This window comes from Cryptotermes secundus, unplaced genomic scaffold (genome assembly GCF_002891405.2).
Source record: "Cryptotermes secundus unplaced genomic scaffold, Csec_1.0 scaffold230, whole genome shotgun sequence".
Classification (NCBI taxonomy): domain Eukaryota; kingdom Metazoa; phylum Arthropoda; class Insecta; order Blattodea; family Kalotermitidae; genus Cryptotermes; species Cryptotermes secundus.
This window is the reverse complement of record NW_019722429.1, coordinates 787,634-931,812: the sequence shown is the minus strand read 5'-3', so window position 1 is coordinate 931,812 and position 144,179 is coordinate 787,634. Positions and strand designations below refer to the sequence as shown.

Sequence of the window (144,179 nt, the reverse complement as noted above, 5' to 3'; positions counted from 1 at the left end):
CCTGAGCCAGATCAATCCAATCAATACTTTCCCATCCTATCTCTCTAAGATCCATTTTAATATTGTCCGCCCACCTACGCCTTCGTCTTCCCAGTGGTCTCTTTCTCTGCTTCCATGCTACATCGCAAAATTTTCTTAAACACAATTGTCTTTTCTACAAGCTCATATATTCTACGTATGTGATAAGTGGGACTGCTCTGTGATCATGGTTTTGCCACATCACAATCTGAACCTCCAGTGTCAAGCGCGCATTCCTACCTCCTCGTCAGATGCTTAATTATTTAACAAAGGACATTGGACATAAGTACAATTAAATGTCGTTTTCTGTCTGTTAGGACATGATCAGTGTCACGTGGTTCTTCCCATCTACAGAAGTCTGACTGTATTTATGAATATTTCAAGACTGGAAGATCATACTCTTCAAAATTAGACACTAGATGTGGCAAAGTTTACTACTCAACCCTCATTATCGTGAAAATTTCCATGCAAATTTCGTCAGATTCAAAATATAATTTGGCCCTACGAGAGCCGGGATAGCATAGTCGGTTTAACGAATCTCTACGGGCTGGATGATTGAGGGGTCGGAGTTCGAGTCCCGGTAGGGTCAAGAATTTTCTTTTCTCCACGTCGTCCAGACCGGCTTTGGAGCCCACTCAGTCTCCTAGCCATTGGGTACCGGGGGGGTCTTTCCGCGGGGGTAAGGCTACTGGGGTGTGAAGCTGACCACTCACCTCCGACTAGTGCGGAGGTCAAGAAAAATGTGGATTTATACATCCACTTCCCCATACATTTTCCTGGCGTAGTGCTTAATTAGTTAAGCGCAATAAGAAATTTACGTCTTTACTTTTTTATCCCTATATTTTCAGGGAATTTTCCTAATATCCCTGTGGAGCTTACATTTCTCGAATACGTGCTGTAGCTACCCATAGGGGCTGTTCTTATATCGTTCATTCATTCATTCATTCATTATTAGAGGGGGTGGGTTTCCCCATGCACCGTGACCAGTTGTTGATCTATTGTACGTCCCCCTTTGATATTCTACCAGTCGCCATACCCTTCCGGTACCGGTGCTTGCTATCAGCCCCGTTCGGCCCCTCTACTGGCAGAGGTACCCGGTACTTCCCCCATCTACCGGAGGCATTGGGCGGGAAACTTTTTACCTAATTTTGCTCAGAGGTCCCCTAGAGACATGAGGATCTTTTACGTGCCGTAAATCTATGACACGGGACCCACGGCTTAAAGTCCCTCCCGGAGGACTTGTTCCCTGAATGTTTCCGCCCTTAAAAGTTCCACGACCTCCACCGGGTTTGAACCCGCGTACCTTGAGTCATGAGGTGGGAACATTACCCCTAGACTACGGAGGCCGCTTTTCTTATATCGTTACTTTTGTCCTAAGTTGAGGCATGTGCATTTATAATAATATCGCAGCACCGAGCTCTCACTAACGTGTACGACAAACTGTCACTAGCAAATTCTAGCCTCTTAAGTGATTCTCTTAAACACAAAGATACCTGGCCCTAAGCTACTGTCTGGGTTTGCCATATTCAGAGCAAAATATACAGGGGCCTACACGTCTCTTGGTGCAGTGTCGATCATGTGCTTCTGACATCATGTACGCTCATTCGATGTAACACGTGCTTTGCTGAGTCTCATGCTACGATTGTTAGTTAACCTGTTCTGTTGTGGCTCCTGGCATTATGGGTTCAAAATCTCGTCCATTTTCCTTTGCTTAGGTCGCTCTAAATCATTAGTACAAGTCCAGTTCCTGAGCAACATTTCGTAACATGCTTGTCTGTAGCGAGCGAGAAGTTGCTATCTCCCCGCCCAACCCCAAAGCTAGAGGACCACCCTAAGTCTGTTTGATATCCGTGACTGTCTATTCAACAAATTCGTAGTTTTTTTATTGCTAGTGGGGTGGGACTAAGTCCCTTGTACTGCGGCCACTTCTGGCCTATTGTACCAGCCACGGATGATAGGTGAGGGTGATTGTGGAGCAATTGGTGCAATGAAGATTGGCAGGGGAAACCGATGTACTCGGAAAAAACATGCCCCAGCTCCACTTTGTCCACCACAAATCCCACTTGACCAGACACGGGATCGAACCCGGGCCCCGCGGTGGGAAGCCAGCGACTAACCGTTTGAGCTATGGCGCTTGAGAAACTGAAGTACGCAGTATAGGTGGCCAATCACTGATCAGATTCCAGTAGAATTAACCTAAGCAGGAAGAAAAACTTTCTGATTCCGTTACGATGAAAGTGGACAGCTCAGAGTAGAGCCTCAAATCGCACCTAATGTATTTGTATCACTGTTTATTTCATAATTCATCGGTTTCTTCAAGTTCCTCTTTTAAAGAATTTGTGACTTTCCATTTATGTTCAGCTTTCCCAACTTCGGATTTCAATTTGTGTAGGTCCAGCCTACTGGAAAGGTTAGTGGTTTTCGGGTATCTGGTGGGGGCAGGATTAATATGGTATCTTAAACCAGTTTTTGTTTCCTAGCAATTCTATTGCGGTGCGGCTTTTTCAGGCACCCATCTTGTTCGCGTATAAGGAGCAACGTGATTTGAGACTAGAAATGCATGCAACAATTTAATCTAAAAGCCTGAAGGGAGAGACCACTTGAAAAATGTTACCAAACATGGAAAGAAAATGTTAAAAGTGTTATTAAAGAATTATGGCCAGATGTTGTGATCTTGATTCGGTTGGATCAGAATTCGCACCACTCACTTTCCTTTATCAATGTAGCACTGGACTTTTGAATTCCAGGCCAGAATTGTCTTAAATAGCTGGGCGACACTAAGTTTCTCAAGAAGGACGCTACTTCACAGAGTCAGTTTGAGTTCTGGTCCTGAAGGGGAGGGTGTCTTCTTCATGTCGGACTGTACACAAAGGAAAATCATTCGTGCATTCCGTTGACGTCGTGCATCCCCGCTTTCTCCACCTAATATCAAGACTTACGGCTGTCGGGATGGACATCTTACCTTCATCTGTTGCATGGACCTTGTGCGGACAGTCACGCTCCGAACATGGACGGGAAAAGAAAGAAAGACAGAAAAGAAAGGAATGAAGAGAAAAAACAGACAGATAGACAGACATAAAGAAAGACAGGTAGATACGAAATAGAAGGAAAAAAGAAAGGAATGTAGAAACATAAAAGGAAATAGAAGGAACACAGGAAATTGTGAATGAATGAAGATAAGAGAAACTACATTGGAAGATTAACATTAGGAATGCTTAATACTCAAGAAAGCAGAAAATTACAAAATAAATTTATAAGCCTATATAAGTGAATCAGCAATAATTTATAAAGTGAAAGGAAGAGATTCTAAAGGCGTAAAGAGAGGGAGAGAAATAAGGAAGGAATATAAACTATGTCAAATGAAGGTGAAAAGCAAAGACGAACTAAATTTAAGATATAGATGAAAGGAAGAAAGGACTGTACAGAAAGTGGAGTGTGAATTGTGTTGAAGAGCCAATAATGAGAGAACATAAGTAATTACCTTATAATGTAAAACTAATATATGTTTGCCCGCAGGGTTAGAGTATGTAAGAACAGCTTGAGACTAGTCCTCATCCTAGGAGAGGCCGTTCAGACAGGGATACGAGTAAAAAGAGATCGGAGAAACATATTGCCTCAAGCGAAATTCGATCCTGAAACTCCACGACAAAGAACGTTAAAATTATGGCGAACTAACGTCTTCTGGTTCAACAGGAATAGTCGATAATCTATCCTTTGGAATCGTCGCAGCAGCTTCCTCCTCAGGACATTAAGGACTATGAAGTATTCGCAATGGATTGCACAGTTTTGCCCTTGCGAATTTCTCGTTACCGAACCAAGAAATTTCTTTCAAATTCAAAAGTCAAAATGACTGCGGAAGCAAGAAGCGGAAAAAAATCATCAGTAGCAGCGCAGTTTATACCCTTCTAAAGCCGTTTTCCGCCTTCAATGTTTACAATTAAAATTACAGCTGTCGCTGAATAGTATTTTAGTAAATTTCCTCTATCCTTCTATGTGAAAGCCAGGGCATTTCCTTTAAATTTTACCACTATTTATTCCTTCCGTAGCCTTTCCAGTTCATCATTAACTAACCACCCCTAATTTTGCACTAAACTGAGGCACGCGGTACGCGTAGTTAGTTGAGGCACTATGTTACCAGGCGGAAGGTGGCAGTTTCCGATCCCGATGATGAGGTCGTTGGATTTTTCAGTTTACCTAATCCTTCTATCCGCACTGTGGCACTGGGGTCGACTCAGCCTCTAACAGAAATGAGAACCAGGAATCTTCCTGTGGATAAATGGCGGCCGGCGAGTAAGGCTGACAACCTCACCGCCATCTGTGAGCCGATTGTCTAGAAAATGTGGGAACCTCGACTTATCAAAATCCTATGTCCCTCCATAGGACCCCCTCTCACAGATGGCGGTGAGGTTAGCCTCACGCGCCGACCGTCCTTTAACCCCAGGGAGATTACTGGTACTAATTTCTGTTAGAGACTGAGTCGACCCCAGGACCATAGTGCGGCTGGAAGGACTAGGTCAATTACAAAATTTAATGACCTCATCGGGGATCGAACACACGACCTTCCGCATTGTAGTATAGTTCCTCAACCAACTACGCTATCACGTGCTCCCTGTAGAATGACGAGTTTCTTAATTTTTACTATTCGCTAAGTATTATAAATAGGAAGGTTTTGAAATCGAGATGAATAAGGTGGGCGGGACATGTAGAACGATTGATGGTGCATACGGAAGTTTGACAGGAAAACCAAAAATAAAAGTCAGTTTGGGAAATATAGGTACACTGGGGGATAATATTGAAATTAATCTTAATAAATTGTGGTGTGTAGATGGTATTGATTTAGCTGGGCCAATATTGAGTTTAGCGGAAGGCTCTTATGTACACGGTTAAGAGGTTTCTGACGCCGTAAATTGTGGTAAGTTTCTTGATCACTTTAAGGGCCTTCAGCATGTTATGTAGGACCTTGTTTCATGAGATGATTATTTATATTTCATGAAACTGCTTATAGGTGTCTTGTAGCTGCAACCCAGCTACAGGATAGAGCTGATTGGAGATATAAATCATCTCCTAAGGTTCGGATTTTTAATCCGTATCGACTAGATTATTGCCTGAGGAAAGTCATTCTTGAGAGGCGGTATAATTCGTGGTGTCTAAAACATGACACGTAACATGTGTCTAACACATAGAGGTGTCACAATGTAGACTAAGGATGGGATAAGTCTAATGTAAACACACTTTCAGAGGTGGTTTTGAGAAATATTACTACGTGTAATAGTTACACACTCTTCGTTTCGTAACTACTCACTCTGCTTTTCATTTCAGTGGCCACAGATGTTCTGATTCAGTTACGAGTATAAGAAATAGCTTCGATAACTCTTTAAGCCATTCTTGCGCTTATTCTCTCCACTATTTATACTCTTTTCAGATAATATTTCATCATTTTTAATTCTCTAGGTACACTGATCCGTCTGGCCCTTAACCTCAACACGTGTTACAATTGCTGATGGTTCAGCATATGCATTCACAGCAGCACTCGACAGAGCCGGTATAGCGACTGGCTACTGGCTGGACGACAGAGATCGGAGTGTGAGTCCCGGTGAAGGCAAGAATTTTCACTTTCCCACATCGTCCAGACCGGCTCTGTGGTTCACTCAACCTCCTATCCAATGGGTATCGGAGACTATCCCCAGGGTTAAACCGGCCGAACAGTGAAGCTGACCACTTACCTCCAACTAGTACCGAGGTCAAGAAAACCTGGATCTATACATCCACTCCCCAATACGCCTTCATGACGTAGTGCTTAATTAGTTAAGTACAGGGACAGAATCCAGTGTTCAGTGTGTTTTGAAAAATAAAGAGGACGGTTTTTAGATAAAGACAATACGATGGATTATGTCCAAAAACATAATATTTGTGTTAATATACCATAGTAACAAACTTTTAGATATTATTTACAGTGACCACTTTATATTTTCATCTTTTATTCGACAGCCCTCCTTAGAACTTGTCCGCCCATTCGTAAATTTTCTTCTGGTCCATAGAGTCGTGGACATATTAGACTGCATTTCTTCCGTAAATTTCCCGACTTCTGATCCTCTGACTACAAATCTCAGACCACACATCGTTGCCCTTTTGGAGTGTTCTACAAATGGAGTGGTCATGTCAATATCACCGCAAAAGTGACAGTGAGTATCAGACAGGTGTAAGTGAAATCTGAATAGTGATCAGGCGGTCAGTCGCCTGATTCTTGCGGCAGAAGACCGGGAAGAGTCCTAGAATAATCCATATAGCGTATGAAGGGGAACTTGTGGTAATGGGGTGTGGATTTTTCTGCGCCCTCCGCTTTCCCTTACTAATTACTGCTCCATCAATATTCCATGCTCATCTGCCATCAGGGCTGATTCAGTAGATCCACTGAGGCAGCAGGATAAAGAAACTTAACTTTATTCCACTGCTACAATCGAAAAATAAATATGTGCAAAAAAGTGAAGTAAATTTTTTAATTCCTGCTTCTGTTTTGGTGTCGCTAACCTCAACTTTGTGGTACATTTTTTTAATTCTAGTGGTGTGGGACTAAGTCCTTTGTACTGCGGCCACTTCTGTACCAGCCCCAGATGATAGGTGAGGGTGATTTTGGAGCAATTGGTGGAATGAAAATTGGCAGGGGAAAACGAAGTACTCGGAGAAAACCTGCCCCACCACCACTTTGTCCACCACAAAACCCACTTGACCAGAACCGGGATCGAACCCGGGCCGCCGCGGTAGGAAGCCAGCGACTAACCGCTTGAGCTATGGCGCGGCCGTTTATGGTACATTAAGACTGCTTCTTTTTCCCATTTGATACTTTGGGTCTATCCAACGTAAGAGTTCCTTTCTTGATCCTCGAGCCCTGGATTGGCTTTGCCAGTGGTCGAGAAAGGACTAAGAACTCTACAATCACTTTCCGAAATGCTGTGATACGAAAAAAGTTAGAACGTTGGACATTGCCCAAAATATCAGTCAAAAATTTTATTCTATACCATTCCTAGAAATTTTCAGACTTTACTTAAAATTATATTTGTTTTTATTCTTCCTTATGCATTAAATCATCAAAGACAAAGCAAGTAGAACACAGGCTTGGATGAATTAATGAGTTAGCCGAAGTGCTCGCCTGTTACCAACAAGCAAGAAAGATGGTTATTGGGAAGTGACTGCCGAACCTGGTAATCTTTCATACCCTGCAGGTCACATATATTTAACTGTTTCTCCAGCATGCCCCTTACTGCTTCTTTCATCATCACACACAAAAGTTTTAGAGATACAAAACCATAAATAACAAGAAAGTTACAATAATGAAATGCGTACATTCCCTAGTTCCAGAAGTTAATTGAAATCTCTCTTCTTCGTTTGTTGCCCCTTGGTTCATGGTACAGTGTTGCATGAGGCAATCACACGCATACATTTAACAAGCTGCGGTAATGTGTTTTGGAATACTGAGATCTTGCAGTTCTGTCTTTGTACAATCTCGTAAATATAGAGGAATATTCAGATCCGGTTTGGATCTGTAATATTTTAAATAGATAATAATTTGGATTTTGGTTCACGTACTATACAGTCCGATTTATTCCACTGGATACGAATTAGTTTTATTCCCGATATAAGTACGTATTAACACCATCTGCAATTTGCCATTTACTGACTGTCATGTGGACGGCAGAGATCGTAATTTCTGTAACAATTATATATTCCTATATATGTGTTGCGGAGACGGGATAGCGTAGTCGGTATAGCGACTGGCTATGGATTGGACAATAGACGGGTCGGAGCTCGAGTCCCGGTAGGGTCAAGAACTTTCTCTTCTCCACGTTGTCCAGATCAGTTCTGGGGTCCACCCAACCGCCTATCAAATGGGTACCGTGAAACTAACCACTCGCCTCCAACTAGTGTCAAGGTCAAGAAAATTTGGATCCATACATCCAGTCCTCATACGCCTTAATGGTACTAATGCTAACTAGTTAAGCACAGGAACAATTTTACTTTTTTTTTTCTTTCGGCGCTACAGCCCCAATTTTGGCCTTGGCCTATCTCTTTGAAATTCTCCGTTTCACTTCAATTTACTAGATCTTCGACATTCGGTAGGACTCCTTGGGCTGGTGATCAGTTCGTCACAAGACGACGAAAAACACAGAAAAACGCACACACACACAAAACACTTAACATCCATACCCTGAGTGAGATTCGAACCCATGATCCCAGCTTCTGAAGGAGCGGAGACAGTGCATGCCTTTTTTTTATTTTTTTTAATTCGCTTAGTGGGGGTGGAGTCCAACTGGGTCCACACGGCACGGCGTCCACTAGTTGGCCTATTGTAGCCTGCCCCGGGTGATTATAATGATGGAGAATTTAGTGGAATGAAGACTGGCAGGGGAAACCGAAGTACTCTGAGAAAGCCCGCCCCAGCGCCACTTTGTCCACCACAAATCCCACTTGACCAGACCCGGGATCGAACCCGGGCCGCCTCGGTGGGAAGCCAGCGACTAACCCCCTGTGCATGCCTTAGACCGCTCAGCTACCGTGACCGGCTGACAACTTCACTTACTTTATTTCATATTTGAGCTGCGCGTCTAGGCCCGCTTGGCTGCATGGATTTCGTAAGTAAGGAAGTTCTTACCTATACAAAACCTCAGTTCCCTTCTTTGTCCCTCCGAGGATGGGGTGACCAAAGTACAACCCAAGAAACGTCACCGCTATCTGCGGCCATACACAGACTTCGTGAACAGTACGACTTTTAATAATTCCAAGTCACAAAAATGTATAAAATAAATTAAAACATTTTGAGGGAAATTCAACTTTTGGGTCCATAGGTGGCCCACACGTATTTACTGCTTCCAGTCACGGTACCTACAACTGATTACGAAAAACTTGAGTCAATTTACTTCAACTTTTAACAATTTTAGGACATATCATCCTATCCGAGTTAAGTATTTATATTAAGTACTGATAATTTTATGTCCTCTGGATCCTAGGTTGAGGTGGGAGAATAGTATTGCAAGAAGTTCTGGAAATAACTAATCACCTACTTCCCTTTCACTACACATAGAGTATTTTAAACAACACGTACCGCATAGAAAACACTGTGTCCAACAGTTATTCTATTGCTGAGAGCATATTCATTGCCGCGGGAACATGTTCAGTGAGTCGTTATCTAGAAAGATGCGTCTCTTCTGGCTCCAATGTTCCGGCTTTCAGGTTTTAGTGGGATACACAAACATACGGACAGAAAGGTGATCTCATAAGCATTCCTTTATTCTTTCAAAATATGGAAAGTAGAATTAAAATCGATCATATAAAATAGTATTTTTATTGCTACTGGGGTGGGACTAAGTCCCTGGTACCGCGGCCACTTCTGGCCTATTGTACCAGCCCCAGATGATAGGTGAGGGTGATTGTGGAGCAATTGGCGGAATGAAAATTGGCAGGGGAAACCGAAGTATTCGGAGAAAACCTGCCCCAGCGCCACTTTGTCCACCACAAATCCCACTTGACCAAACCCGGGATCGAACCCGGGCCGCCACGGTGGGAAGCCAGCGACTAACCACTTGAGCTATGGCGCGGCCATGTAAAATAGTATGTGTCTGTATATTACTCTTAGTTGGCCCCGGGATAGCGCAGTCGGTATAGCGACCAGCTACGGGCTGGACGACAGAGGGGTTGGAGTTCGAGCCCCTGTTGGGTCACAAATTTCATCTTCTCCTCGTCTTCCAGACCGATTCTGGGGTCCACTCAACCATTTGTCTAATGGATATCAGGGGCTCTTTCCCCGGGGGTTAAGCAGCTAAAACGTGAAGCTAACCACTCACCTCCAGCTAGTGCTAGGCTAGTGCCTACGTCAAGAAAATGATATATACATCCACCCCCCCCCAAACGCCTTCATGGTGTAGTGCTTAATTAGTTAAGTACAGGGACAACTGTANGCGATACGTTCCTCCGAAACGTCGGTTAACACCACATATACACGGTGCCAAATCCCAGAAGACTGCTTTCTTCATAGTCACCGCCGTGAAAGCCTCAAATCTTACAACTGTACCTTTACCTTACATTTACTCCTACTTGCATAGCATAAGAACAAGACACAGGGCCCTGTGAACATGGCCATGAACACTAGGTCAAAATGCAGAAGTTCTTGACTAACTCGACTCTGAATGTCGATTCTGCTCCGTGGAGTTAGTTATGTCTTCCTATATTCCTGTAAGAAATATTCAGCCCTTACGAGTAATTCCTGGGCATTTAAGAAATTTAGATTAAAGCATTCTTCTCGTGAGAGTTCCTATCTCATGGTGGCATGAACTACTCAGTTCGACTAGGACTGGGAGCCCGTTGCCTCTCGTCCTCTGCACTCTGTCACTATTGAAGGAAGAAGATGGCCTGCATATAGAGCCACAAGATACTTTCCTCCCATACCCCACCTCCCCGGCTGGTATTAATATGAGTAGAAGCAATGTAAAAAATAATCAGGAGCACTTCTAGGACGTAGGTTGGCCAGAGGCTTATTTCTTTCCTTCTACAAAATAATCCTGGGCTTTAATTCTTCGCCCATGAAATTAATGTTGTGACCTATCTACTTAATTCTCTGGTATTGCTTGAATAAGACGTTCTGAAAATGTGACTGACGTCAGCGAGCACAATTGATAAATGACGCAGAATCTCTGTCCCATTCAACCGCATACGTCTCCATAGTGATCACGTAGCGTCATCTAGCATCGATTCTGTAACAGTCACAAAACAGTGTTTATGGGATATACTTCTCGATCTTTGAAATATTTTCTGCCTTATTTTCGATAATTTTATTTTAAAAAGTTATTCTGCGTATAGTTTTGTAAGTTTTATGACTGATAATAAGAGTGGATTTTAATTTAGTACCCACTGCGTGCTTTAACCAATATCTGATTGATCTTGCAAGTTTCGTTTAAATAATATCAGAATTTAAATCTCAGTGTACATGAGTGACATCTATGGACTGAGAGGAAAACCTGTACTCAGCTGATTCTTAAGGCTTAAATGTTTTATGATATTTCTGATTGAACATGTCTGTTCCTCTTTAATGAAATTTATTCGTATATATTACAATTATACTTACGTGGGGGCACGCGGTAGCGTAGTTGGTTGAGGGGCTATGCTGCAAGACGGAAGGTCGCGGGTTCAAGTCCCGATGAGGTCATTGGATTTTTTTCATTTGACCTAATCCTTCCAGCCGCACTAGGGCCCTGGGGTCGACTCAGCCTCTAACAGAATTGATTACAGGAATTAATTAAGTAATTTTCCTGGGGAGTAAAGCTCGGCCGGCGCGTAACCTTACCTTACCTGACAACCTTACCGCCATCTTTGAGCCGATTGTCTAGATAATGTGGGACCCTCAACGTCTCACAACCCTATGGGCCTTCACGGCCTGTTACAGGGAGAGCTTTACTTTTTTACTTTTTTTTACTTACGAAACGTGTTCACATTTCCGATATGAAGATAAGAGTGTTTTTAAGAATATTTGTCTATGTATATTTATTTATAAATGTAATGAAACTAGCGTTTCACTCTTCGCCGAACAATATTTTGACTCTGACTTTACATCTAAACCTCTTTCCGTACTTTTGCAAAAGGAGCAAAACTAGCTCTTTCTAAGGGACCCAACAGATTAGGCGTTTTCCCTCACCTGAGGATGGAAACAGGTCCAGTTTCCGAAAAGTCGTGTTTTTCTTAGTTAACTTAAAACCAGGATGATGGATAAAGTCCGAAAACCCAATATCTCTAAGTGTTACACACCATCGTCAGAATCCTATAGTAAGTATTCATAATTTTATCTCCTCACGAAATATTATTTGGGTAAAGGAATTAATGAAGAAATGATGGATGGGACAAGTAGGGAGTATGGAAATTATAATGAATTCATGCAAATTTTATGGGGGAAAACCAGAGGGAAGAAGACCACTTGGGAGATCTAGGCGTAGATTTGAGAACAATATGAAAATGTACCTTGAAGAAATGGGGCGTAAGAATTCGGACTGGATTTAATTAGCTCAGGCGCAGTGCTGTTTACTCTTTACCCTTCTCTTGTTTAACGATGCCTTCAGTAGGTGGGACTGTACGTGTAACGCCGAATTGCACGACGATTAGCGAATAACGGTTTGCAAAGGATATGGCATGACGCGCTTTAGCCTAGTTTCACATACTCTCCCGGCATTCGCCTGGAGAGGCTAAGGAACAACGTCATGACAGCAGATCTGAGGGCAGACATTTTAACTTGGGACGTCGCAAGCAAGAAAAATGAGTGCTGATCATTCTGCCGTGAGTTTCGGTGGCGGACTGTTTCGGACATGTAATGAGGCTTCGGATAAAAGTAACCGTGGAAAATTACTTGACCCACTGAGTGAGTGTTGACTTCTCAAGATACGTGTACAACCTGCACGGTACAGTTGGGTAGCTTGGACTCACTTAGCTTTGATGTTGCTGTTTTCAGCCATAATCCAGATAGTGCCCTAGTGGGACACATGCTCGGTTGGACTTCTATGGGACTTGGCAGAATGGACAGACATTGTAGCTTGAGATTGCTGCTATTCCCGTAATTATTTAACAGACTTTATCATGGAATGAAAGTGGTATTTATGGGCTAAGTACTTGCACCAAAGGCTTGTACTGGGAAACTAGAAAAAATATTTACTAAAATCACTTCGGCACTTTTTGAGCTAATAGTTTTGAATATCGTAGATGTTACAATTATGGAATACAAAACGATTTATTCCAGATGAGGCATCTGGGACCATGGACACAGCTTACATTTGATGTTAAAAATCATATCTACTACAAGTCCTTACCTGGGTTTTTGACATCTTCATGTTGTAACAAAGTTCAGGAAAGAGTAAACTTTATTTCTATTTTTATATTGCTTTATTCTACTAAAACGAGTTTTTTACATTAAAATCCGATAATATGTGTTCTATATTTGCATATATGTTCATGTTATGCGTATGGTTCTTATCGACATTCTTAAATTTTTGAATCCCATTGTATCATATAGTAAAATTATATATGTTAAAATATAGTTATACTGATAAGTTATGTAATAAAACAGAATACATAAAACGAAGATTATTCGATGTCTTCATCAACATCAGTTGATGATGTTGATGTTGGTGTTGATGAGGGGAGGAAGAGATGACGACATCAGTCCAGAACTCCGATATTCTGACTACTGTTTTTTTTTCCCCCTGGCACTACAGCCCCAGTGGGCCTAGGCCTACCTCCATGAACTAACTTCTCCGTTCACTTCGGTTTTCTAGATCTCACACATACGGTAGGACTCCTTGAGCGGGTGATCAGCTCGTCGCAAGGCCTCTACCTGTAGACAAACACAGAAAAACGCACACAAACATCCATGCCCTGAGTGGGATTCGAACCCACGATCCTGGCTTCCGAGCGAGCGAAGACAGTGCATGCCTTAGACCGCTCGGCTACCGTGACCGGCCCTGACTACTGTTTAGCCATGAAAAATTTCAGAACATAATTTTTCTCTTCAGATGAGAACGTTAGGTGCATTATCGGCAGCAAGAGGCTCTCAGAGGAATAGAGATCATTGCATTCGTGCGTCGTATAAGCTATACGTTCATAAAGATTATGCTGGGTATGTTGGATGAAGCTATGTTATGATTTTTGAAGTCAATTTGACATTTGTGAGAAGTTGATCTGACATTCCATATTAATAGAACTTCCTGAAACCGTTCAACAATACTCCACCAATATATTCACTGTTTTGTGTCTGCAAGGCCAAGATGTTCTGTAACGTATTCATAATTTATTTTAAAGTAAGACATTACTACAACACATAGAAACTTATTTAAATATTTTACATCAAATATAAATGATACTGGAAATATGAATGGCATTTGTATTCCATATTTTGTTGAAATTCCCATAATTTATGTTAGATTTAACATTAACTGGATTTTAATGAAAGTAATTAAAAATGTTAAAGTTGTCCCTCATCTTGAATTCAATAAGCTCAGTCATGAGGACCTGAAGAGAAGGGATCTATGTAATAAAAATAAATACATATTTAACTGAGGCTCGTAATGGGGTATCAGCTTTATAACCTTCCCACTTTACTCCGGTACTGCCTGGATATGAACCTGTATGGTAATAAAAAGAACATACACAGGATGTAGTTAAACTCGACGAACTATGGTGTTTTTACGCACCAGATTATTGTCTGCTGTGGGCAATTCCCTAAACAGATGGTAAGTGCTGCAACCAGCTTTCCGTCTGGCATGTTTCATTAGTTGCTTTAACTGTAACAGTAATAATTACACTGAAATCTACGTACATAATTCTGAAAGAATTTCCCTTTCATTGAAATTATAATCGAATGTAACGTCCACTTAGGTGCACGACCACTTTTTCGAAAGATAATCTGCTGTGATGTCGGAAGAAATAAAAATTTCGCGTTCTTATTTGAGAAAATTACTAAAGTGTGCTATAAATTTAACAATTTAATCGTACTAGGAATGTTCTCTTAAGCTCAGGGTCACCTTAGCACGACGTGAGACCATTTAATTTTGGTAGCGACTGTGGAAATGACGTTCATAATTTTGTTAAAAACTGTACAAACTTTCTGCACAAAGCTTGAATGTCCTGTCGGCATTTAAGGTGATTATATTACTCAGCAGTCCGAACATAGATGTAAATGGCTGCATTGTTTGTAGAAGAACTGAAATGAACCTCAGAATTGATTTATTTCTGAACAGTTTCATTTTAATAGAAGAATTGCATTAAAGCTTTCAGCAGACAACATTTACTTTAACAAGCTAATGAATAATAATTCTAGAGATGTTAAAAAATAGAGGGAGTTGATATTAAATTAAGTTGTATGAAATTATATTTAATATTTACAGAATTTTAAGATGAATACAAAAAGAAAGTATTTTTTTCCTACTCCGAAAAAATAGATAATGCATAATGGTTATCGATGGGATAGCCCCAGACTATATAATTTCTCACGCTGTTCTAAGGCGGGGTCAGAACTGAAGCTCTTATAATTATGAACAAATTATCGAAATATATTTTAGTGATACATCAGCGGTTATTCCCATAGACCGACAGAGATAAAGGGTTAGAAAGGCAAAAGAATTTAAATAAAGTATTTCTTTATTGAATTCAGCATTGAACACTTTGAAAATTTTGTAAATTCCTAGTACTTTCCTTATTTTTAATTTGCATTCTCAAGTACCAAAAGTCGCATTGTAACTATGAGAAGTCCTCAATAAGTTGTGGGTTTGTGTTTCGGAAATAAATTCGACCGTCCTGACTGAGGTTTTACAAGTTTCCCTCAGTCTGTCTGGGTAAATATTGAGGCAGCACCTTAACCTTGCTAAGGCCAAATTTTTGTGTCTGAAAAGGAATAGTACACGTGGATCTATACATTCCATGACACTCAAGTGTGACCGTTTTGATAACCGCCGAATTTTCAGTGAAAATCACATCTAATTTTCGTATGTTTACATATTTATTTTGGGAATTAAGTAATTTTGTTTGGATTTATGGCTTACGCTGGAGATATGATATTAGATGTTTGAAATTAAACTTGTATTTTTCAATAACCACAACCGCTTATTGCGAGATCCTTCAGAGTTTATACTTCATGCCCATTCTGTCATTTCTTATTTGATCATTTTAACTGACATAGTTGATAGAGTATCATTAAATTTGTCAATGACGAGTATACCGTGTAGTCTGGAGACAGGTCAACCTTTCAGAGGAATATATCGCCACCATATTTAGAGTCATAAAAGAAGCCAAGCAAGAAACCAGCAGAAGCGGGTTGCAAGCCCAGAAGTCATATTCACCCGAAACGTCGGCATCTCCCAGAACTATATGGCGTTACAACCTAGAAGACCGTACATTCCATAGTCATTGTCGTAAGAACCTCAAATCCAAATTTATAAATCAACTTAATTTTAATGGGTGTCTAATACAATATACTGCAAAGTGCTACAATTTTTTTTTATTTTAATGATAAAATTGAACATTTTCTAAAGAGAACATTTCTATCCTACACCTACAGACTTACACACACACATACACGCCCATGCACGCCCCCACACTCCTGCACGCACACACACACACTCACACACCTACATCTAACGTACGCACACGCATATACACTGACGCACATAGTCCCTTTACTCTAATTCATAATAACTCCACTTTGGATATATTCCCAGAACAATTCTGAACAACCGGTGGCTTCTCAAGAAATTTTGTGCTCCATGGAGTTGGTTAATTATATCCAGAAAATAATTAGGGTTCTCTACGATACTTTAATGGAGTGACAATTTACTACTAACTGTATCCTGACACAAATAAAGTCTCCCACAGAATACAGCAACTGAAAACATCAAACCGTACACAACAACCAGTGATAAAATTTAGCTTTTTCTAAGGAACCCTTTCATCCTTTCATCTGAGGAGGGAAACATATCCAGATTCGAAAATGTCAAATTCTTTCAGAATAATATACAATAGAAAGAGTCCAGAAACTCGGCAATCTTATGACTGTTAAAATTGTATTCAGCATATCAATTTAAATCTAATTTTTGGAATCCTAGGAAACGTAAAATCATGCTAAAATATCACATCTATCAATTGTTTTTTAATTAAAGGGAATAATTGTCAACTCTCTAATCCACAGAAAGTTGTTTTTCACCACGGACATGATATGAAGGAGTTAAAGTAGCCTATTTAATCATTTAAATCGCATGCTTTCAGAGCAGTATTTAAGTATGAAGAACAGGGCAAATGCAAGTCTACTCATAGTCAAAGAATGGATTAACTCTGCATGTACGAACGATTTAATAACAAGCAATGCCCCTCAAATTAATAACAATGCCAAAATTTTCAATTAAAATTACATAATGCGTGTGGTACTGGTCAATTATACTTACACGCATAGTGTACAATGCAGCATAAAATGATGCTTGTTCTAGCATGTAACAAATGCTGTATTACGAAACACCTAGCCATAAAAATGCGAATAATACTGATAATTAATAATTACACATGAATTAATTTTTGTATGTTATATTGCAAATCTAATATAAGAAGATGCATCTTATTTTCCTGTCAGACAATCCTTCACTCGTAATAGAAATAATGGTGACGTTTATATGTAGCCTACGCAATATATAACTGTAATAGTACATTTGTACACACCCGTATACTTACTTAATCACTGTAGAATGATCACATGACATCAAGTCACAGTAAGATTATAGCTAGTTATGAATTTGAAGATATATTAATTATATATCAGACAATAATGAATGCACTTCCACCAACGTAAGTCATGATGGCGATAATAGTTCGATAAATGGACACTGGCGGCGCGCGCATCGACCGGGTAAGGTCAAGGCGTCGTGACGCGCAATCAATAACACCACTACCTGTGTCCGCCCCTGTATATTGAGAGTGCAGATCGCCGTTGGATTCTTTATCAACTTCATGCAAGTTGATATTAACTGGACACTCAACACATGGAATGCTGTAGTTACTAAAACAGATTCGCCAAATTAACAGCAAAATCGTAATATCTAAACTGGCACTAAAACATCATTTTTTTTATTTTAATGTATGCGTTCAAATTCACATTAAATTAATAATTTTGCGTCATCTTCATTCTTGCCAGCGTTGGGCACATTGAGATTTGCTACCATTGCAATAAGTGAACTTCTTGAGTAATTTTTATTTCATGCATCCTGTTGTGTTATAATATATAATTTCTTTATTACAACCGTCACAACACAACAATATTAAGGTCAGTGCCTAGTTTGGCTCTGCTACATGTTTCGGCTATTAATAGCCATCATCAGGCAAATACATAGCTAACCACTGAACTGCAGTACTAATAAAATTCAATACAGTAATATTAATTATATTAAAATACTTGGAGTAAAAATACAATAAATTATATCAAACAAAAGTTATAATATAAAACAAGAATAAAATTCTTCGAGTGATATTTTATAACATCGAGTCAGTCGTTGGTTTTTGTGATTTTGTTGTGTTCCCACGGACAAATTGGAGTATTCTATATTTTGTATATGTATAATAAATTGTTTTGGAGGCTCTTGATGTAGATGTAGTAATAGTAAGTAGGTAAAAGTAAAAAGTAAAGCTATCCCTGTAACAGGCCCTGAAGGCCCATAGGGTTGTGAGACGTTGAGGGTCCCACATTATCTAGACAATCGGCTGAAAGATGGCGGTAAGGTTGTCAGCCTTAAGCGCCGGCCGCGCTTTACTCCCCAGGAAAATTATTTTATTCCTGGTACTCATTTCTGTTAGAGGCTGGTAGATGTAGTAATATTAATGTTAATTATTTAGTTGGTGCCTCATCTTACAAAGTATTGTCCGTTCTATAGGGAATGTAATTTGAGTCGCTGTTTACATTCCCTACAGAGCCGACAATATTTTGTAAGATGAGGCGCCGACTAAATAATTAACATTATTATTACTACATCTATATCACGAGCCTACAAAACAATGTATTTATATAGATATACAAAATATAGAATACTCTAATTTGTCCGTGGGAACACAACAAAATCACAAAAATCAACGACTGACTCGATGATGTAAAACATCACTCGAAGAATTTTATTCTTATTTTATATTATAACTTTTGTTTTATATAATCTAATTTATTGTATTTTTACGCCAAGTATTTTAGTATAATTAATATTATTGTATCCAATTTTATTAGTACTGCAGTTCAGTGGTGTATATATGCTAGCCATGTATTTGCCTGATGATGGCTATTAATAGCCGAAACATGTAGCAGAGCCAAACTAGGCACTGACCTTAATATTGTTGTGTTGTGACGGTTTTAATAAAGAAATTCATCATGAGTCCCTAGTAGAAGTAACCTACTGAAAACAGACTTCCCATTTTTTGTCTGGTCTTCCCCTTCCTTTCTTGTTTTTTCATCTGTGGCAATAAAGTCTCCTTGCAGATCCATTTGTTTTCATTCTCTCCAAAGGATGGAACCAACTACTTTGGCGGTTGAGTATCATAGTTACGTTGTCAAATGCGCTTAATTTTTCCATGAAAGTCTCTTTCATAACTTTGTTAATTCTCCTATATCCCGCATTACCATTTTTAACCTTAGTTCTAGAAAGAGTTAAAACCTCTTTCGTATAGCTGGAAGGCCATTACAAAGCAAATTGCACACATGCTTGTGCCCACTATGGTTTTCTTTGTGAATCCCTGTGAAGAAGACTGCAATGTTAGATTTATTTATATTTACCCAGCGTTGTTACGTCATGTAGCTGTCTGCGGTGGCCGTGTGAGTCAGTCAAAGCCAGGCGTCACACACGCCATGAGATCATAAGAGATCCGGTCCCCAGTGCATTAGCTCACAGGCTACTTAACATAAATCTTATGCTTGCTCTTTGTTACGAGTATTAGTCTTCAAGGATCTGGGTCTCGCATTTTTAGAAACTTGATATTTTAACAAAATCTACAAATTACCATATGAGACAAATAAATTACTGGGCGGGACGTAACAGGCGTAAGAGAGATTGGATACGCTGCAAACATGCACAGTTTTAGCCGGAAGGCCTAAAGATAAAAGGCCACATGGAAGACCTGGATATAGACGAGACGGTAATATTGAGACGGATCTTAGGGAATTAGAATGTGAGAATGTAGACTAGATTCAACTGGCTCAGAATATGACCAAGTGGTGGACTGTAATGAAGATTCTGCTTCAGCAAAGAAATGGAGTATTCCTAGTAGCTTAGAGACTCTCTGGTTTTCATCATGGCCTCTGCTCTGTGATATTAGTCGATTAGTTAGTTACTTCATTCGTTAAATGTTTTGTAAAATTTTAGGTTTTCACGGCGGTAACAATGAAGAAAGCAGTCTTCTGGGATGTGGCACCATGTAGATGTGGTATTAACCGACGTTTCGGAGGAACGTATCGCCTTCATCTTCAGGGTAGAAGGAAAAATAAGAAAATCCGCAAGCGAAGAGAACTTGAGAACCGGTACAAGCAGATGGAGGCGATACATTCCTCCGAAACGTCGGTTAACACCATATCTACACGGTGCCACATCCCAGAAGACTGCTTTCTTCATTAAATGTTTTGTTTGATAGTCAAATTATTGTCTCCAAGTTACAATGGCTGGTCTTACAGAATTCTAACTTTCACAGTCAACCATTGCCACAAAATCTCTCCGGGAACAGCTATACCACAGGTACATCCCCACAATATCTGTTTTAATGATTCCCAAAATTTAGGTTTAATGTCTGATTAATTTCACCACTGTTATATTTGATATACTCAGTTGTTTGACATAACATTCACAGCCTTTTGGAAGTTTCCTCTACTTCCATCTTCAGGAAATTAATTGTTGTTACTTATATATTTCCACTGTTAACATTTTCGAAATTAATGTTAACCACCGGTATCGAAGCCGAAAACTAGACCGTCGATGGCATAGTAGGAAACATACAAGTTTAACCTAATATCATGAGCGTACCAATTACAGGATATGTTATCGTACCCAAATTAGTTATGAGTAATGCCAGTATTCGACTTTCCGATACATCTGTAAGTACAGTTCATTGGAGCAGGAACATCTTATACTTACTTAACAACATATTATCTACAGATATCTTCTCACGAGTCTCTCTGACCCCAGTAAGAAAGTGAAACTTGTCCCTTCACTTCATTGAGCACAGGATGTACTGTGGAAGTCGCCGCGTGTAGACGGGTTCGAATACCTCCATCGTCGCCCTGCGTGACGTAGAAAACGACGAGAAGGAACCCCGGGGCTGTGGGTGTAAGTGGGCCACCCTGTCACTGGGAGACATAAATACGGAGACCTGGCCCTCCAGGTTGAGAGTTTGACGCAAGGCTGATGATCTTGCTCTGTAAAAAAATTATTGTTGCGAAATCAAAAGACGTGAAAACCGGATCAAATCTGACAGAATGTTCTAAGGAAGACTACGGATCAAAAACTGCTGTTTTGCCAACGATGATTATGACGTATTGTGGGAATGGAAGTATAGAGTCATACATGCCTATCCTCGGCTCTAGAGGGTGGTGAGTGATCAGCTTCACGCTCCATCCGGTTTACTTCCGAGGAAGAATACCTCACTACCCATGTGATCGGAGTCTGGGTGAAGCACTGGCCTGGTCTCAACGTTTTGGATGAAATAAAAAATTCTCCTTCTTCTAGCAGAGAATGGGACACCAGTTCCGCAGTTGTCCAGCCCCTAAGTTTGTCACTTTAGGGACTGAGCTATTTCGGTTCCTTCTCCGGCACTGGTTACTTCCAAATGGCCCCATTTGGACCCTCAATAAAACTTTGTTTTCACTTTTGACTTATAATCGTTCTTACCCTAAGAAACACAATGGAGCAGAATTTTTATTTGGAACTTGAGAGTCATTCAGCTAGTCAAGAAATTCTTAGCCCTCTAAGGAAATTTCCTTAATATAAATCTTAGCGTTATCATTCCATCTGCGCCTGTTTCAGGCAAGTATTTCCTTTCCTTCGTCGTACCTGAGAAGAAGCCTTACGCTATTTTAAATTAATGTCAAATTATCTTGCCTATATGAATTATGACATATGTAAATATTTTTCCTGCCGGTCACGGTAGCCGAGCTGTCTAAGGCATGCACTGTCTTCGCTCGCTCGGAAGCCGGGATCGTGGGATCGAATCCCACTCAGGGCATGGATGTTTGGTATGTGTATGTGTGCGTTTTTCTGTGTTTGTTTACAGTTAGAGGCCTTGCGACGAGCTGATCACCCGCCCAAAGAGTCCTACCGAATGTCTAAGATCAAGTAAACCGAAGTGAAACGGTTAGTTTCATGGAGGTAGGTCCGGGCCCAAATTGGGGATGTAGCGTCAAAGGAAAAAAATATATATATATATATTTCCTAAGTTGTGGAAGGGAGCAGAAATACTTTAATGATAATAATAAAGGACTGTAACGAAAAGAGTCAGTTCAGTTACAACGCAACATGGCATTCCATAGCCTGTAGAGCCACGAAGTAACGTTTACATACTTCAAATTAAGTTGCTATGATGATTATGATGAAGCTTGTATTAGTTACATTTTTACTGTACCACTGATTGTCTGGCATCCATATGATATACGAGTACATAAAGATCCTTGTGCATTGTAATATTACAACCATGGGAATAGTATGTATGCCAGACAATTACAGCAGATAACTGTCCGGGCATGACGCAGATAAAACATTCGCAGTTTGCGCTCACTTCGTTTCGTGTTTCTACGGAACGTCCGTAACAATGCTCGTCTAAAGACATACTAGATATGGTGAACTGGCATACAAAATGGTGTGATGTTGCTTAGTCTCCTGGTAATTACACGGCATCAGATTGCAGTTCCCTATCTGCAGGTAAGCGCACATCATCATCATCATCATCAGTAATCTGTCAGACGACAGGTCCACAGTCTCTTCCAAAACAATTCCTCCACTTAATGCGATCTAGAGCTTTCTCCTTCAAATGACAGTATCCTCTTCTGTCCCCAAGGTCATCCAGCATCTTCTTACGTCTTCTTCCTCGTCTTCCTGTCACTTCTATCCGCTCCTCTATCTTTCCTTCAATAACTTCTTTTAGAAGGCAGTTTCTGCGTAAAACATGACCAATCCAGTTAGCCTTCCGTTTTCTTATGTCGTGTAGGATATTCCTCTGCTCACTGGCTCTAATTAATTAGATCAGAAATAAAATTGTTGATACAAAATTCAGCTCTGTGTGTACATCGTATTGTCACGTGTAGGGGTGACTATGAATTAGACGTGTTTTTGACTGGACCATTGTGTTTATTAACACCTTACACACACAGCTCGGAACTACAAGCAATTATAGCGCTATCGCTATTTCCACACTTTACAGTTCACCATTACACATGCAATATGATTTTTAATCTTCACTAGCCGTATTCTGGCAACGGATTTATAACATTCTTACTGTAACTTCAAATCACACATGAAGTCTTCTTTGCACTGTATAATTATTTTCTTGTCATTATTCTTCAACTGCAACTCAATTTAATTCCTTTTCCCAAGCTCATATCCCGACAGGCTGCCGTTTCGAAACTCGATTCTTCTTTATAAACACTTTGTACTGACCACGCAGAAAACACCGTCTCTCTGTTGTTGGGAAAGCATTTTTACAGCCCCGTTGTATGGCAACGGAAGTTATTCGATTGTTGCTTGCATATTCTTTGACGAGAGAAATGTGTTTACAAAGTCGTTGCCTAGCAATGAACGTCTATTGTCATTTCACTATTCAGGCTTTCGGGCGTCATGTTACAATAGGTTGACGTACCACTATCAAAATTCATGTTAAGTGGAAATAAGGTTTTCCGGTGAATGAAATGGCCTCCGAATTTGGGACGGTAGTCGTGAATATATTGAACAAGAAAACGTTATCAACTGACAGGGGTTAGTCCTTCATCTTTGAGGTTTGTCGAGGAGCTAACAGCTTTTCGCCGCAGAAGAACAAACATATAACAAACGCCACTTTAAGTATCGGTCTTAGACGGATTCTTTGAACCCCGGATAAGGTGCAGTAGCAATGAGTTTCTTGACTAGATTGGCGACTATTAGATCCTCAAGAAGGATTCTGTTCCGTGGAGTAAATCATTCAGATCAAATTTCCCTGAGTAATGCTGGCGATCTACAAATGTGGTGATAGTTTCTTTGCAGTGGGTTTGTTATCACAGTGGCCAAAAAAATGTGTATGTGTTGCGGACCGTATGTTCTAGTTCACAAACGTTTTAATAAACTTTGGAGTTTAGAATGTCTGGGCATTAGATTATTGGTGAGAAGAGAAGCATAACTTCTTTTTGTTTAGAATTTTAGCATCGTCACTTCTGAATCTCGTCTTGTTTCTCTTTCGATAAATAAACAAGTATAGATAAAGAACAATCCGCAGATGGCAGCAAAAGGAAGACGTCAATTGAGGAATGTAAATTCTAACTTCCTGCAGTTACTTTTTGTTGCTGCAATAAGATAACGTTCTAGTTACTATAGTTCGAAGTCAAGTGAAGTGTAGCTCCTTGCATCACTATTTACGCTTATATAATCGCACATCACGCTGAAGAAAATCGAACAGTAATGCCCTGGTCTAAGAAACGTACTGATAATTTAGAGAACTAGGCAATGATTACACACATCCTTGGTTCTGAATCGAGCAAAACTAAAAAATTAGACAAACGATTGAAAAGTGTAGGTAAAGTATATAAGTTTAAGATAACTATGGAATAGGAATTGTGAACAATTTGATAAAACATCGGTCATAATATAATACTGATTGATTGGGTTTTAGGTCATTAAAGAACCTTTGTTTATCAATATTGGAGTCAATTCTACCGACCACACAACATATCTTTACTACTATCACACTACATGTTTCGACCTCAAGAGGTCATCCTCAGGTGTACGAACACAAGCTGTATAATTACACGCAATCACATTCGTTTTCTCACTTATTCGGTCCAGTATCTTATTCAGGCTCACACTCAATAATATATCAAGTTCCTCTCACAAAACACAAGTTAAAATATTATTCTAAATGTCAAAAGTTAAAATTTTAAAATTTTAAATTTAAAATTTGTGAATCGAATTTCAATTCAGGTCACTAGTTATGCTTTCACTTTCACTTGTATTCAGTCACTTCCTACTTACGCTCATCACTGCGTCAAGTTCACTTTAACTAGTTTAATTATATTGTTGGTTAAAAGTTCATGAATTAAAGTTCAATTTTATTATATTGACTGCACTTTTCACTTTTTGGAGGTCCCGCTGTTCTTCCTCGTCCTCTGATGTTGCTGGATCTGGCCATCACGACAAGGACCGTAACAGATCCAGCAACATCAGAGGACTCGGAAGAACAGCGAGACCTCCAAAAAGTGAAAAGTGCAATCAATATAATAAAATTGAACTTTAATTCATGAACGTTTAACCAAAAATATAATTAAACTAGTTAAAGTGAACTTGATGCAGTGATGAGCGTAAGTAGGAAGTGACTGAATACAAATGAAAGTGAAAGCATAACCTGTGACCTGAATTGAAATTCTATTCACAAATTTTAGATTTTAATTTTTAAAATTTTAACTTTTGACATTTAGAATAATATTTTAACTTGTGTTTTGTGAGAGGAACTTGATATATTACTGAGTATGAGCCTGAATAAGATACTGGACCGAATAAGTGACAAAACGAATGTGATTGCGTGTAATTATACAGCTGTGTTCGTACACCTGAGGATGACCTTTAGAGGTCGAAACATGTAGTGTGATAGTAGTAAAGGTATGTTGTGTGGTCGGTAAAATTGACTCTAATATTGATTAAATACACAACAGGATGCAAGAAACAATTAACCTTTGTTTACGTAGCGAGAGATAATTGTAATATGAAGCGAAGAATGAAGACTGATGAAGTCTGAAAATATATGAAGAAGTGCGTTATGAAACTAAGACATGTCGGTTGCTGGACATGGTTCATCTCGTTTTGGTTAGAAACACAGTATTTCGGATCCTGCCTTTATTTCCGTCATCAGATGAAAACAGGAGACCTATGCGTCTGGGTCCACTAGACGGCGTTTATCTCCAAAATGGAGATTGGCTTAATACTTCGTACTTATGACCTTACACGTAAATTTTAAGATAAAGTGTAAAATTAATTTGATGTTCTTGTTCTTAGATTTTCGTGGCCCACGTCTAATACGTAATTACGGTTACGTAAGTCATGCATTCAGTAGTCCTACGACTAATTTGTTCATGTAGTAGAAAGGGTAACTAGGAAAGATATATAGGGACCTGCAGATTACAGCAGCAGACCTGGACAAGGCGCAGGTTTTCTGGTGATGTGCGAATGAAACGTTGCTGTTAACTTCATAAATTTCTGTGATAATTATATTTGTGATTTCATAAATTTTAATCATTCAATCTGTTGTACAACCGACATGTAATTATTTTTTCTTCGTTTAAGGCTTCAAAATGGCGTTGTTCTAATTTATTAAAAGAACGCTACGTGTTACTATTTCCCAGCTTTAAAAAAAAACACAAATTTGCCAGTTCGTGGCCTCCTATACGTAGTCGAATCACGTAAAGTCCTGAAGTAAAATGTAGAATACATGCCCTAACCAGGAGCTCTGGCATTGTCCATGCAGACTTCAGAACTTCCCTGTTGCATGTGTTGACGTGATGGTNCTGTAATTTATTTTTTACTTATAATGTGTTTGTCTAATGTTTATATAATGTTACACTTAATTACTTTCATCTTCACTGTGCTAAGTCTGTAATTGGCCTTACGGCTGTTGACTTGGCACATAAATAATAAAGAATTGAATTGAATTATTATTATTATTATTATTTGGAAACTATTGACCTTCATGTTTCTGCTTGGCATACCAGAAAATTTTCTATATACAAAATCCACTCTTCTGGTATAAACTGTCCTTCTGCTAGATGCGCTTCAGCTGGTAATGTTGCTCGTAAGGGCGTTGACGTATTTGGAACCAAAGCTGTTTCTCAAAATCATATTTCATAAATGTACTTTTTAGTTACTGATTAATAGCGGCATTCAAGTTGAATGTAGGTGTATATACACACACACACAGCATAGTGGTGCACTGATGAATCACTATTGTCTAACTGATATACGTTGCATTGTTTTGACGTTTGTTTGTGAGCATGTGTTTGATTTTCCCTCTTTTTGCCCGTGCTTTTCCAATTTGCGTTTGGGCTGCTGAATCAGTAAAGAAACGTATCAGACCGTGGAGGCCCATAGGGTTGTGAGCCGTCATGGCTCCACATTTTCCAGACAATCGGCTCATAGATGGCGGTGAGATTGTCAGCCTTATGCACCGGCCGTCCTTTACTTCTAGGAAGATTCCTGGTACTCATTTCTGCTAGAGGCTGAGTCGATCCCAGGACCATAGTGCGGCTGGAAGGATTAGATGAATTAAACAATCCAATATTCCTTATCTGGACTTGAACCCGCGAACTTCCGGCTTGTAGCGTAGTGCCTAAACCAGCTATATAAATAATGAATTGAATTAAATTATTTTCTTTTTCAGAAGACCCTATTGGTTGCACGCACAGGGTCGTTCTCTCTCATATTCTTAGGCCTGACTGTCGGACATTAAAAAGTACGAATCTTGGTAGACCTTCAGTATCACAACCATCGTACCAAGTTTCGAGAATTTCGGCCGTTTCATTTAAACGTCAAAAAGGCGGGACAGACATAGAGAGCTGGTGGTCCCGTATGCAAATTCGGAGAAGTAAGAAACCGGAAGTAGGCGCCACTAAATATTCCCAATGAGCCATATGAACACACGTAGGCAGCTTGGCGGGTGGCATCTTGCTCCTCGCATGGATTACCCAAGGCCAAGGTCGCAGGTGAGCAGCATGGAACGCAGGAGGGGGAAATCCGTTTCATCTTCCTCCGCTTTATATGACGCGGCACAAATGGTTCATTAAATTGCCGGGTTTTCCTCAGCTACCTCAGGCCATTGCTGTGGTCGTCCCCATGTTATATTCTGTTCATATTTATATAGCAATACATGATGACACAATAGACTTTTTGAATTATCATTGTGATTCCCGACCAGTCTCATCATAAATGACTCCCCTTCTAAAATGCTGGAAATTCATCTCAAAAGCAGATATGACACCAGCTTTAAGATGTCCGCACTTCTCTTGTGAGAGGGTTTAGAATAGAAATTAGCAGACCATAGTGATTCCCTGGAAAGACATGCAGACTGAGGTGAAGTACCTCTTATGACGCTAACAACTTCGCTGTGTTTGTCTTGGACCTGTCTCTCAAAATAAGTATGATAACAGTCAGGGTCATTCAAGAATACTCTGGTCCAAAATAGACACCTCATAAACATGGCTGGAAAGTACCTGGGCGGAGGATATGACCTAAACATACCAATTCTTTCTAATTAAATGAAATATCATAAGACAGGATAAGAGCAGAAATTTGCGTGTCATCCTTTCCCCTGTGGAGGCTAAAGGTAGCTGTCCCTGTAACAAGCCGTGAAGGCCCATAGAAGTGTGAGACGTCGAGGCTTCCACATTTTCTCTAGACAATCGGCTCACAGATGGCGGTAAGGTTGTCAGCCTTACGCGCCGGCCGCCCTTTATCCCCCAGGAAGATTCCTGGTACTCATTTGTCTTAGAGGCTGAGTCGACCCCAGGGTCATAGTGCGGCTGGAAGGATTAGGTGAAATGAAAAATCCACCTTATAGGGACTCGAAGCCTCTACCTTCCGGCTCTTAGCATATTGCGTCAACCAACTACGCTACCGCGTGCCCCCCATTCCTTCACAGTTTTAATATTTACTCTCTGATGCACTGCACGCAGGTAGAGAGGATATCACAGAGGATGGGATGAGCTGTTCGTGGAAGACAGAAATACACGAATAAGTTCGAAAACTAAAAGAAATTGATCACTCGGGAGACCTGGCAGTAGATGGATGCTTGTTATTAAAATAAGTATTTGATATGTACGGTTTAAAGATGTGGACTGGGTTCATGTAGCTCTCTGCAAGGTGCAGTAGTGGACTCTTGTATAAATGGTAATGAACTTTTAGTTAGGCTGAGTACAACTGAGTCCCTTCAGTAGGGGTGTCGAAATATTGCCTCCGAATATAATATCGATTGGCACAGGCGATTACAGATTTTTATATATACTAACATCTAGAAACATATGTTGGTCCAGTACTTTACCAGCTCATTATTTCCGCGCCTATCATATAAAAATATAATTACCCGGAGGAAGACCAAGGCTTGTGATTCTGTCATTCTGCGTCCTTATGGATTTCTTAGCAGCTTACAGGGGTCGCACGGTCTATGATATGAATTTTTGCACCCGCTCTTTGGTTCGACCCCCATTCGAAGTATGGATATCTGTGTGCGTTTATTCTGTGTTTGTGTTGTCCTGCGTGAAGGTGGCGGCCTTGCGACCGGGTGATCCCCCATCCAAGGAGTCCTACCGTCTGTGTATAGATTAAGAAACCTAAAAAAGCAGCCAAGGTCCAACAAGGGCTGTAGAGCCATGGATAGATACGGATTCTTTAAGGGCCCCTTCTCGTTAGTAATTGCGGATAGAATTGTAACGTGTCAGCTAGAAGTACCTGTTCCTCGGTCGGTGCTATAATTTCGACATTTGTTAGCAACAAGAACTCCATACTTGACAGCAAATATATTCAGCGAAATGCTACATAAACGTGGATCAGTCAAAACTTTATCTGTGAAAACTGTAGCTAGGAATGGGAATTGTTTGTTTCGAAGATTGGACTCACTGGTTGCATTTGATAGCACTCAAAATTACGTGCAGATTACATAATGTACATGAGGTAACTTGGAGTGTATGGTACATTATCGGAACAATAGTTATTAATGTCTGTCTAATTATTTTGTATCCCCTCCCCCTTGGCAGTACAGCCCCAGTGGGCCTAGGCCTACCTCCATGAACTCCGTTCACTTCGGTTTTTTCTCGATCTTACACATACGGTAGGACTCCTTGGGCGGGTGATCAGCTCCTCGCAAGGCCTCTACCTGTACACAAACACAGAAAAACGCACACAAACATCCATGTCCTGAGCGGGATTCGAACCCACGATCCCGGCTTCCGAGCGAGGGAAGACAGTACATGCATTAGACCGCTCGGCTTCTCTGACCGGCCTATTTTGTATCTGAGGTCCAGATAATTCAACGACCTATCGAGTAAGTTGAATGAAGCGGTATTATTTGTGACTTGGATTGGTGAGGTGTCCCGTTCGAATCGGCAGGGATGCCGGTTACCCTGACTAGGATTTTACGTTATTCTCCTCAGTCTCACCAGGTAAATGCTTGAATATTACCTAAAATTAATCTACGGACGGTTTCTTACACATCGTATCCAAATCTGTGATTCCGTATCATCAAATCATTCGGGACTATATACGCATTCGAGTTATTTTAGCGTCATTAAGTAAACTACAAAAGACTTTCGCCGTCGATTGTTAAGACTTGTCTGGTTGTGACTGGAAAAAAGTGCCTCTTTTGTCTGATGATTAACTAGACAATGACTGTTACGATGCTCAATTCCAGGTTGACGGAAAAATAAGTTCGGTATTTTTGACGAAGTTTGTTTCTATGGGCATTCTTTGTCAAAAATATTTCTTCTAGATAGAAGCACTACATAGTGCACAGGCCTATTGTTATTTCATCAAATTTAGAAGACCTATCGTAACCTGTTTTAGTACAAATACAGCTTCAGAATTCTTCAGTTTATTGGTATTAGGAACTTTGACTAGATCTGTGCTTAACAATTTCCAGTTCAGATTTCAAGGGAATTTATCCATGCAGCTTCTAGAAAATTCAGCGCTGTCATTGTCTTGCTGGTTATTTTGAATTGTGAAATTTAAGAATCCCGCTCACATTCATAATCAGTGCCGTGTGTCGTTCTCAGAATCATTGCAAAAGTCTCTAAGAAATCTGCAGCAGTTAAGGCAGTGTAACTGAGTAATATGTCGGGGTTGTGAGTCCCAGGGTTCACTGCTGCTTAACATGCGGAAACTCCCTCACTCACTTTCTCCTCTGTAAGTCCCTGGTAATTGCAAGGTCTCATCTCTCCACTCGTACACGAATGTTTAATGAGGCGGTTTCGCCCATCCCGCCAGCAGATGGCAGAGCCACCCACGTAGTCATGACGGAATTTAAATAAAAGCATATAAGCATAACCACATTTATAATTTCCACTCTCGTAAATAAAAAGTAAATTAATATACAACAAATCTATCGTTCATATTCTTTGTTGAAATGAATATCGATTATTGTAATATCTCTTGATATATCGTTCAGTGTGCAAACAGATGGAAAGGATTCTGCAACTACAAAATGGTGAATGGAAACACTTAGGGCTGTATTTTGCAAAGAGGGGAACCTGATTGTTATGTCAGTATATATGTCCCCTTTTCATTTCAATATTAAAGTACGTAGCTTACACATTCAGCTATCTTTTATTTAGTGATTCAAATTCCTTGCAAGTTGTCCAAAGCCTGAATAAAGGAAGCGTATATGGGGTGCAAAGTGTTTCTGCAGAAGCTGATTGTAATTCAGCTGGCCAATAAACGGTACGCCTTTTACAGCTATATTCACAAGAGGAGGCCACTATAACCTATAGTCCCCCATTTTAACCCAGTTCACACCATCCCATCCTGTATTTAGGACAATTTTACATCTTAATAACAGACTCCATCTACACGTGTGTATTCATAACCATATCATGCTTTTAGGTTTTTCTGTAATGTTTTGTAGCTACACATTTTTTGCCCATGCTACATGCCATTCACAACTCTGCCTTCATATTATCGTTACACATTATAAATTAGTATTTTTATCTTCCCTTTAAGCAAGGTAAAGTTGTTCCTGTGCTTAACTAATTAAGCGCTACGCCATGAAGGCGTATGGGGAAGTGGATGTATAGATCTACATTTTCTTGACCTCGGCACTAGTATAAGGTGAGTAGTCAGCCTCACGCCCTGGCCGCTTTACCCCGGGGAAACAACTATCCGTACCCCTTGGGTAGTAGGTTGGGTGCACCGCAGAGACGGTCTGGACGACGTGGAGAAGAGAAAACTCTTGACCCTACCGGGACTCGTATTCCGAACCCTCGACCGCGCAGCTCATAGTCAGTCACTAAACCGACTACGATATCCCGGCAGCCACCCGTTAGATGATCTTTAATTCTTTCATACTTCATTGCCGTGGTGACAGCTTATTCTGCTGAAGAAACTGATTATCAGGGCAACAAGCCATGGAGGATGATGTAAATAGGTCGGAAGGAAACTTCAAGGCAAGCCTCAAATTAGGAAATTTATGTATAGATTTAATGATAATAATAAAAAGGACATTAAAGGAATAGGAAACAAGGTTATGGTCTGGTTTCCTCTGGCTCAGGATAGGTCTAGTGGCGTGCTCTTGTGAATATAGCCATGAACTTTCAGTTACCACGAAAGGCGATGAATTTAGTGATTACTTGAGCGATTATTTGGTTCTTTCAAGAAAGAGAATGCTGCTTGAAGTGAGATGCATCTGTTAATCATTACATCTGAATTATTCATGTACTCACTGCTTCAATCTACAGACATCCCTGTTATTTATTAGTAATTCGATTTGTAGGCATATCATGTCATCGGAACTGAGGTTCACGATACCCGAGGTCTCGTCTTCGCTGTATGTCTCCCTTGTGGAGTATATCTGGATAGGGAGCAGGACGTTCTGAAGTTTTATTTTAACTCCCCCCCCACTAAATTCATTCTCCACCTACGCATATCATGAATGAATGAGTGAAGAGCGAAAAAGAGAGAAACAAACTAGGGAAGGAAGAAAAGAATGTAGGAATAGATCCGACGTTTGGTTGGTTTGTTCACAAGCTCCCGCCATGGGCTGGCCGAACCCACTCATAACCTGTTTATTCATTTATTGATATCAATATTGTCCTACCATATTTTTCTAAATCGCGCAAATAGCCTTTTCCATTCAAATTTTCCGACTGATTTCATGTACGCATTTCTCATCCTTCTCATGCGTGCTACACTCCCACCCATGTACTCCTTCGTGGTGTGATCACTCTAACAACGCTTGGTGAAGAAACTAAATGATGAAGTTCTTCTGCGTCTCCGTAGGGGCGCACAAAAGGACCCGTGATATGACGCAAACGATTGGGCGTTAGGATCCATTTTTAAAAACATCTAAATATATCGTGCGTTTGTCCGTTTCCACAACAATTGCATTGACGTAATGGTAGCCTAGCTTTTGTTTCCACATCGCCTAAAAATTTCTTAGCACGGAAGTCACAGTGGAAGTAGTTTATTGTAAGCGTATATATATATATATTTACATTCAAGTAACTTTTTAACATAATTTCTATTCATATCTTATCCCCACACTCACACCTCTGCTGCTCCCTCATTCTGTCCCCGCATTTACATGTTATCGATCTCGCAAATCCCCTCCTCTCTCTCACTCACTGTCTCTCTCTCTCTACATATATCTGGATCTACCATGACGTCACAGTCATTGCGTCACAATGATGACGTCTTGGTTCTGCCTCCTCCCTTCTAGCAGGTCGGTAATCCCCACTCCGAGTCGCGTATGCCTCATCGATCCTGCTAGCTCACAACTGGGTGGTGACGTCATGAATTGCGGGGTCTCTGACGTAATGTGAACTCCTCCTCGTTCTCCTCTACCGGCTGTACCGAGTAAAAGCGGTGTTTTATAACATGGGTAGAGGGGCGGTTAAGACTCAGTCTTGTGCTTTACTCGAAGCTGTGAGGATCTAACGCTGTGCTCACCTGGATGTTCAGTGGGTGTGATGTAGTGAGGGACACATAACGTGTCATCGCATGAGTTTCGTGTCTGCGATTAGCGTTCTGGATCATCATCGCCAGTCCGCCTCACCTTCACCGCCGACTGAACCGTTGCTTCAAGTGCTTACCCCTGCAGTTCGACCAGCCTCATCTTCGCAAAACCCCCAGGATCAGGGTTCGTCTTCGCTGTCGACAAGAGCTGCCCCCACACCCCCAGGTGGGTTCGTTCCCCTTACCTCACCATGCTCTAAACGCGAGTGATTTATTCGTATTTAATTTATAGACGGACTGACTTTCAGTCTAAGTAGACTCAGTTGCTGTAGTGTTGTCATGACCCCACAGGTAGATGCTCGCAATCATGCCTCTGGGATATGGCAGGTCCTCATCCTTTGATACACAGTGGATAGAAATGCATCCGCCAGTTTTGGCGCCTTAGGCTCTCTTTGGCTGCTGACAGTCAGATCAGCTGGGCGCCGCTTAATCGAGCTGTCGTCTTTAAGCTCCGTAACAGCAGCGCCCCTCCGCGTCACAAAAATTGTAGGTTGAAAATCATCGCAAAAACAAAACGTTATTCGAAACATATGTATATTACAAGCCCGTGTGATGCAAAGAAAGAATATGAAGTAGCAGGAGATGATTGAAGAGGGAACCATTGGATCGAGTGAAGTGACAAATAAGTTTGTGGACTTTAGAAAGAAAGTAGAAATATAGTTTGGTATTTGATTTATACGTAAAGGAGAAATATATATAAGATAAAAAAGAACCCTATTTAAAATGTGCTGATAAATTACGAAGCCAGGATGCATAGAAGACATGCAAACTTCAACAACCTGCATCTACAGCAACAAAAGCGACGACAACAACAACAGCAACAAAAGGAACAACAATACTGGTGTCTGTCTCAGTAAGTCATGTCTATTCTACATAGCCCGTGTGCATTCCTTGCGGGAAAGGGGTAAAACAGCCACTAACATGCACCTGCACGTTGCTAACACTAGTTGTAATCTGTGCGAAGAATGAATGAAAACATTAGAAGAGCGCTAGCACAGCACAGCCCTCCCACTTCAGCGTTTGTTTTAAGCAGACGGGAACACATGACTAGTAGGTAACATTAAACCACGTGTTGTGCTCTGGCATCGAGCCCAAGACCATACAGCATGTGACTCTAGACGAGTTTGGCAACTTGAATGAGTGACAGAAATATGATGTTCAAGATACAACGGAAAACAAATTACTATCTCCAAGCGGGCGTCTTGCCCATTCGTAATGTGGACTATTGTTGCCCCTTTAAGTTAGGTTACCATCACGTGGCGGTAGCAGTGACGCCATCTTATTGACGTAATAGCTCTTCCGTCGTTCTTTTAACACTTTACGGGAGATCCCGTAATTGTTTGCGTCACTGCTGACGTCAGTCCACGCCCATGCGGCAAGTGACGTCACATGTCGCACCCGGTGAATCGATTTGCCGCTGTGACGTCACGTATCATCTCCCGCCTGCCGTCTCTCTGTTTCCGGTGTTGCTCCTAGAAGTGGTAATGTGCTTCCCTTTCCTCTCCGTGCTGAAAGAGATGATCCCTGTATGACGTCATTAACCAGTTATGTCATAGCTCGTCTCTATGTGTGTGTGTATAGTTCCGGATGGCTAGCGTAGGTGGCAGCAAATCCACAGCTGTCTCTTAATCATACGATGGTTTGGTATGCACGTTTCGTCTGCAGCTGCTATCATAAATGTGGTCTACTTGACGTGACACATGAATGAAATTATTCTGTTGTTTATCCCACAAGGATATCCTACCATGTCCTTATTCTCGTAGAAACATTTCTGTGACCTAATTCTTAAGTTTTGTTCCATGACAGAAAAACGTCATGGAGTGAAAGAGATATTTTGAGGGGTTTTCATGGGTGGGTTTTCTTTTGACTCTTCTGTTTTATCTGTTTCTTATTTTCTGCTTCGTCTTATTATTATTCTGTTCTGCTTTGGCTTGCTTCCTTGTAGCGAAGGTGCACAACCAATTCGTTTCGTATTACGGCACCTGTAAATGAACACGCAATACCGGAAAGAAACTGATTGTTTTTGTAACCTACCACAGAAGTGACAACACAAATTTGTGTACAGTTTATTAATTTTGGAGAACGTTTTACCAACTCTAAATAAATGCGTCCACGACGCTAAAATTACAGCTACCAGACACATTCCTGGTACAGACAGATAAAACGTCCTTTGAAATTAACAAATTATATGCAAATCTGTGTTGTTCTTGTGTTAGGTTACAAAAACACAGCCAGTTCCCTTCCGGTATTGTGATTCGTTTACAGGATAGCAGCTACGTAACTGAAACCCATTGCGGAGAACGTAATTAAGAGGAAAGTTATTACTTCGTACGCCAAAACTCTCGTAAATGACAGTTTAAGTATGAACAGTTAAGAGTTAACTTCAGCAGGCTATGACGTTGGTCTCTCGCCACGCCTGATACCGCCCTCTTTCCACGAACACATCGTTTCTCGACGGCCGTCACACGAAAATCTAACCCGCGCTTCGGGAAAGAAGAGGCCGCGTGACTCAAGCTCTCGACTTCTGTTCTAAAAATAGTTTGAAGCTCTTTTATTTTTATGAACGTACTCAAGTTCGTGTGTAATTTTTATTCATAAATAAACACCTCCGTCACGTTTCTTTGCGTTGCAGACTGTTAGTGCTGACTATCGACCTTCACAAGATAGTTCTCTTTACACTAAAGCAGTAGTTCCCATCGTTGCAGAAATTCCAATTATGGCAATACCCATTTTAGTAAGATAACAGGAGCAACATTTTGCGTTTGAAATATCGATAAAATTTATGAGTGTGTGTAATTGATTCGTGTGATTCAGAACTGGGTCCAGGCAATGGCGGACATTTGTGACCACGGTCATGAACTTTTGGGTACCATGAGAGGCGGGGAACTTCTTATCTGGCTTAGCTTCTCACCAAGGCTTTGGTCCATGTATTCAGTCGGTGCTCAAAAACAGTTGCACGTGTATTACATTTTTTCAGAAACACGATAATGTGAATTATGAAGTGCCTGATTAAAACTAGGGACAGTAGCCGGGCTGTTAGCAAATAGCGACCTGGCTAACCCTCCATCATTTGCTTATATACTTTTCGCATTTGCTAAGATGCAGTGGTAATTGTAATAAAGTGGTATAAATTTTCCAGGCGTAGTAATCGTTACGTGCTTCTTGTTTTGGGGTAACATCTAAAACGGGATCGAAGTAAGCAATGAACTACCATGGAAGCCTGAAATTGTACGACAGGTTCAACCATCTACTGTAATAGTAAATCCCTAAACGAAACAGCATCTTTCATTAGGATACCTAGCAGCTGAGCACATATTTTGCTTAACTACACAAGAAGTTCTACGGAGTTCTCTTATGTCTCATACCTACCTGACTTCTTTGAGCATACTCCTATTTGAGAAGCTGGTAGTCGCTCAGATCATTCGCTCTATAGCCACTTTCGTTGGGCTCTGGCCTCTTACTCAGTTCCGTAATTTGTTTACAGACGGTAGGACTCCTTGGACGAGTGATGAGCCCGTCGCAAGGCAGCTACCTACACACGGGACAACACAGACACAGGCTAAAGGCACACACAGATATCAATGCCTTGAGTGGAATTCGAACCCACGATCTCAGTGTTCGAGCAGGCGAAGACAGTTCATGCCTTAGACTGCACGACCACTGTGGTGGGCGGTAGCCACTTAAATGGTGAAGAAATTCGTTGTCTTGTTTAGAATCCGAAAACTGACTACTCTGCTCTGAAGAGCCAAACACTGTAGTCCTCCCCGCCCGAATCCGAGGTCATTTGTAACATGTCGTAACATGCTAGGCCCATCTCCGAGAGTGTCTGTGTTACGCCACAAGCCATTGATTGGAATTGGATTCCACCGTGCAGGCGAACGTCTGAAATTGAAGTGCCGTAACAGCTCTCGGCCGGTCTCCGCCGCCAGCAGCCGCGCAACAGCCGCAGATATCTCGCTACCACGAAGCGATCTCCAAGACCGCGTTCAGTCGCTGTGATTCTTTCGCCAGTGAGCCTCTGCGTGCTCTCACGTTCAGTCTGAAAGCGTTCATTTCCGCGTAATGAGTCAGAATTTTAACACTGAACTAGGACTAGTATTACTTTATAACCCGAAAATATAGACACAAAGATAATCCTGATTGAAGCAGATAGAAAGAACGCATTATAGATATTGTTCACTGGCTCTGGGGCCCATCCAGCTTCCTATTAAATCTGTGGGGGTCAAGCGACCGGAGCGTGAAGCTGTTCACTCATCTCCTTCTAGAGCCGAGGTTATAATTGTGCTGACCCATACCCCCACTTCACTTACGTCTTCATGGTGTGATGCTTAATTAAGCACAAGGAAAACTTTACTTTTACTATAGCTTAAACAAAATCGCCGGAAGCCTATTAGACTCTAATAGGGAGACAGGTGTACAGATGAACATCGAGAAAGCTGAGTAAAATTTACCTTCACGTTTCGTCACAAGACTACAGGATAAAGTGTACATAAGTCCTTCGAAAATATGGCAACATTTAGATAATTTTGAAGGACATACACAAATCAAAATTTCCTTGGATTGACCTTGTTAGGTTCCCATTGCGGTGACTATGAAAGGTGCAATACTCTGGAATTAACCCCATGCTGTTCGGCTGAAGTTCGCCGATATTTGGGTGGAACGTCTGCCTCCATACTCAGAGAACAAGAGAAAGCTAAGAAAATGTCAATGGATTTATAATATAAGTAAGTTATTCTAGGTTTTATTTAAAGACGCTTATTAACTTGTATATTATGTGGCTTCGAATATTATGAACGAAAATTTTGGAACACGTTTGTGGCTTATTTTAAGTTAATGTCACATCTTTCGCCTAAAGAGACAGATGAAAATATGAGAAACTTATCGAGGATAGCCTGTCTCTGGGTCAAGATTCGAGCCGGGGACTTCTACGCCCAAAATTAATTAAAATATAATATATTAGGAGCTGAGGAGTGAGAATAAGAAGGCGTCTTGACAAATTGGTTTGAATCCATGTCATTGACCTGTGATATGGAAATATGGAGCAAGTTGTCTCAAGCAGTTTCGCTTCTCGTTTGTACTCGTTCGTTGACCTGTTCAAATCCCGACAGAGGCACCGAATATCTTGACAAGATTATCGTAATTTTCCTCGGCATATCCAGGCAAATTACGGGATATTACCCAAGATTATGCCACAACCGCTTACTTCAATATTTTTCCCACTCCATCATCCCTTCCTCCTACGCTGTATGTTCTACTCGTTAAATAAACAGCAGATGCAGGTATAAGTAAACTCTCATTAGAGTGGGCGTAGAGAACTGCATGGTTCAGACTTTACTCACATGAAGGATAATTTGTATTATTCATTCATTGGTTGATAGATGAGCATGCATACACTCCCACGTATTGACTCAGTAATGTCACTGTGACTAAACCATTCTTATTCAATTGTACTACAGACATATGCTTAGGTGTCTTCAATCAGGAGATATATATTTTATGTGCGTGGGTTGGTAATTCACTGTTACGAAGCAAATCAGTGTTTACGAGACTCTGATGATGTGTGAACACAAAACAGTCTCGACATCTGTTCACAACGTCGCTTCTTCCCCTTAATTAGTGACCTTCATTGTTTCTCGATGCAACTGTATTTGTTTTCCCAGTGTTAACAGCTGATGAGCCGCCATATGTTCCGTTACGTAGTTGTTTATCGTGTATGTAGTGCATGTGTCCTCACACATGTAAGATATCACGACAGCATTTCCATTCACAGACAAGTTAACACGTTCGTAAAATTCTTCGGTAACATCTCCTTCTGAACACTCTTTTCCAATGACTGACATTTTAACTCCTGGTTCGTAATATACTTTGTATTCATTCATACGTGAGCAATTTAACGACGCTGTTTCAACTGCGGAGGTTATGTAACGTCTATTGAAATAGGAACAATTATCATGAATGGTGAAAAGTAACAATATGGTAAAGGCCGTGAAGGCCCATAGGCTTGTGAGACGTCGAGGCTCCCACATTTTCTTAGACAATCGGATCACAGATGGCGGTGAAGTTATCAGCCTTACTAGCGGGCCGCCCTCTAGGCCTCAGGAAGATTTCTGGTACTCATTTCTGTTAGAGGCTGAGTCGACCCCAGAGCCATAGTGCGACTGTAAGGATTAGGTAAATTGAAAAAATCCAGTGACATCGGGAATCGAACCCGCTACCTTCCTGCTTGTAGCACTGTGCCTCAACCAACTACGCTACCGCGTGCCCCCGGTAAAGATGTCTCTTAATTCAAGGCAAGGCCTATTATCCTAGCAATCGCCTGATGAGACTGAGCAAAACAACGAAAATGTTAGGCTAACCAGAAACACTGTCGTAAAGTAAGGCAGTAATATCACGTATGTATTTATTTGTTTATTGTGTTCGTGAGCATAACACAGAACATCCTCCTAGTTCGTGACTAATAATTAACGCATAAGGAAGATTGGAGAAGCTGATAATTTCTCACCTGGCCACGAAAAATGTCAACATTTTATGAAGAGCTAAGTTTCATTTCCGCGTCAGCAAGGAACCCCCCCCCCCCGGACGGATGACACCAATTCACTGCTTCACACACTGCATCTTTATGCTCCATCTTGTCATGTTCCCATCCAAGCCCAGGTCTCCCCAGTGCGCTTCTTCATAAAAATATCAACTCTTTTCGTCTTTCAGGATGTTTTGAGGGAAATTATTGCAGGTTTAATATCTGTCTTGTCAGAAAAATTCCTTTCTACAAAAAAATTGACCAGCAAATCTTTTTATATGCTTTTATGTATTTGTGAATTTATGGTGCGAACATTTACTTTGGGCTTTTCCATCGTTTGTATAAAAGTATTAAAGCATATAGAGGATCGCTGGCTCTGTGCCTTCAAATTACAGGAATTTGAAACTGCAAGAGACGTCCTCCTTGCCAAGAGCATGGCAGTTCGTTTTATACTCACTGAATACGGCGAGATCCAGCCACGGATTTCATGTATAAGGCTGAAATTTTCAGTATTTTCATTGCTTAGTTTATCGATGTAATGAAAACTACAGTACCCCAGAGAATGGAATGAGTGTCACAAACCGGCTAAGTCCTTGGAGTAGAGTCCTTCTTGAAGAGCTGATAGGTGCTCAGCGGGTCGAGAAATTTACCCCCTTTCTTAGAAACCAAGAGTTAATTTCCGTATTTACGGGTTGTTGTCACAGGGCACTATCCTGAGCCAGATGAATCCAAATCAATTTTTCATTTCGTCTTTTGTTAAGATCTTCACAAAATTCTTCCATTTTATCTAGGTCTCCTAAGTGGTTTTATTCTCTTCAGATTTTCCGTCTTAACTTTTGTGATTTTTTTTTTATTTCCTGCATATCCCGACGACATCTTCATTCATTTCATCATCCTAGCAATATTTGGTGAAGATCAGACGTTACAGAGCTCCTCATTCTGTAATTTTCTCAATCCTCTGTTGCTTCCTCTCTCTCTCTCTTTTAGATCCTTGTGTATATTCCTTTCCTCATTGTCCTCAAAAGCTCACACTTTTTATTCATCCGTTAGGTTGAAAGAAAAAAGTTGTACATGCATAATAGTGCATAAAATTATAGACTAATGAATTTTAATCCTTACAAGTTTAGAGAGGAAACGTAAATGTTCAAAATAACAAATATAATTAATTTCTGCCTGTCAAAAGTGGAATTATAGATAGGATGGTCTACTCGTTTTTAAATGAACACTGTTCATCGTCTCACAAAATTTATTTTTACTCTTAGGAGCCGGGATAGCGCAGTCGATATAGCGGCTGGCTACGGACTGAACGGCCGAGGTAGGGTCAAAAATGTTCTCTTCTCCACGTTGTCCAGACCGGCTCTGGGGTCCTCCCAACGTCTTATCCAATGAGTACCCAGGAATTTTTTTCCCGGAGGTCAAGCGGCCGGGACGTGAAGCTGACCACTCACCTTAGCTAGTGCCGAGGTCAAGAAAATGTTGATCTATACATCTACACCCACGTACGCCTTCATGGCATAGTGCTTAATTAAGCACAGGTAGAACTTTACATTTTTACCTTATTCTTGCATATTTAATCGCAAGTTAGTCACTAATGACGACCATGAAGTGGGTACAAATATGCAATTATATAAAAACAAAAAAAAAAAATAAAATTCGCTTAGTGGGGGGTGGAATCCAACTGGATCCACTCGGCACGGCGGCCATTGATTGGCCTATTGTACCTGCCCCGGGTGATTATGATGATGGAGAATTTGGTGGACTGAAGATTGGCAGGGGAAACCGAAGTACTGGGAGAAACCCACCCCAGCTCCACTTTGTCCACTATAAATCCCACTTGACCATACCCGGAATCGAACCCGAGCCACGACGGTGGGAAGCCAGCGACTAACCGCTTGAGCTATGGCGCGGCCTCACAAAACTTTAAAGGTGCTTGACTGCATAAGAGATATAGTAACCGTGAATCTTTAAAGTAGGATCCATGTCGAATTTTTTAAGTTGGATATGAAGGCAATTGAATATTAGGAGGAACATTTGCCAGCAAGTACACAAAAACAGATATTCCGTGATATGAAAATGATAATCACGGCAAATATTAACCAGCGATGCCAAGGTAAGTAAAAACAAAGTAAAGCTATCCCTGTACCAGACCGTGAAGTCTCATAGGTTTGTGAGACGTTGAGGGTCCCACATTATCTAAATAATCTGCTCAAAGATGGCGGTAAGGTTGTCAGCCCTACACGCCGGCCGCGCTTTACTCCCCAGGAAAATTATTTAATTAATTCCTGGTACTCATTTCTGTTAGAGGCTGAATCGACCCCAGGGCCATAGTGCGGCTGGAAGGATTAGGTCAATTGAAAAAAAAAATCCAATGACCTCATCGGGACTTGAACCCGCGACCTTCCGGCTTGTAGCATAGCCCCTCAACCAACAAAAAGCAAATCCCATGTTCTGAGGCAGATTTTCGCTGTAGGAAAATGTACTGGTTGTCATAATCTCTCTTATCTTTCGAAGTAGTTCNGAAGATGGAGGCGATACGTTCCTCCGAAACGTCGGTTAACACCACATATACACGGTGCCAAATCCCAGAAAACTGCTTTCTTCATAGTTCTCAGTTTGATTTCTTTGAATTCAGGTCTGCCTGTACTTCGCTACTTTATGTTGATTTATTATGTTTTATTCCTGTTTTCCCTTCCACAGATTTTGAATCACGAATCGTCCCTCTGTACGTTCACATTTTGTGTCTATAGCTCGAAGTGGACATTTCTTATTCTTAAGAATGCATGGGGAATATCTGCATTCCATTTCCGTAGAGTGTGACTTGATCTTTGCTGTCTAGTGTATGGCCTACGAATAGAAAATTTTAATATCACCGAATGTCTGGTTTTATATATTGACTGACACATGCTTCTTTTAACATTTAACTGTTTGATATTCAGATGTGTAACTTGTATGCTTCTCCCAGTATAATTAGAATGATCAAGTCAAGGAGGATGAGATGGGCAGGGCATGTAGCACGAATGGGGTGGAAGAATGCGCATAAGATATTGGTGGGAAAGCCGGAAGAAAGGAGACCACGAGGAAGACCAGGACGTAGGTAGGTGGACAATATTAAAATGGATCTTAGAGAGATAGGATAGGATGGGATGAATTTGATTGATCTGGCTCAGAATAGAGACCAATGAAGGGCTTTTGTGAACACGGTAATAAACCTTCGGGTTCCATAAAATGCTGGGAAATTCTTAAGTAGCTGCACAATTGGCAGCTTCTCAAGAAGGGCTCAGCTCCATGAGAGTAAATATTCAGCTGTGTGTATTTCAAGATGGATCCGAACTGTAACGTTGATAGACGTAATTGATAAGAGATTAAACTCCTTAGAGCTTTGTAGTATTTATATAAGTTTATGCATGTACCCACCACGATCTCTCGCTTAGTGACCGAGACATATCGTGGTAACTGTACATGTAGCAATAGTATCCTGGATAGCTTGGTTAGGTTAGCGATTATGTTCGATTTCCTGCAAGGGTAAGGGATTTGTCTCTTTTCCACAGCGTCTAGGCTGGGTCTCGCGACCATCGAGTCTGCCACTTAGTTTGTTTCAGGGATTCTATCCCTGGGGATAAAGATACAGGGAGTGAAGCTGACCACGCACCTCCATCTAGTGCTGACGTCAAGAATGATGGAGCTATGCCTCCACTTGACACATATGCCTTCATAGCATAGTGCTTAATTATATAATTATGTAAATGGTTAGCCTTACGTTTTACCTTTCACATTTGTAGAAATAAAGCTTTAGAGAAAATGCGCATCGTGATTTTTAAGTACAGACAAGTAGTACGCAGTGTTATAAAATGTTTACATAAAGTTGTTCAAGCTTGCTACCTGCTTTCACGCTGACTTCTTGCTCGACTTCTTCGACACTGAACATGGAGGCGATATATTCCTCAGAAACGTCGGTTTATTTTCAACGAACTACACGACGTTAAATTCCAGAATATAGTTCACAATGAAAACGATTTGTTCTTGTATTCTCCATTATACGGATTGTGGCGTATTAAGAACACAATTTGAGAGTCTGTTATTAGGCTAATTTCTATATTTATGAACCTTTCTGTTTTTTTTCTGGGAATTTGTGGAGATGTTAATTATCTATGAGACGATCTGACTTGTCTTGGAAACAGCTATAATCTGTCCAAACACAGTGCTCAGGCATTCAGCTGTTGATAACTCAAGATCCCCTCTAAGAGCTTGAAGAGAGACGACTCCGGGACAGCACTGAGCGACTATCAGAAAACAAAGATGGAGGAATTCCGTGCTATGAACACAGACGGCACCTCAGTTTTCCGTTACGTGTTCTTGTGGACACCGATTGACTTTAGTACGTTGAATCGACTTAGTATTTCTTGTAGGTCTATCCGCGTAACGATATTTTCATCTCATTTACTGTAAGGATCAGTGATGGCAGCGAAGAGTCAGTAATAATTAACAAGTCTGAAAAAGTGTACACGCCTAAGGCTATCAGGCATTCTCCAGCGCGTAAATATGTTATATATAAATTATCTCGGTGACAATTGATTCACCCGAGCTATTTTAGAATTGTACTTTTGTTAATGGGAGCCGGGATAGCTCAGTCGGTATAGCGACGGACTATAGATTTCGATTGCCGGCAGGGGAAAAGATTTTCCTCGTATCCACAGTGTCCAGACCGGCTCTGGCGCCCACTCAGCCTGAAATCCAATAGGAACTTGCAGGCTGTATCCCGAGGATTAAAGAGGCCGGGGCGTGAAGCTGTCCACTCATCTCCAGATACTACCAAGGGTAAGAATGGTAGAGCTATACCTCTACTCCCAGATAAGTCTTCGTGGCGTGTTGCGTAATTAATTAAGCGCAGGGATAACTTTACTTCTATCTTACTTTTGTTAAAGAAATTACATCAATGCGTGGTACATTTCAGTCCTGGACATTTGTAAGCTTTCTCCAAAGCAAAGTCACTCACTTTCAGATACTTTCTTTGAATCTGCGTGTAACTCAAAAATATTTCATTGCAAAGATATGAACACTACAGTTATCATACTGCTAAGTCAGAAACTATTTTGATCTGATTTCGTTATTTATCATAAGGAGAAATGTTTCATATAAAGGTAAAGATGAATCAGCCACACATATCCTATGTGACTGTGAGGCTGTAGCTTACTTAAGATTTCGTCACCTGGGCCAGATTTTTATGGAACCATGTGACTAATATGACGTCCCCATAAACAAAGTCGTATCTTTCATTCGAAGTGTAGGATTAATGAAGGGTTAATCAAAAGGGGGAGCGCAGTAGATCACTGAAGGTCGCGGTGCAAGGGCCGGATTATCGTGACCCACCCCCAATTCATTCATTCATACAAAGGTTGTAGGTCTTAATCATGTCTGTAATGACTTCGCAGTATTATTTCATAATTAACCCAGCACGAGTCAGGAAACGTATGAAAATTCTTTCAGATTACCACAACCTGTCTAAAGAAAAAGAAAGGGTTTACGGGCTGCTGATAAAGAGCTGTCCCCTCCCTCACCAATCTTTACTTTAGCGAGGATATAAAATCTGGTATAATTTACAACACAAAGTTGTGGAATACTGTGTAATGCCATCCATTCAATTTCCAGGAATGGCTGAAGCAAACGTCAATATGTTCGTTGGGCTGGACGCTTTGACCTAATATCTTGCTCACACACGGCGTTCACTCAATTACACATGAGGCTGCAGTCAACAAAAAAAGATAAAAAGCTAAAGTTATCCCTGTAACAGGCTGTGGAGGCCCATAGGGTTGTGAGACGTCGAGGCTCCCACATTTTCTCTAGACAATCGGCTCACAGATGGCGGTAAGGTTGTCAGCCTTACGCGCCGGCTGCCCTTTACCCTCAGGAAGATTCCTGGTACTCATTTGTGTTAGAGGCTGAGTCGACACTATAGCCATAATGCTGCTGGAAGGATTAGATCAATTGAAAAAAACCACCTCATCGGGAATCGAACCCGCGACCTTGTGGCTTATAGCACAGTGCCTGAATCAACTACGCTACCACGTGCCTCATGCTGTTAACGTAACAAAGGAATAACATTTTCTTGGATGTTATGCATTTTATTCTGATAGAGGTTTACCGGTGTTTCGGGGGTGCTTCCTGCTCCCAACTTCAGGGTCGAAGAATAAGCCAAGCATGCAAAGTAATACTGTTTGCTCTGCTAAACTTAATTTTTGACTGGAGATTGAGGCAATAAGCTCTTCTGAAACGTCACTAAACTTCTGCAAAACTCCACGGTGTCACAAGAACTCCCTGTGTAACATTTCGAAACGTACTGGCTCATTTATGGTGAGGAATTGATTTAAGCCGAGGAGACCTCTTCTGCATGGACGGGATGCAAGATGCATGCAGAATTTTAGTTACTGTAACGCATTCAGATCAAAGGCAAATGCCGAAACGTCTACTCAGAATGGTGTGGAAATTGAGAAGCTTTCCGTCATTGCTTTTCAACTTAGCTTTAGAATGCGATACATAGAACTTTATTTGTTACTTTGGCCGAGGGCTGAAAGGACGGGGTTCTATTCCCACAAGGGTAAGAGATTTTTATTTAGTCCACAGCGTCTAACTTGGCTCTGGGGCCCTTCCAGTGGGTACCGGGGCTCTTTCCCCGTGAATGGTGGATATACGCCACCTTTGCAACCATGATGTGGTGCTTAATTGATTACGCGCAGGAACAGCTGTACGTTTATATAAGGAACAGCCTAGAGAACACAACGGATTTTAATTAAATGGGATCCATCAACTTTCGGTCTATGCAGATGATGTAAATTTCTTGAACAAAAACTTAAATACAACAAAGAAAAAAACATGGGATATGTTAGGAGCAAACGCGGTCAAAAAGAAGTATACGCCCATGTCTCGATAGCGAGTGCAGGACGAGACCACAATATAAATACAGCCAACAGGTGCGTGGGAACATTTAAATAGACCTACTTAACAGAGATATTAAGAAATAAAAGTTACATTTACGAAGAAATTAAAATCATATCAAACTCAGATTCGCTTGTCTTCCGTCTGCTATCTTAAAACGTGAAGATTAAAATATGCAAAAATATGTATGTATATTAGGACCATTCGTCGAAAACTTTTAAGTCAGATCTACCGCAAGGAGATGACGGAGGCTTTAGTCTCACTACAAATATAAAAAGAATAAAAAAAACTCCGTAATTTTAGTCCGCAAGCGAACTATACCGACCAAGCGACCGCCACTTGTCGGCGAAGTTAGTGCCAACTTTTGCGCATAGAGGGTGTCGGGTGGTCAGCGCAACGAATCCCCCACGGCCGTTAATATATATATCACCATCAACAACAACCACACCGCCTGTGTCCTGTTGATCCTTTCCAACTCCTAAATTACAAATTACAAATTAATATATGTAAAAATGCACTCATTCTTTAATCAATTTATAATTTATGAGCCGAGAAAGACCATTGAGATCCAGTGGGTGTATTTGATGGTGACGATGATGAACCATAATTTATCAGTTGTTTTTATGTGTGTGAGACTTGGTCTTTCACACTAAGAGAGGAATATAAATTAAGCAAAATTAGGAACAGGTTCCTGAAGAGAATATTTTGATCTAAGCTCGATTAACTAAAAGGAAAACATTGTATAACGAAGAACGTCACCATTTCCACTCGCCACTAAAAACTGTTAAGATGATCAAATCAAGAAGGCTGCGGTAGAGGGGCATATAGCACTTATGAGAATGATAAGAAAGTCTGAAGGGAAGACACCACGTGGAAGACCTAAGCATAGATGGATCATATTAAAATTAATTTTAATGAAAAGGGTGCGGCTATGTGGGACGGATTAATCTGGCTTAGGATAGGGATCAGTGACGGACTTTTGTGAGTGACGTAATAATTAAAATTAGTGAATTTCTTGACAAGGTGAGCGACCATTAGCTTTTCAAGAAGAACGCTGTTCCATAGAGTGAGTGAACTGGTTAGTTAATAGTGTTAACAACATGAGGTGTGTTCAGGGAAGCAACGCCTTGTAGCCCGGTAGTAGTTCACCGGTGTTTCGAAGGAAACTGCTTCCTCCATCTACCATGTCGAAGAGTAGGTCAAGCAAGCAGCCAGCAAGAAGCACGTGGTAGTCTCTTCACAGTCACAGATGTGAGAATCTGAAATCCAACATAGATACTAACAATTATGTTGATGACTCAAGGGCAATGTTTTGGGAACGTAACATGAGTTTTATGTATATTTCTCTGGTTGATGATTTCGGAATAAATGTCATCACTACGAAGTATATAAACCATCATTTAAAATGTTCGGTAGTGAGTAACAAAAGATATGAAGGAGCTTTTCCTAAACTTAAATCCTTGTTCTGTTATTTTAAAGTCAATTAATGATTTTATGTCCTTTCCAATTATGTTGCCATAATGCTTTGTAAGCTTCTTGTGTTTCTCCTGCCGAAAGTCTGTACTACGAAACAAGTTATCATGATTGCAGTTACATAAATGTTAAACATGATTTGAGTGAAACTGGTTTCTATACCTGAAGGATTGCGAAAGTGATTTAAATGGGAGATTTTAATGGGCATTATTTATTGCCTAAATACATAAGATGTACGATGTTTCGGTGGTTAAATTTACAAGGAATACCTGCTTTATGGGTCCAGTTTCATGAAGATGCCCTTTACCACTGATCATACATGGCGACAGAGCCGCTCTCCGAAGTGAACTTCGTTTTCGTCAAGACAGTGCCAAGAGAATGTTCCTCTCACAACATCAACAGTGGAACTTTTACATTTTATTTTAAATAATGCGTAGACACCTGTTACCTTCTCCTTGTCCGTTAATGTGTAATTAAGAGCCCTCTATATTGCCGAGTTTGGATTAAATTTCACATTTTACTTGTTAAGAATTAATTAATAGATGTAATGTGATTCAAATTATTTATTACAGTCGGTATAGCGACGGGCGAAGTGCTAGCCTGCCGGGGTTCAAGCCAGGTGAGACGCTATTAATTATTTCAGATATCGTATGCCATGTAATTAGTTATATGCAGGACTAAATTAAATTTTATTTCGCCAGACTCTTCTTTACGTTCACATTCGAAGTTGGGTTTCAATCTGTCTTGCTCTCAACTTATACGCGGTGTGAAGCGCAATTCTAATCTTTGTTCATACTGCGGCCGCTAGATGGCAGAGTCAGTCGGACATGATATCGCTGAAACTGGCGCTGCCGTCACGTACGTAATCTTTCCGACGAGTTTCCTAACAGGGTTCAATTAGTACGCTATATGGTCTCCTAGCGACCCCTGCACGCCTTGCTTGACCATCATCGCATTCATTACATCATACTCCACTTTACCCCACATTCCAACGATTAAATTGAAATCCAATGGCGGAAGGATTAGCTAAAAACGGTGCCGAAGTGAAGTGTCGCATAAGTTCTCAGCTCTCTCGCTCAGCATGATTCATTGCCGCGCAGTGACAAATTCTTGTTATGATTTTGTCTTAAGATCAGTGGCAATGGTTGGGATCAACCCATTTGAGCATAGTGTAGGACGCTAACCATCCAACAACCTGGTCGAGCCCATGTTCTCATCTCCTAACTGATGACTTGCCATTTATATACTTAATGCTCGTTCATACCGGTTTTTACATCGAGAACTATTTTCCTTCTTGTCGTTCTAATTTACCGACCGCTTCTCAATTGGCTGTTGCTAATCAGATGACTATCAGCATTAATATTTATTCTTATCGTCCAAGTATGGCACATACATTGTATCTTGCTATTTTACTCGTACATTACATATCCAGCGACTGATATTTGTTCTGCCAATAATCCTTGAAGGTCATATATAAAAATTTAGGCTTGAAATTTTGAAAGCCTTATATTTGTGCTAACACAAATGATTGTCTGTATTTATAAAACCTGGCAGAAAACAAGATAGACTACACTAATTTAATAGACGTATTATATACGTGATGTCATAAAATGACTAGATTTTATTGTTTTTGTAACGCTGTAAATTAATTATAGCGGTTTAGAATGAATCGCTTCAATTAACTAACTCCATGGCGAAGAGCCAATTTCAGAAGCTAATATTCGATCAGCTGCCCAGGGGAATACCCGCCTCTTATAGGACCCAAATGTTCATTCCAATATTCCCAAAAGTCCATCATTACTTCCTATATATGAGCAATATGAATGTAGGCCACATCACCACATCATGTTTCCTTAAGCTTCGGTTTAATTTTATCCTCCCATCTAAGCCTAGGTCTTCCAAGTGACCTTTTCTCTTTATGATTTCCGATAAGAATTTGAATGCCGTTTCCATTTCCTCCGTCCGGTCCGAATGTCACGCCCTTCCCATCCTGCTTGATTTGGTCACACTGATAATGTTTTGTGAAGGACTCGAATTATGGAGCTCCTCATTATGCAGTATTCTCCAGCTTGCTCTTGTATTCTTCAATCTAGGTTGAAGGGATTGCCTTGTATTACAAGAAAAGTGAAGCAGAGCCCTTGACCATATATTTTAAAATTCTTTTATTGTTAGTGGGGTGAGACTAAGTCCCTTGTACTGCGGCCACTTCTGGCCTATTGTACGTACCAGCCCCAGATGATAGACACTGTCCACCACAAATCCCGCTTGACCAGACCCGGGATCGAACCCGGGCCGCCGCGGTAGGAAGTCAGCGACTAACCGCTTGAGCTATGTCTCTGTAACTCACGTTACAGATATCACACTGCACATCGACAGAAATTACTTTTCCTTCTATTTCTTTCAGAATTCGCAATTTATGAACATGTTTCAAATAAGAGCTAAAAAAAACTTGCGGATGTCCAGGTTGTACAACATGCTCACGTTCTGGTTGGACGAACCATGTTCGAAGAAATTACTAAATTTCTTTTCAAGATATGAATACAGCAAGGATTACATTGACCCGATGTTCAAGAAATTACGTAGATTCACTGAGCACTTCTTTTAGTGTACTGCCGTATATCAAATGAATCCTTCGAGGTAAATATTCGGACACACACTAAATCCCCACTATGAATTAAATTCAAGTACATCGTGAAAAAAAAAAAATTTAATGGTGTTAATTTCAAGTTCCCATTGTTTTAACTGAACTGAATCCAGCTTTCATTTGCATTTGCTTATCAAAATATTTCAGCTGCAATACTCTTTGAAAAAAATAGTCACAAATATAGGCCTGCATTAGTCCTATTAGTAAAGATAAAGGTAAAGTTGTCCATGAGCTTAACTAATTAAGCACTAAACCATGAAGCTGTATGGGGGAGTGGATTTGTAGTTCCACATTTCCTCGACCTCGTCACTAATTTAGGTGAGTGGTCAGTTTCAAGCTTCGGGCGCTTTACCCCCGGGGAAAGACCCCTCAGTATTCATTGGATAGGAGGTTAGGTGGACCCCAGAGCCGGTCTGGACGACGTGGATAAGAGAAAATTCTTGATCCTACCGGGACCCGAACTCCAACCCCTCGGTCGTCCAGCCCGTAGCCAGTCGCTATACCGACTGAGCTAGTCGTGCTCATTTTAGTTGTATTAGTACATTCCAAAGAGCACTGGAACTCTACTAATAGCTGGATGCGTTTTGCATTTCCTCCGAAAGGCGTCTGTAATATGTATCTCAGCTTATTAGCGCTAACATGGTACGCATGCCTTCAGAGGAGAAAGTATGGTAGCTTAGTCCTTGATTTAGATGATGAATGCTGACATACTTCTAGGCACATACACGTGTTTTATATAATGCATGTGACAATAATTTAAAAAGAAAAAGGTAAAGCTATCCCTTTAACAGGCCATGAAGGCCCATAGGGTTGCGAGACATCGAGGATCCCACATTTTTTAGATAAAATTGGCGAGATTTTCAGCCTTACGCTCCGGCCGTCCTTTACCGCCAGGAAGATTCCTGGTGCTCCTTTCTGTTAGAGGCTGAATAGGATCCCAGGGTCATAGAGCAGTTGGAAGGATTAGATCAAATGAAAAATCCAATGACTTAATCGGTAATTGAACCCTCGACAGAAAGGAATAGTAATTATATTAGTTGAAGCATAATTTTTTCAACATAATAGGACTATTAATTTCATGTTATAGGTTTATCCATATGTAAGAAGGTTACAGTCGCGTTTGCTGTTTAATGGAAGCGGCGATTTTCAAGTTATTCTTCCTTTACCAATATTGAAGCTCCTGGTGATGTCTAAAATTACATGAAATTTTCCTTAAGAAGTGGCAACCACTGTAGCGCGCGAAGAAACACAGATTCAGAATTATATAGCTTTAATTGTTCAACTCTTCTTTCATTATAAATTTGGCGGTGGCTTGACAATTACAAGAAAAGCTACTCTCAGTGGGTATTATGTTCTTTATAATACACGGTGCAATTTTGTTACGTAAGTGTTACCAGTTTTGTCTGTTACGTAATGCAGGCATAGGATACGTGTCCAGCGAGTATATTAACGAGCGCCGTGCCCGCTCGCCTGTTGTGTCATTGTCCGTGGCGATGTTCCAGTAAGTTAGGGAAACTCGATTTTGCAATCAAGTAGACCGGGACAAGCTCAGAAACACACAAAAGTGCAACATGTATCAATCAGACCAACTCTTCACACTCTTTACATACGCCTATGTTTATATCTCTACTGTAAGCGGGATTCCCTCCTCGTCTAACAGGACTATATCCAAGGTCATCTGGGATTTGTCCTGGATAAAGTGGCACTGGAGAAATGTTTCGGTTTCCTCTGCCAATTCGCACTCCACCAGCTGTTCAATATTCATTTACCACTCTAGCTTTGATGCTGAATAATTTCGATACAGACAAGTGTGTTAAAGAACCAAGACAAGGCATTTGTTTTAACCTAAAAGACAGTGATCAAAGAAAATTTGTTGCCTGCGTTGTTAAGTTCCAACTAATTGCAATCTACTTCAAGTAATACCTTTACAGTAGTGTTTCGTCGCTATCAAATAGTTTGTGGTAGCGTGTGAACAAAGGAAACGGCATTGAGAACAGGTTTATTATTGCAGATTCGAATTTCAAACGGTTTCTGAACGTGACTCGTGATTTACTGCCAGTGAATTCTGATAGCCTGCAACAGATTCTGAATAAAAGAAGAACTATTACCCAAACATATTGTAGACGATTTACTTTTAAAACAATTTGGACACAGCTGTTCCATGATTAATTTATGCTTAATTAACTTCGGTATTTTTTTTCTCTGGGATATTCCATTCGCACTGTCCTTCATTTCATCAAACCTCCTCGTTGTTCATACGCGATCAGTAATACCAGCAACGTCATTGAAAGACTTTCAGCAACCCAGGATTTTATTCCTGCCGATGTAATTTCAGACAAAAATCATTGTTATATTAACTATGAATTCTTACTGAATTTGAAATATGGACATTTTCTTGGTACAGGGATAATTCCTGTAGTTTCATCTTCTAAATGATGACACTCATATTTGGTAAATCGATCACGGTACCCGAACGGTCTGTACTGTCTTCGCTCGCTCGGAAGCCGGGATCGTGGGTTCGAATCCCACACAAGGAATGAATGTTTGGTATGTTTATGTGTTTATTCTGTGTTTGTATTCTCCTCTGTTTAGGCAGAGGCCTTGCGACGAGCTGATCACTCGTCCAAGGAGTCCTACCATATGTAAAATGATCGTGAAACTGCAAATCAGAGGCCAGGGTTCAAGGGGACTGTAGAGCCAGTGAAAAAAGGTAAATCGTCATTATCTGTGGCCCAGGACACAGATGAGCAATTATTTTTAACAACGAACCTGGTGGCGAAATTTTTTAGTTATCTCGGGCCTCTACGGCCTCTTTCCAGATAAAATTCTGGTTATAAAATATTAAAAAGGCATTAATTGAATAGGATAATATGAAAATGGAACATGACTACGTTTCAGCCACCGGATGTTTTCCCTTTTCCAACTAATTAGTTAAGACCCTGGCACTTGTTGAAAGTACACCTAATTTATAGGTAATGCGACCCATACACGTACAAATCTGGCTGACCAGTCCGGCTCGGATTAATTTCACCACACACGTATGAGCGTGGCGACCCACACACGGACGAGTTTGGCTCATTGGAACTCGAGCCGTGTCGGACTCATGAGCCAGACTCGTACGTGCATGGGCCCCCTAAGAGAAAGGGCCTAACAATTGCAGTAATTCCGACAAATATCCCAAATTCTGAAGGTACTTTGAAGATGTTGGAACATGCATTGAACTGAATATTGAATGAGTCTCACTCCAGTTGTCTATGCCTAGTTATAGGTACAGTAAATCGAAGCAACAGATACATGTACCAGGATCTCCTAACTTGAACATTCACAAAAATCTTGATTTTATTGCCTTAATAAGAAACCATATTTTGTATAATATCTGATCATCGACACGAGCTACATTGAATTTATTCTCAGACCATATTTTGCTTTCCCAACTTTATATATTTTCAGGCTAACTAACTAACTCCATGGACCTCAGCCCATCCTGAGAAGCCAACAACTACTCAAGAAATTCAGAGAATTATATGACACCCGAAGTTTCTTTCCCGTGTTCAGACAGCCCGCCATTGGTTTCTGTCACAAATCAGACTAATTTTGTCCACACCCTTCATCTTGCATCTGTAAGACCGATTTTAATGTTATCCTCCCATCTACATCTATATCTTCCTAGTGACCACTTGCCTTCAAATTTTCCTGTCAAATCTCTGTTTGAACTTTTCTTCCTTCACATGAGTGTGAGCATTACAAATGCTTGTGTAATGCTTCAGATTCAGCTCCTTAAGAAGCATCTAATAGCACTTCCGTGTTTTTCCCCGCTCTCTCCCTCCCCCTCTCCCGCCCACCCTCTCTCTTTCTCTCCACAACCTGACGAATTCAAAATTCCTGCTCAATATTCGATCCACTGCGTCGAAACCCACAATGATAATTCCCAATAATTTCAGGTATAAATGGAGTTAACCTTAAAAGAAGAACAGTGGATACGTCTCGTAATGAAGTTGATAATAACGACAAGCCTAATTAGCAGTTACAGTCAGTTTCGTCGCCCTTATAAAAGTAGGGCGGTAAAGTACGTACAGTGATAGATTTCCTCCATTGCTGAGAAAATTCTTCCTTATTTCAGATAGAACTAATGAGTACATGAATATCCTGTTTGAACGCGTCCTGCCGGAAGTGATGATAACCTGACGAGAAAAACTTTCCATCTACTCAATAACAATCGCATCTTCAAACGACCTAGGCTCAGGCACTGAGCGATCTGCTCTACATTATTTACTAAAAGTGTAGAGTTAATAAAGATAATTAGAATGATCAAGTCAAGGAGGATTATGTTGGCAGGTCATGTAGCACGAATGGGGAGACGAGGAATGCGTATAGGATATTGGTGGGAAAGCCAGAAAGAAAGAGACCACAGGGAAGACCAAGGCGCAGGTGGGTGGACAATATTAGAATGGATCTTAGAGAGATAGGATGGGATGGTATGGCTTGGATAGATCTGGCTGAGGATAGGGACCAGTGGAAGGTTGTTGTGAACACGGTAATGAACCTTCGGGCTCCATAAAATGCTGGGAAATTCTTGAGTAGCTGCAGAATTGGCGGCTCCTCCAGAAGGGCTCAGCTCCATGAGTAAGTAAGAAGAGTTAATAAAGGGCTAATCCAAGGGGAAACACAATAGATCATTGAAGGTCGCAGTGTGGGGCCCACCCCTTACAGACACACATCTTGCCTCCATCTTTGAGCCGATTGTCTAGAAAATGTGGGAACCTAAACATCTCACAACCCTATGGGCCTCCGTGGCCTCCCTTAATGTCAGAGACCAAGTTTCACACCCATACAGAACATAATTTTTTATATCCTTCGTCAAACCATGGAGTGTGTTACTCTCTTTGGCTAAAATGTTGATGTTTTCTTCAATACTTTTCAAAGCCCAGTTCAGATTCACAGCATCACCTACATTTTCCAAAACCGAGAACCTGCTCGAGATTTTAGGCACGCGGTAGTATAGTTGGCGGAAGCACTATGTTACAAGCCGGAAGGTCGCGGGTTCAGGTCCCGATAAACTCATTGGATTTTTTTAATTGGCCTAATCCTTCCAGCCGCACTATGGCCCTAACATAAATGAGTACCAGGAATATTCTTGGAATATTTTTGGATATAACGGGCTGTCGGCGCGTAGGGCTGACAACCTTGCCGCAATCTGTGAGCCGATTGTCTAGAAATTGTAGGAACCTCAACATCTCACAACCCTATGGGCCTCCACGGCCGGTTACAGGGATACCTTTACTTATGTTACTGTTCTTTACATTCCACCTTTTATATTTTCTTGAAAGTGAATTTCTCCATATCAAACTTTCGCATTCCCATTCTCTCCCTAGGTTTACGATCAGCAGACAGTGATCAGCATCACAGTGAGCTCATCTGGAACATGTTAGAACAAGTGCACTCATAATGCCGTCTTCTATCCACCAAAATGTGGCCAATCTGACTGTGTCTTTCCATCGGGAGAGTACAAGTGAATTTGTGAATGTTTGCAATTTCTGGACGTTGCACTCCTGACAATTAGTATTTCGGTGTGGCAGAGTTTGCAGCATTAACACCATTATCATTACAAATTTCACCTAAACACTCATTCTCAATTTTTGTTTGAAAATATTTTCAGTGCTTCCTTTGGCATTCAAACGTTGTAACATAATTTTCATGTGGTACTTCGGTATTGACTGAGTACATGTTCTAGTTCCTCCGTGGAAACTGTCTCTTGTATCATCAGTTTTATCGTTTGTTAAAGCTGATTACGAAATCATATTACTAACATTCTGTGTCCTCTTAATTCTTCATAAGATTCCATTATTTACGAAAAATCCTGTCCATAATGCGTGATTCTCATTCCAATTTCATAGAAAATTACATAATATTCTGGTGATTAAGCGCCATTCCTGTGCCATCTGACGTCTTTTACTCTCGCTAAATATGACTTATATTTTGCTACGAGTATTTATGTTGTAACTCTTGTCAGTGGACCTGCCCTTGTAAGGAATTCTTACATTTCACGTGTCAAGTCACGTGTCCGTTTTCTGTTGCCTACACCTTTCCAAAAATATCCTTCCAAACCCTAGATCCTGTGTAACGTTTCATAACAAGCTGTTCTTAAGATGAGGAATTGTTAGCTCCACGTCCAACCCAAAATCTTGAGGACTGTTCCTTATTGACTGTCCGAAATTGTTTGTTCAGTATATTCGCAGCTACCCTCAATATCTGGAAGTCATTTCCTCTATTCTTGACCTGAGAATGTGCCACGCCGGGCACTATAGAAATTACTGACACTTCTTTCTGTGTGATAAACCTGCTTGGTTCATCATATTAGGGAGAGTCTGGTTGTTGTTCAGTTGTGGCTTTTGTTGGTATGTGATGATTCAACCAGGTTCGTAATGCTCCTATCTTGATATTACGAGATGGTGTTTAGCAACGGAATCTGTCGTTGTGATAAACCTTCTGCGTTCATTATATCAGAGAAGGCAAATATGTAATTCGGTAGCGGATTATGTTGTTGAATGTTGTTTTCATTTTTAACTTGGTTTGGGGATGACAATACAGAATTGTGAGTTCATCCAATTTATCCATTTTTTTAGGGAGGGACAAGAGAAAATTCAGTAGTGGATTTTGTTGCATGATGAAACTTCCTGGTACGTTACACCAGGAAATGCAAATATATAGTTAAATGGTACTCACTCGGATTGAAATTGTTGTTGTTGTTGTTATTATTATTATTATTATTATTATTATTCCATGAACCTTTCTTTTTTATTTTATCCGAAAGGTCATCAATTTCTTATATAATTTTTCTGCTAGGTAATATTCCGGATGCTTTATCGTAAAGTATGTGTATGTTTGCAAAGATTACATGAAACTGCAATTAAGTTGGGTCAAGAGAACATTCAAACATTTCTTCAGGAGAAGAAAGAACATACCTTCCCTATTGATGCTGGAGCGAAGCTCCCAAAATTAACTGTATTATTATTCTGAGCCTTCTGTCATGTCTTAATCAGGCTGAGTTGTCGAATGTTATTCTTCTCATTTTGCTGAAGGACCGCGATGCTTGCAAACTTTCAGATTGCTGACTCTCCGCCCCTCTTGCGCACTGATTTGTTTCGAGCTGGTTCCTGCATAATTGGCAGTGTCTGTAGAGGAGTGACCGACATTCATGCATCTACTTGCGAAATGCTCTTGCACTAACATGTTCTCTGTTTCTGTTCGTCTCTCTTCTCTGTTCTCCCTTACACCTAATATTCTTTCTTCCATTCATCCATTCTTTCCTTCCTCTTTTATGTACTTAAATCCTTCTGTTTAACTATTTTAATTGTTAATTTTATGTCGCTTCCTTTTTCATCCAGTGGCTTTATTAATACTGCTCTTTCACTCTTCATTTCTCTTAAAATATTTTCCTTCAAGTTTATTTTTTTTTACTTCTCTTTCTTGGTTTCTCTTATTTGTTTTCCTTACAATTCATTTTATTTTTATTTTTCCCTTCTTTTGCCTGTTCAGTTCTTTCCTTCCTGTTTGCAAGGAAGTTTACGTAAATGGTGCCTGCAATTGTAGCACCATACGCCTATGTTCAGTTATCTGCCAATCGTTTCACTTGCCTGTGCTCGCCCTGCGGGCAGTCCCGCGACCTCAGTAGAGTGTTGTACCCGTTGGCATGACCGCCACGTCTGCAGGAGCCACACGTAACACACAGTATTTATGGATCACAGTCAGATGTAAGCACCAGCTTTTATGGAATTCCTTAAAGCGCCTGCGTGATGCTCACACCCAAATTCTGCGGTTTTCAACATAACTCAGAGTTATAGTTTGTGTTGTATGGTGGGCGATAAAAGAAATACACAATCCTCCATTGAAAGCTAAGAGTCGTCCATGAAATTTTCCGTCTTGTATCTAACCTGAAGGCTTCAAGGTCCTGTCCTGCAATAGGCCACTTAGTATCGAATTCCACCCAAAATTTTACCTCCGTCCACCATACGTCTTAGAGTCGGTTAATTAATATGTTATATAACTCTTACTATTAACCTGTTAATCTGTATAGCCATCGTCAAGTTCAAGAACCGAGGAAGCATAGTCGATATAGTGACTGACTACTGGCTGGACGACTTAGGGGTCGGAGTTCGAGTCCCGGTAGGGTCAAGAATTTTAACTTCTCCGTTTCGTCCAGACCGGTTCTGGGGCCCACTTTGACTCCCATCCAATTGGCACGGAGGCTCCTTCCCCGGGGTAAAGCGGCCGGGGAGTGAAGCTCACCACTCACCTCCAACTAGTGCTGAGGTCAAGAAAACGTGGGTCTCTACACCCACTCCCCCATACGCCTTCATGGCATAGTGCTTAATTAGTTTACATTTTTACCATCGTCAATTTCTGTCGCCTAAAAGTTCAAAATACGAGTATATAAGGACACTGCTGTTTTCGTTATGCTGGTAACTGCTTCCATAGTTCTATGCCATCTAGTGTGAAAGCACACAGTCAAGGGTTTCTCTGTGAAACAGCTTTTATAAGACCCGCTGTGTTTCATTTCGTGTAGGAAAATACAGAAATCCAATACTAATTCGAAAATAATGAACATCTCTCTAGGTTGGAAATTTATGAGTTCAGTAACTTCAAAATTGTAACTAAGGCTTGAAGATTGTTTGCTCTTCTTAATAAAACACATCTTAATAAACTGGGTATGTACACAATATTAAGAGCTAATCAAAGACAATATCAAAGATTTCCCAGCTCCAAACACATACAGGAATTATTTCTAGGTACGAGATTGAACATTGGTGTGTGAGTTAAAACCATTTTCTTAATTGAAGACCTGAAACAGTTAACATAATTGATATAGCCGTGCATGTTTGCGTATATATGTTCAGAAAGTAAAAACAAAAACATATTTAAACAAAATATTTATATAAGATTTGAGGTTTTCACTGAGGTGACTATGGAGAAAGCAGTCTTCTGGGATGTGGCACCATGTAGATGTGGTGTTAACCGACGTTTCGGAGGAACGTATCGTCTGCTTGAACCGGTTCTCACGGTCTCTTCGCTTGCAGATTTTCTTGTTTTTCCTTCTACCCTGAAGATGGAGGCGATACGTTCCTCCGAAACGTCGGTCAACACCACATCTACACGGTGCCACATCCCAGAAGGCTGCTTTCTTCAAAATATTTATAATATGAAGAAATAATTATTTTAAAATGCTGATATTCTTATTTGATAAAAGTTTATTTTAGTTATCGAATAAGTCTGTATATCGACGTTATGTGATATAAATTAAATTCGCTTGTGATCACAGATCCATTCCTGTTCTTACAAATTAGAGTTCTTGCCACATTTATTTTTCCCGATATTTTTATATGTATTCATGTATTAAGAAAATAGCTTTCGGCTGCAATTGTATTATTTGGGAGCAGATTTATTTGCCGTACCAGCTGGTCTATAGGATTCATTCTGCTTCTGTAGCAAAACTGAAGCAAAGACAGATTCGTATGGCAAGCAGAGAAAGAGAAGGAGACTCATGAGAAATGGATCCATCATGCACGAGATAACATATTGATCATTATGTAAACGGAAGTGCATATCCATCCATCAGGTTCTCAGACACTGTTCATCAGTAGAGGCTAAAGACAAGCGGACAGACGATCATAACTAAATAATTTTCCACTTGGTACATTACCTAATTTCTCTTTATAGAATTAACATTTGTATTTCTTTGCTACAAAATTCCTAGAAACGATAGCTGATGTTAATAACTTACGCTAAACTGTACAATACAAGACAAAATATTTAGAGTATATTCAAAGAAGCTGGTGCAATGTTATAATAGTAATCAGTTAGGGCACACATTTCAACGTCCCTTCATTGCTTCAATTCTTATAACTGACCTTCCATTACGTATGGCTCTGAACAATGTGCTAATTCAAGGTGACGAGCTTTGAAATAATATACTTCTATATTGCGTAAATTAATATAAAGGCCAAAACAGACGCCGTGGCTTTAGTCCTCAAGCTACCGCCGCTTGTGCTCGAAGTTAATGCCAGCTTTAGCGGATAGAGGTGTCGCGTGGTCAGAGCAACGAATCCCCACGGCCGTTAATTTCGGTTTTCTACACCTGAGGCGCTACTTTTCCATTCAAGTAGCTCCTCAATTATCCTCACGAGGCAGAGTGGGCCCCGTTCCAGACCCACTAGTCAGAAAATCTGGTAGCGCCGGGAATCACACCTGATACCTCTGGATCTGTAGCTAGGAACTCTGACCACTGTCAAAGCCAATGCTGTATAAAATCGTTTCGAAAACATAGGTTACACAGATTGCGTTTATGGAGTTCATAGCCTAGCGAGGAAGTGTGCAGTAGTTTCCCTATGTGAAAGAAGCGTATGGAAGCTATAAATTTGTGAATCTCCTACGCTTTATGTAACTCGGAGATGCAGCAGTGCCGAAGTGGTGAAAGTCTCTAGTCAGGAAGAAACTTCTTAAGGTTCCTGTGACCCCAATCACAGTGCTCCTTAGAGATGCTGTTGATGTCATCTCCCAATTATGAACTACACAACTCACAGCAACATTCGTTTATTTTATTAGACACTATTTCATTTCCTTTTGGTACGGTGCGGTTTATTTTGTAAGTGTACCGTGTCGTTTGAACTGAAGATGTTTGGTTAAACTATTCATTAACGCCTAATTTACGAAAGTCTAGCGAACTTCAGCAGAATTTTTAGTTCTTATTCAAGTTTGGTTCCGGTCTAAAAAACCGAAATTAACGGCCGTTGGGATTCGTTGCGCTGACCACGCGACACCCTCTATCCGCCAAAGTTGGCACTATTTTCGGCGACAAGCGGCGGTCGCTCGGTCAGTATAATTCGCTTGCGAACTACAGGCCACGGAGTTCTTTTTTCGAGTTCGGTACTTTCGACAGACCGAGGCATCAATTTTCTAATATAATCTTAATCTTAGATTAAGAGGTTTCAATTTTAGAAGGCCGTTAGAAGGCAACAGCTGTTGATAAATTACAGTTATGGTCATTATCAAAGTGGTAATTATAATTGTCTATCTTTAGTTCTGTCTTGGTACTTTAACGACATAGTATCAACTATATAGGTTGAATGAACGTTTGTACTGCATTTGGTTCAGAATATCTCTGCTGTACGAGTATCATTGTAACACCTGCTTCGTATTTATGAAACCCTGGGTTTATATCTCCGCCGGAAGAAATTCTGCAGCCTTATTAACTGAGTTTATTCCTGATATTTCCAAGGCTCTCCAGCCAAATTACGAGGTAATATATAGTAAAGTATCCCATGACTTTTCTTCCACATCGTTTCGAATTCAAATTCCAAAACACCGTAATGTTCTGCGCCATATAACTTACATAACTGATATAATATCGCTACATAAACCAAGAGATTTTTATCTCGCTTAGTTGGGGGTGGAGTCCAACTGGGTCCACTCGGCACGGCGGTCACTGATTGCCCTATTGTAACCTGCCCCGGGTGATGGAGAATTTGGTGGAATGAAGATTGGAAGGGGAAACCGAAGTACTCTGAGAAAACCCGTCCCAGCGCCACTTTGTCCACCACAAATCCCACTTGACCAGAAAACCAAGAGTTAAGGCGACGTAGTATAGTATAAGTAATAGTGGTGCTAGTAGTAGTAATATTAATAATAATAGTAGTAGTAGTAGTAGTAGTAGAAATGATGATGGTGGTGGTGGTGGTGGTGGTGTTGGTGGTGATAAGACCAAACTGTTCCTAACTCTTCTCATACCGATAATAATAATAAAAAAAATTTTGTGAGGGTTTGATGTCCTCGCACTGTTGGTCTTGATGAGTTCTGTATTTCTGGATATAATGCCGCGTGGTCCACTTAAAGTCAACCAATTTTACGGAGAAATGTATTGCCTCCATCTTCAGAACTGAGGAGTAAATCAAGCAAGAAACCAGAACGAAACAGGCAGCAGACAGCCCTGCTTGCAGCCTACTTCATACTGGGTTTCTGCCTGATTTACCCTTCAACCCTGAAGATGGAGGCGATATATTCCTCCGAAAAGTTGGTGAGATTTAATCGGGCTACGCGACGTTTTATCCCAGGAGACAAAACTGTTCATCTGTTGGTATATTTATATTTTAACTTAAATAGTTTTAAGTCTTCAATTGCAGTTGTTCGTTCCGTTGATTTTATCGAACTCCAAATAATTAATGTTCAGTGTGTATTGCGTAAGATGTCTCGTTATGTATGTCCATGTACTGGTCTCAGAGCGATCGCCCCGAATGATATTATCTTGCGGACGCCTTTGTTTGTTTCCCTCTCATGAGTTTTATGCAATCGTCATATTCAATACGTAACAACTCTTAGACATCTAATATTTATTACCTTTCACACAGAACTCTCAGGAAATGAATGTTAATTAAAACGACCTTCTAAGTTTAAAATGTGTTTCCTCATTACTAATCTTCAGAGTAACTTAATTCGTTAAAAGTTAAGCGATTGCAACTGACACTAGTGCACAGCTGAATAGTATACTTGAAGCTTGAGACATCTAGTGACAGAATGCAGAACTACTAGCACAGTGCAAGGCACGTGGTTGAGAGGTACAGGCCGTCTTTTCACTATTACCTTTTGTTTCACGAATTTGGTTTGTTTAAAGAGCAGTCTGAATTAGTTATGTTCCCATTGTAGTTACATTGGAACGTCAGACATAATACGCAGTTAACTCCGAACTTTCCTACTCTTCTCTCGGACGGAAGGGCACAAATTCTCTCAATCTTTTATGACATAATATGTCCATTGCGGTCCTACCTTAAGAGCTATAGCACTGTTATGCTAACTTTACTATTAGAAATTATTTGTTTTTAATTGCATTCATTATATCGTTTTGATATTTTATGTCTTTCTGCTGTGATTTAGTTTGCGTGAAGAGAAGTTTCGTGTACAAGGACAATCGCACTTCTGTAAAGGAAAGTAACTTACCTAAAATTTTATATATACATTTTAGTTTATTCCTAACCCTGTTTATTAATTGTTCGATATTGTGTAAATTCATATTTCATCGGATGGTATGAAATATAATACTCGAAGCCAGAATTCATTATACTCACACACACGCCTGACTACTTTATGTGGCGTGCATTCGAATAATAATTTCATACGTCCCCCAAACTCAGTAGTTTCATTAAACGACAATTGACACTGCGGTGTCAGGTTCAAAGCGACAAATACCAAAGCCCCTATTGAATACGATACTGAACCAGTTCAATCTATGTCCTACCTTCCAACCTCGGAACATACCTCCCCAATACGTTTCTAAATATTGTCGTCCTATCTTCATTTCAGTCTTTCAAACTGACTTTCTACAGAGGTTTCCTCACCAAAATTTGTATACAATTTTTGTCTGCCCCATTCTTGCAATAAGCCCATCCCATCGTGTCCTCCCAAATTTCATTGCCCTAATAATACTAAGCGACTTGTATAGCTCACACATTTCCTCGTTAAAAGATGGGTGTATCACCACTCACTTCTCCCTTCATAGAGCCAGTATTCGCCGTGCAATTTTGCTTACGGAAATTTTTGATTGATACCCCATGCGTGCGACGCAAGAGGCCTCGTTTCACTCACATTAAGAACTAAGTAAAGTAAATTGAATTTTTTCCTGAACGAAATGTGTCTGTTGAACGGAAAGTTGCCGGTGTGCAGAGTGCCAGGAGAGGGGGTGGGGGCTCGCCGTGACATCGTTCCTTTTTGCTGTAAGCTGTCTCGATGGACATCAACTGCAGTCAGACAACTTTCTCGCAGTAATACAAATCCCTGTTTCTGACTACATATTTCACGACACCTTGAAAATAATCATAAAGCAAAATGTATCTTCAAAATATAACGCGGAATGGTTAAAAGGAATATTTTCTCACACTTCAGTTTTAGTTAAAGCTGAAAGCACAATAAATTAAATAAATATCATAAATATAGATACTACAGTAATGAAACTTTCACATGGGAATGTAGGAGGCTGGGGTCAAAGGTGAACGTGATGCGTACAACCTTAGTTCACTAAGACAGATACTGTGTTTCACAACGGCTTACGTTTAGGTGTGAAAATTAAAAAATCCTTATTAATTATGTCACTTCTGCCCTGGGGGCGTGAAAGTTATTAAACTTCTAATGTAATTTTAATTCCTATACTACGTGAAAAAGTTTCTCATAAAAACAATCAAGAACCTGCAAGAGGTTAGCTTAGTTTGAAGTACAATGGCGTGCTTTGGTGTCATCTTTCTATATTTCCGGAAGAACAGTTACGTAAATATCGTTCTGTTGCCTTAATACACAGCATGACTTTGCTGCCATCTGTCGTGCAGAACGAGAACAACAACGTTGCGAAACACATGAAAAAACTCGTATGTTAGCACGTCTTGGGCGCCGTATTACGCATTGCAGTCAGTGAAATAATGCAGACACCTTTTCTATTTACTGAAGCTTCCGCCTCAAGTACATATGTCATTAGGGAGGTACAGGGAAACCAGGTGGAACTGAAATTAAATGGGACACATCAGTTGCTGGTCTATGAAGATGACGCGAATCTGCTGGGTAATAACATTGATGCTATGAAGAAAAATACATAAATTTGAAATGGAGCTAGCAAGGAGTTTGATCTTGAAGTAAATACAAAGAAAACGAAGCATAAGTTGCCGTCTCGTCACCAGAATGCAGGGCAAAATCATGACATAGAAGTAACTAACAAATCTTTTGAAAATGTGGCGCAGAGCAGATATCTGGGAACACCTATAACCATTCAAAACCTGATCCAGGAGGAAATTAAGGGGAGACTGAACTCGGGTAATGCTTGCTACCATTCAATCCAGAACCTTTTGTCTTCTCGTCTGCTGTCTAAAAATGTAAAAATTAGAATATAGAAAGAATGCCGTCTTCTTGGGTGTGGCTCCGTATAGACGTTGTGTTAACCGGAGTTTCGGAGGAAAGTACCGCCTCCATCTTCAGGATATAATAAATCCGCGAGCGATGAACCAGGGTGAACAGGTGGCTGCAGTGTAGCTTAGGTGCCACATAACAAGGAACTTCGTGGTTTAGAGAGATAATCTATCATCGATTTTAATACAGTGAAATAAGAAAGCCTATACTGTGGCTGGACATATGGATGAGAAAGAGGAGAAAAAATACGTACAGAAGAATCCCCTCGGGAAACGTCCGTTTACAGAAAAATATAATATAAGATAAATCTTAGGAGGCTACGTGGTGAAATGGAGGTGTGTGAAACAGGCACAGAAACGGAAAAGTTTAAACCTTCGAATTTTACTCTCGGAGAGTTAGCGTGCTGTTCTTTTCTGGGAGAGTTATGAAGCTGGCAGTTGCTGCTTGCCTCACCTGACACATGCTGATTCCGATACATTAATGAAGTCGATATTATTAACAAAAAGCAAACTGAGTTATCAGTAGTACTGATTAAATTTCTGAAATTGGGAGCCTCATCGGGCCCGCCAAAAATGCTAATCATTAATTACCATACATCTAAAATCACAAGAAAATGCCACGTTAAGTTAAAAATATACAGTTCGATAGAAGAAGTACTTTATAGACATAATTAAGGTTCATTAGTAATTAAACAGTAAATTTTAAATCAAATTTAAGTAATTTTGATTCTTTAAAATCCAGTGGTACTACATGTACCACGTGGTTAAACACATCTGAACTCTGTTTCTGCTCACGCAGTGTACTCTTGTGCTTCATATGGTCCTCACAATAAACAGCAGTTTTTCCCCTAAACAGAATTAACCGACTGGTATTTGTGGAGGAGATCTAATATGTTTCCTCTGATGTATGAACTGAATATTGGTGACTTCAAAAGCATGCATTCGCACAAAGGAAGTTTCGTAATAAACAAGTTTTGGGAACATGGGATTAAATAATAGACAGTATTTGTTCTTAGAAAATTAAACTTCTTCTGTATTTGCCTAAAAAAAATTTGAATAATTTCTGTTACATCGTGAATAGCTAAGATATGGATACGAATCAATTTAGATCTGTTTGAAGATACTAGCATCGAATTAATTCGGATATGCTGAAAAAGTTATGAACTGTCAGAAATCGAACTTCCTCCTAGACAGTGAAAAATTATATATATTTTTGTCATTAGTTTAATTGTAGAATTCAATAGACGTCTCTGTGTGGCAAACAAAAGCAACAATGCGCTGTGGCCATGTGCTAGGAGCGTAGCAACACAATTGTTCCACTCCATAAGCAAGAGCCAGCCCACCCTCTGTCTTCACTATGGAGAGAGATAAAACAGAATAAAAAAATGGAAGAATGAAAAATCTCATCATTGCATCGTCATCATCATCATCATCATCATCAGCTGTATAGACTGACTCGCTCCAAGTTTGAAATACCACTGATTTAATAGCTGCTGAGTTCCCTAGGGACGAATTTTCCTGTCTCCCACCCCCCTTCTGTAGCGTCTATATAAGTTTGGCAAGAGCGTAGTATCCAGAAACATTTCGAGTGTTGCATAAGGGGTGAACATTTGCGCTTGTGTTAGAAAATAATGCTAACCACCACAGATAACGGTCAGTGTGACTTAATGCTTTGGGATAGTTATGCAATTAGAATTAGTTATTTTAATTTTATAATTTGTATGTCAAAATGAAGGTCAGTTATGAACTGTCTTTAAAGACAGATTTAATGTCACGATTGGTAAGTTCAGAAATAAGGTAAGTGTCAGAAAAGTGATAATAATAATAATAATAATAATAATAATAATAATAATAATGTGGTACAAGTTCTCTTTGGTTTTCATACGTCATTAAAATACTTTAATTTCAAGCCTATGTTTCGTATTATCAGAGTGTTTCTATAATTTAGGCTGTGATATGTTACTTTTTCAGTCGACGGAATCTTCACTGAGGGTAATATTTATGGTTAAACGAACTGATACACAAAATATCAGACACTCATTGCTGGCTGATGGGTCTTATGTGTGAAGTCAGCTTGTACCGGTTCTCACGGTCTCTTCGCTTGCGGATTTCTTATTTTTCCTTCTACCCTGAAGATGAAGGAGATACGTTCCTCCGAAACGTCGGTTAACACCACATCTACACGGTGCCACATCCCAGAAGACTGCTTTCTTCATAGTCACCGCCGTACAAACTTCAAATCTTACACGGTCTTATGCATGTTTTCGTTAGGGATATTTAATTGATTATCCTATGTAGGATTATATACCAATTCTCCTATTTCGAAATACATCGGAATCAGAGGTACAGAGAGACGTCTCATGCTGAAATTTTCCGTAACTATAGAGTTCTTGGTAAAGTGGTAATTAATTTTAATATTCATATTACTCTCCTGAAATCATGAAGGTAACGAGTCTCTCTTACGTGTTTATCACCCTTCCTGTTCTTCCGCAAGTTTATGGTTGTCAACTAACTCTATTCGTCTCTTTCTCACCACATTTCAATCGCTGAAGTACATGTCCAAGCCTGTTGTCTTTTAAATGCCGTTACTGTTACGTTTCATGCTTTGTATATCGGTTTTGGAAGTCGTTCTCCCTAGAATGTAACATGTTCTACCGTTTTGGTTCACTCATCATTTATTCTGTTATTTGAAAAATATATTTGTGTGGCTTCTTTAGTTCAATTTAATATACCTTCTCGACCTCTGCTGTTAGCCTCTCAAAAATGAGCTTAAAAATGTTTATAAACTGACACCGACATAGTATTAAAATATTTTCATCCGATAAAGCAGTTATGAGTAATATTTGCCATTTTTAATTTTAATTATGTTAGTATAAACTAAAATTAAGACAATATACAGGGCGTTTCCTCTTAGTCACGTGTGTGTCTGACCGCTATTTTTTCGCTTAGGCCCCGAAGTGCCCAAGGAGGTGGCCGTGTCGACTGAAGTAAGCAGCCTAGGTCCGCGCGGCACTGCACCCTTCACTGTGGCCTCAAGTATGCTGCTACTGCACACACAGGTAAAGTTTAACTCATAAGAATGTTAAAAAAATGCGACGAGTCACTTGGTGTAAATTCTGACACGGGATTTTAAATTTAAAAGACATAATGGCCGCGTGGAAGAAAATATACAAGTTTTATAAAATGAGCTTGTAAGAGCTGTAAACGGCTTTCCATGTGTCAACTTATTAATTTGGTACGAAAATAAGAGAAATTAAAACGGGCCCTGGAAAGGCTATGAACGTGAAATATTGCTGTGGACATATCCTTGTCAGAATTTACAACAAGTTCTTCGGATGAATCTGCTTTAAGTCTCAGTAGCAATGTTGTGTCTGCTACGTCCTTGAGAATGTAGCATTAGATGTTCATCGTGTCTACAGGTGTCTCTGTAAGAACGGATGGGATACAAATTCCTGTTGGTATATCATTTGCAACACGTTTTCTGAGTGTTACGGACACAAATCCTCAGCAGGAGAAATAGAAAAATATTTTTGACAGATGTAATTTAAATTATGTGGAGTATAAGTGGTGCTAACATATGCTAACTTAGCTAGACGACAGAGTAAAATAAATTACGATTAATTTTTACCTTTGAAGTTTTTCTCCAAGAAGCAATTTTTTTACCTCGGAAACATAAATTTGTCATAACATATTCCCACATTGACAAACCCCTTCTGGTACAATTAATGACAAAAATATTCCAGTAAAATTCAAGGCAAATTATTTTAAATGTGATTGAAGGAACGTTGCAGTATTTTCACAGGTATAAACTATAAAATGTAAAAGACAATTTAAAATATTGCGAACTGTACAGATTGAGTTAAGTTTCTATGGATACGAACGTGTGCTTTGACACCACACGGAAGTCGTGTAGACCCTCTCTAAATAATTAATAGCTACACCACAACTATTGAACTGTTATAATATATATTTCAAAACTCAGAACAAATTATAATTCAATTCCATAGTTGGGACTAAATGTTTGTGTGCAACATGAGAACATCATTTCCTCTCCTTCATCAGATATTATGATTATTAGTCGTCTCCAAAAATATCCGTCACGTTGCCCGTAGGTCTGTACACGTTTCATCTCTCAAACTTCTTTATAGGTTCTGATGATATTTCGTGTAGGAGATATGCACTAAATTTATCGGCGAATTTATTAATGACCTGCTCTATGTGAAGGGACTAATTAATATTCCTGTATATTTCGTTAAATATACAAAAAAATGTAAAAATTGTTTGAAATAAATATTAGATATTTAATGAGGTGAATATTTGTAGTGTAAGTTATAAGTCCGTGGAGCGGTGAGTTTTCGAAAATAAAACGCTTATTGATTCTGTAATCGCAAGCCATCCTGCCGTTATTTTAATTTATGTCCGTGAACGTTATAATTTCATATATTATAATAATTCTAAAAGTCGGAAAAATTATGGAGCCTTGTAGGCTCACATTTCATATTCGTACAAATAGGACCTTAGTAACGTGTGTGAGTGTAAATAATTGCTTTTAATATTTCTAAAAACTTACATAAACGTTAACTTTATTATAAAGTTTGACTTCATCGAATTGGTATCAATGAAAACGCTTAATACTTGTATTGTCCGTGTTCAGAAAATTTCAAAATGAACTCAGGACTGTTCCCTTAGTCTATACGCTTCTCGCTTTGGTGTCTAGCGCTATTGTTCCTTTGATTCATGTTTTACGTTTCTATAAACTAATTATGAATCTGAAATATTTACAGGCGACTGTCTTGTGAAACATGCTTTTCATATACTAACTTTCACAAATTACATTTCTGAAAGGAAAGTCAAATTAGTGTCACTGCATACAAGACGTTCGCAAAGTTAATGGACCACTTGCTGTCTCAGTCGTTTCCAGCAGAGTTTATTTGCTTTCTCTCTTCCACACATTTCCTCATCTCATTCTCTTTTCTTGGTAAAGCCGCATTCGAAGTCGAAAAGATTAAATGATGCAATAGTCAATCATAAAGCAATCACGAAAAATAATCACACATTAAAGTGATTTCACCTCTTTGAAATGCTACTTTACGATTGTGTAATCTATAGGACCTATAGGGGCAATGGCATGAAACTTATGAGGTATTAATTGAAAAGTATATGCAAGGAAACGGTCATAAGCTGTCTTAATCCCAGAATTTGCCTGTAATGAGTGATGAATACCAAGATAATTTTAAGCGAACACGAGTTCTCTAGAATTCGAGGCAGCAAGCTAACCACCGCGACTTCAGCCATGATGAAGTTCCTAAAATCCTTCTATAATGTATTCGTTTCTATGCACTTGTTTCTTTCTTGTGTCATTCATTGATGACGTTTCGCCTCGAAACATATCGATCACTGGCACTCATCTCAAGAAGCTGAGGTGTTTCATGGACGTTACACAAGTTTCTTTATTGTTACTTTATTAAATTAATTGTTCAAAGATTAAATGGTACCCCTTACACTTGATATGATCAAACACTTTATTCTATGAAGGGTGTTCTCCCCTCCAAGCGGTATTAAATTTCTTTATGGGGGAGTTCTTTGAATACTCGGATTAATGTCATTTTTCCAAATGCAGATATCAAATATCATGTTATTGTCACCATGAAAATTGTTCGAAGTGTCTTTTATTACTCACTGTGCTGCCATCTGTTTAACGTTTCTTTCGAATTTAATTTTGAGCTATTTAGTAAAGTGATTGACTGAAGGACTAGGCTGAATGAGACTGGCTATTCATCTCCATTTAATGCTGAGGCTAAGAATGCGTGAACCTTTACTCTTCACAGTGTGGTGCAAACACAGGAGCAGAGCCCCTTATCTTTGCATTGCTCTTACTTCTCACGGTGTGGTGCAAACACAGGAGCAGAGCTCCTTATCTTTGCATTACTCTTACTTCTCACGGTGTGGTGCAAACACAGGAGTAGAACTCCTTATCTTTGCGTTACTCTTACTTCTCACGGTGTGGTGCAAACACAGGAGCAGAGCTCCTTATCTTTGCGTTACTCTTACTTCTCACGGTGTGGTGCAAACACAGGAGCAGAGCTCCTTATCTTTGCATTACTCCTACTTCTCACGGTGTGGTGCAAACACAGGAGCAGAGCTCCTTATCTTTGCATTACTCTCACATTATTATTTAGACTCATCTCCTATAAACAAAAGTGTTTAATTAGATGTCACAAACTGAGCGATAGACCCAGCAAATTTCTTCCCTTTTCTTACAGTAAGCGTTCCCTCTCTTTTATTACAAAAACTCTTAAAATATCGAAAATATATTCACCTTTTGGGGCGTCGAAGAATTTCATCAGATCTTTTGCGTCTTGTTAGATGTGTACCGCCAAAACTGAAAGCATTTTAAATCATTCCATACGTGTGTTGCATAATAATTCGTAACGACTAAGCATTCAGCCTGTTTCTCATACGTAAACATATGTAGAGAGTAAGGGGGTTAACATGATTAAAACAGTTAAAACATATATAAAAGTGTTATTCTGTAGATATCATAACATTTCAGTTTATTAGAATTCGTTCGCTGTGTTCGGGTTAAGTTAAGGAAGTGCTCTGAAGTGGAATGGAGATTCGCTGTCCATACCGGACCCGTTTTGCAGGAACAGATGTTCGTGTTATGAGTTCCGTCAGACCAACGGAGTTGTCACACTCAGACTCGAAGCTTGAATGACCGGTTGGGCACTTTCCCGGAACGGGTTAGGCCATTTATCTTTTCGAGCGGGGGAGTGGGAGGGGGAGGGGGAACGGAGGAGTTGGCAATGTGTAAAATATCCAGATTCTGTGAGCACGGTAGTATATAATTGAAGTACATACATACAGCTCCTTTATTACGCAATTTGTTTCGGCATTTTGGCCGTCATGAGGCCAGTTTACGTATATCATCGCTTAATGCTGTTAGCTGCATGCATCGGCCAGCGTTTGCAAACTGAATTTACATACATACATACGTGATACGGCTGCTGAGATCACTGTACAAACTATAATGGCCAAGTTGGCTTTGTTACAATATTTTTATTAAACTTTAAAAGTTAGGATATACAACATTTTCTCCAGAACTTTTTCAGACGAACAATCACTCAAAATAGAATTATTAGATAAGATTTGAAAGTTTGTGGCGAAGGTATATTAATACAATTATTGTGATTTGGGACAGACAGTATTCATCGTCTTGGAGATAGGGACTAGATCTATCGATTGGGCCTTAGTAGATTTCTACCTGAAGACGGATACCGGATCCAGTCTCCGAAACGTTATAAATAAAAAACGGATGATGGGTAATGTCCAAGAACATAATAATTATATAATTATTTGTCTGTGAGGTTTTCATCTGCATTTAATATTCTGACCATGTGCTACTTTTTTCTGGCATGTTTGTGTAGCTAATTACCTCTTGTGCTTTCAGCCAGTGTCTGAGCCGTGTTCTAAAGTGAATTAGTCCTGTTGTATTGTATTGGGGCTTTTTATTTTTCTTTGATTAGTTTTGTCATGGTTATTTAGTACGCTTCTTATTCTGCACGTGTGATAGGTCTCTTCTTAGTTTATTTCCATTGTTTGGGTTTGTGATTTGATGTGTGCCTGCCACTACAGGCTACGCAGAGAGCAGAGTTGAAGTTTCACACCTGCCCTAGAACAAGCGGAGTGGTTAGCTTCGCTCCCAGCCAACTTTCCCTCCAGAAGTAGGTCTAACTTGGGTCGAATGGAGTAGGAAGGTGATCATAAAGTAAAGGATTTGGAATGAGACGGTCCTACCGTATTTCAAAATAATGCCCCATAATTATATGAAATATCTGAGGAAATCCACGAAACTCTCAGTCAGCGTAATGGTCTCCCGGCTGAGATTCGAACCGACACCTGCCGAATACTATGCCAGAACGTGTCCATTGCAACAACATTATCAGCAGCTGTGTTAATTTAGTCAAACAGCCAATTACCTTCTGAGAAACCCCGAAGTAATTTTTGTAGGTATTTATTAAATTTCTCCATGTTATTAATTATGAACTACCCCATGGACGCGTATAGGGAACAGACAGTATATCTCCAAGCTTAATTAAACTCCGTATTAAATGGAGATGTGTGGTTAGCTTCAAGATCCGGCTGCCCTATCCCCAACGAAATAGCCGCCGGTACCCACTGGATAAGGGCTAGTAGAAATCTAGTGGCCCTTCCAGGAATTTAGTTACAGTTCCTCTATAGTGGAGCCCTTAGCCTAGTTACTGTACCGACAGAGCCGTCACCTTCCCCTCTATAGGCTCTTGTTGTGGTACTTACCACTGACTGTGCCAGTCTCAAGGAACTTGGCATAATGAGGAGAGCTCAACGCAAGTCACAATGGTCCCAAATAAATGGCTAACTTTTAAGTCGAAGTATTCGCACCAATAAAGTTGTATGTGTATGATTATACTGATTTAAAATGCCTGTACTTAAAACTTTGATCTTCTTTACAACCCCTGAGCCAATAAACTAAACGGGCTGGTACTGTCCAGAGATGAGAGATTTAAGGTTCCCATTTCTGTGACTATGAAGATTATCTTCTTAGATACGTCATCTTGTAGTTGCATAGGTAGGCACTAATGTTTCAAAGGAACTTGCTAGCTCCTTTTTCAAGGATAACCTGAACATGGAGGCAGTAAGTTCCATCTAAACTCTGGTATCTAATCTGTCAAATTGCAAGGTGTCGCATCTCAGAAGGCAGTAATCTTCCTTTTCCAGTGTTGCAGGCTCTTTTCTTTTTAAATCGTTTAGTGAGGGGTGGAGTCCAACTTAGCCCACTCGACACGGAGGCCACTGATTGGCCTACTGTAGCCTGCCCCGGGTGATTATAATGATGGAGAGTTTGGTGGAATTAATATTGGCAGGGGAAACCGAAGTACTCGGAGAAAACCCGCCCCAGCATCACTTTGTCCATCGCAAATCCCACTTGACCAGACACGGGATCGAACCTGGGCCGCCGCGGTGGGAAGCCAGCGACTAACCGCTTGAGCTGTGGCGCGGCCTGGCAGGCTCTTAATTCTGGCTCATAGGAAGGACAAGTCAGATGGTCTGGTTTTGGGCTCCTTATGTGCAGATAAGAAAGAAAATACTTTTCGTTTGCTTGGTCATTCTCTTCTGACTAATAACTATCTGATTGAAAATTCGACAGGATCCTACTGCGCCAGCGGATCCCAAGCTAAAAGCCCCGAAAGATCGAATTCACGAAGCGAATTAATGTTTCATAATCGCGGTCGCTTTCAGATAATATTTTGGTGTGCATATTTTGAAGCACGTAGCAGCTTCGACCACAGGACTTTAACAGATATTTGGGAATTGCCTTCAGTACCGAAAAGAGAATTCCGAAGTCTAGAAAGAAACTCGATAACACATTGCATTTAATTACTTATCATTGTTCTGTAGTTTCATTGAGATATCAGTAACACTGCCCTAAGCGCAGTGAAATAGGTCTTTCAGCCAAAATTCAATGAACAATACAAATATGTAAGATTTAAGGCTTTCACGGCAGTGACTATGACGAATTCCATCTTCTGGGATGTGGTGCCGTGTAGATCTTGTTTGCTGCCGCCATCTGCTCACACTGGTTCATCGCTCGCGGTCTTTTATACCCTGAAGATGGAGGCGATACGTTCCTCCGAAACGTCGGTTTACACAATATCTACACGGCTCCACATCCCAGAAGACGGCATTCTTCAACTCAAATATGGTAGATAGGATTAAGACAAGATCGAACACAAGTTTACTCTTGTACCAGAAATGAGTACCAAGAATTAATTAAAGAGTTTTCCTGGGGAGTAAAGGGCGGCTGTCGCGTAAGGCTGACAACCTTGCCGCCATCTTTGAGCCGATTGTCTAGAAAATGTGGGAACCTCAACGTCTCACAACCCTATGGGCCTTCTTGCCCTGGTACAAGGATAGCTTTACTTCTTTTTTTTTTTTACTTACTCTGATAAACGAGTACACGTTTTCGGAGAGCCTAGATAAATGTAAGGTTGCCAAAATTGCATGAAGGTAGACCATGTGAACTATGAACTGAAAGAAAACTGCGTTTCTCTGACAGCTTAGTTCCGTCTGCGAGAATCGAATGGAATCATAAGACTTTATAATGGATTTCTGAATAAATAGTAAAGTTTTTAGGTTCTAAAGGGTTCAGACGATGGTTGATGACACACAGAATTACTGGGGTTTTTGGACTCTTTCCATCATCCGGAATTCTAAATCATAGAGGACACGACGTTTCGGAAACTGGATCTTTTTCCGTCTTCAGGTGAGAAAGGAAGACATCACCTCAACTGGGCCTCTTAGAAAGAGCTAATCTCAATCAACGAGTCCTTCGCGAGAATCTTTCAAATTTTTAATTCCTTTTGTTCAAAAAATTCAGATTGTCAAAAGAATTATTTCTTAAACACATGTTACAGACCCATCCTAATATAAGAGGTGTCACATGACAGACTTGCCGTATTTCACACATATTTCAAGAAACAACTTATGTCGACTTTTCTAGCGTTTGCTACATCAAAATCTGTACCTAGACCCACATAAAAAATGGAGAAAACGCAGTTCTCAGGAGCTTGGCTTGGCTGGATTACTAGCTCTGTGAAATTTTCAAACAAAAGAAGTCACTTCCCTCAGGCAGTAGCATGAATGTAAAGGCTCTGTAACTGCCAGAGGTAGCATGTGTAATTATATGTATCTGCAGTGAATCTAGAACATCTAGAACTACCTAGTATATCTTGGCAACGTGACAGAAGACCGGAGAGCAGAAGGGGCGGTTGCTCCGCTCTGGCGATGCCGCTGTATGAAAGCTGTTGACATTTAGCGCGGAATTTCTCCCAAGTGAGCTCGGGCGTCCCGACGCTGTATGATTATCTGCAAGTGTCCTCAAGCATGACATCCGGCACAATGCTGCCCGCCCGTTCTGCCGGGAATTAGATTAGTAATTGCGCCCGTCCGCCATGTTTGGTTTATGTGGCCTTCCAAATTCCGGTAACGGAGACCTGATTACTCCCAAACGAAAACAGTCTAATGCTGTTGTGTTATTCGTTTAAGTCTAATCGCAAAACACACGACTGTCTACGTTACATTTACGCGGACACGAAACAGAACTAAAAACTATACAAAGCCAATTTATCACTAGAATCAGAGCGAAGTCAATTTGCATTCATAAATCAAATTTAGCAATATGTAGAGCTTGTGGTGCTCATAGCGGTGACTATGAAGAATTCTATATTGCTCGATATAACGCCGTGTAGTTCGTTCAACTGACGTTTCGGAGGAACATGACGCCTCCAGCTTCAGAATCGAAGAATAAGGTGAATAAGGCATCTGTATGAAGCAGGTAATAAGCCCTACATCTTCAGGGTGGTAGAATAGGTTAAGTAAGAAACCATTATGAAACCGATAGCAAGCTCTGCCTGCTACCTGCTTCATGAAGGTTTCTTCATTGATTTATTCTTCAACTGAGATGATGGAAGAGGCATATTCCTCCGAAACGTCGGTTGATTTTCAGTGGACTGCACGGCGTTATATCCCGGAACATAGAACTCTTCATTATCACCGCTGTGAGAACCTCATATCCTGAATTTTAACGATACCTTCCTTTGCTTCAGAACTTCTGTAGGCGATGGTGAAGGAGTATATGACCAAGTCTAAGGAATCCTGTACCATGCGACAGATTAACTTAGGAAATACTGGGTTTTGAATTTCTCCCAAAAGCTAGTCTCCTTAAATTCTTTACAGTCTCAATCAGCATTATGACAAAAAAAACATAGAAGTTGTTCATATTCCATTAATTCATATCTCTGTATACAAAATGGCAGCGACTATCTTGTCACGTGTCCTGGTAGCGCAACAAGAAATTACTGGGTTCCAGATTAGACGAAGCTGTTTATTGGATAGCTCGTTTACAATTACAATTACAGTCGCTCTTAACTAACGTCTTCGAGACGTTGTCACCTGGCTAGTTTGTCGTCTTCTGGTTCTTAGCTGAGCTGGTTCCTTCTGCTCTCAGCTCTGCTCCTTTCGCCTCTGTTCTGGGTCTCCGCTCTGTCTGTCTGTCTACCTCTGTCACATTTTACGACCGACGGTCAGTCGGCCAGTCTGTCTTGGCATAAAGCACCCATCTGGGGCTTGCGACCAGATCTTTATTAGTGTTTGACAGTTACGGAATTGTTTTTGTGGGCGCGCTCCCTGACGAGAGGGCGGGTATATCTTTTGTATATGCTGCTAGTCCTTGCCAGTGCAGTCTTTCTCGGTTCCGAGTCCCTTGGTACGAGACCATATATAACTGTCTCAAATTTGAGACTTCCCTTTTCGTCGCATCTTACAACTCGCAGGGTCACGGTGGAGGTATTCGAACCCGCGTCCACACGGATTGGATCTCCGTTCTGGTCTGGTCTGGTCTCTTATATTTTACAGTCGGACGGACTAGAAAACACCTTCTTCAAGGGTTCCGTTTCACGTATTCTAGACATCGGTAGCTAGTCTATTCGTTGTCGCGGGAACTGCATTAGTTCTGGCTTTCACTTCCGTGGTACGGTCTCTTATGTATGCGTTGTCTCGGAAACGTGCACTACCATTTGCCTAGCAAAATGGAAAATTCCTTGTTTGGGTCCACTATTCCGACTTTTAGGCAGTGTTTACCGAACGTTGCTCAGCAATGGTTTGTTCCAACTTGTTGCCCTGCCCATGTGTTTTAACAAGCCGTTGTCTAGCAATGGGCTCCCGCTCTATTCAGACATTCCGGCTTTTAGGAGGCACGCCACAATATGAAATTGTTGCTCAAGAGCTTCAATTTTAAAAAGGAGAAAGCTTGTTATAAGACTATTAAAGGAGACATCCGATTGTTCCTTTCATTGAGAAACTGTTTGCTTTTAAATAATTTTAAATTGTACTGAGCCTACTGCGTAATAAAGTCGCCCTCATCTGAAAAAATATGTTAAACTGTTTTAAGTTCAGCATGATCGCCTTTGGTTAAACGAACGGGACTGGATTTCCGGCACGGCAGGAATCCAGACCTCCTCTGGAATCAACCCAGTCGTCTATAAAACGACTACCGGGACCCTTTCCACAGCGGTAAAACGTGGGAGTATTAATCTGGTGGCTCACCCGTATCTGGACAGCTGGCCAATAAATTCTATAACTTTATGGAACGTGAAGGATCATTACCGTGTTAAAATGCACCCCATTAGACTCTCCTGTCTGCCAGTCGCATCTAATCCTTACTTTTACGCTTTTACCCATTTAAGTCTACATTACCTCCGCGTCTACGTCTTAAGTTACGCGTGCGGAGCTGAGGTTTCTCTCGGTGTTTTACAGCCAAGATTTTGTAACTTTCTTCTTCTTTCGCTCATTCCTTCATCACATACCGTCTGTCTCGCCGTCAGCGATTTATTCACCTTAGCTATATTATATTATGAGTACAAATTATGAAGCTTCTCATTGTAAAACTTCCTTTGTGCTCCTGAGAATACATTAACGGAAAATGCAGTCAGAATGCATTGTAATTCATGTCTTGCAGCTGCTTATTTTCAAAGCGGTCCAGCCTTCGCCGCCAGAGCCCGTTATAGATCTGTTAAGGGATTACAGTGTTTTGCCATGGTTTTTGTATGATTGTGAAATGTGATCTCGTACTTTAATGAAAGAACCTAAATAGAGTTGAAGGATCTGACGTACATGAATTGAGGATTTTCGCGATTTATACATTGCTACTGTAGTTGAAATGAAAGAGCTGATACTGGGATGTTTTTGTGGGTCGAATGTGGAAGACCATTCTTAATTGTTTGGTGGGGAAACCTTTTTAAGGCTTAGAAGGATGTAGGAGGAAAACATTACTTACTTACTTACTCATGGAGCTGAGCCCTTCTGGAGGAGCGGCCATTTCTGCAGCTACTCAAGAAATTCCCAGCATTTTATGGAACCCGAAGGTTCATCACCGTGTTCACAAGAGCCTTCCACTGGTCCCTATCCTGAGCCAGATCTATCCAATCCATCCCATCCCATCCTATCTCTCTAAGATCCATTCTAATATTGTTCACACACCTACGCCTTGGTGTTCCCTGTGGTCTCTTTCCTTCTGGCTTTCCCACCAATATCCTATACGCATTCCTCGTCTCCCCCATTCGTACTACATGACCAGCCCACCTCATCCTCCTTAACTTGATCATTCTAATTATACTTGGAGAAGAGTACAAGTTATGAAGCTCCTCATTATGCAATTTTCTCCAACCTCCTCTCATTTCATCTCTCTTCGGTCCAAATATTCTCCTCAGCAACCTGATCTGAAGCACCCTCAGACTGTGTTCCTCCCTTAATGTCAGAGACAAAGTTTCACACCCATACAGAACAACAGGCAAAATTATAGTTTTGTATATTCTAATTTTTATGTTTTTGGACAGCAGACGAGAAGACAAAAGGTTCTGGACTGAATGGTAGCAAGCATTACCCGAGCTCAATCTCCTCTTAATTTCCTCCTGAATCAGGTTTCGATCTGTTATCGTTGTTCCCAAATATCTGAACTGTGCCACAGTTTCAAAACTTCTGTTTAGGAGGAAAACATTAGAAAGACAAATTGTGAGGATGAAAAATAGGTGAAACTGACTCAGAATTGTGTTAGGCCGTTGGGTTCTGCTACCAGATGGTGACGATGCCTACCGTCGCTGCAGCAATTTCGATTCAAAGATAAACAAAAGACAATAGGAGGTCTTTTATTAACTGTACTGTAAACTAATAAGTTTCCTTTGTTAGATATTAGAACAGATGAAGGTCATGAAATGGTATCTTGGTGCTTGTATGAGTAGTACACCATATCTACTTCGTCCTAATGTACGATCTCTTGCAATCACCTTCACTTCTTGCCTTGTATGTTCTTTGCATTGCTTCACATTATACTGCTTCATATCTGTTCGCATGACACACTTTAACCTGACTGATCCTGGTGATATAACGTCGGTGATTTACTCTCCAATCATCATGAGAGGGGAAGAATGTGGGACTGTGAAGATTCGAACATCTTCCGGAAACCATCCAAGTTTTGACATGCGGTGTTATAGGTGGCGTGAGAAGACCAGAAAGAAGAATTCACGTTGGCTGCCCAAGATCATCTTCTAGGTTACAGCGACCTGCAGTACCTGATTGTTGGAGAGGATTGTTTCTGTACACCCAGAGTTCGTTCTACTACGCAGGCGTCGGAGCAGAACGGCTGTTTAGTTTCCTTCAGTTCCTCGTCCAGAAGCAGCGGGCCTATGGGATGCCTCATGTCACCGCGCATGGACAGTGAGAGCGAGGATGAACAAGAGGCGGCGGGACACGCCCCAGTGGCGCCCGGCGCCAACCCCCCAACACCACCGGTACGACGCAAACCCACCCATCACCACCCCCACCCCCTACGTCCACCCTTTCTCATTCTTTGAAGATTGCCAGCCGTATTGTAGACATTGTTTGTGCAGCATGCTTGCTTTTACGTGTCACGTGCAATAGTATAGCGCTCGTTGTTGGTGTTTTTTCTCTTTTCGCTGTTTCTGTCTACAGTAACCGTGTCTGCTTTCCATGTTGCTGGGGAACACGTGTGTTGTGGTTGTTCTGAAGGCTATTGCTAGCATTCTCGATGCAGCGTGTTAGTTTGTCACTGTCCATTATTGTCCTCGTACTGTGAGGAAGAACCAGCTGTTGTCGACGCGGTTGCGGACCTTCCTGATGATTCTAATTGGACATTCTTCAATGGCTTAACATTAAATGTTTTCTGTTAACTGAACATAAACAGCAGAGGTGTCGTTGATGTTTTACTTTATTTTCTAATTTAGCAGCTTAAGGGCCTTGGTGTCGAGACCAGTGAAGTTTCTATATCATTTCAAGTTAAAATATATCTTTCGATGCGAAAGATAAGTCATGCTCCATACTTCAAACAATTAGGCCTACTACAAAAATATGTCACGCCAAGTTGAATTTTACTAAAATTGATTTTAAATTAATAATTAGGCCCTCTTCGTAAATAGTACTTAGAGTTAAATGTCAAAAATATATGTGAAATAAATATTTATTCTGTTATAAACAGTAAAAAGAAACGTCAACTACTTCCTGTTTTAAAATTAAAAACCTCTAGTGTAGGAAGGAATATAAAACTAATATATCTGATAAAATTTCAACCAACTTACAGAAAATTCTCCGAGTGCAAATTTTGGTCAGTTCGTATTTGACTATCGTGAATCATTTAATCAATAATACTGCAATACGATTATGCATCTTAAGGAAGTTTTCGGACAAAATCCGACCAAACTAGTCTCGATATTTCTTAAATTCTACTTCCAGTTTACTACTAAATTGGTCCATACTAGCCCCATCAGATAATTTCCAGCACACGTTTTCACTGTTTAGTAAAACCAGGCAGAGGGCCCCTTCAGCCCGAAGTTCAGTCTAATGTACAACAATATTTTCTTCATGTGTTCACTCTTGTCTGACGCGCAACTCACACTAAAATTTAAAAGGAAGAAAAGCAGACGCATTGCAACAGGATGCTACAGTACAACATAACATCTTACAGTCATGTGTTTCAAACCTACATACTCGAAATATGTTAAGGATTCCTTAGCATATCTCAACTCTCCCAACTAAAACTTCGCTACTCCTGAAAATAAATGCATCTACATCAACAATTGGGCCTGAGCATAGTGACAATCAACAGCAGTAAGTGGGAACAAATTTGTTACTAAGAGGAACAGTGTCGAGTATTGATACTGTTGTTATATTTCTCAAACTGACGAAATAAAAGGCACTGTTTTATTCATATCGCCACTGCATCCAACTTTCCTTTAGAATATGCAATTAGGACGGTCAAGGAAATTCAGGTAGGACTGAAATTAAATGGGACACATCAGCTGCTAGTCTATGCTGATGATGTGAATCTACTGGGTGATAATATAGATACCATAAAGAAAAACACACTAACTTTAATTGACGCTAGTAAGGAGATTTGTGTAGAAATAAAAACAGAGAAGACGAAGTACAATGTTACTCTCTCGTTAACGGAATTCAATGCAGGGCAAAATCGTGAAATAAAGATATTTAACAGATTGTTTGAAAATGTGACACATTTAAAATATTTGGGAACGACAGTTACAAATCAAAATTTGATTTAGGAGGAAATTAAGAGGAAATTGAATTCGGGTAATGCTTGCTACCTTCCAATACAGGCCTTTTGTCTTCTTGTCTTCTGTCTAAGAACGTAAAAATTAGACAATACAAAACCACAGTTTTTACTGTAGTTCTTTATGGGTGTGAAACTTGGTTTTTGAAATTAAGGGACGAACATAGACTAAGGGTGTTTGAGAGCAGGGTTCTGAGGAGAATATTTGACCGAAGAGAGATGAAGTGACAGGAGGTTAGAGAAAACTGTATAATGAGGAGATTCATAACTTGTATTCTTCCCCAAGTATAATTAGAACGATCAAGTCAAGGAGGATGAGGTGGGCAGGGCATGTAACACGAATAGGAGAGAAGAGGAATACATATAGGTATTGGTGGGAAAACCAGAAAGAAAGAGACCACTAGGAAGACCAAGACGTAGGTGGGTGGATAATATTAAGATAGATGTTAGAGAGATAGAATGACGAGGTATGGACTGGATTGATCTGGCTCAGGATAGGGACCAGTGGTGGGCTCTTGTGAATACAGTAATGAACCTTTTGCCTTCCATAAAGTGTTGGGAAGTTCTTGAGTAGCTGCACAACTGATTTTTTTCTCAATAAGGGCTCAGCTCCATTAAGTCAGTCATTTTAATTTATATTCTTGTATTTTAATTTTATGTTTGAAATAAAATCTCATTCAGAGACAAATGAGCTTGGTCTAAAAGCGCCGGGACGTTTTGCAGCCGCAGTTCCGGATGGAGGAAATGGGCATCAATCTTTATGGGAAGCCGTCTTCGTTATTAATGATAAATTTGCATTTCTAAATCCAGAAACGAAATGAACGTTAAACGGCTCGCGAAATGCAGATTGTTGCTTTCGCCTCTTCAATCATACAAACTTCAGATTAATATATTTCGATTCTATGTAAAACCTATGATAAAAATTAATTTAAACATTTTCATTCAAGTTCCATCGTAGAAATAGTAGAGTTCTTTTGTTATTTAATTGAAATTTTTCCCTTTGTAAAGAAAACAACCAGTGTTGAAAAATATTTTTGGTGGGTTATCTTATGACGCTGTCATTATCGGGAATATAATAGCTTCGAATGTTAGGCTGTTAATATTAAAGGATCTGGAAGGAAGCGGTCACATTCTAATTGAGATGGTACCCTTGCATTTTCTTGGAGAGGCTGAAGATAACCACGAAAACATCAGTCTGAATAGCTTGTGTACTGGCCGAGATTCGAACCCTGCATCTAGATTTTTACGGCTCGATCAGCCTGTGTGGTAACAGCCTTTACATTGCGCGAAATTTGAGGTTTTCACAGTGTTGAAAATTATCACCGTTTCAGAGACAGGCAGAGTCCCCCGAAGCATTACAACCGCCATTGAAATTACGTGATGGCATGACTTAGAAAGCTCAACGTCTTTGTTAGTCAAATGTAACGTTTGTCATTAGAAATCAGTGCTATTGACTTCATCTTTTCAATTTTCCGCTGTTTTTATTCTGTTTTTCTCTCACTAATAATTCGTTTTTCCTGAACAATATAAATTTATGTCACAAAGAATCTCTTAACAACAACCGCTTGATAACGTGTCGGAATATGCTTGACACATACATGAATCCTGTTGAAATTTCAGCAAATATATTTTAAAATTCCCGTCTATTGCTACGTTTCCAAAAAATAACCCTTCCGTTAATTAATCATTATAAATTATATCACACGAGGGACAATGTATAATGTAAATTTTATTGAATTTACACACCATGATCTTGAAGATTTCTGGTAAGACAAATTTCTGGAATATGCAGTGCTGCTAGAAAAAGACTTTTTTCTGCAAACTTTGAGACTGCAGTACCGACAGAGATATAGATGTCTCTCACTGTCATTTACTGTTGCCATCTGTTGGTGCACTTGTAACTCCTCGTCGAGATTTTATCTCGGGACCTTTCGAATACGGAGCAAGGTTAAAAACCATTCTAACGCAATAATCTCTGAATGACCAAGAATGAATGCGGTAGCCCTGGTGTTGTTGCTTTCCTAATTACTGAAGAGAAAACTTCTTAAGAATTGTGAAGTTTGTAATTTTTCCTTTAAAAGTAAATATTGAACATTTTAACACATTTAGATGGAAGTATGGCGTGGTTCAAAAAGTCGATTATTAAAAAAGAGATGTAATATTTTAAGTATAGCGCGGTGATCCTCCGTATGTGTAAGTGATTAAGTCTATGTTCCTTTGTCACGTCTTCATCTTTATTTCACTTCATTCGTAGCAAGGGAAATATATAAGGGAAACTGAACACTAGAATCAAACAGGTAAATCTAGGTTCTAAACGATTCTGACAAAACCCAGTACTTCCGTGTAAAATCACCGATTTCCTATTCTGATATTTGTATTATTGCATTCTTTTATGCTTCAAGATGATCCTTTACCAAGCTTGCAAGGTGTGAAATGATATTAGTGTGATTCCTTGTTAAAAATAAATCGAAAATATTGTACAACGTATATCTTGTGACGTATAGTTTTCAAGATTGGCGTCACCGTCTTATGGCGCAAGCTATTAAATGATCAGACCATAAGCGCCTCGTGTGTGCAGTAGTTGCTGGAAGCGGCCTCCGTCCAGTTCAAGGCAGACGGCAGTACACCACAAACACGCCTTAATGTTTGCATCGACTGTTGTCAGAGCTGCTTGAAGTCTCGCCACAAGAGCTTGGATAGGCTAATCCTGAGAGAGACTGCATAAACGTGCTCCTTCAGGTGTTTCCACAGGAAAACGTCTGTCGAAATTAAATTCGGCGACCGAGGACACGCAATCGGCCCTCGAGGTCTAGCCCACCTTCTTGGATATATCGTGCGTAACCAGTGCCTGACGCCTTCCCCGTAGTTTGCTGGGGCTCCGTCGTGTTGAAACCACAAACTCTACCACAAAGCAAGAGGCACAGCTTCAAGCATCTCCTCCATAGTCGCTTTCATAAAACCACGATCGTTATGCAACCAGCCTGTCAGGTAGCACTGTGATGTCCCAGACGATACGGTGAAGTGGACTTGATACACACGTTCATGAGCATGAGGACTGACCCCGCGGCCAGAGGTGACTTGTGCAAGTTGAACAGACCCTCAAGCGTGAATTACGGATCGTCTGTCCACAGAGTGTTACGTAAAGAGAGCTCATCCCTAGTGTGTTGATTTTGTAGCCATTCTTAGAGGATCATTGTCTGGAAGTACATTTGCACTCCTCTAGCATCATGAGGGATGAAACTGATCAGCTTGAAATACTTCGAAGTCTGTCGGTTGGGGTAGGCCCAATTATTCTTCCACAGCTGTAGTTATGGCATCATCATTGGCTGGCGTCCGTACAGTCCACGGGCGACCTCCCTCACGGAGACGCTGCTCTAATAATCGAAATACGTCAGCGTTTGGATAACGTTGACCAGGATGACGTGGTGCATATCCCCGTGCAGCAGTGTCATCTCGAGTCTTGCAGGTATCAAGTGTTAAGAGCATGTTGCAGCGTTCACCATGTGTGTGTTTGCCATAATCATTAGCTCACAAGTGACTCGGACTGTGCATTCTGTCTGGAGTACACCTAACAACGCGCTACATGTTGTCATGACAAATGCTCAGAAGTATGTTACCCAATATGGCGGTGACGTTTCTCGAAAACTCAGCGTCTCGGGTCATATGTTTAAACTAGAAATCACAGTATGGAGCGCTTGTGCGGCAGTTCCATTTCACTCTGTAAATTAGGGTGGTCGGGGGAGGATTCAAACGTCGCTTGTCCTGAGGCTATGCCGCCCATATCTGATATGACTGGCTTCAAAAAATACCAGGACGACGCAACTTCAAAAAGAATAGTCAGGAGCTTCGCGCTGAGCTCGACTGCAGTCCTGAAAATATCTTGATCGTGACAATGAATATGTGTAGTGTAAAGTACTTATTGAATTTATGTTTGTAATATGATTATTTTACATAACGAAGTGGCAGGTACAGATCCAGAGGTCCCGTGTGCAATTCCCGGCCCTACCAGATTTTCTGAGAAGTAGTGGGTCTGGAACGTGTTCACTCAGCCTCGTGAGGATAACTGAGGAGCTATTTCAAGGAAATGGCGATTCCGGTTTAGAAAACATAGATTAACGGCCGTGGGGATCCGTTGCGCTGACCATGTGACACGCTCTTTCCGCTAAAGTTGGCACTAACTTCGCCGACAAGCGGCGGGCGCTCGGTCGGTATGCAGGGCTACTATAAATGATTATTTTTAAAACGCTATATTTCCCAAAGTACTACACGTACAAATATGATTTATATATAAAAAGAATCGTAAACTCACCAAGTTTGTATTCTGTGCACCGGTTGGCAGCACGAGTTCAGTGCCTTTACAAAATAGCGACAAAGCAAGAAAAGAGTTTTTGTTTGTTGGAATATGCGAGATGTTCGTCTGTTATAGCAATGCAACATGCATTCAAAAGAGAGTACGGAAAAGAACCGCCATGTAAACAAAGCATTTTGCTGTAGGATCGGTAATTTAAGGACACGCTGGATTGGGCGTGTTGGTGAGGATGACATAGCTCTGTTCACTTGGACCCACAGATCACCTGATCTAACGCCTTGTGACTTCTTCCTTTGGGGATACATTAAGGATCGTGTTTACGTACCCCCACTGCCAAGAACACTAGTAGAGCTGAAGGAACGCATCGATGCTGCAGTGATGACCATTGACAGGATGATGCTATAAAATGTGTGGAACGAGCTCGACTACAGCCTGGACGTGTGTCGTGTGACCCAAGGGGCACACATATAACATTTGTAGAGTATGAAGAAAACTTGGTGAGTTTACGGTTCTTTTTATATATGAATCATATTTCTATGTATAATGCTTTGGAAAATATAGCGTTTTAAAAACGAATGAATCATTTATAGTAGCCCTGTAGTTCGCTTACGGACTACAGGCCACGGTAAAATTCATTAAGGATACCTTTGACAAATATTCTGGCATAGTACATGGATTTTTCTCAGTTTATTAACATTTTACTTTCACGTTAATTATTAGGTGAACGTAGCAGGCCGACAATCTAACCCGAAAACTCTGGAATACTAAAGACTGCGCTAATTACACTTACATAGAGTCGAAAGGGAGACTGAATATGAATTATGAAATTAAATTATTTTGAATGGAGCTGTCGTTACCAGTTAAAGGAACTATCCCAACATTTTCCACGAGGACTGGATAAAATTAAGGTCTCAGGATAGCCTCCGGACGAAAACTGAATCCGGGGCAGCTCATGCTTTCTGTAACGTGGTTCAGAATTAACGTAAATGATTGGTTGAATATTTAATTTACATTGTACTTGTATATTCTGTATGCGCAATATTTACATTCAATATTGATTCGTTAGCAATGAAATATTCTGACCGTACAGACACTTAACATTATTAAGGAAGTCAGGAATGTGATGGGGAAAGTATTGTTGGTATAGCATGTTCTTTTCTCTCCTCTTGCTTCAATTTCGTAGCATAGAGCTGATTTCTCAGTTTCATGATCATTTTACAGACCGTAGGACTCCTTGGACAGGTGATCAGCTCCTCGCAAGGCCTGTATCTAAACACAGGGCAACACAAACACAAAAGAAACGCATACACACACGAAACATTCATGCCTTGTCTGGAATTCGAACCCACGATCCCGGCTTCCAAGCGAGCGAAGACAATACACGCCTTAGACCGCTCGGCTACCATGACCGGCAGTGTGGCATGTAGGCTCCTGCTAATGCGATACTCAGCGCTTCATTAGAACAGGCGGTGAGGCTGAGAGCAGGGATAGGCATTTTTTCTTGCAGAAAGCCTGATGTGGCCATATACATATCTGTGACCTCTGGACGGAGAAACTAGCGAGAACAATTCTATTTATATTAACTTATTTAATAGCATTAATTATTCGCACTGGATGAAAAAAATTTGTAAATAAAGTATAACGTACAAAAATAAGAATAATAATAATTGCAATTATAATTAATAATAGAGATATGATAGCCTGCGTTTTAATGACTATGAGATTTTCGCCTGTGTGTTATTTTATCAATTAACTTCATCCATCACATTAGTTTTTCCATTTGTGAAAGTTGCTCAAGAACGTATCATTTCTGTCCTGAAGGCACGACGTAAGTCTGTGAGGTAGAATCATTCTTGTTTGTTTGCCTATTGATCTATTTACTTTTGGGCTACTTATCGACGCCATCAGTAGTTCAGGTTATATAGCGCTGAGTGTCTGGGTGATAGCAAATAGTGAACAGGTAGGCACGTGGAAAGGAGCGGTCGTGGCCTAATTCGAGGTAGACAGCTATTCTGCCAAATGTCTCGAAGGGTTAAGAAGAACCACGAAAAAACTCATTCATGACAGCCGGTCTCTTGGCCAAGATTTCAACCCAACACCTCCCGAATATGAAGCAGCATGACGTCACAATCCTTCCTGACAAACTAATAGTCGCCCAGCTAATGGAGGAATTCCCACACTAACTCAATATTTCACTGCCGTGCTAACAAGAGCCTAACAAGATTCTATTCCGAGCCAAATGAACCAAGTCAAGAGCCGCGTAGCTGCCCCATTAAGACCCTTCATAATAGTCTCCTATCTACGTCATGTCTCACATGTCTCACGACGTGTGTCTAGTAATAGGTTTGCGACCGCAAATTTCCTGAAGCAGCAAGTCCATATACGTGCTTCACTAGTACAGTCACTTCCTGCGTAATATGACAAGATGAAGCAATTTGCAGTGTCAAGAAATTTAGCCGTTCATGTGAAAGAGAGCAGTAGCCAAAATCTAAATAACAACACAGGAAGAGGGACACATTGGCACTGTAACAGCAGCTCGAGCAAGGGCTGTAGGCTGGCAGCTTATGAGCGTAACAATTATACACGTAAGTACTGGCGCGGTTCAAAATTACTGTCCTCGGACTGACACAGAATATAAATAGTGTCTCAGTAAGTACAGTAGTTATGCTACGGGCTGGACGACCGAGGAACTGTGGTTCGATTTCCAACACCAGAAGACATTGTTTGTCTTCCCTACGGCGTCCAGACAGCCTCTGGATCTCACAGAACCTTCTATTTCTTGTGTAGTAGGGGCTTTCTCAGGGGTAAAAATCGACCGAGCTTGAAGCTATCATTCCCATTCAATGCTAAGGTGAAGATTGAGTGCATCCATTCCTCCACTGTCGCCATACACATTCATGGTGGGATGATTGTTTTAATAACAGGGACAACTTTATCTAAAGCAGATAAAAGCAGAAATTGTTTAGTAGGCTCAGTGTTAAGGTCATGATTATTTCAGTGGCAGGATAAGAGAACAATGTTTTAATTGGTAGGTACGTTTAGATTATTTCGATAGAGGAAGTGAATAGTTTTAAATTAAAGTCTTGTTTTTTGACCCCATAAATATTTGATTGAATTTTGTTTATAAACTATATTAATCGGGACTCGATTTATTGTTGGTGACTGGCACATAAATTTAAGGGCTCGTAGCAGTCTCGAATATAATTCTAATGCTTTTGGTACATGATGCTGGTTTATTCCAGAACATTCTTCCTTCCAGGTTTCATTTTCCCAAACACGACAAAATGTCGAACTTTTTATCTGATTTTATATTTTTGAACTGCTCTGTTTTGCTGCATGGCTGATGGTAAACATGATTGATGGCCTCTTCTTCTTCTTTCTTTCCTTGGCACTACAGCCCCAGCGGGCCTAGGCCTACCTCCATGAACTTCTCCGTTCACTTCGGTTTTTCTAGATCTTACACATTCGGTAGGACTCCTTGGGCGGGTGATCAGCTCGTCGCAAGGCCTCGCAATGCCTCTACCTGTACACAAACACAGAAAAACGCACACACACAAACTAAACATCCATGATCTGAGTGAGATTCGAACCCACGATCCCGGTTTCCAAGCGAGCGCAGACAGTACATGCCTTAGACCGCTCGGCTACCGTGACCGGCAACTTTAAGTATGGGCGTCCTTAATACTGTTACGAGAGTGAGTTCCAAATATTTGTTTAGTTTCAGGCAGCATGTCCATTAAAATGAAATCCGTGTACGAGTATCGACGAGGAAGTATTTCTATGGCATTCCTAAAGATTAAAGTTTTAATGTTAGTCATGCTAGTAAGAATTTAGCCAAATGAATACATCAGTGATTCCTTAACTATTTCAGAATATTTCTGGAAAAATTATCATCTTATTTTGAGTGTGTAATCTTACTAAAATTCTTCAGTAAGATGAAGTGTTTGTGGGCATGAAATTTAAGGTAAAAACGTAAAGTTTTCCCTGTGTAATTAGTTAAGCACTACGCAATGAAGGCGTATGGGGGAGTGGTTTTTAAGATCCACATTTTCTTGATCTCGGCACTGGTTGGAGGTGAGTGGTCAGCTTCAAGCCCCTGCCGCTTTACTCCAAAGAAAGAGTAATAATTGGAGAGGAGGCTGCGTGGGCCCCAGAGCCGGTCTGGACGACGTGGCGGAGAGAAAATTCTTGACCCTACCGGGTCCAGAACTCGCCCCCTCAGTCGTCCAGCCCGTAGCCTGTCGTTATACCGACTGCGCTATACCGGCTCCCCAGTCAACTTTTAGGCTGTGGATGAGAAAAGGGACCCACATGACCACGTGAGATATTCTTTTCTTATTTCGTCAAGAATTTGTAACAGTTTAGAATATCGGACAGTTACAGTGGATGATTTTATCTCCATCAATGTGTTGCAGTCAAAATCTTCACTTTTATTGTGATTTGCATATTTAACGACTGTGTATCGGCTACTTTGAGTGTTGAATGTTAATCGACAGGGCGATTATGAATTGTGATCTGGGAGATATGTAGCAGAAGTGATCCAGACTTCTTGATGTTCTGTAATTAAATTAATTTTGGAAGAATTCAAATCTCAGATAATATAGTCGGCCCCAGCCTGGGAGGATTACGGCGAATTTCCCAAGTATAAGTATGAATTCTAATCATTAGTAATGCAATTTCCTTAATTTTCTACTTATCTTAATGTAGGCAAATCTAACTTACTATATTATAATCAGTCTTCAGTCTACACCGATACGAAACAGAACTAAAATTTTTTGTCTTTTTGTATATTTCGGGCTATAATATTCTTATTCCAATTGCGCAGAGCAGTGAAAGTTTTCTCACTTTTTCGTATTTCTAGGGTATTGGATTCGAATCTCTGCCTAATATGGTTCATACTTTTCGTCACCTTCGCCAGATGAAGTGTATTAAATTAGCCACGACCGCTTCCCTTCTTATTATTTCCGACTGGCATTCCATAAACGTCTTACGATGTCCAGTTTCACACTCCATACCTCTGAAGTGATCTAACATTTTTGTATAACTACCGTGAAATGTCAAAAATTAAATAGACTTAGTTACGCGTAAGTAAAAGATTCATGTTTATGGTCACTGGCTGCTACTGGGAACTACATTCAAAGACATAAGATGCAATAGGATGTTGGATTGAAACCAACTGGCTTTGGATAGAGTCCTGGGACGATCTCTCGTGAACGTGGTAAAGAAACTACCTAGTCCATAAAAGGCAGAACATTTCTTGACCAGCTTTGAGAACATTAGTTCCTTAAGGACACTGCTCCTTGTAGTTTAGACACAAAATATATCATAGGATGTTTCGTCTTAAAAAAAAAGCATCTGACGACATGGAAATTATCAGTCGAACTTGAAACAGCATGTTGAAGGGTAACAAGAAGATAGGGTCCATAAAATACCATTAGACTACAGTTAGATATGCAAGTGTTTTCTGAGGAAAAAGGTGATGCATGATGCTGTGAGAGGTCTTGGGAAACTAGTTTAAGTTCTGAATACATGGGTTTTACAACTCTCAGAACTTATGGGGAATAAAATAGAAGAAGAATCCGTACTGAAACCTGAGGATGCATTGGTAATCCTAATCTGATGTGCCAAATTAACATGTACTTCATTTGTTTACATGAAATTGGCAGAGAATGATTATACTAGTTTATTGTTTAGTTCTATCGATGTCGTTTCTCCAGTTACTTTACAATTCTGTGCCAGTTGAATTGTAGGAAAGTATTGTGAATCTAAATACGTGTGAGATGAATAGGTGAAGTCTTTTATTGTCTATTGCTTTTATTTAATAGCGTTATCAACTGCATATATAATTTAAATAATTATAGGTTTGAGGATAATTGAACGCGATAAATTTGGAATTTAAATTGGCGTCCTTGGTCCAATTTGAGGTACTGCTTCACAGTTTTCTTGGGGGGAATGGACAAGATTACGCCACCATTCATAATAGAAGACCCTCGGGCCTGGATCATTTCATATATTTCCCATATCATAAAGAAGGTATACCAACAATTGGATCACGACTTCCAGTTGTATTTTGCCAGGACCTATCATGCCTTTCCTCTAGAGGAACTGGGTACAACCGTGGCTAATTTGGCCTGTATTCATTCTTTGACCAGACAAGATAATAACATAAATTACCATATCTTTTTCCGTCAATCACTTAGGTCAGTGTTCCTCAGTCCTTTATGATTCACAGATCTGTAAAGCAGTAGTACGTTTTCTGAGAACCGGTATTATCCATATTTATTTCACAGTTCAAATATTTGGTCTGAAAATATAATTATATTTCAAGAAATCTAAACCTGTCTATTTACAATTCTCAAAAGCATACATAAGAGCCTAAGTACTGCAAGTCTGCTTTCACTTCCTCTTTACGAAGTCCTTTTTTTTAGTTACGGATATGACCACCAGGCGGCAGCGAGGGGTACCCATGCTTAAGTGTGTATCGCTGTCTCCACCTTTCCCGAAAATAAATTTCCATTGTTGATAATGTGCATAATCAATGAAATAGTGTTTTAATATGTAGTGGATCAATGAAGGGGTTGTATGTGAGCATTGTAGATTGAGATGGGAATTTCAGAAGCTTTCGTCTATTTGTACAGATGAAATCACTCGGAATTATGTATTCATAGAAGGGAATGTTATAAAATGTTCACTTAGAAAAATGGAATGTATGGCGGAATATCAAAATAACAGCTATTAGTGAAATTAATGAAGTACCTCTGTCCTTTTTTATATTTGAGGGCCAAATAATTCAGACACCGGCTGCTATAGTTGATCAAGTCGTGACTAAAAGATATCTAACCTTATATTTTTTGTTCAGTTGTGAATGTCCATTATGATGCTCTGAACCTTTACTGAAAACATTTCCTCTAGATGGCAAAGTTCTTAGTGTATATTGTTACTCTATCAAATTTGCTGGTTTAATTTTATATGTAACAACATGTCCCAAAAATTTTGAAGTTATTGAGATTATGTGTTTTTGACGAAATTTGTTTTTTTGGTAATTCTTTTTTAAACTTCAACAGGCTTTATGCTAGTATATACCAGGGTAAGTTAATAAGTAAGTTACAAATGGATATATAACTTAAAAAATAAAAGTACTGATTTGAAAAACGCTTTTTTTCCTCAACATAATCTCCCTGTACATTAAGGCACTTGTCCCATCTTTTCACAAGTCCCTGAAAACCAGCAGCGTAAAATTCTTTGGGCTGATGTCGGAACCAGGCGGTGACTTCCCTTTCTACAGCTTCATGGTCGGGAAAATGTTCAGCCGAGAGATGATGTTTAAGAGGACCGAACAAATGGAAGTCGCTTGGAGCAAGATCGAGGCTATACGGAGGATGCTCGAGGACTTCCCACTTGAAATTTCGCAGCGTCTCATTTGTCTTGTTGGCAGTATGGGGACGCGCGTTGACATGCAAGAGCAACACGCCTTTGGTGAGGAGTCCTGCCGACTCCTACTGTAACATCCTCAGGAAACTTCGTAAGGCCATTCAACGGAAGCGACCATCACTCCTTACTAGAGGCGTCTTGCTTGACAACGCGCGTCCCCATACTGCCAACAAGACAAATGAGACGCTGCGAAATTTCAAGTGGGAAGTCCTCGAGCATCCTCCGTATAGCCTCGATCTTGCTCCAAGCGACTTCTATTTGTTCGGTCCTCTTAAACATCATCTCTCGGCTGAACATTTTCCCGACCATGAAGCTGTAGAAAGGGAAATCACCGTCTGGTTCCGACATTAGCCCAAAGAATTTTACGTTGCTGGTTTTCAGGGGCTTGTGAAAGGATGGGACAAATGCCTCAATGTACAGGGAGATTATATTGAGAAATAAAAGCATTTTTTCAAATCAGTACTAATTTGTTTAAGTTATATATCCATTTGTAACTTACTTATTGACTTACCTATGTAATTAAGATTTTTGTGTGATATTAAAAACAACGAACAACAGAACTGTCCACTCTCAACATAGCAATTAAGGATTATGCACTTGTATCTCGTGAGGTAGAGATGAAATTTTAGAACTGGTTGAAAAACATTGAATTAGAATATTCTGACAGCTTGATTGCTATTTGCATATGCGCATACGTAATTCTCAATAACCCTCGGACTTCTTAATTAGAAACGACTGATTTCTGATTAGTTATGTTCGACAATACAGTACAACAAATCTCGCTATTAAGAAATCATTATATTGTAAACCATAGCCAGAAAGCCATACTGCGTCTTTTCGACGAAAAGAAAAAGTTGTATGTAGAAAATTAAAACAAGTTTCCCAGTGATGATGTCAGAGGATTGGTGAAGTGGTTCTTGTCTGCTTATGCTAGAGGGGCACTGGTCGGGTTGGGTATAGCTGTTCGACACGAGAAATTCTTCAGCGATAAATATTAACCGCGTCTGTCCTACGAAAGACATCTCTTACACTCAGAGAGTGGGGCTAATTCTGCTCCTAACAATGATCATCCTATATAGAAATATAATTAATGGCTTGAAGAATGCGTGATGTCGCCAGTCACAAGTGCTTAACAAAGAACGATTTTATGTTGATTACAATGCTTGCCTGATGTTAAGTTAACGTAAAATTATCCCTGTGCTTAACTAATTAAGCACTACGCCATGAAGACATATGGGGGAGTGAATATAGAGAGCCACATACCCATCAGATAGGAGGTTGGGTGGACTCCAGAGCCGGTCTGGATGTTGCGGAGAAGAGAAAGTTCTTGACACTACCGGGACTCGAACTCCAACCTCTCAGTTGTCCAATCCGTAGTCAGTCGCTATCCCGTCTCTTGCCTGGTGTTAAAATCAGAACGTATACCAATAACGTGCCCATATACAAAAATCTGGATTACATTTTCGCTGTCAGTTTTTATTTCTTCTTGATTCTACGTATTCTATGTATTTAAAATCTGTATGTTCTTATACTCCTCCACATAAAGTTTCTGTGACCCCTCGACTACAATTCTCTAGGGCAGACTCTCAGTGAGTGGCTGGAACACTTGGTTCCCTCCAATGCTGAGTTCGGTTTCCGGATGTGCATATTAGAGTTTTGCTTCACGAAGCAGTTCTGGGGCTAGTTTTTCTCTTCAAATACTTCGGTATCCTCAAGACAACAGAGCTAATGTCTTCTGTACATCATCCTTAACTTCTTCTGCTTACTCCCGCATTCCTTTCCACTCCTACACTTTATCAAACGATGCGCAGAGGCTGATGTTTAACACCATTTCCCACGAATAACAAGCACAAATATTCAATTGTAAACAATCTCCTTTGTATAGTCTACTACACTTCATATATGGCCATAAAAAAATATTATTAATATTCACAGTACAGACTGCTCCCTCGTTCGTAACCTTCTACATACTTTACTTTACTTTCATGCAATTTGTTAACGCTTGACAGTTCGTTGCTATGGTGACCTAACACTGAGCAATGAAAATGACAAGTCTCAGGCTTACATAACTATATATAGCCTAGCCAGGGAGTGAGAGAAATTGTGTGCAGTTTGGTGTTGGACCTACATCAACAATTTGTGATATTTAGATATCTAGGATCAAATTATTTGTGACTCGTATAGAAGGAAGGTGCAGGATTTTTTCAACATTATATGCCTATACTGAAATTTCAAGATCTGATTGACTCTATTAAATTAGTTATTAATTGCGTTTTTATGGGCGGATATGTGTCACGTGTTACAGCGGGCAATGCATCGGAATTGTATTTCTGGCTCTCAATGATCGGCGACAGTAGTTAATGCAAAGCCCTATTCCGTAATTAGACTCCCTATATTTTATTTTGAAATTCAACAATTCACTTGGAAAAGAGAACTGCAGTTTTGCGTTTTAGCAGTTTCGATGTTTAAATTCTGTGACACTAATGCAGCAGTTGCTTGTTTCTTGTGATGTTTTTGTCACGTGTATTAGTGACTAATAACGCAGGTGCGAGAATGGATGAACGGGTTTATTTACTCCTTATACACACCGCCAGTAATTACATGTAATTATAGAGCTATCGCTATTTCTGCACTTTATAATTCACTGTTACACACACACACAAGTTGTCTCCTGGTAGCGCAATTAAAACGCAGGAATTATAACAGTCTCACTGAATCACACACTCCAAGTATTACGCATGAATAAGCTCCTCTGTTCACACAAGGTCTTGACACGACGAACTTTCTTGTGGCTATCTTCCACCCAGAACTCAGAATTCAGAACTCTGTCACTGTCACTGCCTTGGTCAGAAAAGTCAATCACATTGAGACTGACGGTCAGTCAGTCAGTAAGTCTTGGTGTCGAGCCCCATCTGGGACTTATGACCAGATATTTATTACTGTTTGACACTTACGGTCTTGTTTTGTGGGGGTTCCCTCTCCGACGAGAGGACGGGTCTGTCTTTAGTACATGCTGCTGGTCTTTGGCAGCGCAGTCTTTCTCGGGTCCGAGTCTCTTGGAACTCGAGACCATATTTTACTGTCTCAGATCTGAGACTTTCCTTTTCGTCGCTTCCTACGAGTCGCAGGGTCACGGTGGAGGTATTCGACGCCAGGGCGCCCTCCTGGAATCTCGTTATAGAGCCGCGGCACGGATCACATAGAAATCACAGTTCTATTGTAATAACTGTTGCGTAACTTAGCAACTGGTCACGTACAACCCCGTTCCTACTGTTGCTTGGCGCAGACGACATATAAAACACAGCCTCTCGTATTGTTGCGTAATGTACCGTGTTTACAGAGATGCTGCCTCGCAACGCGTTAATAAAATGCGTTACATTATTTGCATAATTATATCAAATTAACATCACATAATAAGGGGGTTTCCGAATAGGAAACATACAGGGTATATTGGGTTAAGATTTGCATTAGCGTCCTAAGGCTGCATTTACTAACTACGGTTAAATTTTCACTCGTGCCGTGTAGACTATAGTAATGTTACAGCTATAATGGAAAAGCTGTTAAAATTATGATGGGAATTGTTTCATTTTTGGTCCGTTACACTATCAATCACAAAGTCAATAGAAAGTCCGTCGAGTGTAACAATTTGTAGGTCACTTCTTTATCACATCTGCCTTACATGTTTCGGTTTAAATACAACCGTCATCAGAGGCACATAGTACAATCATGAAAACACTGTTGTTGTTTAAGATGTACACAGTTATGTTTGCTGCGTGGACGCTGCTACAATATGTCGACGTGTAAAAGCACAACACTTGCTAGGATTGTTGAATGCACTACCAATTCTCACATTCCGTCCGAAACGTTTCGGACGGAATGTGAGAATTGGTAGTGCATTCAACAATCCTAGCAAGTGTTGTGCTTTTACACGTCGACATATTGTAGCAGCGTCCACGCAGCAAACATAACTGTGTACATCTTAAACAACAACAGTGTTTTCATGATTGTACTATGTGCCTCTGATGACGGTTGTATTTAAACCGAAACATGTAAGGCAGATGTGATAAAGAAGTGACCTACAAATTGTTACACTCGACGGACTTTCTACTGACTTTGTTATGATGGGAAAATATTATGGAAAGAAGATATTTTTAAGGCCAAGATGAGGATGGGATGAGAATATTAAAATGGATCAAATGGAAGAATATTCAGGTAAAGTGAATTTGACTGAGTTGATTGTACCTAAAACTTGGTGACAAATTATTTTATACAGACCAATCGTGTTAAGTGAATCTGCCATTTTCAGACCGAATGCAAGCAATGCGTTCCTTTTTTGCAGTTCAGGGTCATGTCAATGGCTGAAAGACAGATACAACACTGCATAAATATTTTGCAAAAATGCTGCTTCGAAATGCAAGGCGCAGATTGGAGGGTAATGTTGATTTTATGGATGTATTGTGACGATATAAATTGATCTGAGCTAGCTGACGATAAAGCTCAGGATTATAGCGAGAGTCTGTTTCCCTAACCCATCTGCAAGCATTGTGTTTTTTATTTTTTGTTGCAGTCCCCATTCGGACCAAGCAGCTTCGCCGACCTGCTGTCCGCACCGTTTTCTGAAGACACAGGAGCCCTTACAGAGGAGCTCGATCCATTTCCGGACGTAGTATTCCACCAAGAACCGCCCCCGCCTCATCACGAATCTCCCGGTGGTTGTGCGGGCCCCCTGAGCCCCGTAGGACCTGGAGCCCCTCTTCCCAGCTTCCAGGAAACATATTCTCCCCGCTACACCCGACCAACAGAACTCGCCAGCACGTCTCATCAGCAGGGTTACAAGATGGATGAAGAGTGTTACAATGTACCCACCCCCTATAATAACCACCATCACCACCACCACCCCGCTGTGGTCTCTACACCAGCACCATCACCCTATGACTTCCAGCCAACCCCTCCGCAACCGGCCCCTTACTCACCCTATTTCCCACCGCAGCCGCAACAGAGCCCTGGCTTCGAGCCCACACCACTCCCTCAAGACACATACTCGCTACCCCACTTTCCTAGCACGTCGGAACTGCACGTGACCACGACGCTGAGTCCGAGGCAGAGGAGGGCGTCCTTACCGTTGCAGCGCTCCGAGTCCACTAGGTAAGGCAATTTTGAAAAACTCGTTTTAAGTACAATACTCTTTAACTCCTATAGAATATAGCGTTCACCTCCTTCCAGAAAACACCACAAGAAAGAATCAAGAAAATTAATAGGAACTGGAATTAGGTGGAACATATCAGCTTCCTGTCCACGTTAATCTAACGGGCGACTTTTAAATACCACAATGAAATGCACTGCATTGCTGTCAGGTCCTCACATTACACAACTATACAGCGCTTAATGCAAGATAATTGATTTCATATGTAGGCTAGTTGTAAGAGTTCCTGGCTACAGATCTAGAGGTCCGGGTTCGATTCCCGGTGCTACCAGATTTTCTGAGAAGTAGTAGGTCTGGAATGGGGTCCAATCAGCCGCGTGAGGATAATTGAGAAGCTACTTGATTGGAAAAAGTAGCGGCTCCGGTCTAGAAAACCGAAATTAACGGCCGTGGGGATTCGTTGCGCTGACCACGCGACACCCTCTACCCGCTAAAGTTGGCAGTAATTTCGTCGACAAGCGACGGTCTCTCCGTCGGCATAGTTCGCTTGCGGACTAAAGGCACGGAGTTTGCTTATTTTGTTTGCTTATCTATAATGTATTTAAGGTCACTGGCAGCATCGAATGAGTGATTAATGAATTCGGCTGAATGTGGAAGGAAGCGATCGTGATATAATTGCGGATAGACCTCCTGTCCCGGTATTTTCTTAGAGAAACTGAAGAAATCCACGAAAAAACACAGGGAAGTCTACCCGGCCGAGATTCTAACCGGATAGCACCAGAATGCAAGTCAGAAGCATTACCACTCGAGCTACTTTTTTGGTAGAATGAATGGTAAATTATGAATCGATATTGACACGGAAAACCGAGAGTAGCCTAATTTGAGGAGCTGTCCGAGAATTTGCTTGGCGGTACTGAAAAAGACGACGATAAGCAGGATGACTGGGCCCTGGGCGAGCATAGAAAATATTGTTATACACTACGAAGGAAGTTTGTCTCAGAAGTAAAGTCAGAGAAGACTAAGTGTGTCTATAGGTGATTATCTTGTCACAAGAACGCAGGACAAGGTCGTAATGTAGGAAACAACTGGTTCCGGAAGTTGAAAAAGAAACGTATTTAGGGAAGGTACTAACGAATCAAAATTATCTGAAGTACGAATGAAATGCATGCTACGTACTATACCGCTCAAAATCTTCCATCTCCCCGTCTCCAATTTAAACACCTGAAAATTAAAATATAAGAATCAGTAGGCCTAATTTTGCCTGTTTTGTATCTGCGTGAAGCTTGGTTTCTTGCAGTAAGGCAAACACTTAGATTAAGTAGGTTAACGGGTGCCTAAGCGAATATTTGGATGCGTGAGGGAAGATACAGTGCCCAACAGAGACAGTTGCGTTATGAGTTTCATATATTGTACTCTTTACCGAATATTATTGGGAGTCGGGATAGCTCAGTCGGTATAGCGACTGGCTACGGGCTGGATGAACAAGGGCTCGGAGTTCGAGTCCCGGTGGGGGAAAGAATTTTCACTTCTCCAAGTCGTCCAGACCGTCTCTGGGGCCCATCCAGCCTCCTATTCAATGGGAATTGGGGCTCTTTCCGCGGCGGTAAAACGACTGGGGCGTGAAGCTAGCCACTCACCTCCAAATAGTGCCGAGGTCAATAATACCTGGGCCTATACATCCACTCCCCCATACGCCTTCATGGCGCAGTGCTTAATTAGTTAAGCACAGGGACAACTTTACCTTTACCAAAGGTTAGTAAGGTGATCAAACGAAAGAGGACAAGAATGGCTGGGCATGTAGTATGCATGAGAGAAATAAATTTATAGGTGAATGGATGGACGATAGATGAGCAGGATGATAGATTTATGGACGGATAGATAGCTAAAGAGACAAGCGGACAGAGAGATAGGTAAGTAGGTAGGTAGGTAGGTAGGTAGACTGGCGCGCAGACGGCTAGGTGAATGCATAGGTGAACAGATATATATAGCTTGACAATAATAGTTTTATCAACAAGTATACACGCGGCGGCCCGGGTTCAGTCCAGGATCTGGTCAAGTGGGATTTGTGGTGGACAAAGTGGCGCTGGGGCAGGTTTTCTCTGAATACTTCGGTTTCCCCTGCCTATCTTCATTCCAACAACTGCTCCACAATCGCTCTCACCTGTCATCTGGGGCTGGTACAATAGGCCAGAAGTGGACGCAGTACAAGGGACTTAGTCCAACCCCACTAGCAATAAAGAAAATAACAAGCATACAACTCTATTTAAAGTATTACTAATTTTGAAAGCTGTGAATCGCAGCTGAGACAAGTGTAGTCTGCTGAGATTACATATGTAATCCTCACTGAGCACAATCTGTCCAAGAATCTGAATGTACAGCTAGCATAATTTTTTTAATTTACGAAACTGCACATAGATATTTGGCTGAATATACGAGCAGGTTGGTGGATGTGCTGAAGGGAGGGATAACGGAGAGACAGACAAATACTTTTGTTATTAATAAAGCGAACACACAAATGTTAAGTTGTCCCTGTGCTTGATTGAGCGACAGGCAATGAAAATGTATGGGAAGTTTAAGCAAATTTTGAATCATCTTAATCTTGGCGCTAGTTTAAAGCGAGTAACCACCTTCACGGCTCAGCTACTTAGTCCCCGAAGAAAATTCCCCAGGAGTTCACTGGATAGGAAGATGGATGTCGCAGCGCCGGTCTGGACGCGGTGGCGTAGAGAGAAATCTCTGCCCCTGGCGAAGAATAGAATCCACGACCTTAAACACAGAGTCCAAACAGTTCAATAATTAATATCACTGGAATTGCAATTTAAATGTAAATTACTTGCCTACTTCACATTACTCTGAAATCCAGCTATTTTAATTTTCTCGGAAAGAACTGATCATGCAGAAACGTTTACATAATGCAATATATAGATCAAATTAAGATCCATAAATTCGGTTTGAATCATCGATATGATGTAAATTTAACGAAATGCGAGAAGATTGATATGGGACAATAAGTACAAATTACATCTGCTGTGACTGATGTTTGCAACAGTAGAGGTTTACCTGCAAGAATTAAACATTAAGGGAAATGAAGTATGTACAGTCGCAAATAAGGCGCTTGCAAAGCATACGTATGTACGAGTATTCCATTTAAGTGATTAGATTCTACTAAAATTTCCCAGCAGATTGAATTTTGGTCTAAATATGACCACACAGATCAACATTTTACAGTTCTAGATACAGACTTAATATAAATAATGCCTTCTTTGGAAAATATCTCACAGAATTATTCATTCTGATAACTAGATTTTCTGCCAGTTGCTGCGGACGGCAGTGTTTCCAAACCGCCGGAAGACTAGACTGGCACAATACCATGTTATCACGCAAAGTATCAATACCTAGCCAAAATATGAACAAACCGCAGCACGAACTTCAAAATCAGTGCATTTAAGCCCGGGTTCTAAACCGCTTTGACCAGCATGTGTCTATCACTCAAGAGTAAAGGCTCCCACACACAGACGCGATACGATTCGGGACGATATTGCACTCGGGACGAGAGCGGCTGTTTACCGAGTGGACCGCGCACACAGCCGCGACACTCGGGAACTCGGGAATCTTTGACACCCGATAACCAGCTGGCCATGACTCACACTCAATCAGTATCTATACGTAAGTGAATAGACATGGGTAACCAAATGGAACAAATAATAGAGTTCGTCAAAGAAAATGCTTTATTGTACGATACTCATCGTCCGATGTACAAGGATTCACGTGCTAAGGATAGAAAGTGGAAGGAATTGGCTGTTAACAATGAACAGAGACAGCAAGTAGAAAAATCTGTATATATTTATATAGGGTTAAGTATACAGTAACTGTGGGCATTCTTAGTGTAGGCTATGCACCAGTTCCGTTCACTAACATGAATTCCAGGGGCAGTCATCTAGTTGAAGTACGCAACAACCCGCTCTCTAATGGCGTAGCTAACGTTTGCCGCCCTTGGGAGACGTAAAGGCTGGATAGGGAACATTTCTCCTTCCAGTGGCTCCACTCGTAGCAGTTCTTCCCTGTACTTTTCATCACAGTTTTTGAGACGTAGAAAATTATGAAGCAAACACGCTGCTGGTACAGTGTGTTTTATATTTCCTCCTTTCAGTTCTATAGGTCTCAAAAAAAAATCCTCCACTTAATGGCAAGAATAGGCCTCCGACAATTGGTGTATTGTTTAGTGATACCTTCTTGCCCGATGGCTCTCAGGATTTCATCAAACCTGTCAATTTTCATCCTGAAATATATGTAGAACCGTTTTTCGTCCTTCAGGAGTTGAGGTATCAATGTATAAAACTCCCTTAGTTCCTCTCTTGACAAGTTTATATCATGAACCCAAGTGATTCGTCTCTTTCGCCTAAATACGAACACACATAGCAACCACTTATACATACTTAATTAGAGACTCGTTATGGAATTGTAAATATTTGTACATATATATGGCATACTGAATATGTGGAGGAAAAGAACTACGCAGATTTAGTGTTCAGTAAAATACTTGCCGGGATTCACCTTCGTCTTCATCAAGAGCGACAGCTAAAAGCAAAACTTCCTCCAAAGACGGATCCATGAGTATTTACCGCTGCGATACCGAGCGGTCTACCGAGTGCGCTCGGTAGACCGAAATACCGAGGCGATATACCGACTGCGATAATATCGCGTTCCTCGGAGTACCGCGCCAGTGTGCGGACCTCCATTTACCGCAATGTAATTAGATATCGTCCCGTACCGTACCGAGCTGAGTATCGCGTCTGTGTGTGGGAGCCTTAAGTCTACTGATATCCCGTCCATGGACCCATACAACTTGCTTTTTATTATTGCAGCAGCAGCGAGTCCCCGAAACTTCGACTGGGGGCGGTATCCTCGGGAGGACCCGCCCCTTCAGCTTCATCATCGGCGTCGTCTTCCCCCGGCTGCGGTGGACTCAGCGACGTAATGACCCCTACAGTCACAGCCCCTCCCTCAACGCCAGCAACAGCCACGGCCCCCAGCACGGGGGGCGCAGTACCCCGGACCAGCGGTGGGCCTGCACCCCAGTCTCCGTCACAGCTCTGTGCCGTATGCGGAGACACTGCCGCCTGTCAACACTACGGAGTGCGGACCTGTGAGGGGTGCAAGGGATTCTTCAAGAGGACCGTGCAGAAGGGGTCCAAATACGTGTGTCTTGCCGACAAAGCGTGCCCGGTGGACAAGAGACGGCGAAACCGTTGTCAGTTCTGCCGCTTCCAGAAGTGCCTCGCTGTGGGCATGGTCAAGGAAGTAGTACGCACTGATTCTCTGAAGGGACGCAGGGGAAGGCTCCCCTCGAAACCCAAGTCGCCTCAAGAATCTCCACCCAGTCCTCCTGTCTCTCTCATCACAGCCCTGGTTCGGGCCCACGTGGATACAACCCCTGATCTCGCCAATCTCGACTACAGCCAGGTGTGGTTCTCCTCTCATTTCATTAATTCTTTCGCTGTTAGCAGAACGTGTTAGTCATTAGTCGGCTGATTGTCAAATTTAAACATTGATATAATTCAATTCGGCTCAGTTCTTTGTTTATTTACGTGCTGAACTCAAAAGCCAGCGTAATACTGCATATTACAACAACGACAATAATAATAATAATAATAGTTACCTTGTTAGAGCACCTGAAAATAGTTAAAGTGTCATTTACAAGTAAGCACTGCCAAAATAATATTGCAACTCAACAGAAGATGTAAACAGACATTAATTAAAAAAAAGGCATTCATAACAGTAACGTACTTCAATTCTTTATTTTTTACTTGCTTATTCAACAGCCCAAAGACCATTATACAGTAATCAAGAGAAAAAGAAGGTAACAGAATCAACATATGCCCACAAAAATTAGATGAACCAAGGCAACAATAACAAAATTTCAGGATGAATATTCACGCCAATCATTACGCGGAAAACCAAAAATACTCGTATATATACATACATTCATACTGCATAAGATTAGTATCTGAATAATTAAAAACTACCATTATAAAATATGATAAATAGAAACAGTTTTTCTTTCAAATAAACCAGTTGCCCTTCAGACAAAATTAGCAGCCGCAGCGTATATAGCGGAAGAACAGTTTTTGCTTGAAGCCCTAATATTGAACAAGAGAAGTCTCTGATATACCGGGGAAGAACTCGAAGACCAACAGTTTCCAGAAAGGAACTACAGAATCTGGATCCGAGATAAATTGAATTAGGAAACGTACATCAAATTGATACCTCCTACGTAGCAGGTGCAATAATAATTTCTTTGAAACTTATTCACGGCTGTAACGGACATGGAAGAAAAACTGATTAAACCAAAGGGCTGCAAAATTCTTCAGGATGTGTCTTTTTTTTTCTGCATAAATAGACGTTATAGAATTAAAAACATGGAGACTTACTCAAACTTACATCCAACTAGGGTCAAATATATAATATATATACGGTAGCGTAGTTGGTTGAGGCACTATGCTACAAGCCGGAAGGTCGCGGTTTCAAGTCCCTATGACGTCATTGGATTTTTTTTTTCAATTTACCTAATCCTTCCAGCCGCATTATGGCCCTGGGGTCGACTCAGCCTCTAACAGAAATGAGTATCAGGAATTAATTAAATAATTTTCCTGGGAAGTAAAGCGCGACCGGCGCGTAAGGCTGACAACCTTACCGCCATTTTTGAGCCGATTGTCTACATTATGCGGGACCCTCAATGTCTCACAACCTTATGGGCCTTCACGGCCTGTTACAGCTTTACTTTTAATATAATATCCGGCGCGTAAGGCTCGCAACCTTATCGCCATCCGTGAGCCGGCTGTCTAGAGAAAATGTGGGAGCCTCGACATCTCACAATCCTATGGGTCTTGACGGCCTGCTGCAGGGATAACTTTAATATAATGGAAACACTAAGAAATTGAGGAATAGAATTTGTGTTGGCTACACTGAAAGAACTTCGGTTGGCGAACCTGTTGCAATTCAGTTTGTTTACACTCCGAAATGCGTGATCGATCGTGTTGACCAACAACAGTCCGTGTGAAATAATCGGAAAATGGGAAACTTGTCCAATTTTGAAAGAGGACAGATCGTTTGTGCGCGTTTAGCTGGAGCATCTGTGACAAAAACTGACATGTTACTCGTGTTAATATATCGAGAACGACAGTTTCTAAGGTTATGTTGGTATATGTGAATCGTGGGAAGAGAACATCAGCGAAGAGCAACAGTGGGTGAAAATCGATATTACAGAAAGAGATCGTCGTACTACTGCAACACACGTTATAGAATAACTGAATATTCATCTTGAAGACCTTGTTCCCACAAAAGCTCACCGAAGTAAGCTTCACAAAGCCAACATCCACGGTAGGGCTGCAAACTCTGATTGCTGAAAGTAATGTTCAGATGCGTAAACGATGGTGCTGTGTCACGACCATTAAACCCTGGATATCAAACAACTGGAAATGCGATCGTGATATGGTCAGATGAGTCTCCCTTCATGCTGCTCTTTACATCAGGAAGGGTTTACGTTTGGAGAACACCCAAGGAAGCCTACATTCCGGAATGCCTGGTTCCAACAGTGAATTATGGGAGGTTCTGTGGTGATTTGGGCAGCAGTATCGTGGTACAGTACTCTTTTAGTCCCATTGTCACCCCTCAAGGCCTAATTATTGCAAGGGATTACATGGACAGGTTGGGCAATAAGGTGAATCCCATGATCCAGACGTTTCCTAACAGTGATGCAGTTTTGCAAAATGACAGTGCCCCATTCGCACAGATGGAACTGTTCAGTCACAGTTTGAAGAGCATGAAGGTATACTTCAGCATCTTCCTTAGCCAGCACAATCACCAGATCTGAACATCATTAGACCACTCTGGTCAGTTATGGAGACTGGAATGAGGAACAGATTCCCATATCCAACATCTGTATGTCAACTTGAAGATATTTTTCAAGAAGAATGGCATAAAATTCTGGTAGAGAATGTTCAGAACTTGTGCAAGTCCATTCCATGAAGTACTGCACTTTATCATAAGCAAAAAGTGGTCCAACGCCATATTAATAAAGAAGTGTGTACAGTATCTTTCGTGTTTCCATTATTTTGCCCAACTCCTGTGTAGAAATTCAATGGATGAGAAAGGGAATCAGACCCAACAAATTAACACACTGAGAAGATATGTAATTGATATGAGTATGGAAACAAAGTTTAAAATCAGATGAACTTCCAGGTCTTTAATATAATAATAAGTAAAGTAAAGCTATCCCTGTAACAGGCCGTGAAGGCCCATAGGGTTGTGAGACATTGAGGGTCCCACATTATCTAGACAGTCGGCTCAAATATAGTGGTAAGGTTGTCAGCCTTACACGCTGGCTGCGCTTTACTCCCCAGGAAAATTATTTAATTAATTCCTGGTACTCATTTCTGTTAGAGGCTGAGTCGACCCCAGGGCCACAGCGCGGCTGGAAGGATTAGGTAAATTGAAAAAATCCAATGACCTCATCGGGACTTGAACCTGCGACCTTCCGGCTTGTAGCATGGTGCCTGAACCAACTATGCTACCACATGCCCCAATATAATAATAATAATAATAATAATAATAATAATATCATCAATAAGAAGAAGAAGAAGAAGAAATCGAGCAAATGTGGCAACTAAGATGGTTCTACATTGCAAAATTAATAGTCTTTACTATACATATAACCCCTCGAAAGCTCACCAAACAACTAGAGAACTGAGACTTTTTACCATCAAAACAAGAACATTGTGAATGTACACAGTGCACAGTTTTTCATGCAGAACGGTCGTTAATCTCATCCAACCGAAATGAAAATTTATGTCCTACATATTTTGTCAAAATTCTCTAGTATCGAATGTCATGAAAATCCTTTCAGCTCTTCAGGAGGTGTTTCATGCATACACATGATGGGCATATTAACAGATACTTTTTATGCCCTGTTTCCAGGTGTTTCATTCAAATTTGCAGTATTTTTTGACAATGCTATATTATTGTGACAAAGTTCATTATTCTTAGATTGTTTCTGATATTTTCATTTTGTTGATCGTCTGTTACGCTTTGATCACTCTTAGGAAATGCAGTTATATTGCACCCCCACGATAAAAAGGACACAAGTTAAAATTTTTCATCTCTTAGGAAACGCCTATTAACACAACAAAAATTTTGTTATTATGCACATTCAGTATACAAAACACACCATAGGTTTCAAAACGGATTATATCGTACACAGGGGGACCAGTTGCATCGGTTCACTTATGGTGCATCACGGCTCTGCAAATGCCATATGATTAGAAAAGGCAAAAGTAGTATGAATTATTATTATTATTATATTACTTACTCAGATATTACATAAATAATACAGAAATCAAATAATACTCCAAGATACAAAAAAATACAAAAATATTAGGTACAAAACAACTGTTATTCCTAGATTTTTTCAAGTATACTGATTAAGCAGAATTACAATGTAGTGCAGACAGAATTAAAGAAACAAAAATCTTTTGTGGTACTTCAGAAAGTGGCTTGTTTTCAGTAGGCTGAGATCTGTTTCATTTCAATCAGTTAAGAGCAACATTCTGTGTAAGCTGGTACCATAGCAATTTTATTCTTCGGTTGCTTAGTTCCCCTGTTATTCATAAGAACTTTTTCATATTCAGTCTGCATATTATCACTTTTACAAATATTAGAATGCGAAAGGTTTTCTGTTTTTAATTCCTTCATATGACAACAAGTTAAATTTTTCTTCTCTCATTGTTTTGAAGAAGTTGCAAATGTCAAAAAGTAGTCTAAATTGAAAATGTTTATACGTTAGTATGTCTTATACCCACATAAATAATATTTTCTGAAACAATTTTAGTCCATTAAAAATTCTACCTCTTCAATCACAATATATACTATCGCTTCTCTTATTTGTTGTGTACAACAAAAATAAATTTGAATTAAATTCCAATATACATAACATGACTACTAGACAAAAATATAACTTCCATCTACCTTCATCAAACTTATCACTGTACCAAAAAGGAGTCTACTTTTCTGGCATAAAAGTGTACAATAGTCTCCCACAAAGTATCAAAAACTTGAGTAATGATACTAAGCATTTTAAATCAGAGCTAAAGAAATATCTGCATGCTCATTCCTTCTACTCTGTAGATGAATACCTCAATGTAAATGGAGAATAATGTAGAATAAGATAAAATTACTTGTACCCGTAGGTATTATTTTGACTTGTTCTATATCCAGAGGTATTAACCTACTTAGGATCTATGGAATGCAAATAAATTCAATTCAGTTCAACATTTATTATATTCAGTGAGTCCTATTAAGTAACCATTAGAGTTAACACTAATTTTAATTAGAATCTCTTGAAGAGATGTGCCTCAACATTGCTTTCTTGTCCCTCAGTATCGTGAACCCACACCAAATGAACCTCCAATGAGTGAAGCAGAAAAGATTCAGCAGTTCTACAGCCTACTCACAACGTCTGTAGATGTGATCCGCATGTTTGCTGATAAGATTCCAGGTTTTGCGGAGTTGAACCGAGATGATCAAGAACTCCTATTCCAATCCGCTTCTCTTGAGCTCTTCGTATTGCGTCTTGCACACAGGTACAGCGCATTCCATGCTATGCATCTCTGAACAGTTAAAATTAAAATACAGTATCTGATTTTGCTGAAGATCAGGCTAACCATTTGTTAGAGTTTGGAAAGTTAACCAAGTTCAGTTTATTTAGTTCCTTGATTGGTGTAATTTATTTTTTACATTGTATGTTTTCATGTCTTCTTTGTACACTATACATAACATATGTGCATTGTGGGAAGATCATTTGGAATTTCCACATGTTTCATCTCTGAATCTACTCAACAAATTTTGATGAAATTAGTACTCAGAGGTCATAGGTGAAATTATTGGGGATCATCAACATCGGTTTCAACTAGCAGATCAACTACATATCAGAACTTTTGCATTTGTCAGATACTGGAGGAAATATGGGAGTACAATGAGACAGTACATCAGCTATTCGTAGACTTCAAGAAAGCTACTTAGAAGGGAAGTGTGGTACAATAGTCTGATAGAATTTGGGTTACCCATGAAACTAGTTAGGCTGATTAAAATGTGTTTAAACGAAACGTATGGTAAACTCCATATAGGTAAATATTTGTCTGATGATTTTTCTCTCCAGAATGGTGTAAAACAAGGAGATGCTTTAATGTCACTCCTTTTCAACTTTGCTTTAGAATATGCCATTAGGAAGGTCCAGGGAAACCAGGTGGGACTGAAATTAAATTGCATACATCAGCTGTTGGTCTATGCTGATGATGTGAATCTCCTGGGTGATAATATAGACACCATAAAGAAAAAGACATATACTTTAATTGACGCTAGTAAGGAGGTTGGTCTAGAAGTAAACACAGAGAAAACTCAGTATATGTTGCTGTCTCGCCACCAGAATGCGGGGCAAAATCATGACATAAAGGTAGAAAACAGATGTTTTGAAAATGTGGCACAGTTCAGATATTTGGGAACAACGATAACAGATCAAAACCTGATTGAGGAGGAAATTAAGAGGAGATTGAACTCAGGTAATGCTTGCTACCATTCAGCCGAGAACCTTTCGTCTTCTTGTCTGCTGTCCAAAAACATAAAAATTATAATATACAAAACGTGATCTCTTGACACTAAGGGAGGAACATAGATTGAAGGTGTTTGAGAAGAAGGTACTGAGGAGAATATTTGCACCGAAGAGAGATAAAGTGACAGGAGGTATGAGAAAACTGCATAATGAGGAGCTTCATAACTCGTACTCTTTGCTAGGTATAATTAGAATGATCAAGTCAAGGAGGACGAGATGGATGGGGCGTGTAGCACAAACGAGGGAGAAGAGGAATGCATATAGGATACTGGTGGGAAAGCCAGAAGGAAGGAGACCACTGGGAAGACCAAGACATAGATGGGTGCATGATATTAAGATTGATATTAGAGAGAGAGAATGGGGTGGTATGGACTGGATTTATCTGGCTGAGGATAGGGACCAGTGGAGGGCTCTTGTGAACACAGTAATGGACTTTGGAACATTCTTGTGTAGCTGCACAACTGGCAGCTTCTCAATAAGTGCTCAGCTCCTTAGTTAGTTAGTTAGTTAGTTGCCAAGCTAAACTGTGAAGTTAAATGCCTAAGTTGACAAGAACTAAAACATACACATTTGAATGCAACTGAAGTGCAGAAATGGGAAAGCCTTATTGTCCAAACAGCAAAATCTTACTTCAAATGAAGAAGCAGTACGGTTTTTGATACATAAGTTACTATAAATTACTATGCATCATGAGATGTAATTGTAGAGGTATTCAAAATTCTGTTGTTATTTACCAAAAGTCTGCACTGAACAATCAATGAAGATAAAATGGAGACAATCTATTACAGTAGCACCTGTGTTTGAAGTGAAACTGAGATTTTCAGGCCCTGAGTGCCAGTTGATCACTTTTATTTGGTGAAGAAGTGATTCAGAATAGGTATCAATTGAATGTGAGAAAGCATTGAAAATATTTTGCATTTAATACATATGAAGCGATGTCCTTGCAAAATTAGTGCAAGGAAGAAACAAATAATATACATTGAGTCCAGAGTGTTACTGAAGGATGTGAAAAGGTAACATTCCTTTACAGACGTAGGATCTAGCGCTGTGTGCCAAATATGAAATACTCTCCATATTCAAAGGTTTCATTATCAAATGCTACTTCAAAGGTTGAATGGTGTTATGTCTGTTTATCTTTAAATGCAAAAAAAAAAAAAAAAAAAGGAAAACAAAGAGTTAGTGTCAAATATGAAAAACAACAAAGTATTTTACACCTGAAGATGAGTTACAGGAAGCAGTGACCATAGGGCAGTGGGGAATTGTATATTCTAATTAAGGGAAGCATAACTATAAACCACTATTCAAAGACAAGTTGAGGGTTGTGCATGAAAATAAATAAGAGGCTAAAATTTTAATAAGAGATGACATTCAGTTATGATGTGGGTGTGAAACTTGGTCTCTGACATTAAGGGAGGAACTTAGACTGAGGATGTTTGAGAACAGAATGTTGAGGAGAACATTTGGACCAAAGAGAGATGAAGTGACAGGAGGTTGGCGAAAACTGCATAATGAGGAGCTTCATAACTCGTACTCTTTGCTAGGTATAATAAGAATGATCAAGTCAAGGAGGATGAGATGGATGGGGCATGTAGCACAAATGTGGGAGAAGAGGAATGCATATAGGATATTGGTGGGAAAGCCAGAAGGAAAAAGACCACTGGGAAGACCAAGGCATGGGTGGGTGGACAATATTAAAATGGATCTTAGAGAGATAGGATGGGATGGTATTGATTGGATTGATCTGACTCAGGATAGGGACCAGTGGAAGGCTCTTGTGAACATGGCAATGAACTTTCAGGTTCCATAAAATGCTGGGAAATTCATGAGTAGCTGCAGAATTGGCAGCTTCTCCAGAAGGGCTCAGCTCCATGAGTGAGTGAAACAGTTATGATGGAAGGCAATGGTGATGGTTACTGTATACTTCTTCCTCCCCCCCCCCAAAAAAAAAGAAAATAAAAATGCTTTTAGTGCTCCAAAGCAATGAACTTTAAATTATATTTGTCTGTTGCAGTAATCACATTTTCCTACCTTAAAATTTCTTCATACTTTATACGGATGTTTTTCCCATATAGGACAAGGCCAGATGATACAAAACTAACATTCTGCAGTGGAGTAGTACTGGACAAGCAGCAGTGCCAGCGGAGTTTTGGTGACTGGTTGCATGCCATTCTTGAATTCTGTCATTCTCTACATGCCATGGACATTGACATTTCTGCATTTGCTTGTCTGTGTGCTCTGACCCTTGTTACTGGTAAGTTAATTGGTGTTTATGTAATTTTAACGATTTTATATGACTTTGATAACAGAAGAAGTGTGTGTCAGGTACATATAAAAGAACATCTTCAATGTTAAAAATTCTTTTTCGTGCTTTCTTTCCTTTTCTTCTCCTCTCTCTCTCTTCTTCTTTTGCCTTTCAAGGACAGGCCATAATTTTGTTGCAGGTTTATGGGGTATAGCAATATCTTTTCAGTCCTGTGGATCATCATACAGAATGGTTTTAATAATCTCTCATTTGATGTTGTGTCATCTACAGAATGCTTTTATTATCTGACACTTTATAACTTCTTTGTTATTCACGACAATTGTATGGAACTCACACATCATCCAACATGCTTAGGAAATTTGTTTGTTGCCATTTTCAGTGCTCAACTAAGTAATAGCATAGCATCATATACTACAGATCAGTAAGCGGACTTTATCAAAATCTTGTATTCTCGGTTACACCCACCCCCCCACCCCCTCCCTATGGGGTGGCAGCATCACTGAAAATTTTCTGGTCATGTCGCACCATTAAGACACTATCTACCCTATTGTTAAACCATCTGAAGAAACAGGAAGTGTGTGATAAACATGCAAAGGGATGTAAATGTAGCGCATCTGTTTGTAGAGACATTACACATTTGCCAGGGAATACAGAGCGCTACTGGAGGAAAATCTGGGTATCTTAAATGTCAAATGGTTCTCTCATGAAGCGCATTTCTACTTGGATCATTTGTAGTCTAGTTTTATATTTTAAATGACACTAAATCCCATTTAATTTACTAAAATGTTTAAAATGTCATTGATATCTCAATGCAACTCTGTGGCCTGTATCCACAAGCGAACTATACTAACCAAGCAACCGCCGCTTGTCAGCGAAGTTAGTTCCGACTTCAGCGGATAGAGGGTGTTGCTTGGTCAGCGCAACAAATCCCCTTGGCCGTTAATTTCAGTTTTCTAGACCGGAACCACTACTTTTCCATCCAATTAGCTCCTCAGTTATCCTCACGTAGCTGAGTGGACCCCGTTCCAGACCCATTACTTCTCAGAAAATCCGGTAGTGCTGGGAATCGAACCCAGCATATCTGGATCTGTAGCTGGGAACTCTGACCACTAGACTACAGAGGCGGTCACCTCAATGCAACAGGATGCTGAAATATAATATTATGAATAATGGTCACACTTCCACTTGGATGGTTACATTAGTAACCAACATGTCTCATTTCAGGCCTCAGAGATTCCAAGGTTTACTGTTGCCAACTAACAGAATCCAGAGAGAGTTGTGTGGAACATGCATTAGCGTAACAAATGAATTCCCGAAGTGCATAGAAAGTTCTGTGACCTTTTTTCATAAAAATACAAAGCCGTTATACAAATTTTTAAAAGTCAAATGATGGAGGATCTGTATGTTCTATTAAAGCTTATCTGCATAATTTTATTTTTGTCATCTTCCTTAATATAACTTTCAAAGTAAATGATGATATGATAGTATCTATTCCATATGTTGAACAAATATGCTGAAATATTTACTTATAAATGGCAAAATATAAATAAAACTGACATGGTATGAATTAAAAACAAACAAGAATAATGTATTTTCTTATTTGTAAGTATTTTTGTAAATGGTTGTTGCACTGAAAAGCACTGTGCAGTTTTTCTTGCAAGAGGTATACATACTTCTATTGTACGTGACATACCATCCCTCTTCACGTTGCTAACTCTTGAATGTTATGTAGTTCACTTATTTCTATAGTGGGGTAGCCAAACCATGGGATTTCAACCCTTTTCTTATGTTTTGCAGAGCGTCATGGATTAAAGGAACCACACAAAGTGGAGCAGCTACAGATGAAAATCATTGGTTCATTGCGGGACCATGTGACATACAATGCTGAGGCCCAAAGAAAGACGCATTACTTTTCACGGCTGCTTGGAAAGTTGCCAGAGTTGAGGTCACTGAGCGTGCAAGGACTCCAGCGCATATTCTACCTCAAGCTGGAGGACCTTGTGCCTGCTCCACCTCTCATCGAGAACATGTTTGTGGCCAGCTTACCTTTCTGAATAACTCATTGTTGTATGGAACAGGACACTGTTGATCTGTGTGACTTGTCAACTTCATCTGTCAATACAGTGCCCATCCATTTTGAGGCTGGATATCTGGACAATCCAATAATTTTCGTAGATGAGAATTTTTCAGGAAACCTTCATGATCTCCCAGCCAGTTACCATGACATAACACATGCTAGATCCTGAAGACTGTGTATTGCCAGGCCTGCTCCCAGTCTCCACAAAGGAGTCATTATGCAGCAGTCTGATCATTGTGTGTCATAATGTAAGCATTTCAAGGAGATCTCCTGACTAGTGGTTACCTTCAGCCAGTTCCCTTGCCATTTAAAACCCCAGTTTTACTTAATCAAGAAGATGATGTGAAGATATTGATAGTTACCTGCAGTACAACTCTGATTTGAGATGTATTTCTCCCTCTAGATTGCTTTACAAAGCTTCTATAGGGCTTAGATTTCCTCTGAAATAAGCCTTGTTCCTTCCATGTGCTTGGCCCTTATGAACTGTTACAATCATGCCTGCACAGGTTCTCTCAAAGGAATGTTTCTGGAGTTATGTTTTTATGCCAGATATGCCAGTCTGATTACATGTGAGTGGCTGGTATTGCTGTAGTCAAAATAATTGTGATGCATGTCTCTTGGCTTGATATGCAGTCAGTTTTCATATCTCTCTTCTGGCTGTGGACTGAATAAGAAGAGCAGGTAGTCATTTCATAGAAAGGAAATCTCTGCACTTTTACCGCTGGGAGACACTCTCATAAAATATTCCTTATTATCTACATTTCCTAATGAGACCAATTGTGATAAGTGATGATTGAGTATGTAGCAGTGCTGTTAAAGAAAATAGTTATTTTATTTGTGTTGCTCTTCAGTGTGCAATTTCAAGGTTGTGAATGTGAAACGTATGAATGTATATTTGTGTGTATGCAAGAACTCTTAAAATTTTCTTGTGTGCATCTGCGTTGGATTTTACGCACAAGACAAGTTCAGCACATACCTATGGACATAATTGCAACATATATTTTCTTTTATTTCTACTTGTTAATTGAATTCTGAAGTTACCATATGATATAAGCTGATAAAATTATACATGCCCACACATGTGCATGTATGTAATGATGAGACTGGCACTTAATATGCATCCAGCAGTTAACAAGATACAGGACTGAGGGAGCACAAGCTGGAGCCTGGACACTCGCTTCTCCCTCTGTCTCATTTTCTCTTTCTGTCCGGACTGTGATACCTTTCCAGTGTGTGACAGATATGAGCTTACTGGTAGACAGACTCACCCTCTTGCACATTTGTGACAAAATCACCACTTCCTGTTCTACACCAAGTCCTTTCCACAACCTATTCAAAAGTTACGGTTGAAACTTGTCTGACTTAGGCATGGGGAACTTAGTTGAAGCATTGTATAGTAAATAACTGTTCATTGTCTTCTTACTAAGCAGAACTATTTCATCAGCCTCTTAAATGGAAGGGAATGATAGGTAAACATATTTAGATCAAAAGTTTTTATTTGCCTTTCCAGCATATCTATAGACTCTGGCCTTACAAAGGAGCTCTTTCCTTCCACATAGGTTTTTTTAATCCTATTATTAAAAAAAAAAATTCAAATTTGAACTGAGTTATTAGGGGTTCATAACATGCAGAAATAATGTGAATGAAATTTATTCCGGGTCTTGCTGACAGATTTCAGTTTCTGCTTTTCTTGATTGAATGTGCATATTATTAAAAATTCTTTCAAACATAAATTTTGTTATTACAATATATATTTCATGTTACGTACATGCTTTTAATTTACTTAACCTATTTGAAGAAAATTTAATCTTACTTTGCATTCATTATGTTGATGGAAAGGGAATGAGATATGCACCAATATTTCAGTATCTTATTTCTGTGTGAGTTTCTTAAAATACAAATTGTTTCTTTCTTATTAAGTGAAATAAGATTGTAAGATTTTGAATTGTTTCATTTTGGTCCGTTACACTGTCAATCACAAATTGTCAATGAGAAATCTGTCGAGTGCAACAATGTTTCTAGGTCACTTATTTATCTCACTTGCCTTACATGTTTCGGTTCAAGAAAAACCATCATCAGAGGCACGCATTACAAACACATGAAAACACTGGCATTGTTTAATGTACACAGTTTGTAAGCTGCATGGACGCTGTTACAGATGTCGAAGTGTAAAAGCACAACACTTTCTAGTAACATTGAATGCAAGAGTTGTACGTGCATTCAATGTTACTAGAAAGTGTTGTGCTTTTACACTTCGACATCTGTAACAGCGTCCATGCAGCTTACAAACTGTGTACATTAAACAATGCCAGTGTTTTCATGTGTTTGTAATGCGTGCCTCTGATGATGGTTTTTCTTGAACTGAAACATGTAAGGCAAGTGAGATAAATAAGTGACCTAGAAACATTGTTGCACTCGACGGATTTCTCATTGACAATTTGAGATTGTAAGAGTTTAGTTTTTCATCCTGAAAGAAGACACATTGATACATTACATGTACAAATCTTATACCAGTGGCAGAGTGTTAACATAAACCATGTTAGCCTGGCTAAAACTTGGAAAAATAAAATAAAGTGTTATTCTTCTGGTTCTGTGACACTCCTTGTGATGGCAGAACAAGTGATCAGACAATTCGTTTGCCACTTCCAGCCAGCCCATCGCAGGCACTGTTAGCTGGTTCCTCAGGCTTACATTAGACATTTGCGAATGCAGACACAGAAGAGTCACTATATAGGACAGAGAGAAAGAGAAAGAGGGATGCATATCATACCAAGTTATCACGATAGCCAAATGAGGAATGTTAACACTATTCATTGCACAGTTTAACACTTTTGAAAAAGTCACACTGCCACTGATGTATGCTATAAATATCTGACAGAGTCACTTTACAGATTTCAGTTGATATTAGCAGACAACAGGATTGCCATACTATTTAAAATTTTAATTTACATGCTAGGGTTTTTGCAGTCATCTTATCTCAGTTTCTACTTTTGAATGAGACATGTAGGCTGGTTATTCCTTTATATAAAATGGCTTTGAGGAATACTGACAGTTAGCAGATGATAAAAGGTCTGAAATTGAACTGTGTCCTATAGTACATGTATGCATTACTACATGTTAATTGAATTGCATCTGATTGTAATTGTAACAAGAAAATACAATTACTTAAATAATGTGTGAAGTTCCCCATTCCTGGTTACAACACATGCTAGTACTTTTACAGTGAGCAGGTGTGTCTCTTGCTATATTATTACTTGATGGTCTTTATATCAGTGTAACTAATTCACTCTCCATGTGTCACTTTTGAAGAGGATAATGTATATTATATATATATTGATACTATATTTTGAGGTACAAAGATAGAAAGGTATATTTTAAAAGAGGTGGTGAAAGATAAGGTGATTGTAATGTGCCACAAGGGGTGATAGCACTAGCCTAATGTGATGTGCCGGATATTTCAGATGAATGTGTGAGTAGAACAAGTATTAAATAATTTTTCCATATAATCATCATATCATTACCAGTGAGATGTTGTTAAACTGAATTATATATAAAATAAGAAGAAAAAGGAAATTAACTTTTGTACTGCCTTGGAATATGATGCTGCCTTTTCAAAAGTGTAGTGACATTTGTGGTAGAATGCAGTATGGTGATAGGTGTTATCATTGTCATTGTTATTTAGGTGTTTGTTCTATAAACATTTTCTTTGTCCCTTTAGTTCAGAAGAATCATTTTGATGTTGTGTTTAATGCCAATGTCTGGGCATGCTATATACAGTACTGGTGTTTTCTGAAGATACTTATCTCACATGCATACTTATCTTATTTTCCCCCCTCCTATATTGTTAGCTGTGTCCAGTTTGATTGTGGTCATTATACCTATTGTAAATGTGAGTGTATTAATCAAAGAGCTCTCTCCTGCAGATTTTTGTTTCACACTGTTGCACAATGATAGGTGCCATACATTGTAGTCACATACAGAGTTACCACATTATGAAGTATGAATGGTGCAAAAGGAGTAAAATAGAGAGTTATTAGGTATTTATGGTCAAACTGAGGATCTTCATATTAATATAAATATCACTTTGTACTTAAAACATGTATTATGTTCTGTTTCATTTTAGTCATCTAAAAGTTGCTTTGGAAAATAAGTAAAAATTCTTCCAACTTTAATACTTTTAACTTATGAACTATTACAACATAATGTATATTACTTATAAATATAGACATATCATAATAATTATCTTAGTATGATGTATATATTTTTAATGTCTACAAAGCTATTACTATACTATTTTTTTTTGACTTCGTCAGATTCAATCTCTTGAGTTTGAAGAAACCTATCAGTCCATAATGTAATTATCATAAGAAATATTTTGTACCTGCTTTTTTTTAATGCACTCTTAATATTGCCAGCCATGTGTAATAACAAGCAGCTATGTGTCAAAGAAATTGCACTTTTTCATTACAAACATAATGATCTTACACATACTTGTCATATTTTTGCATGGTGCAATGTGTTTGTTGTTGTAGGTGGCCATGATACCAAAGATATTTTTAACCCTACCATTATTACCATACTAAGAATAGTCGCCTGCTAAAGCTAAGAGTGTAGCAGTTTCTTTTTATGTTTTTTATCCATAGATTTCATTATTTTGGGAATCATTTTATTCTTGCCATATACTTTTTAACATAGACGTGTTAGTTTGCTAATTTTAAGTGGACCTTACAATCTTCTATTACTGGAACTGCTGGAGTTATTCAGCCAGAGAGCCAGGCTATGTACGTGGCCACCATGTTCTTCCGCCCTCCATATAGCCAGCCTCTTGGTACATGTTTGGACTCTTGTTACAAAATAAAGAGCTTTACAATGCGTTATTCCTGGTAGTTGTTCCAAATCTAATTATATCATCCCCGAACCTCTCCTCCTCCTCCTCTTCCTCCTTTTGCAAGATATCTCAAGTGTCGATACAATTTTCATGTAAGTTGGATGAATTGTTTGTGTATTCAATTCATGAACATTATATTGAACCATGTGGTGGAGCTCTCAAGTGTAGTATGTATGTAGTCCGTGCGTTCCCTTAAAGTGGCAAGTCTTCATGTTAGGTAATCACAGTTATCTAATGATTCTACATCATCCATATTGTCATACATCACTTTCATAAGGATCATCTTTTTCCTCAAAACTTCACCTACTTGCTCATCTTTTATCACATCACATCACAAGCCATTTTCCACAAAATAGTATGCACACACACAACATTTTAATGCCCAACACAGCATTGATGTAAGAGAAGCAAGGTTACTAGACAAATTGAATGATATTTCCCAGATTACATGGTAAAAATGTTAAATAAATTTGGTTCTTATGCCATAGCAGAATGTGCCAGACTTGGAAGCAACAAGAAGCTTCCGCTGTATTTGCTGCAAGGCTTAGAAATGAAATCTAGTGGCTGATTTGGGAATTATTAGTGTAGACAAATGTGGCTGACATACATACTCACAAAACCAGGATATTGATCAGTGGCACATTTAGCAGAACCCAGTGAATAAGTAGTTGGCTACTTGGCACCGGAAGGGATGAATGCTGGAACAGCAGCTGCCTGTTTCAACTGAGATGGGAATGTTTCACTTGTTGCATTGAGGTTAAGAATATAAATTACCAATGGAATAGAAACATGAGAACTTCCCTTAATTATGAAGCATGGAATTCCATTAAGACCAACACTCTTGGATGAACTGAATTCTTTATAGCTCTGTTGACTTAAGTGGCAGAGATAGCAGCCATAGGTAATTTGTATGTTCTAACAGAATACAGAGAAGCAGTCTGACAAGGTGTGTTAAAAGTAGATTTAAAACAACTGTCAAAATATCAGCAATAATTTTCAGTTCCATTACAAGCTGATCATAATCTTTCAGTTGTGACATTATCATGCCTAATAAAATTTGAAACATACTTCCAAAACTGCTTTAGCCAGTTCTGTCTACCTGATTTCATGTCAATTTTTATGAGCTTATGAAATTTAGAAAAGGTTGAATGAGGTGTATTAGATTTAATTTTCTTCTGACAAAACCTCAGAAAGTTGGCTCAGGCAGTAACTCTTCTGACATGAGAGCAGAACGTGTCCAGTCTGAATCATGGTTGGGACTCGTACTGTCCTGAACAAGGTTTTCCAAGTTTTTTTTTTTTCAGTCTCTCCATGATAGCGTCACTACTTTTAACTCAAATTTGGCCAAGACCACTTCATTTCACGTGCTTTCCAGTTCATTATTCTCTGTCATCCTACCAAGTGATGCTATAGGCGCATATACAGTGAGGTCCTGATAGGACCATTGAGTAAACAATAAATAGATTATAGTGATGCAAATAGAGGATAAAAAAAAACAGTATTATCTTAAGCATAAATGAGCCTGTTTAATGATAGGTACAGCTTGGTCTTTGATGGAGGAGCCTACGAGTATGAGGGTTGAGCCATAAAAACCGGCCCTTGCACTGGGACCTTCAATGATCTATTGTGCTTCCCCTTTGGATTAACCCTTTATTAATCCTACACTTCGAATGAAATGTAGGACTTTATTTATGGGGGCGTCATAAAAGTCACTTGGTTCCATGAAGAATTGACCAGGTGGCGATATCTTAGGTAAGGTATAGCCTCACAATCACATAAGATGAGCGTGGCTGATTCATCTTGTAGGCACCTTTTACAAGTTGGGTCGTCTGTCAGTCCCAGTTTGAAAATGTGCCCTTTTAGGTGACAGTGTCCAGTAAGTAATCCTACCACCTATCTTAATTGATCTCTGTTTAATTTTAACAGGTCATTCGTTCTTTTGCCAAAGGGTCCTGATACAAATCCTTTTGCCTGTTTTGAGTCCAGTTGTGGATTCCAAGTGTTTTTTTGTGATTTCTGTTAGTCCAGTCCCTGATCACTTTCTTGGCAACTCCAATTTTGATGCCACAAGCTGGTTCAGGTCCCATGAGTGGTTGTTCAGCTCCTGTTCTTGCCAACTGATCTGCAGTTTCATTCCCTGCAACAGCCTCATGGCCTGGCACCCATATCAGCTGAACTCTGTCATGTCTGGCCAGTTGTGTGAGGGAGTGGTGGCAATCCCAAGTCAATTTTGAAGTGATTTGGTGTGTACCAAGTGCTTTGATTGCAGCTTGACTATCGTATAGAACAGGGGTCTCCAAACTTTTTGAAACACAGGCCACATTAGGTAATTCAGCACTTTCAATGGGCCAGATAAAATGAGAAATTAATAACTCTAGGTATATGAGCAGTGCTTGAGGTGGAATGAAAATAGAACTGGGATGGTTCTGCACGTGGAAAGAGGAAATGTGTTCAGNATGATGGAACTCTTTTTGCATTCTTAAAATCTGATTAAATTGAGGTTCAAATTTTGAAACGCTAATCACAAGTAGCGACTTTAAATGTTCATCGGATAAATTTGCCCTGTCTTTCGACTTGATGTACTTCAACTGGGAAAAAGTTTGTTCACACAGATACACGTATATCGTCCCAAAAATGGAGATAAATTTACAAGCAAATTTCTTTAAATTTGGAAATTGCTCAGAGTTCAGAAATTTATAAAATTCGATCAAATTTCCTTCCTTGTATTTGTCTTTAGTATGATAATTTTCCTGAAGTTCAATAATTTCCATTTGAATTTGACTTGGGACATCTGCAGCATCACAGTCAAATGGATTTTGAAACAATCTAATTTCCTGAGCACTGGAATCCAAATCAGCAAATCGCTTCCAAAATTGTTCTTTCAAATCTGAAATGACTAAATTTGCAAACGAGGAAGGAAATTCTTCTTCACCCTTTTTATGCTACTCTGCACAGTATAGCATATGAACAAAGTTACAATTTTTCACTTGGCTTTCCAGAAGTATCAACTTTGCTCTGAATGCCTTTATAAGTGCAAATAAATCACAGACTAAGTTATTTTCACCCTGCAACTTTACATTCAAACTCTTCATATGGTTCACCAGATCAGCAAAAAATGCTAATTTCCAAAGCCACTCGGTATCTGATAAAAGTGGTTCATGATGGGTTTTCTCGGTTAGAAATTATCAGTTTCATTCCTGAGCTGAAAGAAGCGCGAAAGAACCTTTCCACAGATAAGCCATCGAACTGCAGTGTAATATGTCAGGTCAATAAGGTCGGAATCACATTCCTCAAGAACAGACAGAAACTGGCAATGGTTAAGTACATGACAGCGAATGAAATTAATGATACAAATAACAGGTTTTAAAACAGAGCTCATATCAACATGTTTTCCACAAAGTGCTTGTTGGTGGATAACATAGTGAAGACACGTAGTAAAGAATAACAGTGGCACGCACACAGGAAGACTAAACAGGAAAACACCTATACAGTGTGGAAACAAGAACTAGCCGCTGCAGCACTTTAGACATAGGGCGAGTAACCCTAACAATTTTAAATTTTAAATTTAGTGAAAAATTTTAAAGGATTTTAAAATTAGAACTAAAGATTTTATAGTACTATTACAGGTACGTCAAAATTAACATGTGTAAAATAATCTACAAACCAGACAGATATCAACGAAGTAGATGTTGATAATAACAAGGAAAGTGTTTTAAACGTTAAATTTTGGGCTGAGTGCAGTGTGACAGCAACGTGAGTGTTATACACCTGATGATGGCCGTCTGACGCCGAAACATGTAGTGTAGAGGAACAAGATCAAGGACACATAATATATTGTTTGCACTTGGGACGGAATTTGTATCATTATATCATTTATCTATGGAGTGCAACAGGATGCTTAAATATAATATAGTGAAGAAACATTGGCTTTGATATTCCTGCATCCTCACAAGCTTTTGTGATTTGGCCAAGCAAACCTATTTTTATACCAGACATGTTTTTTCCTCCATCAACTGTCACGAACTGCAGATGGTTCCAGTGCAAATTATATTCTGTTAGTGTTTTTTGTATTTCTTTGAAGATATCATCTCCTGTTGTAGTGCCAGGCATGCTGTGAAGTGACGCTAATTCCTGTGTAACATTAAGTTCATCGTCAACACCACAAAAAAATACTAATAGTTGAGAGGTAGTATTACAAACATCAGTTGATTCATCCAGTGCGATAGAATACCAACTGAAACACTGTGCTTTGCCTACAATTTGCTGGACAATATTATTTCCCATATTTTCAATCCAACGAGCAACAGTATTTGGTGCAAGACTTATCATTTTAAAAAGATTAAGTTTTTCGGGGCGCAACTCAGTCACTGCTTCCAGCATACACTCTTTGATGATATTACCATCAGTGAATGGTTTTCCATTTTTAGCCAACACATAAGCAACCTTATAGCTTACCAAGGTTAAGGCTTCATTTTCTGATGTTGCTTTCGTAAATAAGTCTTGCTGAGAATGCAAACAACAACGAAATGATTCAAATTTATCTGAACGCTGCTTTTCTTTAAATTGTGAAAACGTTGAAGCATGCTTCGTGTCATAGTGACGACGTATATTGTATTCTTTCAACACAGCAATAGTATCTTTACATATCAGACATACAGCTTTATCCTTTGAATTCGATTGTATGAAAAAATATTTTGCCCCCATTCTTCATTAAACGCATGGTATTCATCGTCAATTTTTCTTTTCTTTTTTCCATCCATGTTAAAACTTGAAAAGAGAATAATACAAAAATTAATAATAAAATGAATACTAAATAAAAATAACAAATATTCTAGTAATTTTACTATGTACACTCTTGTTAATTGAAAATGTTTAAATAAATAAATGTATATATAATTATGAAATTATTAAAATTACGAGATCTCTGTACACGCAAATATATGAATAAATTTGTTCAATTACAAATTGAATATCATGTAACTGTAACCACTGACTTTTAAAAATCACTTACTTTATTACACACATCAACTACACTACACACACTGCTACCCGTACACTTACGTACATGCCGCCTGCGTACTGAACTTACTGAACTCCTCTACTCCTACACATTCAGTACGTTCAGTACCTTCAGTACCGATAGCCGTACCACGCTGGCCGTCGTAGAATGGACTAAAGTTCCGCTAGCCTTATCAACATTCCTCGCTACCAATTCTCGGAACAGTTAGAGCAAAACTGGGCATAAGTTGCCTTTAATACAAAAATGGTAATAAGTACGACAAGTATGAACAAGTATTTTTTTTACCATTACTCATTGGAAAATTAGTTCAATTGGCGCATTTCTGCACAATTCTTTTGCGGGCCGGATAAAATCACATCGCGGGCCGTAGTTTGGATGCCCTTGGTACAGAATATAGATATTCCTATTTTTGTAGTTTCTATCTAAATTCCCAACTGCGCATGCCTGGAATACTGTTGTATGCTGACCAAGGCCAAAACTACGTTTCCGCCCTCTTCCGTCACAATGCACTCCAGCTCGTCAGGATCCTGTAGTAAGACATAAAGCTGTTTCATTTGACAAAAGGCTGAAATAAAAAATGTCAGGAAGCCGGTCACGGTAGCCGAGAGGTCTAAGGCATGCACTGTCTTCTCTCGCTCGGAAGCCGGGATCGTGGGTTCGAATCCCACTCAGGGCATGGATGGTTGTGTGAGTTTTTCTGTGTTTGTCTACAGGTAGAGGCCTTGCGACGAGCTGATCACTCGCCCAAGGAGTCCTACCGAACGTGTAAGATCGATAAAAACCGAAGTAAACGGAGTTCATGGAGGTAGGCCTAGGCCTACTGGGGCCCATGCTATTCCTTTAAGATCCATTTTAATAGTATCCTTTCATCTCCACCTGCGTCATCCATAGTCCCTTTCCTTCCAGGTTTCCTACCATAACTTTTTAGTGTGCACCTTCCAGTTCTCCCAAGCGTGTTACATGCCCTGTGCATCTCATATTCTTTCATATGATTCTTGTGTTAATATTTGGCGAGTAATACAAATGCTGAAGCTCCATCTGGGGTCACCAGTAGCTTGCTGTGAAATAGTCGAAGTTCATGTTTTCCCCGAACGCAACAGACGAATTTAACTTTATTAATTAAAAATTCTTGCTTTTTCTCTGCAACCTTCGTTAATATTCAGTGATTGTGTAATTGTTTCCCACTGTCCTGTTACATTCATTTATTTGTTCACAACATTCTTTCGGCCTCACATGGCTGTCATCAGTTATATTAATCATATAATGTACGTTGTTGCAGTGCATTTTACTCATTTCGAGAGAAGCCTAATTATTTTAAACTCAATGCTTGAATTAATTTAAAACAAATTGTCTTCTAGACATGAGACAAATACAGTGAAGTGACGAAGAGACGTACACCTCACATCCAGTGATGGCCGTAAGGAGCAAAAACATCTGATCACGAAGTTCAAGTAACGCGACAGTGGGGAGCAATCACACAACAACCAATTGTTAACTAAACTGAAGGAAGAGACGGAATCTTCAGTAATAGAATTAACTACTGTATTTATTGCAATAGCATGCTGAAATATAATATTATAACATTACCAGATTTGGTCTATATCTGCTATTTATATCTTTTCAACCCTTCTTGAATTCATCTGATTATACAGGTCTATGATATTCTTATTCTTATTCTTACTATTTGTTTCGAGTTCTTTCATTTTGTCTTTCATAGATTCCCTCTTTTTTTTCAGAAAATATATGTTACCTTCACGTATTACATGGTTGTAATATTTCCACTTGGCTCTCATCCTGTAGCCAGTGCAATCAGCATATTTCCTGTGATCTAATAGCTTTGAATATACTTGGTCTAACCTTCATATCAAAGTTAACAGAGATGTTTTCCTGATATATCAGGGAACGGTTTCCTTTGACCAAAATACTACTCGCATTCAAAGCTGTAGACGTAAGCCTGCAAGGAAAACTTCATTAACACAAAATCCCAGATGACACGCAAATGAGAATTTGCATCGGTATACTTGTGTATTTTCTACCACGGCTGTGTGCGTTATCAGACACACGTGCGAGCCGTGCGAGTCCTGCAAAACCCCAGTTGGTTTGAGGCGTTCGAAACCGTTCGAGACCTTGGGCAGCTGCGCACTTCTCTCACCCTCCTCGCAGCCAGTAGACGTAGTGTTAGCCAAGAAGTTTTAGCAATACGAGTGCATGCGGTAGCGGTCTAAGAATTATAGTAAGTGCACACGAATGGTTCTTTGGGTATTTGCGAGATGGTACCGGGAACAGAACCTTTCTCTGGCTTCAATTCCACTCTCATGTATACATCTGTGCTCGCACACTGCGAACAGTTCACACCATGCAAAACGGACATCTAGATGGCGCAAGTCTTGAATCCGCCCATGGCTGTCATCTATTGACAAACTAACTTTTCGGGAAAATTCTGTACCGAACATACCAATCCCGCCTATCTTTGCGCTAAAGCCGTTATTTCCTCAGACAAATGCGCCATCTGCAGTAATTCGGACGAACTTGAGCAGAAGATGGGAAAGGTTGGCGCGAAATTTTTCATAACTGGGAGACCATGATTCATGCGGAAGAAAATATAGTTCCTGGTGTATTACAAAGTAACATTTCACAGGGCGTGGGTTCCGTTCTTAGCGGCTCACAACGTGATGAAAAATATTCACAACTATTATAATGTATTAATTCTATTTTACAGGCTCTTCCTTTATGTTTTATGATATTTGTGTGATATTCCTGCGCAATGGTACATTGTACATGTGGGCGATTACCGGCTGTAGAAGCGAAGAAGATCTTTCTGCTGAAATATTAATAAACCGTTGACAATATAGCGCCGATAGCAACTACGATGAATCCAGAAACTACTTTACAACTTATTCAAATATTAGAGAAGACTGTTTCACCAGGTATTTATGTAAAACATGAAAAATTAATACAAATTTTGATCATTGTTTCAAAGAAAATTCGTTACTGATGTCTCATGGCCTCGCATGAAACGCAAATAAGTTGGGAAATCTTTCAGAAACTTTATGTAAGCTTTGCCCTTAATTTAACTTTTTCTAGTTAAATTATGCAGAATATTATGTGGGATAATTATGTTGAACATACAAGTATCCTAATTCTGGTTAGATCAATATTACATTTTAAATACTCCGTCACATAACCTACAATATGGTGGACCTAACAGTTTTGCCGTGTGACGGATTCAGTAATTTTTTGCAATACTTGAAATGAGCTTTAAAAGAGTTTCTGTTTGAATTATTTATAGATAAAAGTGAATTGGAGGCAGCGCAGAATTATTTGGAGCAAGCAGCACAAAATAATTTGGTACGTATGTATCATTTAACATTGGAAACACGTTTTCGGGAAAGTGTGTAAACGATTACAGGGCAACACATGGTTTATGTTTAATTTCTATTTGTTTCTTTGTGAACAGCCTGAATTTGTGAAGACCTTATCAGACATACTTTACCATGGTGGAAATAGCCCTGTGGCACGAATGGCAGCAGGCCTGCAACTCAAGAATACACTTACATCGAAGGATGCTGCTGTTAAAACGCAATATCAGCAGCGCTGGCTTTCCTTTCCAGAGGAAACCAGAGCTTATATCAAGAAAAATGTAATGTTATTTCCTATTATTACTATTATAAAGTTTTAAATTATTACATGTTTGTATTATGGGGAGTGTTTTATTTTGACCATTCAGTAAATTCATCTCTTATTTTAGTGTTAGAATAATTTGTGGTGATGAAAGGCACTGATAATGCTGTCACATAGGAAATGGTGAGCTCCTCTGTAACAGTTATCCCTTGCATGTGCAAAAAAGTGGTTGTTACATACTCTAGAAGGTGCTAACCCATATTCTCTTACTAATTTATATGATTTGTGTATCCTGTTTTATGTCTATCTTAATGGTAAGAGAACTGCATGGTAGGGGTTTAGAGAAAAGCTGGCTTCTGCAGTATTCCTTATAATAGGCATCTATGAGCTTATGTACCTACAGCAAAGAAATTATGATTGATGATATATGCACTCCCAGACTCAGTTCTAGCCAAAATTTGTAACACATTCCATATGGTACTGCAGTCGACTTTTGATTATCTGCATAACACCTAGAATGCCTAAATTATTGATTATAGCAAATGTTTAACAAATTAAGTGGTGCCCATTACATATGTTCTCATAATATGTATCAGAGATGTGTTACAATGTATTGTAGTAGACTAATCCCATCTGTCACAACTTTATATTTTATTATTTTGTTGATTTTCTCATTGTCCTGCTACTGAACAATAGTAACTTTCTTCTGTTGGAAAGATGATTGTCTCAGTGTTCAGTGACTAGCAGCACAACCAGCTGACTACAGTATACAGGTTTTAACTTCATATAGAGTTAGTTCGTTCATTTCTATTTCATACTTCTTTTCTACTCAAATGACCCTTCACTGAGGATCACTGAGTATATTTATCAGATTGCCACATCATATGTGGTGAGATTTTTACTTATAACATGAAATGTTAATGTTTTATATTGTGAGCTTTAGAAACATCATCATTGTGGAGTTGCTTTGAAGAGAAAGAAAAATCCTTTTAATGTGAGTAGAACAAACTCCACCCTTTATCATTGTCAAGCACTAACAAATGCCATCTTGTAGAAGGAGTTTTTGTGAACTTCAAATGAGTGCGCTCCAGATAGCTAGCCAGGGTACTTCCATTTGTTAGCCATTCTGCATATCTAATAGAGATCATTAGGTGTCACTGCATATAAAAATTGACCTATCCTTGATTTCATTCAACTCTTGATAGTTATAATGTCCTGATGTTCCATCAGCAACTGGGTCACAATGTATGATATGTGATTCTATCTCATTGTTCTTTTGATGCTAAGTGTCCATGATACCATGAAAAGATGTCGTGCTTATTATTCTTTCTGCGCACATGTTTACACTAGTCTTATTGTAAATGAGTACAAGTTTCAGTGTGCAACCATGACACCAAGTGAAAGAAGGGATTTTCAGAATGATATTTCCAGTACCATGGAAAGTGATAAATTTGTAGTGAAGTAGTGATATTTGTGTGTCAGATCTTCTGTTGGAGGTGTGGATAATTGCACTAGATGGAGAACGTTTTATACTAATGTGTGGACTTCAAAATAGAATGCAAGGTGTGATTGATTGGGTATAATTTAATTGTTCATAAGGAACTAATACAGAAAATTGTAGAAAAGATGGATTGCTACAAGGGAGCGTCAGTAAATAGGTCACAATTGGATATAAAATGTAAAAATGTGGTATTCAAACAAGGAAAAACGTTTATTTCTCGACATATCCACCATTAACATTGATATGCTTGTCCCATCACTTTACCAGTGCATCGAAACGCACAGCATAGAAGTCTTTTGACTGTTGTCTCAGCCATTTCCCCACCTGGTCAGGTGTCATCTGCGACTTTCAAACATCGTTGAGAGAATTTCTCAACCCATTTGTGAGCTGCTTTACATGACAAACACTTCCCATCATAAACAGGAAACATTTCTTCATGAATATCCTTCGTATTGAGTCCATTTGCCCACGAAAAGAAAACAGAATTCTGTTCTTTGGTAGTATAGTCTTCAAGCATGGTTGCCATTTTTGACCCCGGAAACCAGCCTCTGAACATGCACATGCATGTCTGATACCTAGACTTGCATGAAGCTGGACTGTGCTGCTACCTAGTGATACAAATATAAAACTATTACATCCAAGCATAACAGTAGAAAGCAGACTACTTACCATTGTTTAGATTGTGATCCTGCTGTATGTGTTGAATGTATTGAGGCATACAACACACTGAAAATGTTCTGTGTTAATACAAAATGCATAATTATAGTCTAGAGTCTGTAGGAAACTCACATTCCAGATTTCGTTCTAATTGAAAAGGGAACATGGAAGTTATTCAGTTCAAAATACATTCCCTAAGGAAAATTTAAATACCGTCAAATACTGGTCTTGCATCATTCTGTATTCTGGCGGTTATGTGCCCCTGCTTTGAAGGGTTAAACAATGTTGTAGACATAGGGAATTTAATTTTTCATTTTAAAAGTAGTGTTCCCTTAGCCTATCACATTCAATGTGGATTTATGTGGCACAGTTTGTATTTCAGATTTAGTTGTTACAGTGTTAAGCAACTCTCTGTATATTGTATGTAGTTAGAGAGGCGGCAGATAAATCTTAGGGCGTGGTTTTGACATAGAAGTGAACTAGAAACAGTACAGAAACCTGAAGAAGAAAGTTCCACCGAAAACATTACAGTGACGTTTGGTAAAGGGGAAACAGATATCTGCAACAGTTGCAAAAAGAAAGCTAAATCAGTATATTACACTAGCAATTGTGATTCAACTGGCAGCTTTTCAGAATAAAAGTGATGAAATGTGTACCAAGAAGAACTTGATAACGCTGTGTTAGAATGGAATAAATTAGCAAGGAACAGAGAAGACTCCTGTTTCCAGAATAATTTATATGAAAGCAGCAGAGTTTTGTTTTTAAGCATAAGAAAAGGAAGGGAGATTTCAGTGCTTCCTTTGGCTTGTTAAACATGGTTCAAGGAATAATATTGTGACATGTCAACAGATTACCAGGCCACGGCTCAATAGACACGCTGCGATACACGCACATAACAATAGGACACATGTTTATAGCTCTTTGCTAGGCAACATGCTGCGCGCCGATGAACTCGCTGGGTAGGAATCATGTGACTTGTGTTTTCAGTATGGTCCACCCCATGCCCAGTGCTATACAGCAACTGTAAACACATCTACAGTAATAGATGGATTTTCTATGCGTGGTCCATGCTGAAGGCTTACAAGGGACACCAAAGATAATTTGCGAGTAGTTGCAACTGAGAAGCCATGAATCAAGGACACTCAGTCTTGTATAGTTCACTTATGGACTGCAGGCCACAGAGTTTTTTATTATTATTATTATTATTTGGAAAGAAAGTCTTAAGTTTTCTCTCAATATGGACATTAGCATTTTAATCTGAACCTTGTGCACCTGTGCATGTATCATGTCAGGGGAGAATTCTGTGTTGTGTTTTGCTAGTGCTGCAGCCTCACATGAAATTGAGTTTTGTGTGGTCAGTGAAGTAAGAAACCCATGTTCTCCCCACCCCTTACAAAGGAACTGAAAGTACAGGTATGCATGTCACTCCAGTTTAAATAGATAGAAATCTGGGGTGATTCATTTTTTAAACATTTAGCAGCATTTCTGTGCCACAGGCATATGAGCATCAGAGATTGGAGAGTGCAAGAGAAGGCTCTACTGTTGTTAGATGAAACACCGCGGTATCCAGGTTTTCTACCAAAATTCATTGATGGAGGGTGTTCTCAGACTGTTTTGGAATGTCATATATGCTTGGCATATGGTGAAGCCTGAGTAATTAGCAAGTTGTAAGAATAAATGTACTTCCAGGATATGAAATTGAAGACTGCATGGGGTTTGAGGAAGGAGATATCTCAGCTGCCAAGTTTTGTGCCATTTTGCAAAACATGCAATGCTTCAAAAGTTGATAGTGAAAAAAATTCCTCAGTAGTTTTGGTATTGACTGTACTGACCAAGGTTAGAAAATACTGAGTGACAGTAATATTGCTAGAAGAGCACAGGAACAAGAATCGAATAAGATGGCATTGAGGATGAAACACAGATGTTTCCAGAAAAGCATATCAGCAGTGCATATGCCCTTGAATGGACCAAGGGTTTGCTGGATTATTTAGAGCAGACATGTCCAACTTCAAACAGGTTGTGATCAACTTTTTGGTGTCAAAACTGCCAGTGATCTACCATCCCTTCCTATTGTCGTATGTCGCTTTAAGGAAAAATGTTGGTAAAAATAACACGACACATGATGTTTGTTGTAAAAGCAACATACATTGAAAATATAGCCTACTTTAATGCATATTTTCCCTTCAGAATCTGAATATAATCATATTATGTATATTACAAGTGAATTTATATGCTTTTCACATATATTCTTATAGGCCTATGAGATTGACCAAAAATCGTCCCGCGATTGACGTGTTGAACATGCCTGATTTAGAGCAACAGAGTGACATGTCTTCCGTATAGGCTGGTATTGTGCATGCTGAGAAGAATAAGAAAGAAACAGTCATTGTAAGGGAAAGGTTGGATTAGATTAAGTAGTTGTAGCAGATTTTGCTTTTGTTTTTTGCGTGTTTGTTTGTGTTCAGTACTCATGTAAGTGCAGTGACGTTACATGGCATAGGGAAAAGATGAAGGAAATTGTAAGTTCAGAAGATCTTGTCAAAGTAGTGAATGGTTTTCAAGGTTGTCTGCAGTATAGATAGTGGGTATTTCCAGTTTATTATCCATTGTTTTTAATTGAGCAAGCTGCTTCTCCCATTTTACCACAGGTAACTGAAAGTTCACTGTATTTCTCAGTGTGGACATAGGAATAAATTGAATTACTTTGTTTTGTCCTTGTCCTAACAGCACCAGAGAAGCTAAATCATTTGTAATAACCTGATCGCAGAAAATTACCCCCTTCCCGAAAGTGCTTGGACTGAAATTACTGTGTAAATCAGATTTGCACCACAAGTCCTGTAGTATACACAGAGTAAAAGTATGTGATTTGCTTACATTACCTTAATAATCCAGCTTGGTGTGATACACAAGTATCCAGTACAGGAGTAGGTGTTGTCATTAGTAGATAAACTGCCCAAGTCCAATATTTGATTTGTTACTGGTTTTCTAGTTCACCCACATCTATTTTTATTTTATGGGCTCTTTGGTCTTTGTTGCAATATGGAGGACACCTGAGAGGTGCCCAGAAATCCTTTAACCACTCAAGCAGGAGGAACACGGGCTACTTGAATCGTTTTCCATTGCACATATTCAGGTGTGGCATAGTTGACAAGCATCACAGCAGATACTGGAAATAGGCCTGATTGATACATAGGCATTCCTTGCACCTCCATAAAATGTTTATATTCATGCATTGAAGTTCTCCAGAGTATAAAAGGTGAAGTTATTTGTGTAACAGGCCATGGAGGCCCATAGGGTTGTGAGATGTCTAGGCTTCTACATTTTCTAGACAGTTGGCTCAACAGGTGGCAGTGAGGTAGTCATCTTCACATGGTCACTCTTCACCCCCAAGAAGATTCCTTTTACTTATTTCTGTTTGTGGCTGAATCAACCCCAGGACCATAATGTGGCTGGAAGGGTTAGGTCAATTGAAAAATCCAGTGACATCATCACGAATTGAACCCTCAACCTTCTGGCTTGTAGCATAGTGCCTCAACCATAATACCACTTGCCCCTCTCCAGAGTATCAGATGTCCTAAAATATTCATTGAACTAACCTAAGCTCAATCTAAATGGAGGCTTGGCACATGACCACCTCATAAGATGCAGAAGAACATGGTTGACCAAGAGAGAAACAGTAATCTGACTGCAAGACCTCTTAGTAATGCTAGGTGCTCAGAAGCTGCCACTGTAACACATCTGCCTTAGGCCTTCAATCCTAATTCATCCTTCACTAGTCTTGAGACCAGAACTGCTCAGTTCTACTGCCATACTGTTAGCTAATGTGCCAATGTGGAGGAGGCATTGCATTGACTGGCATCTGTGTGCATGTGTCCACAATCCATGTATCATCCCTGATGATGGCAACAAAGCAGGTCTCTAAAATGTTGATTTTTTTTACATGACTTTGATGAATCTGATTGCCCAAGAAGATATTAGTGCATTTACTTTGCATGCCAGCTCTGAACTTTCCAAAGTTATGTTAGAGGTTACCATGATGGGTTTATACTAAAAGTCTTGAAAAGTTTGTACTAAGGCTTGGGTGTTTTTTTCTTTAGCTGTATAGGTGTAATGGCTTTATTCTTATTGTAAATTGTTAGATTATTGCAGTTGCTGCTCGTTTGCTGGTTCTTGAAGGTAAATGATGGCAAATAGATTTGTATTGTATGACATTGGGTTTCAGGCATAAGCCCCATGGATTGTTTTCTAGTACTTTGCCAAATGCAGTTTCCATCTGTGGAGCAGTTTGGAAGCCCTTATGTAGATAACCATCTGGTCACTTCCTGTTGGATAGTTCTCTGCTCCTTTGTTTCATGCATTTGCAGCCTCACCATCCACTACCAGACCTATATAAAAAGCCCTCTCCCCCCAACACTGAAAGTGGAAACTGCAATGTTTTGCTGAAATGCTGAAAAATATTCAACACCCTCTGCAGCTTATGGCGTGAAGCCAAAGTCATACTTTAAATTGGATAAAGTCTATATATTTCATGTATACAAGAAAATTTACATTGGGAACAAAAGTAGAAAAAAAAAACAAAATTTGATTCCCAAGGAATTTAAGGGCAAATTCAGTTTGGGTAATGCTTGCTACCATTCAGTTCAGTATCCTTTTGTCTTGTCAGCTGTCTAAAAATGAAAAATTAAGATATACAAAATTATGATTTTGAATGTAGTTTTGTATGGGTGTGAATCTTGGTCTCTGGCATTAAGGGGAGAACACAGATTGAAGGTATATGAGAACAGGATGATGAGACTATTTGGGTTGAAGAGAGATGAAATGGTAGGAAGTTGGAGAAGCTTGCATACTTAAAAGATGCATAACTTGTACTCATCATACATGTAATTGGAATGATCAAGTCAAGGAGGATGAGATGGACAAGCCATGTAAGCACATATGGGGGAGAAGAGGCATGCATATAGGATTTTGGTGCTGAAACCGGAAGAAAAGGGACCACTAGGAAGGCCTAGAAGTAGGTGGGAAGATAATATTGAAATGCATCATAGAGAACTAGGATGGGGTGGTGCAGGCTGGATTTGTCTAGCAGTCGCAGGCCCTTATGAACAGGGAAGTGAACTGTTGGGTTCCTTAAGATTTAAGAAATTCTTTAGTAGCTGAGCAACTGGTGGCTTCTCAGAAAGAACTCAACTTCATTTAGTTGGTTTGTTGATTACAGTGTGTCACTTTGGTGAAGTCCTACACAATATTCACTTTTACATTATGGATGTTCACAGTGATAGTGGTGTATCAGGTTAAAATTTTTATAGTGTTTAAATGTTTGGATTATATTTGGTATGTTTCTTTTAACTAGATCCTAGCTGCTCTTGGTACCGAAAATAATAGGCCAAGTTCAGCCGCACAGTGTGTAGCATATGTAGCTGTAGCAGAGCTCCCTGTTGGCCAGTGGCCGGAAGTAATACAAGTGATGGTGAACAATGTCATCAGCCCAACAAGTACAGAGATGATGAAGGAAGCAACACTAGAAGGCATTGGTTACATCTGCCAGGATATTGTAAGTTACATTTATTGACAATTCTTTTTTTCTAACTTGTGGATTAAAATTATCTTTTCTGGGAAATGTGGTATTTTTGTGTTGTGGAACTTGTACAGATTGTCACAAACAATGTTGCATATAAACTTTGTTACATACAATATGTGTCACACTTCATCAGCTAGTAGGATTATGTATAGCATTCTCTAAAAATATGTGTATTAAGGAACTTTAACAATTTTAATACTTTTACAGGAACACGAAGTTCTGGTGGCCCAGTCGAATCAGATATTGACTGCCATCATTCATGGAATGCGTCAGAACGAACCAAGCAACCATGTTCGATTAGCTGCAACAACTGCCCTTCTTAATTCCTTGGAATTCACTAGAGCTAATTTTGATAAAGAGGTATGTATGTGCAGCAATGTATTTTTTTTTATGTAATTAGATAACAACATTCTTTGTATGAAATTTGTAAAAACAAATCCATATATTTGTCCATCTGCATGTGTTGTTACTGAAATTAAATTCGCTTAGTAGGGGGTGGAGTCCAACTGGGTCCACTCGGCATGGCGGCTACTGATTGACCTGTTGTAGCCTGCCCTGGATGATTATGATGATGGAGAATTTGGTGGAATGAAGATTGGCAGGGGAAACTGAAGTACTCAGAGAAACCCCTCCCAAGCGCCACTTTATCCACCACAAATCCCACTTGAACAGACCTGGGATTGAACCCGGGCAGCTGCGGTGAGAAGCCAGCAACTAACCGCTTGAGCTATGGCGCAGCCTGTCACTGAAATTGGTATATTTCAGTGAATTTGTATTAAAAGTTGTCTGAGTTATTTAAGTTTGGTTCACTTTGGTGCAACATGACCCCTGCTTTGCTGAAACCAAAATCAGATTTTGTTAGTTTTATCAAAAGTCACTTTCAGATGGTGAAGGTAAAAGTTAAAGTTGTCCCTCAGCTCATTTAAGCACATGGGAGGAGTGGAGGTATAGCCTCACTCTTCTAGACCTCAGCACTAGTTGAAGGTGATTGATCAGTTCCATGCCCTGGCTGATTAACTTCCAGGGAAAAAAGCCCCTGGTACCCGCTGGCTGGACCCCAGAGCCAGTTTGGACACTGAGATAGAGAAAGATCTTCTGCCCAGCCAGGAATGAACCCTGGCCATACAGTCTGTAGCCTGTCACGCTACCAACAGCTATCCCTGCTCCTGATAAGAAAAAAGGCAAAATATTGGCACAGTTGAGGGTTGACTGTAGGCAGGGTACTGATTAGTGAATTGATTTATTGACCAGTTATACACCACTCAAAACTACATGTAATTACAGCACTGTCCATAATCTCCACACTTTACAATTCACCACAGTACCCACTAAACCTTCTTCCAACCAGCAGTGTCTTCATCAGCCGTTCACTGGCTACAGCTTCTAACAGTGGAGATTCTTCAGCTTCCTGTGATCAGGTCCTGTCTTCACATCTTCCCATGCAGAACTCAACTCTCAACTAATTGGGTCACCCCAATTGTCTTCCTTATAACCCCTTTGCATGGACTGAGTAGAGAACACTGTTTCCAGCAGTAACTCTGTTGTGTGTGTGTGTGTTCATTGCCATGGGAATGTGTTTATTGATCTGTTGCCTAGCACCGGGTTGCATAACACTTGTTTATTCACCTATTGCATAGCAGTGGCAGTACACACTACAATATAAATGTCATGGTTTGTATGAAAAAATTTAATTATGGTGAATATTGAGTGAAATGCAAAGGAAAGTAATACCTGATTCAGTGTCATAGTGTGATTGGCCTTCCAACAGTGGGTTTCTGTGTGCTCTTGTACATTTGTACATGCAATAAATAAATGTTCACATCAGTGAGGCACACAAAGTGGCAATTCGAAAGATGTATTTAATCCAGATTAGTGCGCACTTTCCCATTGTTATAATCTCTGTACTGAATTTGAGTGTTTTTCTCCCATCAGTCTGAACGTAACTATATAATGGAGGTAGTTTGTGAGGCTACGCAGTCCACAGACACACAGGTACGAGTTGCAGCACTGCAATGCCTGGTGAAGATTATGTCTCTATACTACCAGTATATGGAAACATATATGGGGCAAGCACTGTTCCCCATCACTTTGGAAGCTATGAAGTCGGATATCGATGATGTTGCGTTACAAGGCATTGAATTCTGGTCCAATGTGAGTGATGAGGAAGTTGACTTGGCCATAGAGGACAGTGAAGCAGCGGAAGCTGGACGGCCACCTCAGAGGACTTCAAGGTTTTATGCCAAAGGAGCGCTGCAGTTCCTTGTTCCTGTTCTAATGCAGAAACTTACAAAGCAGGTTAGTTGAGAGCATTTAATGTGATAGGATGTTAATTTTTCTTTTACGGCAGTTGGCATATTTCATCGATGCAAATCGTACTCTATTTACATGACTGAAAGATTCCCATAATGTTGGTGGTTTGTTTAATGAACAAAGAAACAAAAAAGAAGGAAGATAAATTTTTATTTAATGTTTTATATTTTATAGGACTTTTCACTGAACTCATGAACACCTGTTTTAATGTGGAAACACATTTTCTGTTCTATGTACAGAAGTGGTGGAACATTTTATTCATCTTTTAAATTTATCTCACTGCATCACCTGCTACCTCAAGATTTTCCCCTGTTCACTATTTCTGTGTAGCTGTAAGCTCATTTACATGATCACATATTTTCTCTGCCTCATATAATTTGGTGATGGATTCAGCACCACATAACATCAGTTGAGCTACTGTAGGTAGTCATAACTGTCACCCACTTTGATACCACATACACGTGCCTACAACAGAACCAAATACCAAGGAAAAGACACAATATGTATGACATTCACAAAATACAACACTGAAAATAACTCAGTTTGAGCTGCCTGTTCTAGAACAAGTCTGTGGGTTCAAGTGAAATAGGCAAATAAAACAAACAGTGCTGTGTTGCACAAAACATGCCAAAACATAATTTAGGATTTTAACATGACAGCATGCCAGAAAACAAAATACACAAAACCAAATTTAGTGATGACTACTCACCATGCAGTCTGCCAGATAGAAGAAACACTTCACTGTACCAAATCAAGTTCTGGGAATGGGGGGGGAAGGGATAAGACTGGCCAGGGCAGATCATGCAAGTTTGATGTCGGCACTGGAGGAAGGGAGGTGCCTGATGCCGCAGGATGATGCAGAATCGAACAAGGTGGATTGAAGCCATAGGACAGTCTAGATTAACAGAGCAGCTGAGTTAAAACTGATCAGAAAATAACTGATGTATTTAACATAAATTTTTTCATTTTTTATGCATGAGACAGAGTACAGAGATGCCAGCACCTTGAGATGTAATAGGTGACTGAGAACTCAGTGTTCTCAGCCATAATTGAGCAGTCTCTTATATCAACAATCCTTACAGTGCATGCCCATACAGCAGAAGGATACCAGTTACTGCAAGTTCTTGTGTACTGAGTGCCTCTTAGCCTCCATCTCTTTGCCTTGTGTACCTACAGACACTTAGGTTCTCATGCCTGTATTTCATGACTAGACTAAGGATAGTTTATGTTACTTCAATAACCACAGCATGTATTTGTTCAAACTGAGAGCATGTAAACGGGGGGATGGCAGTACATGAGATCACACCTTACGTGATTAAATTCTTATATTCATATATGTTTAACCAAGAAAAGAATTGTGGCTGATGTTGAAGTAAACACATACATGCCCCAAATTTGTTGTCCAAAAGTAAGGGTGCATAAATTGTGTAAGTATGGTAGACTGATAATGCATGCCAATGCAGGTAACATTGATAAGACTCAGAGTGTCGAAATGGGTACTCAGGACTGAAATTTTACCTTTGCACAAAGTGAATAGTATGGAGTGACCACAGTGCAGAATTGTCTATATGTTATGTCTCCAAAATTACTGAATTGTCTTGGGAGATGACAAAATTGACATGAAACACAAATCTGATTTTGTAATTTTTCGGTAAGATCTTGCCTTACAAATAATTGGCATGTGACAAAATATAGATCTAGCGAAGGTTTCCAGTTTTTGTTGGAATCTCTGTTCGACGTGGTATATTTGACAGAATACAACAGAAGATGCTGTTGATGTATGTAGGATGATTAGCTTTATAATAGTTGATTTTTGTCTTCAGTAAATGAAGATCGAGCCAATGGGTTATGCAGATTAGCAGAGAACATGTTTGGAAAATCTGTACTCTTTTGCTCTCATACTTTTTCACCTTGATGTATCGGTAAGAATAATGAAAATGGCCGTCTAAAGGTGCAGATTGTGGTCACACTGTGTGCTGTGGTATTTGCTTTCTTTCATGTTGTGGTTCACTTTGTAGGAAGAATATGATGATGAAGATGATTGGAACCCCAGCAAAGCGGCAGGTGTATGTCTCATGCTCCTGGCTACATGCTGTGAAGATGACATTGTGCCATTTGTTCTCCCCTTTGTCAAAGACAATATCAAAAGTGCTGATTGGAGGTTCAGGGATGCTGCACTCATGGCTTTTGGTAAGCTATGGTTACTGGCAGTATTTGTAGAAAATAGAATGTAACAGCACATTGTTACTGTGGCTTGATTGAGTTATTCTGTTTGAAATGGAAGACCTGAACAAAAAAGATCCATAAAGAGACTCAGGCATAGGTAGGAGGATATCATATTTATTTAATGTACCTCACCAACCTTTTTGCTGAAACTTGGTCCCTTCACAGATGGGGCATGCATCATACAAGGGGATTTTCGTTTTTGAACTGGTAGCTTGACACTTGATAACTGACATAAATATAATGGATTTGTGGTAATAGTATTTGATACCTCTTTTCAAGTTGCATGACATTTCCCGTAGTAGTAGATAGATGCTTCAGTCAATCAGTCATGTCAATGTTGGCTGCAGCAGTCATTTGGGTTGGCCTCAGTAGTATGTGCACACTTGTAAGGAGTAGGTTTTGTTGTAGGAGTTTGAATTACTATACACATTAAAAGAGGAGTAAGAGACTATGAGTGAGAAATGAAGTATGATGCTTGAGGCAGGAGTAGGATATGACACATCATGCATTATCCTTTGCTGAAGGTGCTGTCTTAAGGCTACTGTTAAGTGATTGCGGTTGTAATTACTGATGCTGGACATTTTGAAGGAATTTTAATGTCCCCCCCCCACGGCACTATTATCAACAATGTTAGGATAGTGTATTGTATTTGTTTCCGGACTACGTCAAAAAAATGCTGGCTTAACTTACTCGATTTTAACTGCCATCTCCTTAAAAATAATCTTGGGAATTACGCAGCGATCCCATAATTTCTTCAATGCTTCCAAACCACCGTGGAAGTCATTTTCCTTAATGCTATCAAGTACTGCTTCCAATTCCCTTTGGATGTCAGACACTGTTTCAAAATGTCATCCTTTCAGTTTCATTTTCAATTTGGGAAACAAAGCGAAATCACGGGCTAAGTCCAGCAAATAGGAATGATGGGGAACAATAACCATGTTGTTAGTCACAAACTCTGTGGTTTTCAGGGACATTTTGGCAGGTGTATTGTCGTGATGAAGGAGCCACTGGTGGTTTTGCCAAATTTCAGGTCTTTTTCATTTCCCCGTTTTCTCTCAAGCATCTCAAAACATTACAGTAAATGTCAGAGTTGACCGTCGTGTTCGGAAGATCAAATTCACCATGAAGAACCCCCTTCACGAAAAAAGCAATCAATGAGCATGCTCTTTGTTGAACTGCAGACCTGCTGCACCTCTTCTGCTCCTGGTGATTATGGGCTCTTCCACTGCAATGACTCTTGCTTTGTTTCTGGATCATAATCATACGAGTAAATCCAACTTTCATCACCCGTTATGATCCTGGAGATAAAAGTTGGGTCCTCGTTAGCCTTCTGTCATAGCTCGACACATTTATGTGCCACTGCTTTTGATCATTTGTCATGAGTAGGGGAACAGACTTCACTGCAATGCAGTGCATGTTCAAATTTTCTGTTAAGATCTCCTGGAAAACTCCATAATTGATCCCAGCAGTGTTTGCAAGCTCATGGATTGTTTGGTGATGGTCTTTGTGGATGAATTGTTGAATTTTTTCAGCATTTTATGTCATTTTGCTGGTGCTTGGTCGCCCTGAACGTTCATCATCACTCAAATTTCCTTGAAATGTTGCCATTCAGAAACCACTGTTTGTCTTAAAGAGTGTTCTCTAAAACCCTCAAGGAGCATTTCAAGGATTTTGGTATCGGATTTACCAAGGATCACACAAAACCTGATGCAGACACATTGCTCAGTTTTTCCATCCATTGCAGACAAAACAAAAGAAAGTTGAAAAAGCACTCGTGTAAAAAGAATGTGTATTCACATCGCAATGTCATGTGGCAGACTGATGCAGTAGGATTTCAGAAGTGTGACCGTGGCCTCCCCTCTGATCTTTCACAGAGGCAGTTACAACAATAACAGTACAGGAACTTTCCAGTACACCTCATACTTCTTTACTCTTGACACCCTCCTAATAAAATCAAAGGTATCCAAGTGCTTAATTAAGCAATGTACCATAAAGATGTATGGGGGGAGGAGAGGTATATTTCCACACATCCTTAACCATGGCATTAGATGGTAGTAAGTGGTCGTCTTCAGGCCCTGGCCACTTTATCCTTGGGGAAAGAAATCCTGGTAGCCATTGAATAAGAGGATGGGTATGTCCCAGAGCCACTTTGGATGCTGTGGAGAAGAGAAAGTCTTCTGTCCCTCCAGTTCCTAGTTATGGAATGGGTAGCCTGGTTAATGTGTGAATTTTGCTACCCCAAGCTAAATTGTCATTCTCCAAGGAGAATTCTCTCTCTCTCATATGCCAATTTCTTTGCCACTTTTTCCTGCTTCTGAAAGTTTGAGCTCAT

At 39.9% G+C, this 144,179-nt stretch overlaps 2 protein-coding genes and 1 long non-coding RNA gene across 8 annotated transcripts in view; 2 read left to right on the top strand and 1 right to left on the bottom strand.

Moving 5' to 3' along the window:
• The first annotated feature begins 33,395 nt into the window (after positions 1–33,395).
• Positions 33,396–120,923, top strand: LOC111861330 (probable nuclear hormone receptor HR38). Of its 5 annotated transcripts, none has more exons than XM_023845801.2 (7): positions 33,396–33,654; positions 68,935–69,044; positions 99,469–100,046; positions 104,910–105,507; positions 110,479–110,681; positions 113,779–113,957; positions 115,767–120,923. In XM_023845801.2, exons 1-7 carry the CDS (start codon positions 33,474–33,476, stop codon positions 116,021–116,023), a joined length of 2,106 nt encoding a protein of 701 aa, XP_023701569.1. In that variant the 5' UTR covers positions 33,396–33,473; the 3' UTR covers positions 116,024–120,923. The 5 variants fall into 5 exon arrangements, with proteins under 5 accessions (XP_023701569.1, XP_023701570.1, XP_033606168.1 ...); XM_023845802.1 differs by having other exon boundaries at positions 33,572–34,341; XM_033750277.1 differs by lacking the exons at positions 33,396–33,654; positions 68,935–69,044 and adding an exon at positions 81,222–81,368.
• Positions 120,924–125,193: 4,270 nt separating this feature from the next.
• LOC117282072 lies at positions 125,194–126,185 on the bottom strand. The gene is made up of 2 exons (XR_004512668.1): positions 125,946–126,185; positions 125,194–125,701 (listed from the first exon to the last, which is right to left on the bottom strand). It is a non-coding gene; the product is annotated as an uncharacterized LOC117282072 (long non-coding RNA).
• Positions 126,186–128,726: 2,541 nt separating this feature from the next.
• LOC111861328 (importin subunit beta-1) overlaps positions 128,727–144,179 on the top strand; it is a 55,544-nt gene continuing 40,091 nt past the window's right edge. For both annotated transcript variants that reach the window (XM_023845800.2, XM_023845798.2), the window contains exons 1-7: positions 128,727–128,881; positions 129,244–129,302; positions 129,412–129,594; positions 137,084–137,284; positions 137,519–137,671; positions 139,244–139,606; positions 141,640–141,811. In XM_023845800.2, coding sequence (XP_023701568.1) covers positions 128,824–128,881; positions 129,244–129,302; positions 129,412–129,594; positions 137,084–137,284; positions 137,519–137,671; positions 139,244–139,606; positions 141,640–141,811 — 1,189 coding nt within the window. In that variant the 5' untranslated portion in view covers positions 128,727–128,823. The remainder of the gene's footprint in view (positions 128,882–129,243; positions 129,303–129,411; positions 129,595–137,083; positions 137,285–137,518; positions 137,672–139,243; positions 139,607–141,639; positions 141,812–144,179) is intronic.

Coding starts and splice junctions, on each gene's coding strand:
- LOC111861330 (XM_023845801.2), top strand. CDS start 33,474: ATGAGTTTCGTGTCTGCGATTAGCGTTCTGGATCATCATCGCCAGTCC. Junction 69,045..99,468: donor TGCTGCTACTGCACACACAG/GTAAAGTTTAAC, acceptor TTTTTGTTGCAG/TCCCCATTCGGACCAAGCAG. Junction 113,958..115,766: donor TGCTCTGACCCTTGTTACTG/GTAAGTTAATTG, acceptor TATGTTTTGCAG/AGCGTCATGGATTAAAGGAA.